The sequence below is a fragment of the Buteo buteo genome, chromosome 25 (genome assembly GCF_964188355.1).
Source record: "Buteo buteo chromosome 25, bButBut1.hap1.1, whole genome shotgun sequence".
Lineage (NCBI taxonomy): Eukaryota > Metazoa > Chordata > Aves > Accipitriformes > Accipitridae > Buteo > Buteo buteo.
This window is the reverse complement of record NC_134195.1, coordinates 19125617-19269795: the sequence shown is the minus strand read 5'-3', so window position 1 is coordinate 19269795 and position 144179 is coordinate 19125617. Positions and strand designations below refer to the sequence as shown.

At 40.1% G+C, this 144179-nt stretch overlaps 1 protein-coding gene across 1 annotated transcript; it reads right to left on the bottom strand.

The window, feature by feature from the left end:
* Positions 1-26421: 26421 nt before the first annotated feature.
* FRMPD4 (FERM and PDZ domain containing 4) lies at positions 26422-137002 on the bottom strand. The gene is given in 18 exon segments (XM_075057271.1): positions 26422-28104; positions 29326-30597; positions 30926-31987; positions 32586-32724; positions 36003-36185; positions 36780-36869; positions 39218-39344; positions 40556-40692; positions 41422-41541; positions 43614-43745; positions 46813-46920; positions 48126-48230; positions 57404-57449; positions 92792-92894; positions 95022-95182; positions 130532-130585; positions 130587-130613; positions 136950-137002. Coding segments are annotated over 18 exon segments (5256 nt in total). The 5' UTR covers positions 136988-137002; the 3' UTR covers positions 26422-26752.
* Between the last annotated feature and the right edge of the window lie 7177 nt (positions 137003-144179).

Sequence of the window (144179 nt, the reverse complement as noted above, 5' to 3'; positions counted from 1 at the left end):
TAGCAGTGACTGAAAAGGGCTATAAATGGAGAACAGGAAACCTCTCTGATGCAAGTCAGAAAGCAAAGATAAGAAATCACTGTGGCTCTACCAAGAATTTTTCAACAACGTGAGAATTAAATCATGCAAGGCACAGACATCCCTCCATAAGTATGAAGGAATCAATATAAAGGATTAACACACAGGGATAAAATCAGAAGGGTTAAGGGACATAGCAAGGGTCAAAAAAAAAAAGAAATACAAGCCCATCTGCTTACCAGGAAAGGAAAACAAGGAAAACTTTCTTGGAGTTAATTGTGATTTGACAAATTGATTTACATCTGGAAGTGCCTATACCCACTGACTCAAGCAAACAAGGGCAAAATTAGGCATTTCTGTTCAGTGTCAGGACTCTGATGGACAGTTCATTTGCAGTTGTTAGAAGGGATTGCTCTACACAGAAAGAACAGAGAAGAGAGTGGAGAGGTAGAGTAGAAAATTAAAATAGTGAAACGTAAGCATTCCTAGAAAGTAAAATGTTTTTGATACAGTCTTCCACAGTATCTTTATAGCCAAAATAGTGAGATATGTACTCTTAAGATGGATGATAAGGTGGGTGGAATATTGGCTTGCTCCAGAGGAGTCTCTCTGCTTAAGAGAGAAACCTTTTTGCCACTGTTTTACACTTCATTAGGAATCTTTTACCCATTCCCAACAGTTCCAACCACCTGTGCAGCATGGAAGGGCCTCAGTGCTGAGGACTTAGAACTGGTCCATTAATTTAGATTTTTCTAGTTATAGAATTAATGTTCTGCACATAAGTGCTTTGTCAGTGACAGGTGCTTCAGAATTATTTAAATAATGAGTGCTGCTTAACACTAAACTACAGTACCCCCAAGGCGACACTGGGGATTGGGGGAGAACTCTGCCATATTTATTTGTTACCTACATGCTTGTCCAGTGCTGAAAATCTACAGTAAGACTACAGACAAAAGGACTGATTTTCTTTTCTCTAGACCTGAGTATAATTGCTTGGGTACAACAAAATTTCACTTCCTGCCATCAGGTCTTACCCTGTTCGAAAAACTAGTTTCAATTTGTCATTCTTTGTCCTGTTTTTAATGATCAGAACAAAAATAAACTATACATGGTTTTCTTCAGTGTAAGGGGACTTTATACTTTTCAGCCCAAGTACTCTTACTGTTTGGCTTAAACATTCTTGTCAAAGGAAGAACCTAACCTCTACTTGTAATTTAGGAGAAAACATTGTATGTTATTCAATGAAGAACCCCACTGTAAGTACTATGTTGGAAATGGTCACAAGTACAACTGAGTAACAGCAGTCAGGCTTTAATTGCCTTGGGAAAATGGGGGACATTCTAACAGCCGCTCTAAGGATTTTGTATATGTCTTCATATTCCCAGTTATTCTTCACTTTCACAGCATGTGTATCTTCTCCATTTTTTATCACTTTCCTTTCACATAGTAGCCTGGTGTTCCATATTCTAATCTGGGTCTGATCACAGCTGCATGCATATTCCATTTCAGTAGCACTCTGTAAGAGAGACAGAGAAGCAAGGCAATATGCAATCTTTTTTCATTCAATAAATAAACTGCAACCTGATATAATGTTTCAGTAATATTTCCATTTTTTTCACAGTTTCAGAGCTAAATCCTTAACAGCAAGGTTGGACAAGGCTACCGTTTCCCCCTTATTTATAGTACAGAAGTTGTACATTATGGACATTATCTGTTAACTGATGTCTTAGTCCCTTTCACTTAAATATGAAGATGTTAAATTATAAAACCATATTAGCTTGGCTGCATTCAACTATGAAAATAGAAATTTGAGATCACGTAGTTTCATGGTCAAATTTTTGAGACCCATAAATATGTTGAACACCCCTTTGTAGCATCAGTAGAATAATACACAGGTATCTTGACCTGGACTTCATGATTTTCTTCTGGAGTAACTATGGAATTTCATGCAAAAGCTTATGTGGTCTAGCTAAACTCTTTAAGTCACCCCTCCCCCTAGAAAGAAAATCGAATGCAACAGTTCCACAAATGGACATGCACAGAACAATTACCTCATTAGAGGAAGTGCACTGTGTTCTCATGAGAAGGAAACGCCTGCTTTCTTTTAGCGTTTCAGACGAGGCTGGTACATGCCTTGCCTTTCCATAGGAGGAATTGGTCCCAGCTTTTTGTAGATCCTGAAGGAGGAGTGGAAGATCACTGCCACCACACAGCTTAATAAATCTGCTTGCTTTTCTTTAAGATTTTTTTTCCCTGAAAAACAGAATAATCCTTAGGGTGCTGAAGAAGAGTTGTAGCTCCAATCAATATTACTTTATTTTCCCCGGTATCCTTACAAGCAGGGGAAGGTGATGCGTCCCTTCCCTTCCTTCTCCCGCACAACCTGGTTACTCTGCCTTCAAACACCAGACCACTCAGCAAAAGAGCACTAGGCAAAAAGTCTATAGAGATGTTTCCACTTGTCCCACCTTTACAGAGATGAAGAATACAGAGGCTAGGCATGAACTGTGAGATGTGGAAGAGGACCTACCAAGAAGGGAATGCGACTTTTATTTCTATTTTTACCCTTTGCAAAAAATGATCTAGTATTATTAAAATGAACATTCATAAAGCCTTCAAAAGCCTCTGGAATACATAGGAACAAAGTGTTACTGCTTTTTGTTATTTTGCAGGCAGGCCTAAGCCCTGTACCTGGAAGTAGCCTCAGATTAAGATATAAAAATATCAATCCAATTTTATTGCTGGGAGCAGCTTAATTTAGTTTGTTGGGAACACGGAGAAGTTCTTCAGTGGTTTTGCAAAGGCAATTTCAGGCACAGTATTGTCTTACCTATTTTTTATTTTATGCAAATATTTAAATTCAATTTTTATATATATAATCATACAACAGTCAGATTAGACTGGCCCAATTACTTATCTCATTGTCATTCTGTGATGTTCTGGCGCTGTAGTTTGTGATACTGTAAAAGAAGCAGTATTTAGGATTCAGATGATAAAACGCTGGATCATCTCCAAGAGGATCCTTTCAGGCCCATTTCAAACTTACTGGCTTGTTATTCTTCAAAGGTCATTTCAGATTCAAGTAGTACTCAGTTCACATCATGTTTAACAAAAGAAGAGAAGTATTAAAGTAATTCTGTTACCCATGAAACATAGTGCAGCGACTGAGGAAGGAATGGGGAAAAAAAAAAAAGGAAAAGGGACTGTGTTAAAATACATGAAGAGAAAAAGGGAACCCAAAATGGAAAGAGAAACACTGCTGAAACCTCCATTCTTAGGTTTCAAGAAAAAAAGATTATCTCTAACTCTCAACAATGACTTGCAGACCACTTGCCTGGATCACAATAAAGCAGAAAGCCCTACATGACTGAGCCCTGAAAACTTGCCTGTATTATTTATCTTCTCCAGTCACAAAGATTCAGCAGGTCAAATGCCTGTTTCTGAGAGCCTAAAGGGATCGTTAAAAGCAAAATTAGTCAGCAAGCTTATTTATTGTAGCAAGTTAAAAATTAGCTACTTTGTGGCTCAAATTGCAAGATAAGCAGAAAAAAGACTGCAAATTTTAGCTATAACCTATGATTTTTTCTAAAGGACTCAGTAAGACACAAACACAGAATGCCTACTGCTCCTCTGCAGAACCCAGATCTCTTCTTGGAGGTAACTACATGCTGATAGAAGTCTAGCTTGATTCTCTCACAAGTTTCCACGTTTATTAATTTCTGATCCAAATTGCATTTCAGATCCAACAAATTGCAACTGAGCTCTGAGAACTAAATTAGGTTCTTTCCAGCTCTGTAATACTGCTTCTGAAGCCCCAAATTGTCTCCTGATGACCCAACCAGCTTTACGAACACTGATAAAGTCAAAGAAGAACACAAGTATTCCAGAGTGCTATTCACCTAGGGTATTTTGTCCAAGGGACATATCCTATGGGACTGGAGGGGGGGAAATTACATGCAAACAGATCACATTCATTTTGTAAATGAAGTTATTACATATGGACGGAGCTGATGTAATGTCCCATCCACTATGCTAGAGATTCCTATTCACGCATGCAGCGTATTAATAAAACTGCTGTGACAGAAGCAATGGTGGGACACGTATTGTGGTTATAGCCAAAGTGGGTTCAAAATCATCGAAAACACAAGAAACGATGAATCTGAATTTCACCTCATGATGGCTCTGACCACTGGACTACAAAATCTAAAGACAAGTCTGCTTTCTTCCCAGTCAGTGGTGCTTGGTGTTTCTAAACCCAAACACTTTTCTTAGCAGAATTATTTAGAGAATTTGACCTTTATACACAAACTGTTTTAAGATGGTGCAGACAATGAATTTACTACTTTTTACTGAGTCTTATACATACTGATGCATGCCTCTGCTTGTTTTTACTGTTAGAGCAAAGAAAGTGTGTACACTTCTTTGAATTTCAAAGTCAGAAAACAAACCTTCACACCCTCCCATCTCCATAGAGAAATGTATCTCTTCTGAGTCTTTCTACTCCTCCAAGGAAAAAGGTATGAGGGGGTGGGGGGGAGAGATGTTGTCTGTCTTGTTCTTTCTCTCTTTTGTGGTTGGGGTTTTTTGTTTTTAAATGTAATTCTGGTCATAGTTACACCAAAGGGAAAAACAAAAAGCCCCAGAATCTCAGGAGGGAGAGGATGTGTGCTTTCAAAGGTCAGAATTAAATGATTTTCACAAAACAGTATTTTTAAGAGTGACATTTTAACGGCAGAAAAATTCAGCATAATAGAACTGACACTCCTACAAGATGTAACAGTGAAGGACAGGGATTTGCTCATCAAGCTCCTTTCTTGGCCAGGTGTGGCCAAGAATTGTCTGCACTTCCCAGGCTCAGAGAGCAGTGCAGTCTCTCAGGGAATGCATGCTAAGATGGCTTTACTGTATAAATTGCTATCTGAGGTACTCTGCTGCTGTATTAAATGATCACCCACAGCTTTTATACCTGTACAGATTTTACAGTAGATCGAGAACTTTAATGAAAGAAGCATGAATCACACAAAACAATTTAAATCTAATTTCCCTCTAGGTGTTACAGGCAGTAATTCTTATTGACCATTACATTTTTTTTAATTATTAAATTAACAGAATTAATAAAGTGTTAGTCATTAATGTTTCCCCATAATTTTGCAGTGAATAACTAGCAATTCACCAACACTACAGGTGTCTGTGATTTGATCCAGTCTCACAGACTTAATGGATGTGATTAAATTATTTTATGCAGAGTAAACATTTGCAGTGTTTCTCTTCTTGCTCCTGTCCCAACCTAAGCAAATAGACTGACTGCCAGCACCAGTCTCATGCTTCTCATGTGAAACCTATTGTGAGCTTTCAAAGCCCAGGTACTGTGAGAGAGAACCTGATGTACTTCTAAGTAAATTCACAGATTAATTTGCTTAATAGTTTTGAACAATTAAGGTTATGGCCCCAGTCATTTGTCTACAAAGTATTCTGTGGGAAATTAAATGCAACTAGAAGAAAATAATTCGCCCCCTTTTCTTTCCCATTGCTTAAAATGTCTCTCCAGAATAAAGCATTTTTCCCACATCCATTTTCACTACACAAATAGTTTTTCTTTCTTGGATCTTGAAGGGAATTTTCAGGAAATAAAATGACATCATTTATATGTTGTAGTTTTGTAATAAAAGGTTGGCTTTCTAGAATGAGGAAATAATCCAGCATAAGTGAATATGTATTGGTTGCATAACTATTTATTTAGCATTGCTTTCCTTCACATGCATCTCATCTGGCATTGCCAAATCCCTGATGAGTCTTCACTTTGGATGTGCATGCACTGACTGAAAATTTCCATTAAAGGATTATTAAAAGCCTTTACCTATCAATCCTTAAAATCCTTAAATCCTTAAAAGCTTTCTAATTTGTTATGTTTAAATGAATTATTCAAAATCATACAATCAGTCAGTGGCAAAATCAGGAACGAACACCAACAATATTCGAGGGTTTGGCTTCCCATCCTAGTATCTCAGGTAACAAGCTCCTGCCATTTGCACACACTTGCTCCCTTCCCTTGTATGCCACTGCGCAGCTTTAAAATAATTAACATTTGACCCGGTTGGAGAAAGCTGGAGGGCAGATTGTGAAAGAACCTGTTTCAGGACTACCTCTAGGTTACGAGAGATGCACTTTTAGAGTTTGGTATCTGCTCAGATCCAATTTTTACCCAGAATGTCTTGAACAAATTCCATTAACTGGTTCCAAGTCAGATGGTGGTACAAGAAACACTTTCACTGTTAGAAAATATGAGCACTTTCCCAGAGTTCTCAAGCAAAAATGTTTACACTTTGTAACTTGAAATTTGTCACATAGTTATTGCCACACAATGTGCCGCAGAATAATGATTTTTTTTCTAAACCAGTTATTCAATTTAAATTTGAATTTCAAATGAGTTTATGAAAACCACATAACAGGATTCTCAGCAGCTTTTCAAACTTCAGATCTGACACAGTACATGCCTTGCTGGAGGCACGCTTAAAAGCAGATAGAGATTAAAGGTGAGGTCCTGCACTTCTGTAACCACAGCAGAGTTTCCGAAGGGCCTGGGCTCTGTGCGTTCTGCTTCTGTTGATGCTGTAAAATGGTGAGATGGCGGTAACTTGCCTGCAGCTGCAGCAGAGGGGTCAAAATTTTTCTTGTTGAGTTTTTTCCGAAGGACAGTTGTTTCTTACTCCCAGATCAGCCACCAGGAAGACCTTATGAGAGAAGAAACCCGGGGCCTGGTGCTCAGGACCCCTGTTCTAAATCTCTTGCTTCTTACAATGACTTTCTGTACACATTCTCTTATATTAGGATATGAACAAATTTGCTGAAGTAGGCCCGTCCTGCCCAATCGAGCTAGCAACCAGAGGATATGACAAGAGTAAGATCTTCCTTTTTGAAGGGTTATGTGTTTGAGGTTTGTTGTTTTGTGTTTTTTTTTTCTTGTTAATTCAGTTCCCAGTTGGTGACCTTCGGCTGTTTCGAAATACAGATGGTAGCAATAGAAACCAGGACAATTGCCTTTTCTAGCCAGGCGGTTTCAACACTTTTGTATACAGTCTCTAGACTGTTCTTCTTCAGGGTGTCCCTCAAAATCATGGATCAAGGGAGCCAATGCAAACTCTGTCATCCTCCTAATTAGGGGACATTAGGTAACTGTCTTGGTGACATTGGGGCTCCACAGTTTTCCTTGGCTACCTGGAACTTTGCAAATAGAATTTAGGGTGTTGCTCTTGACCTAGGAATGCATTTAGGGCCAGTTTTTCTGACCATCTGTGTCTCTCCTTTTGCAATACCAGTCAATATTAGCAAAGGTGTTCAGCTTCTGCATGTTAAAAAAGGACATTTTTTCTCTGACTGGAATTGAGTCTCAAATGCCATTTTTAAAATGGTTACTCCTATTATTTTGAACTTTTAGGGCACACCCTGAAGATCATGTTTCTCTGTGCTTTCATTTAAGTGGGAGTTAATGAAATTCATTGGTTGGTTGTTTTTATTCTTTCCTTGGGGCTGAGCATATACTACCACTTTTATTCTCGGTGGTTCCCAATCTTCACACCTATCAGGGAGCACAGATTGGGGCAGGCCGCTCAAAGTATAGGGCTCTGAATAGCAGCCCCCCAGGACGGAGTGGACAGAAATATTTTTCCACTGGTAGATACACCTAAAGAACCGAATTAACCAAAGCAGCAAAGCTCCTCCACCTGCAAAGTCTGGACTGAGACAAATGCCCCCCACCTAACTGAGATGATGCGGCTGAAGAGGAACGTTCAGGGAGAACAAGCGTGGTAGAGCGGGGCTCGGCGGAGGCAAACAGTTGTGTGACAAAGCTGCTGATGTTCACGCTAAATGAGGTTTGGTGAGCAAGATATTACCAAGGCTGACAGGAAATGTTTCCATGAGCACGCTGGCAGTGAGTGGAGCAGGACCATACTGGGCTGTGTCTGACAGAGACGTAACGGCTGGAAAGCCAAGAGTGGCTTTTTTTGTCACAACTTTCACTCAAAAAGACCTGTGAGGATGTGTTCAGCACAGCTAATGACAGATGCTGCTTCTGACTAAAATATTAAAGAATGGGCTGGAGAGTACTTAGTGATTTTCTACTGAAATGGGCCTTAGGAACTTAGGCCAGGGCACTTAAAAATAGGAGCTGAAATGCTACTAGAAAAATTAGAACTGAAAGAGGTGAGGCACTGAAGTCAGGGGATCACATTGAGTTCCTGAAGTCAGTAGAAGTATTCAGGGGTTGCATCTAGCTATATTTAAGTCTGCATAACCTCAGGACTTGACCTCAAATATGTAATATAAGCTGAACACTGGAAGTAACATGTGTATAACGGCCTGTAACAACACAGAAAACTTTACACGTGAATCCTGCTTCCTTGTTTTCTTTTGTTTGATGTTTAGGCTTTCTCTCCTTTTAAAGTCATCCAGTAAAATTGCTGCTGTTAAACGTAATATAAGATTTTTTCCCTGTCTTCCTAGATCTGAATACTCCAAATCCTGGGCTGCAGCCAAAAATTTCAAGATGTGCCCATTCAAATAAAGCTGGGCCATAAAGCAAAGAAATTCCTGCAAATGAGAAGCAAACCGTGATCAGTGGTAGGATTCATCTCATCAACATTTACGCATTTACAAACTAGACTTCTGTAATTGTGCTAGCTCCATTTTCAGTGGAGAAAAAACTCAGCTCTTCTTGGGCACAAAAAATCTGGCTTCTTTTAGATATCTTCAGTTAGGCTGAGAGGAATTCTGTTGCAGAATTGCCCCTTGTTTTTCTGTTGCCTATAAAGTGAAGGTGGAATGATTAGTATTTGTCTGATAAATGCCATCTTGAGTATTAATGCAAAAACATCATAGTTGGAATTCTGTCTGAAAATAAACAGATGCAACAACCAACTCTCCTTGCCTTTCACTGTGCCAAAAGATGCATCTATGAATTTAGAATGAGGCTTTTCTGGTCCAGAAGTGGCAGTAGAATAAGTAACAAAATGAATAAGCAGAGTCAGTTCATCCCACATTTTCAAAGGTAAATTCAGTGAAAATTATCTGTACCAAACTTTTGTATTTTATTGTGCGATTCAGAGGGTCATATTAAGTATTTGCTTTCCACTTCATCTCCATTTAGGCTGATACAAAACAGATGCTAAAATCTGTTTCTGAAGAGCTATGAGCTTTGAGGAAGTTCAGATCTGCCCATCACTGATAATTTGCATGCACAATATGCACAATATTATTTCTAGGATTTTCCTTAAGTGATTTCTGTGCTTTTTCCCTTGATTGTTCTAGCTCTTGGAAGAAAGATATACATGCCCCGTAATGGCCTTCTGATGTGCTTGTTTAACCTGATAAGGGCCTACTAAGATTAATTTTTCTTTAATACATTTGCTAATAAGGAGACACTAGCAATCAGAAGATAGTCCCATTAAGCATTTGATTCACACCGGATAGAGATGTAGCGTTACATTTCTCTAGCAGCATTGGTCTTGTTCAACAGATCTTAATGAAGGATTGATTTTGATGCCATCTTTAATGAATACATGAACAAAAAGATTAAGTCTTTCAGTCAAGCTTATCTGACACTCTGAAAATAATTGAAAAGCTTAAGGTGACAGACTGAGACAAGACTACTCTAATGTAACCAAGGCACTAAAAATACCAGGCTGTCAATACAGTGATCAAATATTGATTGAGTGTTTGCATAGAAGAAACAGAAATGAGTATTTGTTTCAAAATTTGTTAGGATATATTCCAGAATGATCAGGGGTTCTCCCTCACACTTTGTACATACTGAAGAGATTTCAATAAAGCCACAAAATACATCTAACAAGTGCAGATGCTGTTGCTTACGTGATAACCTCTTCAACCTGGGCCAGCATCTACTTTTCTGGGTAGCTTTAGACAATGGGGAATGAGAAAAGATGATTGAAAGTGACACCACAATTTAACTTCAAGTTTTTGAGTCTTTTAAGAACATAATCTCTATCTTCTAATCTTTTATCAACAGAGATTTTTTTTTCATAACTAAAATGAAAATAATTTTAAAACATTAATTAGTTTCTGTGTGCTTTTTGTTAAAAGCCATGTCATGATTTAAGTATCAAACCTGCAAATAGCAGAAATAAGATGTATTTGCCAGTTTGAGTGAATTTTCCTTCTATAATAAAAAGTCTTGACAAAACTAAATTTACAAATTTTTCATCTATAAATATTTCTTTGCCATGTACTGTGACTTGAAAAATTCTTTTACTGACCTGATGGGTTTTATCTTTTGAGGTCTATATTTTGAGGTCAGAGATTGATATTGCAGCAATCCATTAGGGCGAGCTGCATATAGAGAAAATAATAACAAGAGCTTAAATGGTTTCCCTTGCTGTGAACCAGGTAGGCCTAATCTAGCATGGCAGCAGTGAAACAAATATTTAAGTAAAGAATCAACTTTTCTTTTTACTTCCCATTGAAGTGTTTGTTTCCATCTCCTTCTCCCTACCTTCTTTAGTCTAATGGACCTACACAAAAACTGAGACTGCAGAATAGCACACCTTTGAAATCACAGTCTTGGAAAAACTTATTTGCAACTATATGCACACACATGCACTTTGGAAATCCACACAAATATCTATCCATTTTTACAGTAAAGAGTATAGAATATTTCAAGTTGGGTACAAGAAAATTTATTTCTTTCTATTTTTTCTATTGATCATTTTATACTTTGTATTATCTTTCATTCTTTGTTCCCATTTCCATTTCATTTCTTCTCTTCTCTCAATAAAAGTGCAGAAAAGAGAAAAATGTCTGTACTCTAACATTTGATTTCACTTTGATTGCTGCTTTCACTTCTGGAAGACTTGAAGTTGTATTAAAAATATTTCTAAACAACTGCAATGTTTCTCCTCCCCCCCCCCATTGAAATCTAAAGATAGTAGACTGACTGTAATAAGAAGCTATCTAACTTTCATATTACCTGATCTAGCAGGCAAAAAGAAAACAAATTTTTCATTTAATGCTTCGACACATGCCTTGCTTAAATGCATGACTGTAAGAGAGTTTTATTTTTCTTGCGTAGAATTGTCACACACAGTCTCTTCCCAATTCCACTTGGTCAGGTATTTAATGTGTAAGAGAACTAAAACTAAGAGTTTGGCTACGAAAATCAAATAAAAAGCTCAATATTACTGTAAATTAGCTTGATTTGTCCTGGTGAAATCAGAAACCTTTTAATGAGAAGAAAGAAAAAAAAAGTATTGCCTCTCTTCAAAGATACTTTTTTCTGAGAATCACCATTCAGCAGCCCATGCTTGCCAGTGACACTGCAGTACTACAGCAGGGATCTTGACGTTCCCGAGACCCTTCAGTCTGAACACATTGACTGTCCCTGCCTCTACCCATCCCCTAGCCTTAGTTCACACCATTTAATGAAAAAGCGGCATGAGTTTTCATGTAATTCTGGAATAAGTTCTAGTTGCTTTCTTTCCCATCCTGCTTGGAAAATGGGCTGTTCTACCTGGATGGGTCACACAGTTTAATGCTACAAGAAGTTCCAATGGCACTGAGTCCTCATCCTCAAGTCTGAACCTCTCATCCTACTTTTTGGGTTTGTCTGCTTTTCCCCACTTTTGAGCTTTGCCAATGTTTCATCTGCTTGAAAAAAAGTAATCTTTGTATTCAGTACTTCTGCTTTGCCAGACTGGCATGCTCACTGAGGCTCCTAGTCTGTGCTATTCTTAAGAATGAAAGGCGACAACAGCTTTCTTTGCTGATACGATGATAGTCGTCTTTTTCCACTTCCTCTGGGAACTCTCTCCTTCGGATTTCAGGTATCTTCTAATCTATGCCACCATTCCTTCCCTATCTCTGCTTGCTCAACTGGGCTTCAACACAGTTCAGGCAAAGTCCAATTCTTTGAGAACTGCCTAAACTCTGCACCTTTGTTTTCCTTTGAAACATTGAAATAGCCTGAAAGTTATTCATGTGTGTCTGATGGGTTTTGGTTTCTGGGTTCCATTGTTCTGTTTCTTTGCCATTTGTGAAACAGAAATATCTCCAGCTTAAAAATACTATCAATATTACTCTCATGACAACTTTCATCTATGGTTATGTGACTTTCTCATTTGACCTAGCACAGCTGTTTGGCATGCCTCTTGTTAAAGGCACGCTGAATTTAAGATAATTGCAAGACATCTGCTCTGACTTCGCACAGCTCCAGATGCCTGTCCCTTATAATAAGATCTTTTTTACAGTCTGATGAGACATTCTGGAAGTTCAGCCCAGTCTTAATTTAAGATCAGTCTTAAGGATACGAGAAAGCGCTGGGCTTTCGGGCACAACAGCAGCTCTGGGCTAAGAGCAGCAGGTTCACTCTCTCTGTGTACTGGGGTCCTGTACAGAGGCAAAGCCCTGGATCTGGGGAGGGATAACCCCAGGTGTCCGTATGGACCAGGGCTGGAAGACAGCTTTGTAGAAACAGGGTGCTGGTACACAAGTTGAACGTGAACACCATCCTGGGCTGCATTACCAAAAGTGTGGCCAGCAAGCCAAGGCAAGCGTTTTCCTCCTCCTCTGCTCAGCGCTCCTGAGACCCTTCTGGGGTGCTGTGCCCAGCTCTGAGCTCCCCAGTACAAGAAGAACACTGACACACTGGAGCGCACCCAGCAGAGAGCCACCAGGGTGGTCAGAGGGACGGCACACGTGGTGGAAGGGGAGAGGCTGAGAGAACCGGGCTGGTTCAGCCTGAAGAAAAGACAGAGGGATATGGCTGCTGTCTCCAACCCCCTCCTGGGAGGTTATGGAGACGGTGGAGCCCGACTCTTTTCAGAGGTGCACAACGATAGGAGGAGAAGCAAGAGATACAAGCTGGAACATGGGGAATTCTGAGTAGAGACAGGAAAACCTACTTCATCTTGGGGCTGTCCAACACTGAAACAGGTTGCCCAGAGAGGCTGTGAAATCTTTGTCCTCGGAGATACTAAAAAATCAGGTGGTCCCAGAGCAACTTGACCTTCCGACCTGAGCGATGGTGTGACCCTGCATCTCAGATATTGCAGCAGTATGGCCCTATGGCTTGAGCTCCTGTATTGCTCTCCTTCACGGGGTTCAGAAGACATAATACCTGTTCGTCTGCCCCATATGTATTTCGAGTGATGACCTCATGTGACTGGGAGAGAACCTCCTGTGACATCCATTGCTTTTTATGAGCATTGCTTTCAACAGGGGAATTCTGTGCCCCATTTTCACAGTAGAAAATTATATTGATTGTTAATTTTCCCTGTCTTTTCTTTCTGTTATTCTACTGCACATCTGCAGTGTTTTCAAAAGAACTTTAGAAAAGTGTAAAAATATCTTGGTCAGCTGAATTAAACAGTATTGCCCATTCAGTGATAGAGCTGTGCTGAGAAACATGGATCTCAACTGTAACTCTTCAAAACTTTTCATTAAGTGAAATTTTCACTCTTCAATTCTTTATACTAGCTGAACTTACTTCTGAGGTACTTAATATGGATTCCACAACTTTTTATAGCAGTGTTAGTTTCTTGGGGTTTTTCTCCTGTTTTGTTTGGTTTGGGTTTTTTTTAGAGAGGAAGATCAGGATAAAATTTAGGAAAAATGAGGTGTCCTTAAGGACTAGAAGTAATAGAAAAGTGGGATAAATGTGCAGTGTCAACAGATAATGGTAACAACCTTAACTGCTGGCACTAATCAATGCCAGAATGATTAGGAGCTACTGATATGCTGTTACTGAAAAATGTAAATGAGATCATATTATGCACATATGAGGCACTGTCAGTAGAGACAGATGATTATCAATGGCCTGGTTAAGTAGATTCTGAAGAATCTCCTATATCATAATGGTAAACGAGCTTGTTGAATTTAGCTACAGAAAACCAGAGGGAACCTGACTCTATGTGAAGTGGAAAGATGCTATCAGAGGTTGTTAGAGAACTGTTTAAGAGGCCCAGGTGCAACTAAGATGAGTATTATGTTAATCTGGAAATAAAAATGAAGTTTCTAGCTATGGAAGGAGTGAGGTTGCAGAACAGCTATCCAGGAGGAGCAGGAACAAAACCTGTGTGAATATTAATACAGCATGTAAAGAGTTTTGTTGGGGTTTCTTAACTTTAGAAAAGCGCTTAAAAAATAATTTAAAAAATCAGGGAAGGTCCTAAGTCAAGCACTCAAAAGTTAGGATATTTCAAAATTAAATCTGCCTGCCTCCGCAAAATGTATATTGTCCTTTCCCATATGCATGATTTCCACAGCGCTCTTGCTCAGTGCACAGGCACTAGGATGTCAGTGGTATATGGAGCAGGACATGGAGAAAGAACAGATACATGAAGAAGGTAGTTACCAGATATGTCTGTGCAGAATGGGATTCTACTCTTTTCCCTGTTAAAGAAGTTTGACATTGCTGTGTCTAGGATGGCTCACAGCATTCTCTATAGTTTTCCCCTTGAAGAACACAAGTTCAAAAAGCCTCTGTTTTTTCCTGATGTAAAACAAATCTCAGTGTCAACACTTCAGCAATTTTCACTAAGTGAAATGAGCAGATGGGGAAATCGAAATAAGCAAGTGGTGGCCATTGTTTTAAAGTAAAGGAACAATTATCCACATGCAAAGATATTGGCCTTAATAAATTAAGGATGTTGAAATAACACCTATTTTTCAATGTTTATTCCGTACAGGTTTCTTCCAAATTTGAAATGAATAATAAGGAGATTTAGGGGTTTTTGGGGGGTCTATTTTACTTTCTGATCTTCGCATAAGAACCACCGTTATGTTCTGATTGTCTGTTTGCAGGAGAGCTCATAAAACAACTTCAATTCAAATTAATTCAAATTAATTTCATTTCAGGTTTGCAGGCTCTCTCCTGGTTGCAAAGGTGTAATTCAAAAGGACACCATCACTCTCAGCTGCCAGCCAAAACTGAAGTCGTGCTAGGTCGAGAAGTGTTTGCAGGAGCAAGCCTTACAGTAACTCTTGTATCGTAACGATCTGGATGGAGCAAGATTGATGGGGTCCAGTCCTAGAAATGTTGCTACAGGTTGGGAGAATTTGATAACTTTAAAATATCTTTAACATTTCTAGATAAATTATTAATAAAGAAACAAACAAACTAATGTTTGCTCTTCAGGTTGCTCCTACAACACTTTGTGCTTTTATTCTGCAGCGCCAAAAGAAGGGACATAAGTTAATTAACAACTGTTTTACTAGACTCCCACTGACATCACTGATGATGCACATCCAAAGTAAAGATTGAATGTGTCTGGATTGCTTTTGATGTAGTTCTTTTCTGAAGTGCTGGCAGAATATTTTAAAACCATCAAAATGTACTTTGCTCTTTGTCAACAAACTCACAGCTTTTAAAAAAAGTTTAACCTTCAGGTAGATACCATAGTTGGCCATTTTGAACTGAGAAAGAGATTTAATGAAACCTGTGAATATGCAACGTGAGTAGTTTCATAGAAATTGATGTGCATCCTGAATAATAAATGTAAACAAACAGCTGTTACAATCCTATAAAATGGCCCATCTGAGATTGTGAGATTCATTTGTACAAAACCTCAGCCTTTGAATCAGAATGTAAGAACTACGCAAAGGTTTTGTGAATGTCTGCCAAATGATCAACATATGTTCTAAGAAAAAACACGGCATTTGCCTAAGAAAAGGGAAACAGTCTTTTGACTTCTCATTTAAATCTATGACATTATTCCTGAAATAATATTTCACATTCTCCATCTGTCTTTTTTCTACTCTTTATTACAGGTATTATTTACTAATACTGTCTGCAATTTACTTGATCTGGGATTTAGAAATATGAGCAAAGATGTAGTTAGGAATCCTGCCGACTCCAATTTTTGCAAAATACAATTTATGTAATTTCTATACCAATACTAATGAGGATTCAGAAAGATCTATTGTTAAACTGTGAGCAATTATGAAGTGCTGTTAACCACTCCTAATTATGTTTGGTGCTAAATAAAATATTGAGTTTTATACAGAACCTAAACACTCCTTTTCAGGCTACCAAAGCTCAGTATCTCCAGCACTTTAGGGCGGCAGCCTGTTGTACGTGTACAAGGAGCTCCGGCAGACAGTGCTGGGGCTCACTGAGAGAGACTCGGACGGCTGGTACATCCCAACTCGAATGAGCACAGGCATGATGGTGACAAAATAAAATCAACACCAAGTTGTGAAGTAGTATCTAAGTTATTCATCCATGCTGTCCTCTACTGGCTTGATTATGCTTTTCAGAGGGCTAACGGGATACCATGACATAAAAGTAGGAAGGGAAAACACTATGAAAATAATGATAGATGTCAAAAAGAGAAAAATGTAGAGAGCTTCATAGACCTTCTGAATCAATAAATTTCAATACCCTTATAATTTCCCAGCTGAGTTCTTTCATTTGCTAGCATTGAGAACATACAACTTTAAACATCTACAAGGCAAGCATGAACATCTGAGCTGGTTATCTCAGACTCCCTTAATAATTCATCAAGAGAAACGGGCATTTCCAAGATGTGAATCCACTTACCTGTTTTTGATCTCTACTTTCAAGTGAAGTGAGTAGCATCTAGTAGTGCCTACTTCTCTCCAGTTTGAAGAGACCCCAGCATGACTAGCTCACATTTGAGCATCTCTAATAGAAACATCTCCAGTTGTTAAAATGAATCCTAATTTTTCCTGTTTCACTAACCGTATTCCACTAATTATCCAGTAAAAGAAATTTTGATTCAAGAACCTTGAATGCATTTAAGCACACAATCCTCAGCCCTAGCAACTCAAAGAATACCTTTAATATTACTAGTTCTGGAACTGTTCCTTACTGTTAACTGCTAAATTGAGCTGTAGCTTCATTCTTAAGCACCTTTGGTGGAATTCATATTCTGTTCATTCTTAAATTGGCAGAAAGATCAAACAAAAGAAACCAAGTTTGGAATTACTCGGTATGAAAAATATGAAAAGTGACTGCACATATTTCTTCAGTCACATTAACTTTGGTAAAACTTTCCTATAAATTCTCACAGTATATTAAAACTTTGTAAGCAAAACATTAAGAAATGCAAGTATGAATAAGGCAAACAACTAGACAAGGAAAAGGTCTGAAAAGCTGGGATATGTTGTCTAACTGGCTAACTAACATCCTCAAACAGATGCTGGAAATAGCTGCACATCACTTGATTTGAATGGATTTCTTCTGGAGAAACAATGTGCGTCATGCATTTTAAAGCACTTTGTTGACTCAAAGATGGGAGAGAGGCATCATCAATTCGGTGATGATCAGATGTCACTAGCAAAAGTGAAGAGCAGATGACCTTGACAAATACTAATTGACATGAATTAAAATTCAAAACAGCACAGTGTGAAGACAAATGGGGAGGGATCTTCATCTCCCTATATTCATCACTGAGGCTAAGCTGGTTGTCTAGGCTGTCTATATTGTCAACAGAAAGAGAGAAAAAAACACATACAGGAGGTGATTTATCCCAGCCATCTTTGTGCTCCTGGAGATGCCTCTTCCTCTTCCCACACTGACTGTAGAGTGTTTAGGTGATTTATTCCTGATACCCAGCATCTAGACAACTAAAGTCAAACAAGATGAATTCTACCCTGGGGACAGAAAAAAGGCCCACCACAACTTAGGACTTCATCAGTTTTAATTGACTGAGGAGAAAGAACTGAGCATACCAGTAATTCACAGCACGCTTCAGGCATGAAAAGCAAATGGGATCCTGTCATGTGCCAGACAAGAAATTTTCCATAGGTAGAGAAGTAATAATACCACTATATAAAGATGGGTCAGATCTCATCTGGAATTTTATGTACAAGCATCAGTGACAGAACTGCTTAAATAAAAAACATAGTATTAGAACTAGCCTTTTATCCTAGGCTTTCGTTAGAAATTAAACCCAGGTCCCTAAACCTTACATAAGTGATGTTCTGGAACAGCCTTCTACAAAAATGGACCATCAAAACCCCAGGTGATTTTAAGATGGGTCTTGATGCTGCCCATCTGCACCGAGAAAACACAACTAGACTTGGTGAGAAGGTGGCACCTTTCAATCCAAATGTCCTGGACATAAGAGATATAAATGGTGCAAATTACTCTGCAAAGAAACAGGCTCCCAAGGTATTCATTCATGTTTAACTTGCAAAGTACAAATAAGGACATTCAGGAAGAATAATGTAATTTTAAATGAGATTCCTTTTCAACAAGCTTTGCAAAGAAAACTGCATTTTCCTGAATTTCAGAATAAGCAGGGAAGGAAAAATAAAGCTTAAAATATTAGCAAAAAAAATAAAAATCTTCAGATGTTGTTTAAATAAGTTGCCAGTGGGTAACTGTTACACAAAATTAAGTTTCTTTTAACAATTTTTACTCATAATACTACAATTGTTATAGGAGCCCTCAAACCTATACTGACTGTACCGATGTATTGTTTTACATGCAACACAAACCTTTGTGTAGAATCAGTTTTCTTTTCATCATCCAGTAGTTAATTTACTCATTTATGTGGGTCTTTTGTACAGCAAGAGAGAGAAAAAAACATTCAAAACTATTCTTTTTTTTTAAAATCAGTAAGACTGGCAGGAGAAGTTCAGTCCGGAGGAAGAATAGCAGTATTGGAAATGACTTTATAAAATGTGAAAAAGGATTTCATTTGCAATCTTACCTTCATGCCACAAGCAGAGCCGTGTGGGCTGAGCAGGCTGCCTCCACAGAGACACTTGTCCAAGGCTCCTCTCGACATTCTCCGAGTTTCGGTGGAGGTCCTTGAACCTTTCCACCAGATGCACCTTTCCCCTCCTGGAGGGCATGCTGGCAGGAATCTCCACAGAAATACCTCCAAGGCAAAGGCTGTTTTTTGTTTTTTTCCAGACACTATATTTTACCTGAAGTCCAATCAGTGCACAAATGAAGCAGCTGAAAAACATGCCCTTGTTTGTTCTGGTGGATACTTATCCTTCCTGACTCCTCAAGGAATGCACTGCTGCCTTGCTTTCGTGGTTCTTCCATATATTTAAAGATTTTCTTTTTAATATTCTGTTTCAGTGATTTAAAGAGAAGATGCTGCAGTAAACATTTTTCTTTTTAGAAGACAGGAACTACTTTTAAAAGCAAAACCCTGTGAAGCATCCTTGATGAGAAACACCCAATAGATCTGTTTTTAAGACATGATTTTCAAGTGTAAAAAAGCTACTAATGAAAGGAGGGAAGAATAAAATAGGAAATAACAAGGTCTGGTGAAAAAAAAAAGTGTAAACCAAGAAGAATTAAATTTATAAGTAAATAAATTATCTGCAACGTATGAAAGAAAACTGAAATCACAGTTATAAAAAGCCAAAATTTAGTATGATAAATAGCTAGTATCTAAGTGTCTAATCCAAGTAGTGTCCTGTGTAGGTAACTATGTTTCAGAAACATTACGTTTGTTGAAACTGGACTAAATTATAAGGTACATCTGGCTGCTTCGGGCAGTGATGGTTCAGCATTATTAAGGAGCAAGTCAGCTGTACAATTAGCTGTACTACATTTGTGCCTATAATTTATTTGCTTGTAGAACTGACCTGTAGCATGAGGCCTAAAATAAGTATTCAACAGGGGTGGAAAGCTTTCCACCGAGAAATGCTGACTTTGGACTAGAACTAAGAGAGGGAGCACAAGCAGTTTCCTGCTCTTACTGCAGAAAGCATCTGACGATAACCTGGAGGAGGTGGCATGGGTTTATGTACTACGAAAAGTTTGGCGTTGGGGCTGTTTTTTCTGAAGGTTGTCAGTTCTTTGGGCCATCCATGAAGATTCAGCAGGTATCAGAAGCTGCAGAGAGGATGACAGGATGATCAGTCTCAGCAAAACTACAGACCAGGAAATTCTTCAAGCATCCATGACCTCTGCGTTGCTGGCTCAGGGATGGACGAGATCATCAGCTGCATCTGTGGCCACTTCATGGGCAACAGAAGATTCAAAGTAAAACTGGATCCTTTGGCATCTCTTTCAGCAAAACCAGTCCTGGCCATTTGGAAAATGGGGATCCCATGAGGTAGTGCCAAGATCACGTCCTTCCATGGACACTGGAAGACTTCCTAATTTATGTTAAGGAACTCAACACTTCTACTGAAACCAAAGCCTGCAGCACTGGCTGAAGCCTTCACGTTGTCACCATTAATATCTCAATACATCACTTTCAAACCTGTCCTACATACAAACTTACAGTTTAGCACATGAAAAAGAACGCATTCAAGGATAAAGCTATTGATGACATTTACTGTCACCGCATACTGTCATTTGAAAGGCATAAGCAATATGGAGGAATCTTGCAATGCACTGCCAAAAAGGATTTAGAAAACATCTTTCCCCTCTGAAGAGCAACTTAAAAAACACTTTAAAAACCACTGTGTAATATCTCAGTGTCTCCTGTATGAAATCACGATATAAAAATGTTTTTTATATTTGTTGTTACCAGTTCTCTCCAAATTCTGTATTAGAGGCAACTATCTTCTTTCGGCCCTTTGCTTATAGCAATAAACAACAGTAATACTGTTTATTATTATAAGCTTAATTCCATCTTTGTTGATACAGACTGCTGTCCCATTATCCTTTAATGGTAATTCACAGGTAGAATAGAGAATAGAGATTGGCCTTCAAGAAAGAAACTTAACTTACCAGTAATTAGTCTTCTTTAGGATGCATGGTCTATGAATAAATCTGTTCTGAGGGTACACCTACACCTTATCACTGCAGACTGCAGAGATTTTCCTTTGCAGTAACCACAGAAGATGTATTCACACTGTTGTCCTCACCTTTGGCACAACAGCATAAAAAACATAGCATGCCATAAACCATTTTAATTCTTTCTCAGCCACAGAGACACCATCTAAAACACTGAAGGAAACCCTGTTAACAGAGCTCAGGATGTCTTCTTTTTTTCACTCTCAAATTAATATCCACGTGTTAGTTCACACTGTGTGACTTTATACATTTACCTGCCATAAATTATCTAGCTTAGGTTCTTGATGTCCCTCATGCAAACAGCACTTCTAGATTGACTCTACCAAGTGCTGTGGCAGCTCTTGAGGCAGCTCATCAGCTGTGGCACAGTGCCTGGGGAAAGAACGGTAGATATATAGCAGTTCAGTAACTCAACAGTCTCACAGAAGCTGTATACTCAGTTGGAAGTATCAATTCCTATGTTTTATAGCAAATACTGAAACACCAACCATCCATCTAGATAACCACTGGATCTGTCAAGAGATATACACAGTCTGTATGTTCTGAGAAAGTCTGGACTACAAATATAAAGGGAACTCTTTTGCTATTAAAGATACAAACTAAGGCATGTTTCTCAGAAGCATAAAGGAACGTGAAGGAAAACATAAATAAATCAAAGTGATGTTAAGACACCACCTTCAGCAAAAATGATGGCTGCCTCTTAAGAGAAGGTCTGCCTTTGAAAAATAAGGTCAAGGAAGGAACCACAGAGGTATGAATTTCTCTCATTTTTCTAACAGAGAAGACGACAAAAAAGCCACCTTTTTGGAGAAGGAGAATCCATGAGAAAGTGGAACACCAAATTCAAATTCCCATAACTCACTTGCCTGGCAGAGGGAAAGATCTCAATAATCTTAAAGTTCAAGGCTGAGATAGATGTTAAATTGACTTCAGGGAGGGTAAGGAACTTACAACAAAGGACCAGACTGCTTCAATTTGAGCAGGTAACTCGGAACAGTCTGAACTGATGGGAAGGGTAGGAAGACCAACAAACACATCAATCTAAAAGCCTAACCTAGTTAATAACACGTATTCCCTTCCATTACTTATAAGGCTGTCTCTGACAAGAGAGAAATGAGTGCTGAAAAAGAGAGCCTTGCTGTACCTGCAGCACGGAGAAAAGCATTTCAAGACCGAGATGAGCCAAACAGCCCACGTTCTGCAATAACAGGTACGGGAGTAGGAGCAGAAGTCTCTCTGAGAAAGAGAGGAGGCCTTGATATTAAAATTCTGCCCCACCACTTCAGTGGGCATCCTTCATCCTGCCTTACCTTGACTGAAACTGGGAACACAGGGCCTGGAGGATATGCTTTAACCTTTCCATCACAATAAGATAAAGGCAGGACCTCTCGATCTAAGTGACCAAGGGATTACTGCACAGACAAAGTCCCTAAATCATGCTGTTCCTTGAAGTATGAGAGTTGTGAAAAACTGACATAGCTCCAGGTAACATCTGTCAAATATAACATGCTGAGAATAAGAGAAGATGGTTGCAAGTGCAGGTACCATAAAGAGCAAACATCCCCCAAACCTGAGCAATAAGGTCCACATAAACCCAGTGCAATGGGACAACCCCTTAAAAAAAAAGAATTTAGAAGGTTTTCTTAGTGGAGCGGGAGATGTAACACATTCCTTTTTACTCTTCTTTAAATCTGCAGGCTCAGAATAAATCATTATTTTTTCAGAATGACAAAATGAACATTAAAAGGCAACTAAATGTGGCCTATTGCATAAAAACGTGTCATTAATAGCACAGTCTCTTTTCAGAATAGAAGTGCACTTCAAAATCAATACTGAAAGGTTTACATTTACTCTAGTACAACAGACTGCTAGGTTAGTTTGCCTTTTGTTTTTTCCCTTATGAAATCAGAGATTCACCCCCAGATCTTGTGAGCCTAAATTTTCTCTCCCCAGAACCCATTGCTTCAAAGTCTCCAAAGGAAGCGTTGTTATCAAGTCTCATGAATTTTCACCCATCAGCGCCTCCCAAATTCCATCAGCACTGACAGAAAATTTCAGATTTCATCTTGAAACACCTACAAGAAAATGTAATTACTATTTTATTTTATTTTATTTTTTTAATGGTGAGTGCCTCATGCTTTCTATTGCTTTGGCCAAATCTAGGTCTCAAAACACAGTAGGGCTGTTCCACAGGTAGCGCAGTGGAAGCCTGTGATCACTTTCTTTTTGTGCGGAACAGCTACTCCTGAATTTTGAGTGGCAAGTTATAAAGACTGGTTAACGTCAGTGCCACACGCTCAGCAGTAAGCTCCTTGTGACATGAACCAAGTTTTCAGTTTGTACCAGTTTAGTGCTTAGTGCGATGAGGCTCTGGCTTTTAACATCCGCTGCTACAATTCTACAGTTATATCCTATTGAGCCAAATTAATCCCTGATAAAATACTACTAACTTTAACTGGATTTCAGTGCAGTCATAGAGTCTCTCTTAGATATAAATTGTGTAAGTGACCAAGTTACTCAGGAGCCCATTTCTCAGCCTCAAATAAAGTCCTTAGGGTAAGAGGGAGTATTTCACAACTCTGGTGAGCAGTGAGGACATCATGGATCATTCTGCATCTTCCAGTGATCATGGACTGATGGAGAAGGAAAAGAAATGTAGGCGTGCAGCTTTGTTTCTTAATTGCAAAATGGCAAACTTTGCCAAATGTCATTTTAGAAAATAGTCTGAACTCAGGGACTTAAACATGAAGATGCCTGTCATTTTGTCAAGTTAAAAAAATCATTAAACATACAGTGTATATATAAAAATTTATAAAAGTATAGTATATTCCAGATGAAAGTATCTTATTTAGTATTTCTTTACTGACTTACTGCAAGAATTAGGTACATACTGATGACATTTCTTGATAAAGTTGAGACATACAATTAATGCTGGAATCTATTAGGATACCACACAGAAAGACAAGGACACCTTAACGCTTAAAGTTAACAGAAATAGGCCATAACTCAGTAGCAACTGATGCACAAGGTCATATGATTTAGAATTACTAGCTGTTATGTCTATTATCATCCAGGGATCTCCTTAGCTGGACAGAACAAGCAGAAGAAAGATGAAAATACTTACTGACAAAGGATGATCATGAGCCACCAACCTAATTAGCCTGCGAATACATGTGATTCTAGGAGACCGCAGACAAATTATTTCCAGCAGCTGTGCCACTGTACAAAGTCCTCAGAAGGCAGCATTTAAAAGCCTGCATATAATTCTGTATGGAAAGATTAGGAAAAAGACATTCACATGGTACTGGACGGGGATATCTGAAACCCTGGGGGAAAGGGAAGGTGCCTTCTGAGAGGTGACTTGGAGAGCTTGGCTAGATGATCCTGTTCACCAAAACTGAGCCAGGAACATGGTGGTAGTTTATGAAGTCACACCATCGAGTCCAGTGGAGGGTCACCATGCTGGTCAGGGGCTGGAGCACACAATATATGAAGAAAGGCTGAAGGAACTGGTTTTTTTCAGCCTGGAGGAGAGAAGGTTCAGGGGAGACTTTATTGCAGCCTACAAGCTACCTGATGGAAGGACACCAGAGAAGACAGAGCTTGACTCTTCTGAAGGGTGCACAGTGAAACAAGGAAAGGCAATGGATATTGTTGGAACATGGAAAATTCTGATTAGCCATAAAGAATTTTTACTTTTTTAACCATAAGGATTGTCCAACAGGTGCCCAGAGAGGTTGTGGGATCTCCATCCTTGGAGGGTGTCCAATACTCAACCTGAAACAGTCCTGAGCAACCTGATCTGATTAGACCTGCTTTGAGCTGGGATTGCACTAGATGAAATCCAGAGGTCCCTTACAACCCAAACCATTCTATGATTCTGTGAAAATGCATTAAAAAGAAGAGGAAAAATACCCACTACTTAAACCTAAAACATATTGCCACAAAAAAAAAGATCACAGTTAAATTTAGGGAGAAAAATTAGCAAGTTTATAATCAGAAAAGTTCTTAAACAGTAAGGACAACAAAAATCTACTTACCTGTGAAGTAAAATTAGATCAATTTATGAAATGGAGTGGAATGGAAAGTATTAGACTAGCAACCCTGAAAGTGCCACATCCCTATGATCTATGTCGAAGCTTAGTTGTGACAATCCTAAATCTATTTTTGAAACTTAGCATTTCCAAATCACTGATGACATTTTTACATAAACTCACAAAGCAGTCAAGGAATACGTACCAGTACAACAATTCAGCTTGTTTCTCCCCAGTACGAAATACTCAAAACCCACAGAAAGAATTTCACTGGTACTTGCAGCGCAAGCAGCGCGCACAGCCCCGCTCTCAGGGCTGCCGGAACGAGAGCCCTGAGCGTGAGCCCGCTTGGGACGGGCTGTGGTCACCCACAACCCGACATAATTCAGCCTCAGCCCACCTCTGAGCTGCCCTCAAGAGTGGGTCCACGTGCTAAGTGAATTGGTCTCAGATTTTTTCTCCTACGGACAACAGATTGAGCTTCTGATACTGTGTTTCTGAAGATGCTTCTCTGCAGTGGGAGGGAAAAGCACGTCTTGGTTTCATAGTGAAGTGCATCACTTTATGCAAGAAAGTATTTCCTTGGCAAAAACTTAATTTTGTTGGTTTTGGCTTTCTAGTTCGGCACAGAAAGCTTCACACGTGCTTCAACTGAACGGCTAAGTTTTCAAAACACAGCGGTTGTACTCTTTGCACGTGACATTATGAGGAACAGATGAAAATTACCTACATCAGTTTGGAGAACGGTATTCTGCGCTTTCCACAAGGGCTGCTGCTCCTTGGTGACTGAAAAGTTTAACAGATGCTCTTGTGAAAGCCTATTTGCCAGGTGACACTGAGAGGTGAAACACAAGACTACAAAACGTTCTCCAGAAAGGTTCAGATGGGAGAGATTATTCACAAATTGCCTTTGTCATCACTCAGAGAAAAACTGTCTCTAGCTGGAAATATTTCAGAGATATTTATTGTATTCTGAAAACTTCATTTTATTTCTAACTTATTTACAGTTAAACATTCAGAATCATAAAATATGAAGTATAAAATATTTAACAAAATAGATGCAGTTCATGTTGTTCAGATGCACCATAGTTATATGATGAAACAGTAAACAGCATAGGAATTTCCTGACCGTTGTCTCCCTCTCATTTACCAGGGAAAGGAGTGTGTAGCCCTGCCCTAGACCTTCTGGTCTGACCAGTATGGCATCAACCTTTCATTTCAGAGACCACAACCACCACTCTGGTTTCTGTGTCCTCAGTCTTCCACAGTTACCTTCACTATCTAAAATGCCAACACTAACATTCAATACATCAGATACCCACTGAAGTTGGTATTTTTTTTTTTTTTAAACACAGAATTTCCTAGAAAAGAAGAATCAGGTAATTCAGGCCATATGAACAAAAGAGTCATTTATTATATATATATTCTCTAGTAAGTTATAATAGTCTCTTGGATTTTAAATGTCTTTTTGCTATTTTCAATGCTTAAAAATTATAATTTTAAAACATTAAATATTGTGTTATATACATTATGATTTAATTTCTCATTTCTAAACATGGAGCATTCTCCAAGTGAAAACTTGGATGAAACAGAAAACAACTTCATTGACATAACAGGCTTTAAAAGTTCACTTCATACAACCATAAATTTGACTATATGAAAAATAGCCAAACATCAATTTGCTCCTATATGGGATTTTTTCTGTTTGTTTTTCTGGTCTTAGGGAGAGGGTTTTTTTGGCTTTTGTTTCTGTATAAACGGAAGGACAGATCTGGTCATTACTTTTGTCAGTGTTCAGTATTTTAACTGTTTTTTAATCTCATACCTATTTTATATAAAATAACAAAATATACAGAGAAAGCTGAGTTTGTTACATTAGTTCATACACATACAGTAAATAAAAGTTTTTTATGTATGGCTTTGCAAAGGTAGATTATGAAGTGACTTTTGTATTTTATTTGTTTAAAAGCATTTTAAGAGAACGTGTTAGTGTGCTTACAATAGCGGCCATGGTAGTCGAATGTCGAGCCAAGAGTTTAATGCTAGGATCACTGGAGGTCTTGCCTGACACTGCTTCTGCAGCCTTCAGAAGACAAATGTAGTTTATTACAACCTCGTCTATCTTAGCTATAATTTCCTGCTGCTGTGTTTCAGAGTTCATGACTTTAACTAAACGCATGCAGGCTTCTGTTAAACAACAGAGTACTTGAAAGCTGGAAGTCATAGCTAAAAGCATTTCCTCAGGGCTTTTATCAGCCATGGCCATTTTCCTGCAGGCACTTCCCAACTGTCTCGATTCCATAGATAACAGTTGTTTGTACTTAGAAAGTTTAAGGTCATATGTTTCTGGATGTAAATCTTCTCGCTTGCCCATACTTGCTCGGACCAGTGAGAGTAGCTCATTGGCATCCTTTTGTGCTGCAATAAATCCATCAGGCATTGCATATGTCTTCTCCTTCATCACATTTATTCGCGTGATTCGTGCATCGAAGGCCACATCGTTGAGATTCACATCAATTTGGCCACCTTGGATGTCAGCACTGCTCTTCTCATGCTTGTTGACTGCCTCGTCTTGTGGGGGCTCAGCAGCTTTCGGGGACTCCAAGACTTTCTGCTCATTTTCACTGGAAAACAACTGACCAGCTGGCTCTGCGAGCTCACACGGGATCTGCGGCTCGAAGAGATGTGAGAGCTGATGGCTGTCTCGGTCATCTTCATCATCGTTGTCATCGCTTCCTCTGCTTAGGAAACAATAGCTAAAGGGGCCGCGACACCTCCAGGCACTGGTGTCCAGCTTCCGCAAGGGCAACGTTCGACACGGCTTGGAGTCCTTCTGACTGGCGCCTGTGCCCGAACACCTCTTACCGTCCTTCCTATCAGTGCTGACGTACACACAACTCTGGGAATAACTTTTTGACAGCTTTTTGCCCAGGGGGAGTTCCACCCTCCTCTCCGATTTGGATTCGTCCCTTCGGGTGATGTCCAGGCATTTCAAGCTGGCTGCGGCTGCCTTCTTTTCAAACAGCATCTCAATGCCTGCAGATCCTCCAGTGATGCTGCTGCTGCGTCTCAGCACTTTCCTGTTGTGCGGCATCCTGAGGCTTCCTCCTATCATGTCATATGGCCGTAAACTAACTGTTGCCCCACAAGCCTGATTTACTTTGGGAATGTCACAAGAGTCTTGATTTTGACTTGGCACCTTTGATTCTGATAGCATGGATGATAGCATGATGGAGTCAGCTAGAGGCTGTCTAGGAAAAGCTGTAGGCATGCCTCCTTGTCTTCCCTTTTCAGGCTCTGTGAAAGCTACACTAGGGGTAGTAGAAGAGCAGACAGAATAATTAAGCATCACCCTGATAATATTCAGAGACTGAACTTTTAAATATCTTTAACAGTCAGGACAAATGGATTCCTGGTATTTCCCAGTGGTCTCCATTCCTCAAAATATTTCACAAAAAATTCATTGCTAGTTCCATGTGTCTTTTGTATTTCATTAAGATGACTCTTAAAATCTATCAACAAATTATAACTTATGAATAGTTATTTGTTCATTCCACTACAGCAGACTTATTTAAAAAAAAGAAGAGAAATCATCTATGAAACATCCTAAATCTCCCCCAACATATGGACTGCATGTTTTCTATTAACTAATTAGATGATTATTTTCAGATTAAGATACCTTCTTTAACTACACCTGAGAGGGTAAGGAAAGATGCATTCATGGTAATTTTGGTTTGGTTATGTGTTTTTTTTGGCAGAGAAATAACATTTCTCATTCTAGCTCCTAGTCTGTTCCACTCCTGGATTTTCATGCACTCACACACCACTGCTACATGTGGGTTGCAACCCAGGAAGAGGGAAACATTTAAAACCTAACTGAAAGAACTTCTAATTCTATCGCTGAAAAACGCTGCATTTTTTTTTATAACAGTAAGTTCATAAAATCTCTTGAAATTGGAACTTAAAAATGCAGTAATGGTTCTATATGTAAATTATTCCTCAAGGAAACACCTACTGTCAGCTGGTGAGGTAAATACATGCTTAAGAAGGTAGTGACATTTTCACATCCTTACATTTAGAGCCTTTTATTCATACTGGCATGTTTTTGACAATCTGTTAAAATAGCATTTAAGATACATAATAAATGAATCACAGGTTTTTCTCTCCTACATTAATATACCTTGTGAAGTCATCTTATAATCTAACAAGTATCCTGGAACTCAAGTGACTATGGATTTTGGAGAGGTTTCCAAAGAGCGGAAGAGAGGCCTCTCCATCAGTGTCCCCCAAAATATTTTTAACTGTAATGAGAGGTTTTTTAAAAAAATTGATCTTTGTAAGCAGCTCATAATAATATCTCAACGCATACAAGTAAAATGAATAGATACGCTGAAGGTCTAATCCCACCGCCTGCTACAGCTTGATGATGTAGTTTCAGGTAAAGATAACGCAAATGTCTCACCTAGTCCTCAACGGTAACATGTAGTTTTAAAAGCAAACATAAGAAACGCTTTATTACTGCTGTACCTGTAGTTTCTTTTATCTTGGGGATCCGATGACAACCTTCCCTCAAAGTGCCGAACAGCGGTTCAGCATTAATTGCTGAATGCACGACAGGCACCGTCATTCTGTGACACACGGCTTCAGGCTGCGGGTGCAGGTCCTTGTATGTCGTTCCATGGTTTGGAAGAATGGCAGCTCTTTCATCTGCTGGAATATAGGCGATGCCCTTCATTGACGGGTCAGAGATAATGTGCTTAACATCAGAGGTACAAAGAGGAGATTCGACGGGGGTAGCACACGTGCTACTGCCTGTGCTGCATCCTGCATCCACTGAAGAGCACTGAGAGCTTTGCAGCGAGAAATGGCCTTCGCTTTGCAGAGATGACATGCGCTTAGCCAAGTGATATTCACAAAGTCTAGCCACGCTCTGCTCAGCTTCTGGAAGCTTTGAAGGATGGTCATCTGCAGATAAATCGGTATCTTCTGCGTCGTTTAGGTCTTTGGCTGAAGACACGGGAGTCATATCTGACAGAAAGTTTTCACCTTGGCTAAGCCCTGAGGTATCATCCTGATCCACCTCAGGATCTACTTCATCCTTACAGTCAGTTTCTGTTTTACCAAGGACAGGAACTCTTGGAAAAGTCTTCCCGTTCACTGTTTCTGGGCTTGGCTTATCTGCTGCCCCATCATCGGCAGCATACCATCTTTGGCGAAAGGCAGTTCTCTCCACATTAAAAGTGCTTAGGCGTTGACTGTCTCTTGCTGAAAGAGTTCCAAATTTAGCTTTTAGATCTTCATCAGGCTCTGCTTTTTTAGTTCCCTGTTGTTTTTTCACAGTAGCATTGCCATCGGAGGGTGCTTTTACTTCGCTGTCTGTCATCTTATTTTTCCTTTTACTAGTGCAAGAATATACCAAGGATCCCATGTGCAATTTGCTAAAATAATCAGTGACAGATTTTGTTTCCATGGTCTCTGGCTCCATTTCCATGTTATCCGAATGAAGAATCTGCTTTGAAGGCACAACTTTTGACTGTAGCTCTGCAGCCTGATGACCAGCCAAAGGCTGTGAGGGCTTCATGCCTGGCCCTCCAGCCTGATTCTTAGCGATGGGAAATTCTGTCTGCTCTTCCACAAGGGGTTGGTAGCCTTCGCTTGTGGTCAAAAACATACGTGCAGTGTTTTCTGACTGTTTCTGTGCTGCGGCTAGTTCAGAGCTTTCAGTCATTTCAGAGGAATTTGTTTCATTGCCAGAATCTGAAGATGACTCAGGGCTATATGCTCGCAGGATAGCTACACCTGCAAGCCACAAAAAATAAGAGTCAATTAAATGACAGCAGCCGAAGCACCTGGATAAGTGACAAGCAAAGGGGGTGTGTTAGAGACAAAAATATGCTTTGTAAGAATACTCTGACTTTATTGCACAGTTCCCGGGACAGGTAGTTTAATAACATAACGGTAGATCCATTAAATAATATGGAATATGATGTATGCAAAATGATGGCAAAAAAAAAAAAAAGGGGGAAAACCAAAAAAAAACCAACCCTCATGAAATGGAGTATTTCCAAAGCTAAATAGATGAGATGGAATGATTTTCAATGAATAAATGTAACTATGGTGAAAGAACCTGAATTGTCATTCGTCTGCTGTTCCTCTGAAGCAGCCAAAGCTTCTAGCGCTTGAAGTGTAGAGACTACAGCATCATCTAGCCCCTTCTCACACTTCCCTTCTGTATTAGTAGGGACAGCGTCGATAAGCGACACTGGAATGTCATCATTGCCTAGGTTACTGGCTTGCTCCTTGTTGTCTCTAGGCTGCGTTGCTTGATTCTGAGAGTCTTCCTCATCTGAACTGTCCCTGAAGCCAGGTGGAGGAGCAGCAATGGCCATGTTTAAGGTATGCAATAGGAAATCATCTTCATTATCATCACCTTCCGGAGGTGGAAGTGAAGTCAGATCAATAATGTCATCACTAGAACCAGAAAGGCTGAGAAGAGCAGGCCTATTGATTTCTCCTACCATGATGTCTTCTTCACAGCTTACTTCATCTTCATCTTCGGCATCATCTGTGTTTTCTGCATAACAAATATCATGCAGCAAAGGCTCCTCTATCCCTTCTGCAGCTCCAAATATTTTACCATCATTTATAGTTGCGTAAACAGAATTTGTAGCAAACTGAATGCTTTCAGCATCTGGTGACAACTCCAGGCCTTTAATGTCATTGGCATTATTAATATAAATGGCTCTTTGTTTTTCTAGTACTTCTGGACTTTCATCCAAAAGCCTTTCATAGCCGAGAGTCTGGGGATTGATACCATCCAAGTTGTGATCTCCAAATATAAAGGAAACTTTTGCTCCCCTGGGGGAATCCTGTGCTTTCTTGCTAGATTCCAAACCTGAGAGTGACAGCAGTGAAGGCTGATTAAAATTTCTGCTTTCTTCTGCTTCAGTGGGGTCACTTGGCTTGGCCAGATGCTGATCAAATCCACCTGAATTATAAGTATTTTCTATGTACAGATGTCTGTGTTCTTTTTGACATAACAGACTTTCAGAAACATCTACAGTCTTCTGTTTTGGATCGGCAAAGGACATTTGAGTCTCCTGATCTCCTTCAGCCAGGAAAGTGGTAGTTTTTGGTATACAGTTCCACTCAGAAGCAAGGAGATTATGCTTCCCTCTATTTTCAGTTCCTATAGCATGGTGAAATAAAATCAACATTGTGAAATCAAAGAGCAAAGTCATTTAATTTTTAAACAATAGCTTGTTAATGCTGAGCAATAAACACTCTGAATAGGGCAGCTGAGCCATGAAACACTTCAGAAAAGCACTTTCAAACTCACCTCTGCTCTAAGTTAAATATCTGTTGATTTAATGACCTAAAGTTTAACTGGTACTTTTGTACTTTAGCACAAAACTAAACCCCAGCTAGGTACAAATGCTATTCCAGGAACAGTAACACAAACCCAAATCCCCAGCTGGTTTCTCCAATACCGTACGTATTCTTACAAAAGATATATGCACATAAACCAGTAACACTCATAGGGAGCATGCACCTGTTTCACTACAGTATGAAAGAAATTCATCACCTGGTTTATTTTACCATTAAGATGCTATCATAGGCTGAATATTAGAACATTATAAAGCTGAACTGATATACTGTGGTGCTAGATCTGAGCCAGCAATCAGATCTCATTTGGCATAGCCTTGTATTTTTCTGGAGGTGCACTGGCTTAAGCTGGCTTCTGCTTTATACATTGGACCATCGTTAACATACTGTGCAATGAATACCTGTTTCTCGGCTCCCTGTATTTTTCTTGTTGGCCATGTTAAATATTGAGCGCCTTGAGTCAACCAGCAGTCTATAGTATCCAGCTGTTAGGCAAGCAAGGTTCATTGCATCTGATGACTCCATCAGCAGAGTAATAGGCTAAGAAGAATACAACCAAGTCTTGGTTAAGGCTGTTCCTCATCAATCTGTTAAACTGCTGACAATACTACTACATGGAAGCAAAAGGAATCACATCACAAACACCACACTGAAAAATACACACAAGAACGTATTTTCCTTTCTACCAATATCGAACAGTATCAAACATTTAGAAGACTGGAGTTGTCCAACTGGGCATTTTAACAGCTGATTTTGCTCTCCTTGTGAATGAAGCTGACCATTTTAAGACTCTTGTTCCACCTTCTTCTTGCATAGATATATTATTCTCACCAAAGCACTGTTTACTGTTACTCTGAAACTGCCAAAAGCTAAGAACGTGGTACATTAGGCGTTGGAGTATTGCAGTAGCATGGGAATCTGCAGCTTCCTAGAAAATGAGGTGCCTGAAGCACATGTAAAGAAACAAGATACGGGAAGCAAACAGAGTCAGGGAAAGTTCAGGTTCAGAAATTACAGTAGTGAGGTTAAAGCCATCATTACACGGCAGTGACAGCAAATATTACAATGACAGCTTAAAAGATTTCGGTGTTTGTGGCCTGGCATTACTGAAAAGACAAGTGATGAAAAAATAAGCAGATAAACACAAAGAGAATGGAGAAAGATCCCCAGAAGGGAGATCAGCAAAGAAAACAAAGTCAAAGCATTTAGAAAAGAAAGTCAGACCTAACAAAAATGAGAGACCTCAGAGCTTTGAAAAACTACGGCTGCCAGGCTAGCAAGCATCAAACCCGAGACATCCACGTGAAACATACTTTAATTCCATTTTCTTTTGCAACAATATATAAATTTCTTTGCCTAAAACTTTTGTTTGTGTCTCTGTAGCTTTTAACACCAAAAGCTGCTATTCTCAAATTCATTTTAAGGTGGCTAGCCTCTACAACTCCTAGAGAGGAAATAAAAATGAAGCCCTTACCATGATACATAGATAGAAATTACACTGTAGACAACCCATCTTATCACTCACAGTTTGCAGTGACTCATAGCTATGTGGACATTTGTGACAATTTATCATAATTTTGCATGCAGAGCCCACTGTCACAAGACAGATGCAGGGACCTGCATCATTTGTTCCAGGAGCAACATTACATACAAGAAGGATGGCTCTCCAACTTACTCAACCCCTTACTAGTTAAAAGACAATTGATTCTGATGGAGGCTGTGGCCAAAATATAACTGATGATCATAGCTTACTATCAAAACCACAATAGGTCTGATCATTTTTTTAAATACCAGTGCTGCAGCATTTTAGGCCAAAATACCCCAGGTGCCCTGAATGTCACATAAACAGTTTTCAGCAACATGGAAAAATTTAAGGATTTTTTTTTCTTTAAAGTATTTTGTGCTACAGTTTGAGCTTCTATTCAGTACCTGTTTCTTTCAAAGCATTCAACTATAGCTATAAAAGTTAACTATAAATTATCAAACCTACAATGGGCTGATTAATCTCTTTTCTTTCAAGTGACTACTAAAAACTAACATTTGAAAAGCTATGTTCATCTCAAAATTTCTGCAGAGATTGGCAGAAATGGATGACCTCCACAGAAATCTCAGATTGCAGAAAACAGTGCTGTGAACTACTGTTAACCTGCTGAACAGTCCTATGACAGCTAAACTTTTGTTGCCTGCTTCTACCAAGTGATACATGTTTGAGAAGACATTAAAGAGAACCAAAAATAAAATAAAAATCCAAACTGTTTATTCATGTATTCATTAAGGATATATTGGCATATATGACATATTTTGGCATATTCAGAATCTGGATATATGAACCTGCTACCGTAGGGTAAACCAAGGGATGAAAACATCAGTTGAGAACACCTACCTGTGTGTGCCTGCATCTCCTGCACAGGACACAGTGACAACCCCTACTCGTGCCCCACAGAGAGGCAATTTTTTGTCAAATTCCATCCAGAGCCTCTCAGAGTTGCAATTTTAATGTTAGGCCAGTCTCTGTGGGTTTAAGATCGCTTGTGTCGAAATGCAAGGAGATGGGGATATATGTGGTTTGCAATAAAACAGTAACAGTATTATACTATAAACCAACATAATACCATGGTAATATGTAATACTATGGCATACAGTGCTGCATTTTACATACCAGCAGATGGGAAGGATTTAATTTCTATATTACTTTTGCCATCTGTAAGAAGGTGATAACAGCTTTCTCACAAGAGGGCTACGAGTTTAGCACAGTAATGCAGGTAAAGTAGCCTGAGATCCTCAGATTTTATCATTGCTAAGTACAGTGAAAGAGATGCTGTGTTCACCAACCTGTACATTTCTCTTAAGTTGCTGTCAAAGAGCATCTAGATTAATCTACAGCAATGTTTTTTTCATTAACTTAAATACAGGGAAACAGTTCCAGGTCAATAAACGTAAAGCATTCAAAGCAAAAGCTTAGTAAAATATTCCTTGTGTATGTTTTTGTGTATAGCTGGGTAAGCAAAAAGAACTGCTAGGCTCTACTTATTTTAACAGAACATTTAAGTTTAAAGTATAATGAGAACTCTTCCTTCAATCTCCGATTATCCTGATTAATGCTCTAGACAGTCTATGAAGCCTTTCACTTCAAACCATGCCAAGAACCAGAACAATATATATACAGAACTCCACTCATTGCCACTAGATGCCACAGACACAAAGTGTTAAGTGGGATTTGAGAGAAATTAAATGACCAGAGGTAGATGAAGAACATCTGTGAATATATTATGTAGGGCAAAGCAGTGAACCGGGATTATAAGGGCTAAGAAAAAACCTTGCCTTTTTACAGTTTATTTCATTGGTAACCGCTATGCGGTTACTTACAGTGAACTTTGCAGATAAACACTGGCTTACAGAGGACACTGGTCTGAGGCAGCTGGAGATTCTCTAATGGTAATAATATTGTCTGTTACTAGCTAGAAAGAGCTGCTAGGGGCTCAAGGAGCTTCTAGGGGCTCAAGAAGTTTCAAAAGAAAGCCAATTTCATCATCATCTCTTCTCACCATGGAAATCAAGGAAGACAACAACAAAGCAAGTTGCCTGGGGCCAGCCAAGCGAAAAATCAGAATAGAATACGCCAGTCTGGTACACTGTAGGCCCCTTAAATGCCCAAGCCATACTCTACATGCACTCTGACCAAAAAAGAGCTAAAAACGCACCCTTAGATTATTATTGGCATGAAAATATTCAAGACAGTATAGCTTGATCAAAAACTCAAATAAGACAAAAACATTATTTAAAGATGTTATATCAATATAAATCAACAACAAACTTACTTTTACATCTAAGACATGCAGCTCAACTCTAACACTGCTTTCGTCTTCTGTAAACATCTCAATCCTGTTCACGTGGCTGAAGTCTGCCAGGAGAGCCACCAGGTTTGTTTTGGTGTTTATCACATGACTGATTCCATACCGCGGCCCTACTAACAGAGTCACTTCTGAACGCTTTTCTCCCTGCTTTAGCAGAAAAAGAAAAAAAAGCAAAAGTAAAAAACATGATAGGTGCTGGATAGCGACAGAAATCACCACTGCCTTCTTTCATTTTCATGGAGCTACATTTGCCTTGACATTTCTACACTAAAGATTATTATGTTTTTCTAAGAAGGGATGATATACAAGAACATACTTGATTCATAATTAAAAACAAAAGTAAAGGAATCTGCTGCTGGATATTGACTATACTCTAGTTTTTAGATGGATAGTTGGATGGACAGACGGATGGATGGACTCTGCGTCTATTAAAAGAAAATCTTTGTCATTAAGAGTTTTCCACACTGATAATTTTAGTATTGTATAGTTAATTGGATGGCGCTATTTGCCAAGAAGGTGCTACCTATCTCCAAATCCCCAGTAAAATTCAAATTATAACAGGAATGTTATTTTCAAGATGAAAAGAAAAAAAAAAGATTTGGTACAATTAACAATGATTTTTTAAGTGTATAAATAGAACCTAAACTTCTAAAGAAAATGATATGATCCAGCTATTGCAAAAAGGCATTTGGATAAAAAAAAATCAAGAAAGGAGAGAGACTATTTCAAGAGAAGTATTACCACTAGTGTTGCCTTGAAAACACGCCCTCCATATAATCGTAGATCACTGAGGAACTTTAGATAATGCACCTTGGCTTGCAGAGCAGATAGCTGAGGAAGGAGAAACAGGGGTAAGAGGTAGTGGTAGAAATCAACATATTACCAAATTCAGAACGAAAATTTATTTGCGTAGTCTAAGGAGAATGGACTGCAATAACAGCTTTTCGGAGCCTGAAACTAAATCATTAGATGCTTGAGTTTCAAATGAGGAGAAACAGTTTCATTCTTAAAATTAAGGTCTTGTTTGTTTAGTTAAAATGCACTGAGGACTTGGGTATGGGCAGATCAGAGCACTGCAAGAACATCGTGACTGCTCCAATGAAAGGAAAATGTTAAACTACTCAGATTAAACATCTGTTCATTGAGGGATTTCAAGGCTAGACAGCAGCTTTCCATTCATAATCACCGTCAGTTCTTAAACATTTATGTACTTATACAGAGAAAGAGAACAAAGAATTTGCTTTTGTCAGCTATGTGTATTACATTTTGCTAGGTACTTGTGGCATATGGCATATTATTCCACCTCATTACTGCATTTCCTATTTTTTAAAATAAAACCCTTCCACTATATTTAGTAGGGAATAAATCTGAAAGCTAAACACAGTACATCGATACATATGACCATATCATGCAATACGTGTCATAATTTATCTTCTTTTTTCTCCTCTGAGCTTAAACTACCTACTTAAAGAGGAACAACTTGGAAATATTTTATAAGACTGAATGGAAACAAGGAACAGTTCATTTTACCCAGTCTGGACCCAAACCTTATACCCCCCCCAGCGTAAATCCTTATATCTGGACTTTTAAAAGAGAAGTTCAAACAAGCTCATCTCATTTGCTGCTCTCATTTCAGCCTCTGGATTTCTAATTCAAAATCTTATTTGATCTTGAACAGCATTTCAAGAGCCCCTACCCTAAGGTTTTTCTAGACACCAAGGAGGAAATGGATCTGAAGCAGAGCAACTAGTCGTGATGGTTTCCCCTTCCCTTCACCAGGTGTCAGTTGGTGGAGAAATACACAGGGGCTGTAAAAAAATGGGAGAATCCTGAGAATGATAGGCTTCCCTTCGTGCGGAGGGAGAGAAGACCCCAGAAAGAAATCAGTTCCTGTGTTAGTACCTACAAGTGAGACAGGAGGTGACGATGAGCTCAGGTGCTTTGTTTCTGAGACTTACCTGCCAAAAAAGCAGGTGGGCACACAACATATTTCCAAAGCTCAAATCAAAAAGAATGAAGCAAAACTAATGAATTCTGCTTGCTGCAGGAAGGGACTGTTGCAACCTCTCTTCTAACCCAGAACCGATACTGTACGCTACTTCATCACCTGCAAGGCTTGCAGCAGCAATGGCTTCCAAAATAAATCCAAATTTACACTACCAGGATAAACAATAAGCGACTGGCATTATTTGGCTTTAGCTTCAGTACAGGAGGTGGCCGTTCTTCCTGAGCATCGCAGGTCAAACACACAGAGCTGCGTTCGCAGTCATGATGTGATCGGAAGCCTCCAAGCAGGATTTCTGCTGATCACAATAAACCTTAGCTCAGGCACCAGGTGTTTGGGGGGTTTTTCCGTTCAGAAACAAAGTGTCATGAAGCAGGATTCAACTCATTTTATGTCTCAACTAGTCACTCTTAGGTTCTTTTTATAGTCCACGGAGAAAAATAGGCATTTCTAGGACACAAGTCATCTGACCTATTTTTGGTTCCTGATGTGGGATGGGATGAATCGCTCCCTAGAAGTGCCTATTTCTCTCCATTGACTACAAAGAGAGACGAGATGACTTGCACAAAGAAACCTCATTATGGTGTCTAAAACCACCCCCAGCTGTATGCATGTAATGAAGGCATTTCTCAGAGACATTGTCTTCCACATGTTTTTTCCAGCTGAAGTGAAAGCTTAGTGCTAAGAAAAGCATTTTACAACAGCAGCGAGGGTCATTTACTGTAAGGACCATCATCTATCCAGTTAGATTCAGGACACAGTGAAAAGTCTCTACCTACAGCATAGCAGAAAACAATCCTAAAAACCAGCATTTATGTCAGGCCCATAGGTTAATGTGGTTCAGATGAGAGTATCAGAGAGAGAAAAATAACTTTCCTAACAAGTCTGCCATTAATAGGAAGCACTAAATGAATTTAAAAATATGTATCTTTATCATACATGAAGTACTAATAACCAGTTTTCTGGCCTTCTCAAGATAAGAAGATAGCTTAGTTGGGGTATAATTAATTATTTTTAATTGTTCTTGGCTATGTTCTACCAAGCACCAAAAGTTACATCTCTGAAAATATAATGGCTAGGTGTTTCTCCGAAGGATTAACTTTAAATGTTTCCCATGTATGCCACCCTTTCTGTTCTTTAAAACATATTTTCCATTAAGATGCAAATGTAATACCTTTTTACCCGGAGGAACTAGGTTTTGATTTGCTTTGACAAGGTGTGAAAGTGCTTTCTTTATGTTCTTTTCTTTCATGCTTTGCAGCACAGCAGATGGAAGAAAAGTCTCTAATCCCCATTCTTTTCTGCAATAAAAGGCATATATTTAATTTCACATTCCTGTGATGATTATTTATCTAAAGACCGGTGACTATGATGCCAAGTGAATGAACACCTGAAAACAGAAGGAGAGTTGATCAAGTCCAGAGTTTTGCAATAACACATTATTTTCTATATTCAAACTACATAGTATTTATGAAAAAGATGCTTTAAAATGATATATAATCTCTCTTCTATCCCTTCCATCATGCCATTCAGAAAATAAATTTTAAATTGTTATGTTTAAAGTCTATGTTGTGTTGTTAAACACCACTTAATTACATAGGCAAGTACCACTATAGAATTAAAATTGCCGAAGATTTAACAACATAACGTCAGATTTAATTTTATTTTTTAGGCTTTTTTTAGAACATGCAAACCAGCCAGCCATTGTCTTTGTCACTTATATTTTGTGGTTCCCCCCCCCCCCTCAAAAACAACCAGTCCTCTCCTTTTACTGAATTTTCTTCTCTGCTTGAAGCACCCCTTTTGATAGAAGACTGACTTTTCACTTGTAATTATTTCTGCTGATTCATTAATAGGATACAATATAACATGATCTTCAGTTAGGTAGATAAACTCTACAAGATTTAGTGTGCAACAGTTATTATTTCCATTCTGTAAGTAAATTAAGCAACAACAACAAAAGTTTGAGGGTTTGAGTTTTGTGGGTTGGTTGTGTTTTTTTTTTTTAATCCAAGCAGCTGCACACACAGTTGCATTTTGGAAATTTTCTTTTGCTTTGTAGTTACATACATGTTGTCTAACATAAAACAGGTGCCTGCTGGGATACTTCTGTATTTAAGAAATCTTACAAATGGAATCTAAGACCCTACAGTCTTCTGAACCAAGAAATCATCTGAATCTTACTATAATAATCTCTACTAAAACCTTAGGATTCAGACCATATATAAACTTAGATCTGACCACTAAATCATTGAAAGCAAATGAGTTAATCTTATTTACATTTAGAGGCTATTTCACATGCCTAAACAGATGACAAAAAGGTCAACGGACCAAAAGCTCCATACTTACATCTCTTAACACACCTGAATCAATTTCAGTGACAAAGAATGAACCTAAAATTGGTGCATACATATAGACATATTAAAGAAACAACCTTAAAGAATCTACGAGTTACTCCTAAAAGAGAAATGTTTACTCCACTTCTAAAGAACACACTGCCTTCTCAACTTACTCTATATATTTGAGAGATATTTTCTGAGTTTGCTTGGTGGTCACAGTTGCAATATACATTTGTAATGCAGCCAACCGCAGGGCAATGTCGTATTTCAGTTCTGGTCCAAATCTTTCCTGAACCACGTCGTTACAGCTCTGCCAAAGAACCAGTAGAGGGAGCATCAAGTTAAAAAATCTTGCACTAAAAATAAATTATAGTACTTTTTTTTAATTAACATTGCATGAAGAGTAACCCTGAACTCAGAAGCAGGACCATGCTGAAGGTAAGACTGCTGCTCTCAGAGGTGTCAGATGCTCACCAGGATATGGGCACTTCTGAAGAACCCAAGTACTTCTGCCAAAGAGCAGAAGGCATGAGCATTTTGATCTAAGCTCTCTTCATCCTTCCTGGGAAGAACAGTAATCCTCTTTCACAAAGAGTGCTGGGAAGGTATCAGTGTATCTGGACTCAGGATAGCAGGATTCTATCTGGTGAGATACCCAGGAGAACCACATTGCTTGTACATCAGCTTTCTCATCCATTTTACTGGAAGTTCCTTTTCAGATATAATTTCTGTCTGATATTACAGTACCAGAAATCAGTATTAGCAATTACTTCAGCTTCACTCTTTTCTAAAGCCAAATATATTTTGGAAAGATATCAAAGCATTACTATTTGCAGAGACTTAGGAAGGAAGGGGACTTTGCAGATGATAAAGATTTGCACATTCCCCAAGTGCATTCATGGGCTTTATGCAGCAGAAATAAAAACCAGGATTTACTGCAGCCACGCTTTTCTAAGTGAAGATATAAATCTATATATACACCGAGTGCAACTATCTTTTTATTCTCCTTTACACTAACAATGGCCGTGCTTTCACTTACCTGTACATAGAGATATTCAAAAGCAACTGGATCTCTTCTCAAAAGATCAATGGGATCCTTTGGGACAAAGCTAATCCTGAAAAGACATCTCATCTTATGCGAGCTTGGCCTCTGTGTCACCTAGGACAGTGCGATAATCATATTAGAGCTTGGCAACCCTGGTCAAGCAATGCAGTCTGTAGTCTTGGGCAATGTGACCCTGCTCCAGAGACACGTGGTAGCAAGAAAAATAATTCTGTCCAAGAAAGAGCTTTGCCATGGGCTCCTTATTAAGTTCTTCACATAGGAACATCATATATATAATCTTGTGGAAAAATTTTTAGACTCATATAGGCATGACTGCCCAATACAACTCATCCTCAAAGCAACAGAGTTCACTCATTCAAAACCAGAGTGAAAGGACAGAAAAAACAGACCTTAATGAAAACCATCCAAGTGAAATACAAACCAAGTTGTGCTTCAGCAGGACCAAAATACTCATAAATGAGGAGGGCTAGAAGGTTTTGGGGGCAAGGTCACATTTTATTTCTTAGACTGACTGAGAACACAGGAAAAGCACAGCCTGGCAGCTATTATTCTCACTTTCTCTTGCTTGTTTTAATCCATTAGGCAATTTGTGAGAAATTAGGTCTGTTTCCTGGGTTGTTCTGGATTAAGAGACCTACCCCATGACTTCTGAGCAAGACAAATGTCTTCCAATACATTACAAAATGAAAAAGACCGCTTTTCATGTTGGTCAGCAAAACTTTGTTAAGCGTGTAACACCGTAATCTGGGTATATTCACGGGGGACCACTGCATAGCTAATGAATAATTGGATGAAACATTATAATGGAGCAACATTATAATGGCAAATTAAAGTATTGCTGATTTTACAGGAACTTCAAAGAAGACACCCTCAGAATTAATGTAGTTTATGTAGTTTACTTAATTAGGCTAATGCAGTTAGAGAGTTAGTGTACTTTATAATCAACATCTTTAATTGATAAAACTATACTTCTAAAAATCTCCAATGAAGCCTCTGTCTTGCCCTAACAATTTTCAAAAACTATGTTTATCTCACGTTGTCTCTGACCTCATTCCTAAGTATCTAGGCATACTCTGTATGTATAAATAAAAGCTGCAGATGGGATTTTTGAAAGCTCACTGTGTTGGTTTATTCTGATCCTTCTGATTTCAGTGAGCATTTTACCAATTACTTCAAAGACGGACAGCTAGGCCAGGAGAGTCAGTACTAAGTACTTCTGGATACTGTGCAATGACTGGGTAGCTTATACCCACAAGAAAAGAATGTTGACATGGCAAAGTCAAGTGCTTAAAGGTTAGCAAATGCTAGAAAGACTGTTAGCTGGTAAACTAAGCTCCTTCATACTATTACACAGACTCTAGTTATACGATCAAGGGAATTCTGGCATTTAAATTAAATATTTTTTCCCCATCCCATCTAAGAATCCATTTCTCTTTTTTTTTTTTTAATATCTAGGTGAAATTTAAAAAATACTAACATTCTCCTGAAACATAGAAGTATCATGTAAAATTTCAGGCTAAACAGTTTGCCAAAATGATAAGCGGCCAAAATCAGCGTCCTCTGCTGGGAACTGTGAAGCAACTTTACCTCTAGTCACCCCTCCCTGATCTAAGGAAGAAAGTCACACCAGCATTTTCGGGTCACAATTCATCATCACTAAAGTGACATAATGTTTCGCTGCGTAAATAAGCCAAACTTGGCTTCATCAGAAAGAGTATTATTCCCTGTCACCCAGATACAGATCTGCATAATCAGATAGCAACCAAAGATCAAAATAAGGTTTTTAAAGGCATTTGGGCAGACTGTGGCTCTCAGAATTGCCACCATGGATTGTCCAGCTGTTGAGAATGTTTACTAGCTGGGCCATGTACGATATGAAAGAGGCTTGATAATATTTTCTAGCTTTCAGTCTGATCTTTAATAAACTTTTAAATACTTTTTAATGGCCCAACGAAGCAATGAAATATGATGCCTATATAATAGAAAAAATAATTGTTTTCTGTGAGAACCTGATTCTTACAACCACATCTAAATACTGTTGCTATTTGATAGACTGTATCAAACTATAAATCTTGCAGTTAACTCACTTGAGTAACGAAACAGGTGGATAATTTACTGATTAACCCGTCTCATTAATATCTGTTTTCACATATCATTACACAAACCTGAGTTAGAGTCTCCTGTTCATGTAGCAAAAGGAGTTTCGTTCCAGATCCTTCAACCCTCTGCTCCAGCATCAGGGAAAAGTGTTCAATACACTTGATGGAAAGCTTTTCTTGGAGTGTTAAGATGACGTCCTAATTAACAAAGGATTCATAAAATGTGCTTAAATTCACGAAGTGCTTGGGACCCGGTTCTTCACTGCCATGCACCCTGCATGTACCCAGCACAGATTGGAAGCCCAGATGTTAAATGGGAGGACGGTTGTGTTTTGTGCCTGTTCTGCACGAGTATACAGGACATCACACACATTCACCCAGTGAAAAAATCAGCAACTTTCTGTGCAGTTTAAACATGCAAATTATACTTGTGCAGCCCTTAGATCGTCTCTCTCTGTCTCCCTGGGAAAAACCCCTCTCCATCAGCAAAGGAGAGAGTCTTGTCACTATTCTCTTCACTTACTGAAGGGCCACCGAGTAGTATAAACCAAATTTACATGTTCAACAAAAAAATTAAATGAATGGCCTTTATTTGTTCTTACGGCAAAGTTTTTTTCTTAAGTCCATGTCCTAAGTTTGAAATGCTGACAGAAAAGTCAGCAGTGATGATACCTGTGCAGAATGATAGCTCTAAATTCAGGGACCCTGTTAATTTATAGTATAAAACTCATTTAGAGACTTCTAATTAGTTTTTTTTCACATTGGATTATGTCTAAGGATAATTAATTTGAGAGCAATTGTTTCTAAAATAACAGCTAACCAAACCTCCTCACAAAACCATTCAACCAATCCCTACTTTACTTTCATATAACACTTTGTAAATATATGCAAAGTATTAGTATCATCTGGCAACGTATCTTGCTTTAGAAAATGTAGTAGGAAAAAGAAATATATAAGAACCCATCATTTAAAAATAGTTTCACATTATGTTGGTGAAAAGTTTAACACATTTCTATCCATCCAAAAGATTTTTAGATCTACATAGAGTATCCAGATGGATAGGACTTACTAAGGATATCATGGCGAATTGTAATCCAAGTGTTTTAACATAATTTAGGAAGATTAATTGATCAATTACAGTGTGTTTATGGAAAATCAACACCAAACCGGTAGAAGGATGAAAAATGTATGTAGGAGGATGGGGACAACTCTGTACAATGTAAAGAATGTAAGACAGTATTAATGGATTGCAAGTAACCACTCTAAATAATGGAAGTTAATATTATACTGTTCTGACTAATGGGGAATTTATTGCTTACACATTACATCTACTTTTATTTATACTCCTAAACTACGCTCAAAGACAAGGGGCATAGCAGTAATATGAAGAGACATAATATTAAATGTAAGTTTTTAAGAGGGGGTAATAATGGCACTGTTTTCCACTAGCTGTCTTGGACCTTTTCAAATATGATACTAAGGCACACAGGCACTGAATTATTGAACCACATTTTTTGCTAGCCTATCCACCCATCCAATAACTTTTAAGAGTCAGCAGAGGTGCTACCTCCCAGCAATAAGGAAAGCGAGGACTGCAGGTAAGGCACTGGTTGCGCCCGTGTTAAGTGGTGAGTTACTGGACTGCTAGGGGCGGAAAAAAACTGCATTTGCCTTGACTCAACTGGGGCACGTCTACTTCACCTCAGTTTAGGAAAAAAAGCAGCAATCCACACCCACCCGTCCACAATGAGGAATACACACACACATACATGCAAGAATATGTAATATATAGCTGTGCAGGCTATGGAATATATAATTGCCTGAATTAGATGCAAAGGAAATTATTCCTACAAATAGAATGACTAAGGTCAAAGCAGGCTTACAACACCAATACAGCTAGGTCGCTGAGCCCACGTGGGTATCTTTGCAAATGACTTCAGATTAGATATATGGTCCTACAGTACAGGACACACTCATGACAGAACTACTGAAAACTAATGTAATGTGATGGCCAAAGACCGGTCTTCAGAGGCAAAATATCCTGGAACAGGTTTGTTGGTTTTATGCTTATAAGAGAAAATACTGGGAAGTGGGCTTGTGGGCCTCAGAAGGGTATGGAGACCTCACTACCTACGTGAAGCATGTCTCCTATTTCTTCACCTAACCGAATTCTCGAATGGACTGAAGGAATTCAGTATCCCGTGGCTGTAGAGTGGAGCTTGTATCCCTTACCTGCACTCAACTTATGCCTAAGGTTTATATATATGAACTATAAACAGATATTGCAGCCCATTTTTAAGTGTAACTTCAGTATCTGTTTTGCCTCCAGACTGGAGTAAATTTCCTCTTGTTTACCTCAGTAAATCACTCTCCTTGCTGTTCTAACTGATTGAGCATACTGCTGAATCACAGTGAGCACAAAAGCAGCCTTTCTTCAAATATGCATAGCTTTATAATCCCTTAAAACCAGTAAAAGCTGGCAGTGCAGCCGAAAATGGCATCCCCAGCCTGCACTGATCATTCTCACCCATGCATCTCTCTTGTCTCGGTGTCCCAAGCATGCACGCTACCATCTGATGAACTAGATTTGGTAACCAATCTGTGTTAAAACTGGCTCACCCAAACAAAAATGCTTGAGAGACGAGCAGCGTGCCCAACAGCGCTAGTCGTGCTGCTCACTATGGTACTCCAAGGCACTCGCAGACCCCAATGACGCCTCTGGTTTAGGAAAATACGTGGAACAGTGTCACAGACACTCCCTAGCAGCCTCAGCTGTGTGCCAGGGCTTCACCTCTTTATTTCTGGATGTGAAATGTGTTATGGAAAGCACAGAGGGCATTACACCGAGATGAGCAATTTTTCACCAGCATTACCCTACAATATCCCATCCCAAGTTCACCGGATGACAAGCTAGATGATATTCAATTAGCAACCAACATCTTAATCTTCTTAGCTCCTGACTTTTGCTGACAAATCGTGCTAGTATTTGGCAGCATATCAAAACGATAGGACCACGCAATTTCAGTTGCGCTCCAGGCACATTAAAATGATGACTTCTACTTCTTCAGTGACAATACAACATAGTTTTATAGCAGCAGAAAAATGGACCAAAACCTCGTTATTTCTGAACCACGAGTCCAGTCCGAACTGAACACAATAGTAATTTTGTTCTTAAACCATTCCAAGTAAATTATAATTACTGAAGGTAATTAAAAAGAGTTAACTGGCATTCTTGGCATTGCATACCAAGGTATATCTAGCCTACCTTTATTGAAGTGCTGCAGTCAAAACGGAAAGATTTGGTTTGTCCATTTTCAAGATACACCTTCAGAACATTTGGCATGAAAAGAAGTGAATTGTCCTTAACTGTTTCCTGCCAAGCAAATTAGTGAATAGAATTACAACATGTAACAAGGGAAATCTAAATGTTGTTCTATGAAGAAGGACATCATTCAGATGGAAAGGTAACAACTGAAAAGGAGTGTGATGGGTCAAACTGAAAGCAGAATTAGCAATGCCCTGCAAATGTCTAGCCATGCTCATTACAGCTGCACCCTGTAAGTCTCTTTCCTGGAAAACTGTAACTGCTCAGATACATTTTATGTCTGGCTTGGGGTATTTTCTTTCCCTAAATACTATCTGACAATAAATGCTGTCTCTAAAGTTGAAACATTTTCAATAAAACAGAAAAATAGATTACTGTTTCTTTGACTATAGTGAGCTATTTAGTGTCTTCAATCTGCAAAATGGGAACTGCAAATTCATTAGTAAGAATTACAATCAAGATGTTTTACATTCTCTTTATAGCTGGATACTAAATGCTAATATCTGTTATCATTTAAAAGAAGTAACATAATATTGCTACCTAATTGAGACGATTCATAACAAGGATAGTAAAATAAACAGGAAAAAGGAAGGGAAACAAAGCTTTGTTTCGTGTGGCTTTTTGTGTGGGTTTTTTTGGTTTTTGTTTTGTTTTTTTTTTTTTTTTTTAAGCAGAAATTGCTTTTGACAAAACACGGTATCAATTTATGTTTGGAAGAGAGTTGGATAAAGACATCAGTGTGGAACGATGTTCTGGCAAATTATTAAAATGAGCCAGGAGTTCATGTTTAAGGAGGAGTTCAGTGCCTCTCAAAGGGAGGCTGACTTTGCCTTAGGGCTGGAAACAACAAGTTCAAGTAGATGAAACAAATTTTAGAGAGGTGTGTAAGGTAACGTTAATCTGTTTTCCTGACATGCTACTTCTCTTGAGCTTATGGGTTTTCCTACTACAAAATTGCTCTGAAAAAAACCCAAGCAAGCATTATCAAGACTATAAAGACAGACATATATGTGCTATCACCACAAAATGCCTTCACTAGCATTTTAATTTTATTTTAAGAAGGGACAAATTTTTCACAATATTATGGGCCCAATGGACTTCAGAAAAAGAAAACTTCAGAAACAGAAAAACCCTTCCCTTTGCAAGCCTATCACCATTGCTCCTACCATATAATTCCCTCACTTTCCAGCCTTGAGGCATACCTTTGGATGAAATGCTCAGTCCTTCCTAAGGTTAAATAGTTGAATACTCACCGACACCTGGCCATTGATAATTACTTCTTCTGAGAAGCGCACTTTGACAGGATTGGACTTCAATCTTGCCTTTTTTGCAGCACTAATAAAAGCTGATTTAGGAGACTGGAAGGAAAAATGATGACAAGATATATCACATAATTTCACATTAAAACCTATCTTTCCTTTTTCAGTTATTCCCCCTGTTTCTCACACACTGGGAACTCTATGTATACAGCAACACTTCGCATACTATTCACTGAAGAATGGAAATACAGTCAAACCATAATGCGTCCCGAGATAATATATATGCACATACATATAAGGAATCACTGATGCATACTGCACATACTGAAAGTTATCCCGCTGTCAGACTAGAGCGAGGAGAAGGGCTCTCCGTGTACGTACAAATTCCTCGTAGTGCTTCCACAATGACTCTTGTCAACCAAACTTGTTTGCATGAATGGACACGGAGCAGTGACCAACCAGTGACCCTTCCTTCAAACACTGAATGGAAAATCTTTGCATAATCTGTGATCCACTAGATACAGACATACACACAACTTTTGCCAAAAAAGTGTCTGAGCGCTCTCCAAGCACAGTGGCATCTCACTATAGTAGTCCACTTCAAAATGCAGGTTAGAACCACCAAAAGGCCAGCAGGTTTCCCCCGAACGTATCCCCTACACACACCTTGTGCAACACTTGCCTTCAATAGATCAGACACTTTGTGGGACTTCATGGATTAGAAGCCTAGAAACATTCCTAATTTTCTTCTGGGACCTGACTGACTTTTACCTATTCCATTATTCAATGGATTCGCCTGTGATCAAGTGTTCAGCCCTTGGAAAAAAAATTCTCTCTCCATTTGAGGAGTTTGACTAACAACCCATTTTTAGTAACAAATTAAATATTCACAGTCAATGGGATTTCCATTTTCAGCAGCAGAAGCAAGGTAGTTTTATACTCAGGTCCGTTACAAACACAGCACTTCTGGCATTGCCTAACTCCATAACCATGACAATGGGCAACGGAAGAAATTCTGGCTTCGGCTGAAAATCACTGGGCTCTTTCAGGCCACGTTTTGGTCCATTTGTTTCAGTAAAATGTGAATTAAGATTTTCAGAATCTTATTCTAACTCCTGAGAAGTGGTCTTACTAGCTTTGGATACTGAAAAGACTAACTCATGTTGGCTTGCCTGTGAGAAATTAGTGCAGGCGTCAGTGATGATGATCCTGGAATAATTTCCTATTACCAATGCAGCATGACAGCAGTCCTTGTAAACACAGAAGTCTTGTCACCTTCACTCAAATTTTAACTCAATTAACAGCCTGCAGGAGCGATGCAGTAGTCCAAGGCCACATGCTCTTGTTGTCTCTGATCTCTGCTGAAACTGCTTCAAAAGTTATTTTCTTGTGATGCAGAAGCCTTGTTTCTAGTAACTAGCAGGAAGAAGTCTCTAGCTCATTTCTGTATGCCACTGATTTATTATCACACTGAAAATGTGGTAACTATTATCATAGGCTCAGTATCAACCAGCGAACAAGGAATGAAAGATGCCACATTCTCCCAGGAAATATCAGAGCCATGCGATACTTTCTGGAGCACAAAATAGAACCAAGAAATAAAAATGAATGCTTCTTCACTTTTACAGTTCATTCTTTCTTACCTCTTCTCTAGCAGCTATGACCATACATCTTTTTAATCAGTAACAGTAAATGACAGAAAATTCAACCCCATGATCAAACCAAGCTCAGCTTCCAAAGCCAGTGCTGAAAAATGCAGAAGGTCCCCCGGAAGATTTGAAACAACCAATGAAAAGAAACAAAGAAAAAAAGTTAAAAAAAAAGAAAAGTTAATGTCTTAGGGCCAGGGCACCCAAAGCGCTTCTTCAGCAGGAAGGGACAACACGGTAACACTGAAGAAGCATGCTTACATGTCGTATTCTAGAGATGAATTCCTAGAAAGACACAGTATACAATAATACCATGATTAATATAATAATTCTACACATGCCTTTTCTAATTTCCCTCCTCTCCATGTAGTCCCTTTCTGCAGTGCGTAAGGGAGACAGTCTATATGGCATCCAAGTAATGGACTGCAACCTGTTGATTCCCACTGCTACGGGGCAGCACAGCTCTAGTAGCGTGCTACTGGCTCTCCCTTGCAAGGGCAAGGGGAAAAGAGTGGCTTTCACTTACTCTTCTTGCTGGAAGAGGCTTTTTACAGTTGTTTGCTCTTGTTGCAGATGAGTCACCAGTCTGGCCTCTCTTTACAGGCAGACTGCCAAATTTTCTTCCGGATTCTGGCAAGGTTATTCCCATACAGCAGATCTGGCAAACGGTTATGTGGCTCTGTTGCTCTCTACAACCTCTCTACAACCTCTCTCTTTTCCTCTCTACAACCTCAAAAGTCACTTGTGGGGGGCATAAACACTTAAATGATGTTACTGCAAAAACGCGGTAGGGGAGTCCAACACAACTGAAAGATTTGAACATATGCGAGTTCCCAAGAACCCCTCCAGGACGTGGGGTTTAACGAACGTATTGCACAGCCAGGGGAGCACACCGCAGTGGGGCTCCCCCCCTTCCCACTCCTGCTGTGGCTACGTGGTCAGCACTCCGGCCCCTTGCCAAGCACTCTGGGTGAGCCTGGAAGCAGACTGCTTTCTAAAAAGCTTCAAACTATAAACCAGGGGTGTAAGAAAAACTAGAACAGCTGTGCCAGGTATTTGGGGGAATGTTCTCTGCTGGTTAAGGGTTTGAGTAAGAGCACAGCTTTTGCATTTAATTGCACAATCTCATTGTTTCTACCTCTGCATCAACTTGGCACTTGACATTTTCCCTTTGAGAAAGGAACTGTTTCTAAAAAGTGCGGCAAACACCTAGGAAAACAGTTGGGTTTGATTGTTGAAACTTGCTTGTCTAACAAAGCATCAGCAAAATGATGTGCTGCTCTATTCTGTTTTAATGTCTTCAGGTTTGTAGGTGAAGAACGCTATCAATTAATGATACTCAGAGTGCCAGGTTCATTTGTTTCGGATACTCTGACTTTTAGCCAAATGGAAGCCATTATCCTCAGTTAACCACCTTAAGCAGGAGGTGTTTACACTAACGCAGAACATTTATCACTGCAAGTAAAGTATTTGCATTGTCACAGATAACACAGCTTAATTAGAGTGACTTTTGCAAAATGAAGGGACACATTTTAACAAGGAGTCAAAATACTTCAAAAACCCACAAACTTCATGCTGTGTGACGTAAGCACTGTTTCCTGTTAAAAGCTCAAATTTATCAGAATTCTAAATAATTTTTACTTGTTTACACAGAATTCAGTAAAAATTCAGCTTATCATTTCGACACTACCTGGAGAAACTACTAACAAGATAAATGAACCATTGCATAGAGATCTGCTTGGAGGAAATGATAGTGAAGACTGAGACCCTCCTTTGAACCCTACTTGCTAGGGACTGCAGTCAACAGGCATCCCATCAGTAGGGTCAAAACATGAGAGATTGCTATAACAAGATGAGGCTTTCTGGAAAACATGACTTTTCTCATTTTCTGGACTGTTGAAAATTAGATCTTATTTTTGTCAGCAGCATTATAACAGGTCATTCTTTGATAGATCTTAGAAACAATATCCTACATTTTGAGGGAAACTTTTTCGATGAAAATAAGAATGTCTAGTACTTTGTCTGCTTTTGCAGGTAAACTATAATTTTGGGGAGATTCCAAGGGAAATGATGTTTATTTGCTGCAAAAGCCCCTTTGAGTGCTTTTGCCGGTAGAGGTGCTACAACAACAAAACCTTTACTCATGCTCAAGAAAAAGAAGGATTTAGCATTTAGAAGAGCATAGTGTAGTACTGAGTTACCATAACGAAATGAAACAAGATAACAGTCACAAGGTAAAAAGAAAACCTACTCTCTGTGACAACGTGTCAAAATCAGACAGAAAAAATGGCCACAGATTGTATATATGCTATCAATTCTAAGCTTGTTACTTAAAATTAGTCATTAGTTTAATACAAAATATTATGTATGTTCGGAAATAAAGAAAAATTGCAAGACTGCAAAAATATGTTGACTTTTTGGTCCATCCCTAAAGGCAATTATATCAGACAAAATTTAGCAAGCAAATAAAACGTGAATAAGAGGAAGAATTAAATTTATTAAGTGGAACAGTACATAATGCCCAAAGGCAAACTAAATACTGCCATTCATAGCTGTGAGCAAGGCTGAAACAACTACACTGGCTCACAAGAGCATTGTAGAAGAGTAGGTAGGGACATGGGAGAAATAATGTGGAGAAGTTTTACCATGCAGCATTTTGTTATAACCACAGGGCACTGACAGATCATCATCAGGAGTACTTGTTAAACTCTTGGAACAAATTTAATTGCTGAAATAGCGGTCAGACTTGGGTTCTCTCTTAAAAGTTGGTGATCGATCACAGACAATTATATTTTACTATTTGCATTATTTATATTTTACTATTTTTAGGTGGTAATCACAGTCTGCTCATTAGTCCCATGCCTGTATAACATGGACCTGTAAGGTGGGGAATAGCCAAACCTTACTTTAATGCAGGCATTGAGAAAATCCAGTTCATTCCATCTGCAGTAAATGACAGCCTAGTTTACTGTGATTGTCCCAGAAACCACGAGTGAAACCTCAGGTCAGCTTCAGACTTTGTGGAACGTGCAGACATTGCAGCGCATCTCGTGACTAGACGGGCCTGAGCCATCTAGCTCTGCGTTTATTAAATGTGGAGATCCTCCATAAAATCCCCTGCACTGGCCTTTTGGGATTCTGCCTCTCCAAAGTTCAGCCCTTTACATTCATGGATTACTCCTTTACATTCGTGATTACCTCTCATACACAGGTGACTACTCTTTAATCAAGTGCAGAAAAGTATAAAAAAAGTCAGCCATGCCATACTACTTTCAACCCTACAACTGCAAGGATGAAGACCTTTGGGAATGAAAGAAACTTTCACCCCATACAAACCCAGGCTAAAATGAACAAATGAAGGACTATATGAATTGCAATGCACCTGAGATGGGAGAAAGGGCTAATGAAGAGGGAAAAAAGACCTAATGGCAACTGGCGGGTGGGAGGAGAGAACTACAAGGAGAAAATGGTGGACAGGGTGAAGGGTGGAGGGGCTCTCTTCCACTTTGCTGAAAAATTAACATGAAAGTTCACATTGAATTTCCTCACAGTCTTCGCTGCTGAAAAGATCATGTATTTCATACAACTGTACTCCAGAAAAATCCATATAGCCTAAGAGAAGGCCTCCAGGAAGGAAGGTCAGGATTTGCACCACACACAGATGGAAGAAGAAACGCTGCACAGCACAAGTCTGACATGAGAGGAGGCTCCTTTGAACAGCAAAGAGTGGTCGGACAGTGGCCATGGTCCAGCCAGCACTTCCAGGAGGCAACGCAGTGATGGCAAGTTTGTCATTAACCACACTGTGATCCTCTCCTGTGTATGATTAAAGCTATGTATTGAACTGACCATACCAAAAAGCTGATGTGGAAGTTAGGCAGTGGAAAAGGTCCTCAGGATGACCGTAAAAAATGTACACATTCAAAATAAAAAAAGCCATCATCTCTACACCAACTTCACACCTTCAAGCAGTTAAAAATCATCTTGTTCAAAAGGCTCACGTCTGACTTCCAAATGATTTCTAAAACTACACCTTGGCAGTCGTCTTCACTTTAGATTTTGAAGTCTTTGTGACAAACCTGTTTCTTTTTTATATCCTTCTTTACAACCACAAGTCTAGATATGGTAGTTGCTGCTGTTACACGACTCCAGAAAGCAAAGCAGCATGAAAAAACCTGAGAGACTCTCAATAAGATTGTTGCCACAATCATTACAATCCATAAATGTTATTTATCATAGTTTTTCTGCAAACATTGTGTCTCAGACACAACCGTGTTATAACAAGAAGCATCTCTTTCAAAACAGAAGATGTTATCCTTTTCCCCTTGCAGAACTTACGCACAGCAAAATTGCCACAGATCTCAGTTGGGCCTGGACTACATCCAAGGCACTTAAGAGATTAATCATGAAAGCAACCTATCAAATGATCTGTATACATAAAATCTGAACAAATATCAAAACAGGCAAGTTATTTGATTTGAGTAATGCTTAAAACTTAATAAGGCAACAAGCAGAATGATAGTCCATTTACAGAATAAAATGATCAGAAATGATAATCAAATGCCATACTTCCAGAAGTCAAAACTTTGAACTGCTTCAACTGCTTTAGCTGTTCAGTGACCTCCTTGTGAGCAGTGGTGATATGAACCTAGCAGAGACTTGTAGATTGATGGAAAGAAAAAGATAACCTAATGCTTTGGTTTGGTCATAATTAAAATGAAATTTTAATGAGTTTAAGCATTAAACAAAACTAAATGCACTTAAGCAAAAATGATCCGCAAAAGCTTTCAAAAAGTACTAAGTGAACTACAGAGTACTATAAATCTAGATTATGTCTACTTTCACCTGCAATCATAAAGGATGGTTACTTGAAAGCATGAAAACAAAACACACTCTAAATAGTGCAAATAAAAACAATTAAGAAACAGCACTCTTGTAATCCATCTTGGCAGATATTTTTCATGCAATGATAGAAAGAAAAAGGTTCACCATCAAGAAGAGAGATCGATGAAATGTTTGTAAAGATGTATTTCTGCCAAGAACGGGGAAGAAGTTCAGTCTTTATTTAAAAGCTCTTACTTTTCCATTGTCTGGTTTCTACTTCACCTTTCCAGTTTTATTGGCAAAATAGTAAAAGGAAAAAAGGAGGAGGCAAAATTAAAGAAAAGGGGAAAACACATGTGCATCATTATTTTTGCAGACATAAATATTATTTCCAAACCATGAGAAAAAACGTATTTGCCAGCAGACCAGCACAGGTACACAGCCGGAGTGCAGCAACACCCAGGATGGCAGAGCTGAGAGGGATGTCACCTAACAGGGTCAGGCACTACTGACAATAACACTGCGGCAATACAAAGGCCAGCATGGGCCAGATGTTCAAGGCAACTCAGGAGTCCCCAGGAGACTTCACGGCCCAGGGTTTGCAAAAACTGAGGGACCTTGCACTGCTTCAGGGCTCAAACTTGGCTGCGCACGCTGGCAGCATCTCAACTGCTCCCCATCCCTCCGCACACCTTTGTTTCCACTGCAGGAAAACTTGGGCTTGAAAGTGGTAAGGGAAGGATGCTATGAATCAACATGACCCTGGTCTGGATGGGTAGGGAGGCACAATAAGAGTGCACAAACCAGAGGAGATCTGCAGGGTGCAACTGTCCTGCAGCTCATGCTCTCCCAACTAAGCTCATGCCACTGAAGCATCCCGACTTTGGGATAAAAATGGGTCAAATAAAGCTAGCCCCAATATGCATACATCAGTTGCATCTTCTGATTGCTCTGTGGACATTCTTGGGGAGACAATCTTCATGCCTACATGAGATAAGACATCTACCAGCCCCAAAAACTGGTGTGCCTTGTCTGCTGAGGTAGAGCTGGGGGCCTCTGACAGACATGCCAGAGTGGGGCAACACAAATACGTGTATAAGATGGGCACATCAGCCCAAACGGCTGGCAGGGCGGCAAAGTGTTTCAGTGCCATTCCTAGCTCAGTGACATCTAGAGGTAGTTCAGTTATTGATTAGCTTTTGGTGCTGTGTAATGAGAGGCAGATTCTGCTTTGTCAGGCCTTGAACACAGCCTGGACCCAAAGACCTGGGAAGATACCAGGTCGTGACTTTCCTTCTTCTCCAGGTCAGAGGCTGGAGGAACACCGTACCCATGCTGCAAGGTCTCCCACTGAACATGGAGTGGACAGTTAATTCGGGTTTCAGCTTCCCTTATGTTCAGTACATATTGGCTTGCTCTCATACTAGCAGCAGAGTGGTAACAGGCCACAACACCTCACAGACACGTAGTACTACATTTTACTGTCCACTTTTAAGGACTACACATACCTGCACTAAAGTGCACGCCCTTTCTTCACCTGACATTTAAAGAAAGAATGAAGCCTGTCAACGGATGAAATAAGGCAACCTGCATAAAAAAGGCAAGTGGGTGAAGATTTCTTTTCCCCTTTTATTATATATATTCCCTGTGATCAAAACCACTGGCTGTAATCCAGCAAGCTTTAAAGGTGGTTAGGTTTCTTTATTTAGTCAGACCATGCCTGCATTTTCATCTAAGGTGGCTGATGTCAGCCAGAACCCAGCTCACCTTCCTGCCAATGGTCTTACTGCAGCGTGGTAGCCCCTGCCTGGTTTTGCTATGCAATGTGTGCTTTTTCCCCGTGATTTAGTTGCTGTGCAGACTGGCTTCTAGAAAGGGTACAGGACCAGCACAGCTACATCTAAACTAGCCAGAAAGGCTAGTGAGTAGCACGAAGCCACACGGCACTGGCCAAGCTCCATTTGCAAGATGCATATTTTGGCAGCTTCATTAGATAAACTTGTTTTCACATCTTTGTGTCAAATCCATCTCATCTCTTATTCTTGGGTGCAAAGGATGCGATTATCCCTTGTTAATCATAACTGTTGTGTATCAGGCTAGCCAACAGGGAGCTGAAGGGACCTGTTGAATCCAAAATCACCCCTAACTCATGGCTGAGGCCCCCCAGCAGCCTGCAAGGTACGCACGGCTGTGCACAGACGCATGGGAAGAGAGAGATGCTTGGCTCCTCTCCTTTCTCATGGGAGATGGGTTTGAGCTGGCAGGTCATGATCCCGCTCCCACAAACTGCTGAGCGAGGCGCAACGGCGTGTCGCATCAGCCTGCTCCCAGGTGGGCGGCAGTTTCTCCCACTCCCTTCACGCCAGCCTCGCGCCATCGCCCGTCTGCCTCTTCTCTGCCCTCGCTTCCACGTGCCCTGCACTGGCGATGCAGACAGATTCCTCCCTTGCACAAGGCACAGCTGGTTTCATACAGCAGCATAACTCTGTGGGACCGAGGCAGCACCAAGAAAAACCCAGGAGCTGCAAGAGATCAGAAACTGAAGTAGAACTCAGCATCCTGCTCTACCTATCTTTCTGGGATGAGTTTAAAGATACTGTTATTATTTAACTAGCTAATGCAGTCTTTGAGTGCAGGACGCAGTAACGCCGTCTTAAACATCACCTTTAAGAGACACAGCCCTTATCTCACTTATTTCTTTTTATTGCACAGATAAGGTAGAGACACAGACAATATAGGCAGAAAAAAAAGCTTCTATGTTGCTAGGAAACTAATTCAGAAAACACTGACGATACTTACAGGGTAAGGTTGAACAACAGTAAGGAGGATTGATTCTTTGCAGCTTCTATAAAAAGAAAAAAAAAGTAAAATCAAGTAAAGATTCATACTTTTATTCACTACAGATAACCAGCTTTTCTTTTTAATAGAGAAAACTGCAGTAATATGGCAAAATGTTTCTTACATAGCAGAGAATTACAGAGATGAATAATATGCCAAAATAACAAGTTTTTTCCAATCTAACAAATTGAATTGACTTAACTTTGCAGTTTATACTATGAAATATTTGCTTCATCAGAGACCTGCATGCTGCAATAATGATTTTTTGCAGCAAGAATAGAATAACATTTGATTAATCTTATCAGTTCAGCATCTATAGACTATGAATTTCTTTCACCTACTTTACAAATGCAGGTCACTTTTTATACTATCTAGCTCTTGTACACTTAATGCCAAATTTATCTGAAGACAGCAGTGTTTTCAAAACAAAAATGAGGACAAAATTTAGCCTGCATTTCTCCTCTAGCTCACCTTTCTAAATGGGTGGAAAAAGATTCATATTTGGTGAATACACCCCTTAGAATTTTTACATTTTTACAAGATTGCTAAAGAAACATTTTTCTTTAAAATTAAACAGCTCTTCTTTAGGATGAAAGTAGTAAATAGAAAACATATAAGCAGCTCTAAAAAAACCCAACTGATTTACAGGATAAAGAGAAGAAATTATTAGGAATCTTGATATGATCAAGTGGTCTAGACAAATGACAAATGTATATTTTGACAATTGGTGGGCAGTTGGGAGTGGTGAATAGCTGGGGAAAAGTAAGGGTAAAGTGGAAGAAGAAGGAAGAGAAGCCAATCAGAGTCAATATCTCTTATATTGCATTGTTGGTCAGATGGCTGTTGAGGGCATTATTAGCTAAGAAAAGGACAGTGGCAATTTTGTTGAGATGGAGTTGATTTTCTGTTGGTTTTACTACTTTCAAACACAATTAGTTGTTTATTTATGTGATATATTGCCTGGCTAACTGAAGTGCAAGTGATTTGGCATGCCTGACCTGTTCAGCAGAACTAACTTAAGTAAATCACACTGTATTGGTCTTATACAGTGTCACCTTATATGCATATTCATGCCACTGATACACAACTTAAGGAGCCAAAAAGCAAAGAAAATAGAGGAGAGACTAAAGGCCCAGCCAGAAAATTGGTCTGGAAAGTCAGCCTATATTTGATGAAGCCAACACATCTCTGAAGGCCAACTGGGATCGCAAATTCTACTTCCGTCAAAGCCATCAGTCATGCAAGGGGCAAGGTCTGATCAAATATCCCCTAACTAAAGAAAAATTTGTTAAGCTTCAATTTTTACTCCTCTTATTAGGTATCGATACATCATTACACTAAAAGAGTACAGGTAGACTTTTCAAAAGGAGGGATTGAAGGCTTTGGTTGCTTGTTTGTGCTTGGAACAACAGAAATAAAATTAAGTTAGAAAGTTAAAAAAATTAATGAGGAGCTACATGTGGTGAAAATTAAATATTCTGCCATAAACCTGCATAATTTTATCCCCTTTAGATATAACCACTTTAAGGAATTTCCCACAATTATTTTTCATTTCAATAAAACATGTTCCAAAGTTAAACTCCAGAAATTATTTATTCAATAATGAAACAGCCTTTACTTACAGTGTTCATATTTCTGAAAATTTACAGTTCATTTTTAAGGTCTATAAGCTACAGCTTTGGAAATCTCCAAAATTATTCTTTATTATTCTCCACTGTTATTCTTGAAGAGTTTATAGCTTATAGTTTGAAAAAAAGCAACGTCCATTCTGTTTTGCCTAACAACAGGATTACCTCTACTTTTTTTTCTATTTCACCTACCACATTTTTGGGAATCTGAAAATGCATGATAAGAAATGTAATTTATTTCAAGAATCTTACAGTCACATCTATGCTATCCACATCTACCCAATTTGTCACTGTTCTATTAATCTAGGCATACCAGTACACAGAAAAGCCCACAGTTGTGGCTATGGGATGAACTGCAGCCCTGGGATAACTACTCCATGCCCACTGACCTCTTCAATTACTTTCAACCCACTAATTCATGTTTCTCATGTAACATAAGATTACCATCACCCCTGCCTCCTGCGGTCCAGCTACCTTAGAAAGTTGCCTTTAAAAAAGAAAATCAGCTTCTCCTGAAAATGTTTTTCAGCTCTTCATTACTCTTGGATTAAACCTGTCCAGGTGCCAGTGTAGGCAAGATTCATCCTAGACTAACAAGAAGTTTTTTAAACCAAAAGGTCAACAGATTTAGTCTGGGGACAAGACTTTATTACAGGATAATCAATTGCGTTGGAAGGATGCTAGACCCTGGACCATTCATTGAACATTTGAGGCTATAATAAGGCCATTTGGAGTATCTGGACCCAAGCATATTACACATACACAAAGCAGGTGTTAAGCACTGTGTACAGTCCCCTCATCATTTCTATAAAACACACGCCACATTCAAAACACAGCACAGTTACAAGAGAAATAAATATTTAATCAGCAGCTTTTTGATCTGCAGTACTCAGTCACGACTCCACCGCTCGTTTTAAAACCTTCTCAACTCATGATGACAAAACTCCATACCACAGCACATCACTTTCTACTTCAATACTGTTAGCAAATCCTATATATCTAAATGATAACCCCTGCACGGCACTGGAGACTGTCAATCGTACCATGTATTCTATATATCACAGTAACGGAAAAACAATGGAATCACTGACTCTGTACTGCGATCTGTAAGTTTTATAGCTTAAACTTATGTGTACACACATACATCCACGTGTGACATTAGAACATATAAACAGTTTAGATTAGATTAGATTACATAAACTAGGTACATCACCACACTTAAATGTGAGCTACTTCTTTTAAACAACTTCTGAAAGATAGTGCAAAGGCTAAAACACCAGCTGCAGTCTTACTTTCCCCCTGCAATGTTTTTCCTCCTTTAAGAATGTGACTGAAGTAAAAAAAAAAAAAAGGAAAAAAAAAGAGTACGTATTGCAGATATTTTATTACCTTTCATACTCACTTAACCACAACCTAATTATTTCTCTTTTAAATCTACATACTCTTTCAGAGTCACTCCAAGACCAAACATGTGCAACTCTAAGCTTGGACAACAGCTGTGGACTTTTTGGTTGCTCTGCCATCTGACCAGCTAACACCAACACCACAATAAAATACCATGTTTCTTTTGTTTCCTGACGTTAGAATCAGATGGTGAGAACAGGGCTAAAATCTGAAAACTGCAATGGGAATTTCAGCGATTCACCTCTCTGTCCTTCCCTGCGCCCCCCGTGGTGATTATGTTTGTCGTTCTCCCTACTCCTTACAGCGACTTAGGCTGTAACAAGGAAAGAATATAGATGGTTTGAGAATCAAATTACGGCGCATTATAAAGGTTAAAGTTGTATATATATATTACCTGTACTCACTCTTAAGAACTGAGAATGCAAAATTATTGTTTATGCTAATTTCAAAACTTTTAGCAATTGTACATACTAAAGGAGTACTTGGTTTCTCTCCCAGTGAAGATGAATGAATTAGGAACTGACATATAATAAATAATATCATTTACAGGGAATGCAATTAAGAAAAATCTTTCTCTTAACCATAACTTATGTCTGTTTCACTCACACCAAACATCAAATTCTGAAACTCTTGTTTTGAAATGCTTTGTTCTCTGCTATTTCAGGATTCTTTGTTTCACTTTGGGTCTCACTATTGATGACAAAGGTCTGAGTTTCACAATTATGGAGTGTGATGCCATGATTTGCAGTATGCTTCACACTACATTTTTGAAGGAAGGAAACGGAAATCAGTGGGTTAAAACTTAACTACAAAATGTAACAGGTTACCTCAAATGCCCTATTCAAAGCTAAGGAAAGTGGAACACATCTTCAAATTCTAGCATCTAGACTACAGAAAAATCATTCAGCATTTGAATGTCTTTCATTATTATGAAGATTAAGGCAGTAATATCGAACAAAGGGTTTGCAAAGTCACTCTACTGTAGTACATTTTGAATTATTTCAAAAGGATCATTTCGATTTGAGCTGTATATACATTTTTACATAAAAACTGTTCTACGGTAGTTATCTTCACCTAGGAAAGGTCTAAATTTCACTTCTCCAAACTTTTATCGTGAGCCACAGTTCCTGGGGAAAAGAACAGTTTGCCCCAGAGATCTGCCTAGATTTATTTCCAGGGCCGGAGACACCTTCTGGAGGGACCTCAGTGGGACAGAGCAGACCCATGAGAACATCCTCCACCGTCACCATGCAGCCCCTCACAGTGTGCCTCCAGGTCCTGCAATGGTGCCGACCTGCCTGAGCGGACATGGGGAACCTTGATAAGCTAGCGGACAGACTCAGTATTCATCGACACCCATGAAACAACGCAGGGAAAGGGGGAGAGAGGCTTTAAGAGGATAATGCCTTTCCCCAAGGCTATTTTTGTCACAGGAGAAGCAGCGCTGCTGCGCAAACACTAACACACAAGCTAAAAGCCCACGCAGTCCGGCTCCTCTGCCCTGGAGAACTCCTCCAGCAAGAACCATGGTATGTGGGGCTCTGTCCCCTCCATTTCCAAAGGCAACACTGCAGCACACAAACTACAGGCAAATTTCCATCACTCAGTAGCTTCTGTAAGTTAAATTGATGTTGTTTCTTCCCCAAGTTGAGCCTGTCTTTTGCCCATGCCCGTAAGTGGGGACTGATCCCTCCCTGTCCTTGTCTCGACCCACGAGCGTTTCTTTACATTTTCTCCTCATCCCACTGGGGCTGGGGGGAAGAGCGAGCAAGCAGCTTCATGGTGTTTTGTTACCGGCTGGGCTGAAACCACGACAGCCACGCACAGCATTACATCCCCAGCTCCATCTCAGAAGACAGCTGCAGGAGTGCAGCAGGCAAGAAATGTAGCAAGAGGCTCAAGAAATAAGGCACGCTACCACAAAGGTGAGGTGTCAGGTCCCAGGCTGGGGAGGAGGGGTAACACTAAATGGTATATAGATATAAAAGATGGGACGTGAGGCCAAGGTCTTGCTTTGGGGGTGGACACATGAGGAACAACCTGAGAGATGAATAGGAGCATCAGGTTAGATGCTGTTTTTTCCGGGGATGACAGAACACAGACAATGGTGTTCGGGTCTTATTTTTGGAGATAGGGAGGGTGCGTTGGAATCCCTAGGATCGGAAAGCAGAGGGATCACACTCACGTTTGGAAAGCTGGTGGCTGCTTCTTCTACCGCTGTTGATGGTATTACCTGCCCTTGGCCTCACTGTCAAGGCAATGAAATACTCTCGGCATCCAAGCAACTTCAACTTGTGAACTCCTGAACCTTAGAGTTTAATTTGAATAGACCTGATGCTTCACAAGGTCCTTAAAATTTAAGTCTGCCATTAAATACATGAGGACTTGCAGCAGCAGAAGCAATCTGCACATGAGTCTGGGAACTTTACAGGATTCCTGTTTGAATGTCTGAGCCTTAAAAACTGTGCAAGTAATGGATGCTTGAAATGACCACTGCCACATAAAGTATAAAAGATATAAGCACAGGATTATTACTGCACTGCAGGATCAAACAGCAGCAGAAACACAGCTGAGAAAAAAGATACTCTGATTTGAACATAAATAACTTCAATAATAGCATACAGAAAATTACTGTCAAAGCAAATTATGTTTTATATAAATGTTCTTTCTTTTAAAGGTCTGCATGGTGTGAAAGTCAATCTTTAAAATTGTCACAGTCTGCAGCTGGCACTAATTGGAACCCTTGTTGGCAGTCTCCATAAGGGACCAAGAAGCGAGCGTGTCCGCAGGCTGAATTACGCTCGCTTCCTCCGATAGAAGCGGTCCCTTCAGATCAGGGCTGTGACACACTGGTGGGCTTTCATAGAGGAGATGCCACTTCAGATGCCTCTGTAGTAAAGGCTTTGAGAATAAAAAAGCCTCCCATTCTCTAATGCTGTCCATCTGTCAAGCTTTCACATGTACCAAATTCACTCTGTTTTCTCCTTTATTAGCACTGTGGCAAGGTGAGCCCTATGAAGAAGCTGTTCTTGAATTTCAGTGCTTTATGAAGACCTATATTTACCTCTAGCCAAAATAATCCTCCTCTCCACAAATACCCAAAGTTGTCCAGTTGCTTATATTCTCAGCTTTAAGGCTATAATATTTGTAATTGAGTTACCAAATTGTTAGTCAAACACTAAATACCTGTGTGTGCTGTATAAGTGTTTTGGTAAGGCTGCTTGAATATCAACAGCAGTGTTACACTGATATCTAACTGCTGAGCGATGTTACCTGCAGTCCTCTACCAGACAGTGTCTTACCAGCTCCTTCTTACGACATCAGCTTTCAATTAATTTTGGAGTGCAACTCTTAAATATGCAGAAAACTCTACATTGACGGGGCCGCCTTCCTTAGGCAACCATTTTCCTCCTTACACAGATCCATGACGGTCTCCCTCAGCCCCTGAGAGAACTTGGGGTTAAACCTCAAGACGGAGTAGAGGACGTATGAGGAGTTACTAACACTGGAGTTGTCTACTCCAACAGAACCAGTATTTGCTCATTTTGGCCAGTGTAAAAACCAAGAGCCAGATGGCATGTGTGTATATCTGATGGACCGAGACTTTCACCCAGTCCGACTGTTAGCACGCTACTGCCACACGATCACAGCATAAATTACTTCACGCTGCATGAAGATGCCATACTGCCAAGGAGAAAAATGTAACACTTACTCCCCTATTAATTAGTTGTTCAGCTGTCCTCTTCTAATTAGACTTTCTACACATTAGTTTTAAAGGATCAAAGACAGATAAAGTGGGATAATATTGGTGTCTCAGGTCACTCATCCAGGCCAACATTTCAGTGCTAGTTTTCCCATCATTAACTGCCAAAGCCTCAGAAGCTCTGAGGAAAAGTTAATTCTCAAAGTGTAATGAACAAAATGCGATATAAGCCAGCCCCAAGATGTCTGTTGATGAGACATCTTTAGGAATGGTGCTATGGAGCTACTATACAATATTATCAAAGTAAAATATTTACAGCACAGGGTGGACTCACCACGGCAGGGGCAGTTCCACTCTCCTGAAAATTTCTCTTCTTTATTTGTCAGACTATGCTGTTTCCATCAGACTACGCTGTTTCCATCAGACTGCAATGACTTTTAAAGGGCACTTCTGTGGGCATCTTGAGCAAGCCCTTCCAGACAAGGTTTCCAAGTGAGCGACGTCCAATTCTGTTTTCCCATTCCGCAGCTGCCCACGTGCAGAAGCCAGCAGGCACGCAACAGCTGCCCACTGCCCACACTACTCAGGTACGTTAAACCCATGCAATTAACTTGGGATCACTTATCTTTTGCACTAACGTACTTACTGAGGACTTCCAGCAACTTGGACTGTACGGAAACACCAAGGTTGCAGGACAAAATGCACAACGTGGTAAATTCTAACCGTTCCACAATATCCAACCCAATGCTGACATGAAAGATTAAGCTATGAAACAGCGGCATGAACCAATTCTCTGGTGCAGCCACCAGAGACCTAGCAATGATTATGAAATCTATTCCAATTACTCCATCATTTCTTAAATTCAACCTTCAAAAATGGAGCCATCATGACTTTGTTACAGTTGCATACGTGGTCAGAGCAAAATCTAATTTGAAAAATGCTAAATGTAATTACAACATCCTTCTAATTTTCTAAATTTTTGTAAATGCATCTGGATGTTCAAACTGGATTCAGAGTTCATTTAGCTGGGAGAGGGAAAGAAAAGGACTACAACACCTTGAGTGCTTTTCTGTACAAGTCCCACATGTTCCTCTACATTATCTGAATTAGATTAAGAGAGGCTTTCTTGTGCTGAATTTCCAGCAGTTGCTTAGACATCTTGATGCAGTCTCATAGCCACTTGAGTTTTTACTTCAATAGTGGAAACAGGCAAAATAATGAAGCTTAATTGACTAAGGAAATCATAAGGTAACTTTCCAAACCCTGAAAATTGGTGTTATTCCATTCACTTAGTGCAAAAGAGAGATTAACAATACAATCTAGCAATTGAAAAGGATGTTTCAGAGAGCAAATGTAACTCTAATATTCACATAACGAAGCCTTGTTGGTTTCTTTTTTTTTTCCTTTCAAAGAGACACAACGTAAATTTTCACTTAGGAAAGAAATTCCCTCTTCTAATGGTTTATTTCTAATGTCTGTTTTTGCTGACACTATGTTAGAAAGTAACAATCATCCCTTTACTTAATTTTTTTCTCTAGTCTGGCTGCAGCAGACCTCCCATGCCCGGTGGGAAGTGAAAGTTTTGATTTCATCAATGCTGGGCTACTTCTCTTCGTTTTAAGTGGCAGAGCAGCATGCTCTAGATGACGACATCTTGACAATGAGGAAAAAAGAATAAAAGAGAAATAATAATTATTTGAATAGTCACACAGTATCAGGGAAAAAAATCAGTAGCAGAAGACCAACAGCTATGGTGATGGTTTGATGATACACTAAATCAGGCTTCCAGTACCAGACTGAAAAAATCTGTGGCCATGTGCTGCACAGCTCTGGTGCAGTGTGTGAACAGTGTCTATCAATGCCAGCATGCTCAGAAACCTAAATAAAACAGATTTTATACAGGATCAAGTATTGTCTTTCCTTCAGCAAACGCCATAAAGTCAACGTGCTTCTTAGCACAGAAGTCAACAAAAACTTCATGGCACGTCTAATGGCTAATTCCACAGAAGTGTAACTCTGTGCCTAGATTAAAATTGCACTGGTGATTAACAAGCAAGGTGCAGCTCTGCTACCACAAACCGTGAAACCAAAGCTGGACCAACAAGTGACTGCTTATGGCCACAATGCCATGAAAGGATGTGGAGGGAAGCGCGTTTGCTGTGATGGTCACAGCTTCTTCTGGCAGCAGGCAAGGTGACGCTGGTGCCTTCCACAGCGAAACCCTGCCTCTAGCAGAGCTCTTCTTTGCCTAACAATGTCTTGACAAAAGTCAGGCAGTTGATGAATTAATATAATGCAAAAACTGCCTCATTAGTGCTTCTACCCTCCCAACAGTCTCCCCCTACTCTGATTTTTGTCATAGGTGGACATACTTTGGACAGAGAGTAGATTTACTGTATACGCTGGTGCAGCATTTTGCATGGTGAAGTTTGGTCAATCTGGATAGTACGGCAGTTAGTTAAGAATTCACTAAAAAGAGTAATTCAATAAAATGCATTATCTAATGCCAAACACTTTGAATAAATAATTATGGCAATGAATTAAAATAAACACCAGTATAAACTTGCTCCTTGCTGAGAAACAAGGAAATCACGTACTCTAAAAGCACATTTCAAATTGGAAATAAGGGAGTGAAATAAAAGATAGTTGAAGATGTCAGAAGCTGCAGAGGAGCGAAACCTGTATCAATAACATTGCAAAAGAGATCTATGGGAGTTACATATTAAAGAGGAGGAAAGATCACTAAAAATGAGAAAATCTTAAAGATATTTTTATTATGTGACAAATTAACCATAATCTTTTATGATCAGAGCTTCATTTTCATTTGTACTGAAGCATTAGAAATCATTACAACTGCTATTCATAATCTGTACGGCACTGGCATTTTCACTTTCAGGTTAGGGCATTGTGTATGTAGTATGAAAGGTCAGGCGTTCACATACATCCCTCATTCCTCCAGCTATTCAGTTTTTTCTTTTCCTTAATGCTTTTCAAAAAGCAGAACATCAGATAAATTTTGCTGATTAAATGTTAAATGCTTTACAAGCATCTTGTTTTAAAGAATCATCTGAGTTTTTATTAATAATGCATAACATTCATACAGAGCTATTTTGTGTCCAAAGGCCTTCACAGACATGATCTTAGCTCTAAGTAATCCAGTAAATAAAGAAATTAAGAAGAGAAAGATGCATTCAGAAATGAGATAAAGCTCTGGAATTTTGAAGAATATTGTAGTTTCAAGCACTATGTTATATACTGTTCTCAGTTCAATATTATTGGCTTTATTATTGTTCCTTAAAACCCCCACATTCATTCAAAGAGTAAATGGCATTTTTCTTTCAGAAGCGTGAACACTATTATTTTTGCTTTTAAGTCCTATCTGCTTTTTTGGAATCAGACTATCCGATCCAATGTAAGAGCATCTATACTCTTTGTTATGGAACACATTGCTATTATTACATTTTAAATAATTAAAGATCGATGGAAATAGTTTTAAGAAATAAATGTTCCAACAAAACAAGATTCATTCCATTCCTCATTAAGAAAAGTTTCGGTGGTCAGTGGCTTGAGTTTTGTGGGTATTATTATTACATCTGCAAGGTTAGACGATGGATACTGAGCTGCAGAGACTAATGCAGAATGATTTTTGCTTACTGAGTCTGGAATAGAAAATTGGTTGGTCAGATGCCAAAGACATATCCATGTGCCACTGAAGCAGTGTAAGTGATGGCAAATGTGATTTTATAATGATTTGGATGGGCAGCGAAGGAGGCTACTCTGCTTAAGCTACTATGCACGTGGCACAGTAATCCAGACAGCAGCAGTCCCGACGTGCAAACTGTTTGGTTATATTTGTGTCCCCACACATTATTTAATATATTTAAGATGCAGACTGATATGAGGAGAAATTGAGACAGAATTGTTGCCAGCCAGTTAACCACTTGCTTCTGTTAAATTGCATTAGTTATTAAAAAGTCCTGCCATGAATATATACCATATATCCAGAATGTTTAAAATTCAAAGGTTCACCTCTTTTTTTTTAAAGGATGCATTTACTTATTGTGCTAAAACCAGTAAAATATGACTTTAAAAATCTACTCTATTTAAAGTTCTGTCCAACCTTTCAAAATCATATTCTTAATTTTCATTTAATACATCTAAATATTTATGCTGGTTAACTTAATAACGTATTTCTGCTGTTATACCCGTTATTTTTTTCCCCTTTTGTATCACTAGAACTACATAATTTGTTCTACATTGTCCTTAGGACAAAGAATCACTAATACAAGCCTCACTGAAAAGTTACAAAGCAAAAGTATGCTGCACGTAAATGTGGGCCTTAAGATAAAACTTAAATTACACTTAAGCAGAATTTCTTCCTTGATAAATACAAAAATACTGCGAAATATAGGGGAGGAAGGAATGTTTGAAAAGGGGAGAAGAAAATTACCCTGCAGACACAAACCAAGCATAAAATACGAACAGTTGCATTCTTCTATCCACACAGAAAATGACGACATAATTGCAGTGCACTCGGCGGCACCAGTGTGAGCTTAGTCTAGATACAATGGGTAACAACAGCAATAAAAATATGATGCTGCTCTCTTCAAAATCAGTTACACCTCCCCGAAAATGCCCGCACTTGCAGAGCCAAGCTGGTGCTTCATTCTCCGTACCAGCCAAACTAAAGTTCACTCAGGGATAAGATTCGCACACGTGCTGCATTCAGGCCAGCCCCAGCCCACCACCTCCGCAGCAGCACCACGCTCTGCGCTGCAGCGGAAAAGAAGAAAAAAAAGTGAAAATTAGCCCGTTTTATCACTGTCCTCTCCTGCTCCTTAGAAGCTGTGGGTAACAGTCAGGACTGAAGAGAAGGACAGCAAAATGTCTCTCTGCTCTTTAGGAAGACGGTGAGGAGGAGGAGGGAAGCTGTTTGTGGAGGAGGCAAATACGTAACTCACCATATAGCTGCAGCCAGAAGGTGGTAGGAGGGAAGATGGATATTGGTATAGGGAAAAAAGAAGAAAGGAGTGGTTTCATGTGACTCGCTAAATTAATTTTATAGGTATTTTCTAAATAATTCATCTGATATACTTGTATTTTTTTCAGCTAGATTTATGTCCCCTGTGGCTTTGTTGCAAATACTTTGATAAAGAAATTAAAATTTGAATACATAAAAGAGTTTGGTTTGATTAAGAAGTAGAAAATTCTGAAGCATAGGTATGGGAGTGTTAAGTTTGAAATGTAGTCATAGGAACGTAGGAACTTTAGAAAATGTACTATGTGTAACCATAAGAATTCAAGTATTGTCTAAAATCAGTTAACCCCAGAAACTTTGACAAAGATTTGTTGATTTGTAGTGTTTTGTTTTAAGAAACTAAGGAAACCATTATGGACACCAGTTTGCTGCTTGGAAACCCCTTACCCTTCCCACCTTGACCTAATTATCGAGGATTCCAATCAGTAGAGTTAAGTGAGATTAACCAATGATTGTTTTAACATAAGAATATTATGTTAAGAACATAAGAATAAGATGGTGTGACTGAAGGACCAACTATTAGAAAGGTTAAATTTAAGGATAGACATAGTATGCATTTTTATGTAAACTAATGTAGATGATGGTGAGAATTGTACTGCGCAGAATCACCTAAGAGAGGTCAAGAAGCGAAGTGAGGAAGACTCCTGAAGACCACCAGAGACCTTCACTGCGCCTGCGTGAAGAGACATTTATATATGCTAATGATTTATCAGAAAGTTAATGATTATGTATAACATTTTCCGGAAATTTAGTGAATACGTATAACAGGTGTGTATTTAACCTGCACGGTTAGACTAGCCAGGGGCACACGATAGGTGGGGCGATCCCCAGCGCTGCAGTAAAGGAGTGCCCGCTTCTTAACTTCTCATTGCTGTTAAGGAGTTTTATTCTGGATTTTCCTAACAGCTTGACAGTGCCCCCGGCTGCAGCTCCGAACCAACCCGTCAATAACCGTCTCCGCTGGGCAGAAGCCAGCGCCGTCGCGCGTGGGCTGCGCTCGCTGTGGGCAGGTTCCTGGGATGGAGCGCAGAGATGCTCGCCTGTGAGCTGCGAATAGGTTGAGGTGAGAGACTGCAGCCGAGGGGCTCAGTCCAGCCAGCACAGCTCAACCCCCCCCGGCACCCGTCCCAACAGGACTTCAGCGGCAAGATTCACCTCGAACTGTCTGACGGCATGAGGTACCACTGCTTAAAGTACTTCTCTCGACGCTTTCTGTTATCAGAGGGACAGCTGCAAATAGATTCTCCCATCTTCAGCATGGCTACATGTGACTAGTTTGGGCTAAAGGCCCAACTTGAAACAGCTGGAGCCCATAGAGGCGGTTTTCAATCAGGTATGGGAGCAGTTTTCTTGTTCAAAAATGACCCTGGTCTGTCACACGCACAAACAGGGGCTGCACACAGGGATTTAGGCACCTCAACGCCACTACCGGGCTTTGGACACTGCAGGGTGGCTCCTGTAGTCTGAGCCAACTCATGCTGCATAAAAACGTCTCCCATATAAGCAAACAAAACAACTTCAATGAGTCTGAAAAATATGCAATATCAAGGTTTCCCTTCCACACAATAACTCCTATAAAGAACAACCTAGGGGCGTGCAGTTTTCTTCTCTTGGGTCAATGCCCCATTCTTCTTTTGAATGGCTTATACTTCTGTTTCATCGTTAGTATGCTGAGGACTTTCATTTAAAGCTAGTTGATGAAGTCGTTAGGCACCACAGATATCCCTCACTTCAGCTGCAATCATGAGATAAGCATAAAAAAAAGCTTCAAAAGTCTTATCTTCTTCATTTGTACACACTGACAATGATCTATCTGAGCAAGAATAAATTCCTTGTTCCAAGGACGCACATTAAAATTCAGTTCTCAAAGGGGACATAACAGAGGATTTAGCATGCAAAGGATACATGTTTTTTAAAGGCTATATGTCAAACTGCAAGATTAAAAATAGACTTGTCAAAATTGAGTCTGACAGAAATCACCGTAACATCTCCTATGTTCCAATGGACATAATATTCTTCATTAGGTAGTCACGTAGTAATTTTTCTGGGGAACCTGGAGACTTCTCTGGAGTCTAATTAGACTGCAAATGTGATTTTAAAAAAGCAAATTAAACCATTATTTTAAAATTACGTTTACTGCTGATGCAAAGTGCTAGATTATGAGTATTGGCTGGCAGTTTCTCAACATCTACAGGTCAGTAGTTTTTCGCATACATGTAAGCAAGGAGAACAGTTATGAGTCCATCCTCATGCATAATTTTGGCCTTTAGGTTGAATCTGTCAGCAAAAAAAGTGGATGAGAGCAAGAACAAGATCTAAACAGATAGGTTACAGAACACTGATAATGCATTTTTATCACTTACAACCCAAACTAGATACAAAACTGGCCAGGTGCATTTCACTAATTCCTCATGTCATGTATGGCAAGAGAAGAATGAAAAAAAACAATAAAAGAGTTCAAAATTATTTATCTGTGATTCTACAATAAATGATCCAACTATTAAAAGTCTTTTAAACCTTGCAGATCCTTTTTCTTTTTGTTTGTTTTCAAGATATTTTTCATTACCTAATTCTGTCCTACTCTGAGTTTTTGCATTTCAGTGATGCTAAAAGATAATCTCAGGACATGAGCTCTTAGTCTACAAAGGATCAACAGTCACAAAATTGTATAAAGAAAAGAGGCAAGGGAGAGAAGTATCCTTATAGAACCAGATTCTCAAAGCTAATCATTAAAAAGAAAAGTGGAGGAGGGAGATCTGAGAGCTTTGAGAGGATTTATTTTGTTTGCTTTCCTCCCTCTACCCTCACCCCAGCTGCAGCTTCCTGAGAAACATTCAAAGTTCATACCTTCCCTGGGGCTCTTCTGAAGACATGCTCTCCAGGGGGAAGTTCCAGGAAGGTCACCTATGAAGGGGATCTTTGCCCCTCAAAATCCAGAAGTTCAGCATTTGAACCACGTACTATTAGTATTTTTAAAGGCAATTTAGAAACACTACACTCTCCTAGTTCTTTGTTTCATCTTATGAGACCAAATATCTAACTTTTGCTTTGCTGTTCTGCATGCTGCTGTTGCCAATATCATTAACCTATTTATTCAGCCTGATGCACCTCAATGTTCTGCACGTGGTGGTGACTTTGTACTTCACTTGCAGTGCTGCTGCTTTGCCGTACGTTGGGGCAGCGTCCCCGTCTGAGCTACTGGAGATGCTTATGGATCCCTACAGCTATGACTTTAGACCTGCCACTCCTTTTATCCCAGTTCCCAAAGGGCTGGCTCTTGGGGAGGGAGATGAAAGCAGTAGCAGGCTGCCTTGGCTGCCCCATGAGCTCAAAATGAGGAACAAGGGCAGAAGGGACGGCTCTTCTCCAACCTGCAGTCTTTTCTTTTCTTCCCGTGTCCTAGGCTGGGAAATACTCCAGCTCCTTCAGAAGCCACCTACCGCCTGTCGGTCTACAAATTCCTAAGAAGTAATTTGGGAAATTATACTACTCTGGAAACATATGAGTCCTTTCCCTTTGCAAAATAAGGGTGAAATCTGCACGCAGAGTCATTCCCATGCACTGCACTGAGCCAGGTGGAAGGGAAAGAAGACAACGATAAGTCTATGGTTTCCACTTGAAGAATTCATATTATATCTATCCATTAAGGAGGCAGTTACAGTTTGCTGGAGAGAAGAGAGGAAAACAGGAACCTGTAGGTTGCTGTTGTGCTGCTTTAAAAAGAGGGAAAAAAAAAAAAAAAGACCAGGAGTTACCAAGAGTATTCAGGACTATTAGGGGATGTGTAGAAAAATGAAGGGAGGAAAAAAAATACTCATGCTTTTTCTAATTAAAAGGGTTGTAGAAATAAATCTTCCCCAGGAGAGAATATTCTGTAAACAAGTCATTGTGTGGTCTCTCTGACCTTTCTCTGAAACAACTGGAACCGGTCCTATCAGATACAAAATGCTGGAATAAATGGACTTTGGATCTGATTTGGTCTGGTAGTTCCTAAATTGTTGTATTCCCCTTTCAAGTGATTAATTTGTTTCATAAAAGCTTGTGATAATGCTCACATTCAGAGGTGACCCAGTACACACAGTAGTGACATTTTTGGATGACATTTGCTTCTCGTCAAAGTTCTTCTGAACTTCAGCAATCACCACTGAAGTATCTGTTATATGGAATGTAACTGTGAGCCCTGAATCTAATGAACTTTCTCTGCACAATATGCTTAGCTCAGGAAGGAAGATGATTTCACTGAAAACCACATTACAATATATGTTGTAAAGAAGGGTGCTATCAATTAATCACATATTTGTTTTACTAATTTAAGCTCTGTTTTAATAGGTCAGAATACGAAATAGGGAGACATTTCTCATTCAGCCTGCTTTAGGTTTCCTTCTCTAACACTGTAGTGCGGACTGGAAAATTAAACCAACTAACTTAAAGAATGTAAAAACAGAAACATGAAAAGCAATGAAACTTGATTTCAAAAACTTTCCCATTATTACTATTACTGAAGTGATGGTAGGGATGATGTACATAAAGGTACTTCTTAAAATCCATCAGGTAGATGGTTAAACTACATGTAACACTTGTGAGGAGGAGGATGAAGACAGAAGTAGCAGAGGAGATGTGGCAAAGGCAGCTCTCCTGGGCATGGTCTCCCTTTCCTCCCCCTCTAACCTCTTTTCATAGTAAAACAGCCTCAGGAAAAAGAAGATTAACTGATTTATATCAGAAACTTTATCTCAGTGCTGTCAAACTCACGCATTAAATAATGGTGTATCAAAGCCTACCATGACTTAAAAGCCACAGCGCCAGCTATGATAAACTTGTATCTTCTGTTTTTGCATTTTTGGTCTTTCGGAGCTCATGGTTTTATGCTCTTTCTGCAGTCAGCAGGACTGGGCTCCTCTACTTAAGCAAGATCGGGATTTTCACCCATTCACATGAAAGCCACGACTTGTAATAAAATTACCTAATGGTTTAATTTGGACTCATGAGAGAAATATAGGGAAAGAACTTCCAACTGCGTGCTATTGTTCAGTAAGTACATAACAAATATCCACTGTTTTTTTCTCTTGTAGCTAGAAAGCCAAGTTGAAGGCTGCTACTACAAGCTACGATAGCCCTCTACTGTGCCCCACGTGCCTCTGCACCCTGCCCCAGCGATGCTGATGTGAAATTAGTACAAACAGAGGGTGATGCAGTGAAAAAATGGTAGTAAAGCCAGTGCATAGACCATCCTACCAGTCATAAAACCTAACACACTAAAAACTCCTTCAGTGTCTCGCTCCTCTACGGTTTTGTTTTGCAATATACAGCATTATGTTAAAAATGGGTTTGGCCTACTTGAAATATCTAATTTTCACCTCGTGTTTTCTGAAGCCCTCGGTAGGCATCCAGTTTCAGAGAAGGGAGAGTGATGGGAAAGCAAAGGGAGAGAATTAGGGAGAGATGGGAAAGCGAAGGGAGAGAATTAGGGAGAGATGGGAAAGCGAAGGGAGAGAATTAGGGAGAGTGATGGGAAAGCGAAGGGAGAGAATTAGGGAGAGATGGGAAAGCGAAGGGAGAGAATTAGGGAGAGTGATGGGAAGGGGATCTGCAGTGGCTGGCATGGGTAGCCACCAGGAATGGCATGTCACAAAACCACTCCTTGAACTATCCTAGATCAAATAGGTAAATGCTTTCTTAAAGTGTGTTATTCGACCATTTGACAGCTATATCTTAAATAAACTGGCAGGCTACAAGTAGAGTCACTACAAGTAATCCATGGGGTAATCCATAAACAGACTGATCCAAATCCCCCTGAAATCCATCAAAAGATTGCCACCATCTTCAGCAGGCTTTGGATCAGACCCATTTTGCTGGAGGATGAACATTGCACTGTAGTTCCCAAGAAAACTAAGCACAGGTGGCAAAGCAACACCTTTCCTGTCGCTTTTAAAGAGATCTTTGTCAAATGTTTACCCTTAATAAAGCCTTAAAGAAGCAGGCGCTTCTTCCCAGAAAGCAAAAGATAAGTATTTCTAGAAGGAGGCAGTATGCATTTTAGCATTTATAGTTATGGACACATCATTTATAGATTCTACTTACAGAATACTAATCATGTTCAGAGCTGTCCCTGAACAGAAAATAAAACTGGCATTATTCTCTGTGCCCGCAAAAACAAATCCATCATCTATCTCGGGTAAATAAAAAAAAAATAATTTACAAAGCTGTAGAATAGCTTTATTTGCACTTGACTGCTTAATGGGCAGGAGTTTTAATAGATCTGGCACTGGCAGGATAAGGGGAAACAGTGCTATCACTGCCACTGCATCATGTTTAATAATTGTAAAATGCTGTGTTTTGTTGCTCCATTTACAATAATAACAGTATTGTTAAACAGCTATCATAACAAATGTATTTTTGACCGAAGAGCCACTGACGTTTTTCTTTATAAATTACGCTAGACATAAAAATCCATGTTTATAATGATATTACCTTCTTTGAAATAAAAAACCAGTACATTGGTGGTGCACCATGAGCTGCAACCGGTATCCTAGTGGGAAATTCGTATTATCCCGCCTCATGCATTAGATATCTAAATGAACAGCCTTGACAAGACCTTTTTTTTCCCCTCATTGTTAATGACATATATGCAAAAGCACTGTAATTATTCTAAAGCAGCAGCTGAAGGAAAAACTCTCATGGAGATACTGGTAATCTGTCATGAAGACAGTACTACGAAGACAGCAGGCAATTCAAAATCCCAATATTTTTTGTTGAGACAATTTAACTGTTCAGAAGCATCTATCAAACACTTATACAAGCACATATTGGAATATTTTTTTAAAGTTTACTGTTTACTCAATAGACTATGATTTTTGTGAAATATATGACGTGTAACATATGAATACATTTTAAAAATGTGCAGCAACGTAGCTGTTCAAAGTACCTACTGCATGCTGCTGTTTGGTAAAACGTCGTCTTTCTAATCAAGACATTAGGAGTAATTAATCTTTACTGTAAACAAACTATTGCTTGAATAAAAACTAAGTCTTAGATCAGTAAACCCTATCAGATTACAGCACTTATGCCATAATCTTCACCACAGTACAACCAAACCGAATTATTGTTTCTTCCTACTGTTTCTGACATTCAGAGCTCTAATTGCCAAAACAGAGCTTTTCCAAGCATTCAGTGCAGAAAAAAAATAAGTAGCAAAAGCTGAAGGAAACACTGTCAAATGTGTATGTTCAGCAGTGTTTATTGGAAAAGTAAGTGGTTATCATGCTGCATTTCACTTCCACTTAAAAAATGGCTCACTAGCTCCACTGAAATAATGCACAACTCAAAAAAAGGAAAAAAACCCCAAACAACCAAACAAAAAAGAACTCACGTCCTGCATAGCATTGATATCTGGTGAGGTTGCAAGGCAGAACACATCTAGCTATGGGCAAGCCTTTGAAAGATACTCTGCGTGATGGTAAGTGCAGGCAGACAGAACATGGGCATGGGTGAGAGCGAGGAAGAGACCAAGAGCAGAAAGTTACTGCTGTAAGACAAGGATACTCATTCTGCCACCTTCCAGAAAACTCACTCCTTCCCAGTAAGGGCTGATAATCCCATAGGGACTGAGGATGGCTTTTTGAGCTGCTCATAGTCAGAATTCAGCTATGAGATAGGGCAGCGTTATTACTGTTATGCATTCAAAGGTCTGAAGACCAACATACAACTTCCATCTGACTTTCTGCAAAACACAAACTCCCCTGCTAACCATAGTTGCTAGGTGTTTTGTGAAGGCCTTAACTTCTGCTTAAGCTACAGCCCATGTTTCCAAACAAATACAAGATCCTCGTTGAAAGACCTGAAACCATGGCGAATGACCACAGCTCTCTTTCTCTCACCTCTCGGTGTTACCAGCTGCAGTTTCATAGGACTGGACTGTACTTTCCTGCTAAGCTGAAGAGGTGCCTGCTATCCAAGTTCTTCCTTGGTCAGATGTCCACATTCAAATACAGTTATCTTGACCTCTCCTGCGATAACTTAACCAGGCTGAGCTTCTTATGTCTCTCATAAAAGAGACAACTTCTGGCTCATTTTTGCTGCTCTTCCCGAACTACGTCCAATTACCGGCACACTTTCAAAAACAGACAGCGCTGCAGACCTTCTATGGTTATATATAAAATTTATATTGCCTTCCTACTCCCACTTGAGATTCTTTTCATTTTTATATCCTTTTTATATTCATTTTCTAGCTACAATGTACTGCTCTGAAAGGTCAGATTCAATTAATTATTTAATGCAATGGCAAGCTGAGGCACAAAATGCTGCCTCTTAACAGCCTCTGGTAGTTTCACCCTAGGCTAAGCTTCAGTTCTCTGAGCCAAGGGGATCAAGACAGGAACGTGCATGGTAACAGCTTTATTTCACTTGCTCCAAGCAACAGGCGCATCCACCCTGTGCTTCACCTTGGCCAGGCTTCTTCTGAAGCAAAGCTTTTACTACCAGACGCCTTATTCAACATTGCTGGGAAATGGCACCTGCCTTGCAACACCAACGCATGACTTCCAAAGCTCCTTTCCCTAAATGTCTGACTTTCTGGAATTTGGCCAGCTGTTGCCACATGACAGTAGGGCTGTCAGCTAGAGATGGGAAGACCCAGCGTGAGGTTACTGCAACGCCACGCTGCAAAGACAGTTAACTACAAGACTGTAGGCACCACAGGATTTCTTTGAGGCTGCTCTACCAAATGCTCTATATCATCAACGGCTTGCAAGGAAGTCAGCCCAAAAATAGTGGACCATGAAGGACTGCCATCCCCTAGTCAAAACACACAACAGGCAGCAGGACTACCTCTGAGAGGCAGGCACCATGTATGTTAACCTCGATGCCCTATATGTAATCTTCGCCCACAATCTCCTCAATCACCTCCTCTTTCCCACCGTCAGTCTCTTCCTTGATCTTACAGTCCCATTTCCCAAAAGTCCCTTTGCACCCTGCCCATGTGGCCTCTCAGCTCAAGGGCTGGAAAGTGTGATTTTACAGGTCCTGGGCTCCACCACGCTCTTGGTTGAGGCATGTTTCTGCCTGCTCAGGAGCCGACCGCTGCTCTTTCAGTGCGCAGTGTCATGGGCTGAAGCGAGATGAGGACGAGTAAGTACATGGCCCCTGCCAGAGGGCAGACATGGTATTTGGTCCTTAGCCCCAGCAGGTGGACACCTGGGCTTCATAACCCGCCAACAGAACTTTTCTGATGATGCAGGCTCCAAAATTCTTCCCTAGTAAACTCCTGTAAGTACAAGAGTCTGCCAGACCCCAGTGGACAGCACCGTAAGGACAGAAAAAGCTGAGACGTTTTGCTTCACGATAGTGAGGGTGGCTCAGCATCCTCAGCAGTATTTTTGCTCCATCTGGAGCAATGTAAAGCACATGGAGGACAGGGAGATGATTCGAGACAGCCAGCATGGCTTCACCAAGGGCAAGTCCTGCCTGAACAACCTAGTGGCCTTCTATGATGGAGTGACTACATCAGTGGACAAGGGAAGAGATACGGATGTTGTCTGTCTGGACTTCTGTAAGGCCTTTGACATGGTACCCCACCACATCCTGCGGACTGTTCAGTGGATGAGGAATTGGTCAGACGGTCACATCCAGAGGGTAGTGGTCAAAGGCTCAACGTGCAGATGAAGACTGGTGACAAGGGGTGTCCCTCAGGGGTCCGTATTGGGACCAGTACTGTTTAATATCTTCATCACTGACACAGACAATGGGATCAAGTGCACCCTCAGCAAGTTTGCAGATGACACCAAGCTGAGTGGTGTGGTTGAAACACCTGAGGGACAGGATGTCACCCAGAGGGACCTGGACAAGCTTGAGAAGTGGGCCTATGTGAACCTCATGAGGTTCAAGAAGGCCAAGTGCAAGGTCCTGCACCCGGGTTGGGGCAACCCCCTGTATCAATACAGGCTGGGGGATGAAGGGTGTGAGAGCAGCCCTGCAGAGAAGGACTTGGGGGTACTGGTGGGTGAAAAGTTGGACTTGAGCTGGCAATGTGCGCTCACGGCCCAGAAAGCCAACTGTATCCTGGGCTGCATCACAAGAAGCGTGGCCAGGAGGTCGAGGGAGGTGACTCTGCCCCTCTGCTCTGTTCTGGTGAGACCCCACCTGCAGTTCTGCATCCAGCTCTGGGGTCCTCAGCACAGGAAAGACAGGGACCTGTTGGAGCGGGTCCAGAGGAGGGAAACAAAAATGATCAGAGGGCTGGAACACCTCTGCTATGAGGAAAGGCTGAGAGCGTTGGTATTGTTCAGCCTGGAGAAGAGAAGGCTCTGGAGAGACCTTATTGCAGCCTTTCAGTACTTAAAGGGGGCTTATAAGAAAGATGGAGACAAACTTTTTAGCAGGGCCTGTTGCGATATGACAAGGGGTAATGGTATTAAACTGAAAGAAGGTAGATTCAGACTAGATACAAGGAAGAAATTTTAGATATAAGGAAGACAGTTTTCACAATGAGGGTGGAGAAACCCTGGCCCAGGTTGCCCAGAGAGGTGGTAGATGCCCCATCCCTGGAAACATTCAGGGTCAGGTTGGACGGGGCTCTGAGCAACCTGATCGAGTTGAAGATGTCCCTGCTCATTGCAGGGGGTTGGACCAGAGGACCTTTAAAGGTCCCTTCCAACCCAAACTATTCTATGATTCCATGATTCTGTTATAAAATACTGACATGCTTCGTTTGTCAACCTGAAGTACCAGCTTTGCCTTGGATCGTGCTGACCTCCAGCTCTGCCCTCCTGAACAACTTAACGTCTCACAGGAGCTGTAGCTCTGGCTGTTGCTGCCTGACTTACAAAAGCTTCATGACACCCACAGCCTCCCCTGTGGTTGAGGCAATCCCCAAAGGGATTCAATGAACTGTATTAGGTATCTTCAGAAAAATGTATGCAGCATATATGCATATATCCATAGCTAACCTGTATAGGCTATGAACAGTAATATTCTACACCCCCCCCCCAAAACTGGTAATAGTCCTAAAATGATAAGGGTTATAAACCCCCGCCATGTTCACATCATTCTCTATTTTAACATGTATTTTCCTAGTAAAACAGAAATGAGACATGAGTTTTTAATACTGGAGAGAATCACAATGACATGTCAGAAGTGGCACTTTCTATTTATCACTTTTAGGTAGAGATATAGGAAATATTTCAAATAAATATTTTAAAATTTTCTAACACACCTCTCCTTGTAACAGATCGGCTGTACAAACTATATGTAACGTCATGATAAGGTTTTGGTTTAAATAAGCTGCAGAACCTCAGGTTCTCGTTTCTAAGTAACACACACATCCCAAATCCATGATAATAAAGCTTTATGAATCATATTCCTCTCTCCCTGCACATACATACAAACATAAGCAGATGCATACATACAAAGCAGAAGACATACTGCATGCTTGTGATATGTTATTTGTCCAATAAACAGCCCTAAGAGTTACATTAGCAAACTGTATCCTCAGTCTATGTACCTCAGAGCATAAATAATACAACCTCCTCTTTCTCCAACAAAAAAATGGTTGCAAGAGAGTGTGTTTAGTTTTCTTTCACTCCCATATGTCAATATGTGGTAAAGTTCCTTCCTTAAACCCACGGCAGTTTGTATGAATTATTAATGAACTCAACAAGCCTGCTGGACACTGTAACATGACTATAATTGGTGTAGAACACTAAGAAATTGTTTCAATACTTTTTAAGGAGAAAAAAGCGGTATCTTTACTAATGCATTTGTTCTAATATTTAATTAAAGGCTTTGAACACAAACAGAATTTCAGATAAAATGCAGGGCAAAAGAGTATTTCTGGTCACAAAAGTATAATTTCCATGTATAATTGAGCTGTAAGGAGAATGACACAAGATAAAGAATTAAAAAGAAACTGGACTGCAAACTCAATTAATGACTAGTTTTAATTTTTTGCTGTCTTCCAAAATTGAGAGTTGTTGCTATTATTCTTGATAAACTCTTAGGCAGATGATATTTTCCTTTTAAGTCTCAGGCACACTGTAATGACGCATAGAAAAGAATATTGAGCAGAAAGACAATGTATGGAACAAAGATTTCAGTGCAACGATTAAACCTCATGACTCCACAGTTTTTATGAAATACAGATGACCTCGAGGATTTGAAACTGCTATAGCAACGAATTTTGTTCTCTAGAAGAACAACTGCCTTTTTGCGTATTGCTTTCTGAGTAACAGACCTGCTGAAAAGCTGAAGTGATCATCATAAAATGGGTAAGTTCTGCGATATAAGATGACAAGACCTTTGTCTCTCCTGGAGTCTTGTTTGATTGATAAGCTGAACAAATTTGGTTTTAACTAAACCTCCAACCAAGCTGAATTACTTTATTTAACAATATAGACAGCCGACTGCAGGGATTTCCCCTTGTGCAGTAAGTAAAATACATTAAGCTTTAGTCTGCATGAAGAGGAATAAGAGCTAACAGAACAATTAACATTTCAGCACATACTATGAAAGAAATATGCCTTTGGGGTGGTGGAGGTTGACGGCAGCCTAGGTTTAGCTCTACAGTCTCTGTTTTCGTATTTACAGTCTCTATTTTGATATTTCTCACTTCCTGGTTTCTCAGAATGAGTTTCTCTTGGTTTCTGTTATGGGTTTGTGTGGTGAGGTTTTTTTGGGAGCCGGGTAGGGTCCGCAGGGCCGGCTCCTGTGAGAAGCTGCTGGAAGCTCCCCCGGCTCCAAGCCGGACCCGCCTCTGGCCCAGGCCGAGCCCCTCAGGGACAGTGGAAACACCGGTGGGAGAGCAGATTTAAGAGGGGAAACCTGCAGGGAGTGGGGGATTGGAACGGGAGAGGAACCCCTCTGTGGGTACCGAGGTCAGGGAGGAAGGCAGGAGGGGATGCCCCCGCAGCCCGCGGTGAGGCGGCAGGCTGTCCCCCCCAGCCATGGAGGGGAGCGGAGGCCCCCCAAGATGGCCGCCGCTCCGGGGAGCGGGCTGGGACTGAAGGACTGCAGCCCGCGGGAGGGACCCACACTGGAGAAGTTGGTGGAGGACTGTGTCCCGCGGGAGACACCCCACGGCGGAGCAGGACCGAGTGCGGAGTCCTCCTCCCCTGAGGAGGAAGGAGCGGCAGAGACCAGGGGTGAGGAACCGACCCCAGCCCCCATTCCCTGAGGAGGTGGGAAGGAGGGAGGGCTGGGGGGAAGGTGTTCTCAGGTTTGGGTCTACTTCTCAGTATCCTTGTTTTGATTTGATGGGTAGTCAATTAAATTGATGTTGTTTCTTCCCCAAGTTGAGCCTGTCTTTAGCCCGTGCCCATAAGTGGGGAGTGATCCCTCCCTGTCCTTGTCTCGACCCACGAGCGTTTCTTTATATCTTCTCCTCATCTCACCATGGCCAGAAGGGAGGAGTGAGCGAGCAGCTTCGTGGTGCTTTGTCACCAGCTGAGCTTAAACCACAACAGTTTCTCAGACAATGACAAAGTAAGACTAAGACCAACATCCTTTGGAAGTCACCTGCTGTGAAATACACGTGATTCATCTTTCCCCTATTACTGTTGCTACTTCCAGGAGGTCTGTGAAGACTTGGATGTTTCAAGTAAAGCAAAAAGACAGGCAGAGAATGGTATCCTTGGGATAAAAGCCTAAAAATAGCTAAAGCGGGAGCTAAAATGCTTCTCTTACACTATTTTTCATGTGTTGCTTGTAATAAACTAAAGATGATCAATTGTCATATCAGAAATCAAACCAGAAAGAGTTGAATAATAAATCCCACAGAAATCTACAGTGTTAAGCTGCCTTTTGAAGCATTCAATATTTTTTACAGGTGAATTTATTTTTATTTTCTACTAGTTTTTGTCTCAGATCCTTTGCTTAATGAGAAACTGTTTTTGTCCTCTGACCTTCTACTATGACCCAGAGTCATCCCAATCAGTGGTAATATTTAACTGAAGAATCTCACTTAGGGGACTAATGAGTCAGAATATGTAAAACCGTTCTCCTTCCCTTCTAACTAACTTTCTGATTGGGCATATCAGGTAAAGTCAGATGTAAATACTCAATCTCTTGGCAATTTTGGGAGTCTTTATTGGCTGTACTATTGCTAAATTAAAAATATGATCTAATTCTGTGTATTAAGTTTTCTAGTCCATCGAGCAACGCAGAAGTCCCTACAACATTTCTATTCCAATTACATTATACTATCAACTGCTAAGAGAGACTCTGAGTCACAAAATTATTCTTCTTGGAGGGAAGCAGGAAAGAGAAAGGACTTGCTAATGACAGTCTTAAGCCTTTTGATGTTATTTCTCAGTATTTTTTAAAAAGCTTCAAAAAAAAAAAAATTAGGCCTTGCCAACACAAAAAGAGTCATAAAAATTTAAAGTCAACTGCACTGAAAGCCAGATCCAATTTTCTTACAACACACTTAAGTCTATACATCTCTGAATCAAAAAGAAGTTTGGACTGAGAGAGTTTTATCAGACTAGTATTCAGCCAGGTACTTCTCATCTCTACTATTTTTGTGATTTTCCAGCTCCACAGACAAACTACAAGTTACTGGTTTCAAGCACTGTCTCTCCCACATGCCTTTGGCTGACTGAAAGGCAACATTGCTGTCCAAGCAGGGATATGAAATGGAAGTGTAGAGATAGCCATTGTAACTGGACCCTAATGTTACGAGGGACAGCCACCTTATGGGTGCACACAGCTTCAGGAGGGACCATTCTTCATCTTACTTTACTTAATAGATTACATGTAGTTTGGGAAGTAAATAGGATTATGATACTAAAAACTAACTCTGGGAGTCAGGAAGCCAGAAAGACACAGCATCAGCATGCCAAAGAGCCAAAGAAAGGTCTTGCCATCTTCAGGAACTCCTGAGTCAGCTTTCCATTACACAATTCATTAAAATTACACCATTCTACCATTGGCCCGCGAGCTACCAAGACTGCTCCGTGACACTTTGCTCTGAGTAGGGTTTTACACATTTCCCAGTCACTCTCCTTATCTCCTTCCCACCCCAGGGAGTGCTGCTTCCACCTTGACAGGGAAAAAAAGTGCTCCCTTAACTGCAAAGATGGGATTACACCACCACTCAACATGCCAGTTGCTCACAGTATCTAAGCAGCCCCAAGGAGAAGGGCTTAAGACCTCCATTTATCCATATTTTCCAATTACATGGTACAAGATTTTTTAAAAGCTATTCATTTTTGCTTGCCTCCCCCCTCCCCTTCTCACTGGGCTATAAAAAACCACATACATAGCTGCCACACTAACAGTTATGCTAGTTTTATCTTCTCCAATTTGACAAACAGACGAGTTTTTGTAAAATGCACAAAAACCTTCAAATACAGACACTGCCAGGAGCTTCTACAGAACTAACAGCTAAAGACTAAAGGTATTTCAGATTCATGAAACTATACAAGACATTGCAAATTGGTCACAGTCTTTTCACCCTTCTCTCTCAACAGTTTAAATTACTTTTTACATTTCCTATGAGCACTGGTGCATATAAAACTGCCAGCCCCAAAACAGCATTACTTAAAAACAGGAGATTAAAATCTTTCTGCCTTTCCTTGATACAAGGCGCCTGTAGCAGACACAACCCTCCAAGGGTCAACTTACAAAACCGTAAAAATACCGTGTTTGCCTCCCAGCTCTTTACATCACCTTTGCTGTCTTTCTATCAAAATATGGAATTTGGGTATAATTCATAGTAACTACAAGCCTTTTGCTTGATACTGTCATCTACCTTTCAGTCTTTTAAAGTATTTCTCTGTCATCCTGAAGCTATTTAGGCAGCAGATAAAAACCAGTTAATTTCTATGATCCAAATGTCCAGCACTGCCTCAGGATAAAACAGAATGCTGATGTCACCACAGTCCACGTTGTGTGTACCACAAGCCTTCACAAAGCATCACAGCCCTTCTACCACACAACTATCAGATCTTCTCCAAAATGGCTATTTTTTTCCATTACAATAGCTTCATTAGCTGACGTGTACGTGCTGAACCAGTCAGCAACCGACTGGCAGGGTGAGGGAGCTGTAAACTTCCCAGTGAGGGCAGCCACACACTTGTGGAAGGGCAGAGTTGCTCTGTGAGTTCTGTGCATGCGGTGGTGAAAGCATCTCTGTCATCTTCATACTTCACAGTCACTCCTTGCTGGCAGCCCCAGAGGCACAGCACAACCCTCTCCTGTCAGCCCATACTGCTTCTGCAAGCCCAGAATCTGTTCTGCGCAGACTAGCGCTTCCGAAGCAAGCTCCTGAAGCTGTCTCTGTCTTGTCTTCCTCTCTGTTTTCTGCTGATTAAACTGCTCCATATCACAGAGCTTGTCTTGTGTAAGTGTAGCTGTCCTGTAGGAATGTCCTCAAGGCATCCGCACAAGCTGCAGAATATTCAAGTACCAACAGCACGACGTGGAGGGCTGGCTTGCCCAACATAACCTTTTATGCTTTGGAAATGTCATCCCAAAAGAGACAGACAATGGGGCTGGGAAAGGGAAACTATGAGATTTCTGTAGTTACCTCTGTAACGCTCCCCAAACACAGGACATGAGATTTTTAGGTACCTCCTGCTACATATTCCAATAGGAAGTAATCCTTTGATGCACGGGGCTTGCAGCAACAGCGCGAAGAAGAATAAACGTCTATCGCAGAGCATACAATATAGAGGAAATCCATCACGTGGAAGGGTTAATTCATAAACTCAAAGCTGGGTGTTCATTTGTATGCCTTTACATGGAAACAATTACTTTGAAACATTCACATCAGTGCATCTGGCTTCAAAGTAAATCCTCCATGCAGACAAGCCAATGCTTTTGTTTAGTTTTATGAGAAGAGGTAAGCCTGCTTGTCAGAACAACCTGATGAGAGCGACGCTTGCTGGTTCACATCTGAAGAAGGCATTTTGTACAGTTGCTTATGTTTTGGGCACAGCTGTTCCACATCTCTGTCCATACCCTTGCATTCAGTTACCATAAAGCAACTTGTTACAGAACAGCTGACCTGAAATTCATCACTGCCTACTCCTCTTTCTAGAGGATAACAGAATAGGATGATGACACAACACTGCAACTGGATGACACATCAAGGCTTGGAATTTCAAAAAGACCCTAGCCTTGCTAGCTCCAGGGGGCATCCACCATGGTGTACATGAAAAGAAATTAAGTTCTCAGCATTCCAAACATTTGAATTATTGAGCCCAAACCTGTCTAAACCATGTCAGCCAACTTTCTGCTAAGAACAGAGCAAGGATATGAGACTGCATGCTTCCACAGATACAATGGGTTTAAAAGAGAACCATTTCCATAGTTGGTACTGATTTTAACAATAAGTAACATCTCCATACAGCTTTCAACTCAGCTTAACTCTTACAGGCCTTTGAAAAGGTGGACAAGCATTTCTGAAACCCTATTACAGATGAATAACTAAAATCTAGAGAGATCTGAATTAGCTCTCAATATATTAGCTCAAGTACCAGAAGCATCTCATCACCGCGGCAGCCAAGAAAAAAGGTAAAGTAGACAATACTAAATCTGTGCTCTCACAGCAGCTGATTTAAAGTACTTAAGTTATCTCTGTATTACGTTGCAGAAACACCTCAAAAGGTAGAAGATAAACATCTAACAACACCCCTCAAGTCAGACAGGAACTGAGTTCTCATATCCTGACTCCCAGCTCTATGCTTGGGCCAGCTGATTAGAGGTAGCTAATTATATGCCCTGGTGGAAAGCTTATCTCCATTGATATCACTTGTAAAACTCCTACAGATAATTTGGTCCAACATTTTGCCCCTCTGTTCAGCATTATGCATCTAAAAACCAAAATGCTAGCAATTCATAGACCAAGGCTGGAAACAAAATGGTATAGCCTCTGGATTTATATACCGAACTGGGAGTATAATGGAGTACCTTCAGATTAAAAGGTCTGCATGACTGGTTTTTCAGGAAAAGCAGGTTTGAAGAGTCTCGGTTGCTAAGCAGTATCACAGCTAATAGCTTAATATGCTTGATTTTTTTTCCCTGTGATGTTGATGAAGAAAGAATGTCTTTAATATTAAAGTCCACCAAAATTGCTTGATCCAATATATGAAACAGTCTAAGCCTAGAGACAGAAATTACATTTGAGAAGTGGTATCTTCAGCTGCTGTGAGAAGACGATTGATGACAGGCACTGCCACTGAGCTCCCTTTTGCACTTGCGTTTAGCTATGATGATGCAGAGAAGGCAAATTGGTCCCCTGACACACACGGGAGTCAAACGGCAGTGACAGAATCCTCATCCACTCCATGACGATGGTGAGAAGGGTCAGTATTGATTAAATTCATGTTAGCACTTAGAATGCAACACGCAGCCTGAAATCCTGTAGGGTTCCTTCTCTCCAGCCTTATGGTAATACAAAATTAAAACAGAAATTCTGTTGCAGAATTGAAAGAGTCCTCTAGATCCTCTTGATGAAAACTTGCCATGACATTAACTTGCCAAAGCAAGAGTTATTTCAGAAAGGTTTTTGAGTCATTTCTCTTAAATAGAAAATAGACCCAACAAGAAAGAAAAGCCTCTAATGAATTTCACCTTTTTCAGTTCTCGCTTTGCAATTAAAGTCTTTTAGTGGAATTCCACAGGACGTCAAATACTAATTTACTGCTGTTACAGTTTCAAGGAATGGACTAATCTAGCCTAATTTAGCAACCCAGAAGCCAGGTTTCTATTCTAAGATAGTTTTCTGTGTGTCTTCTTTAGTCAATGCATAAATAAGCTTTTTGCAACAGGGCAGTTTATTCCAAAAGAAGTATATCAGACGGATCACCCTCTTCAGGTGTCCATCTCCCCTCACAGACTGCCTGGATAACTATTTGAACTGAAGTACGAACAAAATACCAGTACCGTGCCCTACTCGGAGTTTGCTTTATGGGGTAAGCAGCACATCTGTGTGTCACTTAAAATTTCAGTAAAATATCTTGCTAAATAAAAAGACATTTTACATACGTTGGGATCCTTGTAGACTAATGCATTCCCAGTACAATCTAAGATAATCATGTCATTCATGTTACAGACGTTACCTATAAACATAGTATAAGGCAAATTATTTGTTAGATATATTTCTTTAAGTGTTTTAAAAGAAGGCTTGGTTGGTTAAACTGATTCTTAAAAAGATACAAATGTAACATTAACCAAGGATAATGAAATACATGCACCTCTGAACAACCAATTAATTGATACAGTACATTAATACACCTTTTAATACATTAGTTTTGCATTGTTGCTCACCTTCAAATATGCAAAAAATTGCTATGTTGTGCAATGACTTTAATGTTATCTCAACGTACTTATTGTTAAATATGTGTGAAAAGCTTTAAGTCAAAGAATCTGTATCAGCAGTAAAATAAAACCAAGGCAAGTAGCTCCTGCTACAATTTTGAACAGACTGGACTTCAAACACATCTTTCTTTAGTGTTCTGTTTGCTTGGTCCTTGCCTGGACTGAAACCACACATTTAGAAAATGAGGCTTGTTTCTTCCTCTTTTTCCAACTTCAATAACTTCCTGTCTTGAATGGAACACATCTAGACTGCAGCCATAAGTGACACTCATAAAGGTGACCTCTCTTTGTAAGGGAAACCATAAACATGACTTCTGGGTTTGTGCTTGAAAATAGCTCAGGAGAACATAATATGGTGCAAAAGCCATTGAACATTACCCAGAAATAATGAGTCCTTATGTATTTTGTCTGCAAACCATACTGTATTCGTATTTTTGCAACTTTGGCTTTCAAAGGACAACTTGAACACTAATTAAATGTTGCCAGTAAAGCAGAGCCAAAAGAATTAGATGGATGAGAATGACCTACGGGGATATTTATAATGAATATCCCCGATAATCTCCAGACCTGAGGCCTCCTAGGATGCAACAGTATCCCTCAATTCTTAAAAAAACAAACCAAAATCTTTCACCAGGTTCCTGCTCAGTACCCCCTGGAGTCAGCAGAGGTGGCTTTAATACAGTTTTCTACTTAAGGAAGCTTATTTTCAGTAATGAATGTTTAGAAAGCATACGCATAATTAAAACATTAAAATGCAATGAAGAGGCAATGTGAAAATTTCTGCATTATGTGCTCCCTTTATCTTCTTGCATTTTCCTGTAGTAAAACTGTTACACAAAAGGGACTTTCTTGAAAGACCAGTCTAACTATTTCTAACCCCCTACCAGTAAAAAGTATACAATGAATTTGGAGCTGATATGAAAAGGGCTGAAGAAAAACAAATGATCTGAAAAAAATTGCTCTGACTTATTTTGTGGAGAATTTACAAATAAAGCAAATTTATTGCTTAGGAATATGCTTTTTCCTAACGAAAGAAGATTTAATTGACATTTTTCAGATACCCTTCTTGGTAGGCATTCTGAATCTTTTTTTTATTTTTTGGATTTAAGATAGACCACAGCAGAATGTCTCTTTTCCATTTTCTTTTCCTTCAGTAGCGTAACTCTTTTCATAAGTAAATGTCCTGAGAGTGTTTTCCTGGAAAACAATTAAATACTGCATTACACTAAAAAGAATGTTTAACATTCAAGGTTGACTTAACATCTAACATTTGTGTATACTTTTGCTTGGAAGCTTTGAGTCTTGCTTTGAGTCTTGCTAAGCTTGTTAAAGCATGATGCTTATCTGGTTATGAAATCTGCCTTTGTTTTCTCATGCAGTTTGGGTTTCTTCTGTTTGGCATAGTATGATCTTTACGTCTGTATTTTGAAAGTAGATTAATTTTTTCCACACTCTACAATTATAAACTCAAATAATTTCTTGACTTTACAAAAAGCTTTGAGGGAAAGCTGCATAAAAATAGCCACAGAACACAAATGAATATAAAATATACCTTGCTATACCTAATCAGCAAGAGACCATGCAATCACAGAGAAAATACAGTGTTGGAGTATTGATTTTTCATTGATGTGCTGCAGTGACCGCGAGATGGTACAGTGTAAGATCCTGAGGGAAAGGAGGAAGAGGAGTCTAAGCTGAAGAGCAGCCTTCAGCTTGTCCGGGGCACTGGTGGCCAGGGTCCTGTGGGATGCAGCTCGGAAAGGCCAGAGCCCAGTCGAGCCAGGCGATCTTGCCTTTGGTCTTTAATGGCAAGGTCTGCCCCCCTGGTCCCTGAGCTTAGTGGCAGAATTTAGGGAGCAGAGGTAGACAAAGACTGAATTAGGGATTGGTTAGGCAAGAGGGACACTCACAAGTCCATGGGCCTAGAAGGGATGCATCTAAGGCTGCCGAGGGAGTTGGCTCATGTCTTGTAAAAGCAGCTCTCTATCATCTTTGAAAGGCCACTAGTTAAGAACTGAAATATCTGCCCAGTGTGGTTGTGAAATCTCCATCTTTGGAGATATTAAAAACTTGATTTGACAAGTGCTGAGCAGCCACATCTAATTTCGACACTAGCTCACTTTGAGCAACGGGTTAGACAGGATGACCTCCAGAAATCCCATCTCAATTCTATGGTTCTGTGATTATGCCCATTGCCTGACCTATGCATCTAAAACAGACTCATTGCTGCCCACAGGTACACTGCTACCAGCTGGAAAACAAGATTTCAAAATTGCTTCCACGCACATTGAAAACTGACAGTAAGTGTTTTCAAAGTTGCAGATGTATCTAACACATATGAAACCCTTCTATTATACAGAAGGGATTCATTATTTCATTGGTGTAAAGAATTGCTTCTGCTGTGGTGTAAGGACAGTACAGTGACAGTGTCTAATCATTCCAGGTGTTCCCACTGGCATGAAGAGAAAGCTCTTCATTTCAAATACTGTAATATACAACCCCAATACATTTCACTCTGAGTCTCACCAAAGAATGAGTCTCTGTCAAAATCCCAACGACAGATAGATTTTGAGAACAGAGGTAGAATTACAGTGTAAGAAAAGTGTCACCAAAAGCTTCCCCTGGAATGCAACAACACTTAATTTAAGACACTACCTATGGAGTCAACATTATTGGGAAGGGTGACATTCTCATTCAGTTTCTCATTTGAAGGCAGACAGAATCAGCCACACAATAAAGTCAGTTTGTCTCAGGCCTAATCAGTCTATTTTGCTTGTTGTTATTACTACATATTGCTGGCAGCAGAGAAATGAGATAGAGATCCTAGTTCTGATTACTTACATATCAAGGAATCAGGGAAAGAATGAAGACTGCTATATGACCAGTTTATGAAGAAACAAAGACATCAAAAATGAGTTTAAGACCCATTTGGGAGGTTTATACTGATTGTCAATACAGAGCACAGGACAGAAATTCGTTAGGAACAGGACAGTTTCTGCAATTCATGGGGTCTCTGTCACAAAAAACAAGAGTGTTGAAGTCCCCTCTTAATATGCTGTGTTTCTGTTAGTTGACTTGCAGGTTAACACTTTTTTTTTTTTTTTTTAATATGAAAATGTACTGTACTTTGTCCAAACCCACTAAACACAGATAAAGGCATCAGTGTTGCTGGCATCATTATACCATTTCCCTCTCGCCTTTGGAACGTAGCTTCACAGCTGAATCCCCAGCAAATGAGCACCCATTTGCTCAAATTGTGATCTGCAAAAGGAGTACAACTACCACGGCACCTCCTGCCCAAATTTCTGGAAGCAAATGCAACTTTTCAAAATGACATGGGTAACACCGACAACAGTGACAGCTACCAGAAGAGAGGTATCTGCACAGTTAAAACCCGAGCATCTCCTAGGAATCAACTAGACCCACCAAGTCAGAGTTTACTCCAATAAGAAGGAAAATACAAAACCAAAACTGGTGTCCAGCAACCAGGCTACTGAAATTTAAAATAATCATTTCTATGTTTAATTTTTTAATTACAGTCATTTTTATATGCAACGTGCTAATATTTCTTGTTACACAAAATGATAAGCTTAGTATATGAAGCACATCAAATTTTTTTCTACATCCTGAGCATTTGTCAGTCCTTGTCCTTTCTTTCCTTCTACATCCCATTACCAATATCGACATTTCTCCTTTCCTTCACTTTCCACAGTCACTTTTTTGTCTTGTTTTCTGCCTCCTATCTACACAGCCTTGCCCACTCTTTTCACACAAACTCATCTACCTGCAATCCACCCAAACACCCTTTGAGCTTCCCTACACATTCCCATTTACATGCACCCATCCACTCTCAAAAATCACCCTACCACATTTTCTTTCCTCTTCACATAAGACAGACCTGACTCAACTTTCTTCATGTAAAAAAAAGCAATAGAGCAACAGCGACTGGAGCTGCCTTGCTCCAGGAATTATCTTTTCAAAAACCCATACCAGAAATAAACACCAGAACACTATTCCTCTTTTGATATCCAAGTATTTTGGAGCTGTTCCAATATCTTATTATATTTTTTCAGCTACCCAGAGGACATTTAAAAGGACATTTCATTTCAATACTAAAATACTTCACCATCCTTCATTATGACTAAAGTAACATTATTTTTTCTTTTCTCAGCCATGAGAAGGCAGGACTTGCTGTATTATCAAATGACTGCACAGGTAATAAGCCACTGGGTTCATAGTTTAAGTGACAGGACATCAAGTACCTGACAAGGTCGATGACTCTCTCCCTTGGAGCAGTGCTGACTGGCTCATCATTAATCATTATGATCTGATCCCCTGGTATAAGCTTTCCTTCAGAGGGGCCGCCTGGAGACAAATGAAAAAAAAAAAACCACAGGTGAGCAGACCATTGTAAATGCACAGACACACTCTGTTGTTCACATACTATAAGTGGTTTTTTTCTTCAACTAATGGCACGTTTAACACTAATTCTGACATTGCCAGTACTTCCTCACCAGAAAAATCTTGAAAGCTAGTGGCTTAGAAGCTTCTACTGAAGTTTGTCAAGTTAAGTTCCAAACCCACATCTAGCCACTTAAAAGCAAGGGCTTGATTTTCTGGAGGGCCAAAAGGACCCATAAGACGTGGCCTAATTCACCCTTTAAGGTGTGATCAACCATACCTTACTCATCCCTGATCAATGTCTGTCTGATATTCTTGTAAGACCACCCTGAGGTTGACTCCCTTTTCCTGTAAATAAATGTTCCTGTTTAACTACTGTTGAGATCAGGATGTCTTTTTCCCCAGCGTCTACACCAGATCTCCCTTGTTGCAACACATTGTTTCCTGTCCTAGGCAAAGTAACACTGGAGAACATCTTATTCCTCTTTCCTATGAAACATCACTTACATATTTGAAAGTCATTCGGAGGTCTCTGACTTTTCTGTTCTGGGCAAAACAAAACTGTTTCCTTCAATCTGAAGCCAGTAAGTTTCTATACCTCCAGACTCTTGAATGTTTTGCTCTGGATTCCTACCACTTGGTGAACACAAGGTTTATGTACATCCAAAAGCACTGCCACTTTCAGTTAGACACAGATATTTAGCATTAGTCTGAGCAGACAATCAGACATGTACATGTCTATGTGCTTTGGATTCTGACACTGCTGAAATGCATATTGAGTTTATGCTTTATAAAATGCACATACTACTTTGCTTCTCAGCATGATTACATGCCCAGAGGAGGGTGTGACATCGCAACTGCTAGCGAAAAGATATATCCTCTCTAGTCTTCTGTCTTTAAACTCTGCAATGATGATACATAAAAAAAGCCAATAATATTACCAATATGAAGATAAAGTCTTAAAAGAAAGTGTTTCAGTATCAAAACCAATTCATTTAACAACTGAGCTGCTCCTTTCCTCTGCTTGGTTTGAAAACTTCACTTATATATCCAGAATAAATGGATACAAACCCATGTAGGAAAATGTTGTCCTGAGCTCATCTTTCCTCCTCTTCACTTGGAACAGAATATAATAAACACCTTTTCCAAACTGAGCTTTAACATAAAACTACATTAATAATGTTAACTTAGAAGAAAAGAACTGTCTGGATCTAGCTCAAATATTAGTTACACTGCTTGCTTCATCTGAAAGCAATACAAATATAATCAATGCACACACGTGGGTAAATGACATCAGAACTTCACAAAGTCGATTTTGCCTCTCCTCTGCTCTCTGCGGGGGTTCTGGAGAACATATTGAACAAGAGCAAAGTCAAATCCCTGCCCTTGGCTCCAAGGCAATTTTATGTAACAACTGAACTTTAAGCGTAGAGAGCAAGAGCCTGCTATTTGGGAGACTGATTAGTCCCAGGTCTGGTCCCCCATAAGTTAAAAATACCACAAACCTCACTAGTTTTCACTCCAAGTAAGACATTCAGGAAACTGTTTTGACCTGGCTTTTTGCCACATAGTTATACAGAAGTATCTATTAAAAAAAAACCAGCAGCAATAACATCCTCTTTTTCAGAAACAAATATATAGTTAGAACCAAGTATTAGAGTTAGAAACCTAGCTCTCCTTGGGAAGCTGATGATAAAAAGAATGAAAAATATGTAAGTTTTAATCTTGCAACTCAACATACCCCTTGAAAACACTGATTCAATGGCAATGAAGGTGACATCAAACCAATATAAACATAACAGGGAGAAGACCTTCTTTCCTTGAATGAAGTGGGTCAACTTTTTTCAGGCAAACAATAGTAATGGCTCAGAGCAAAAACCTAAAACTGGCTTTTGTTAACACATTTACATAACGTTCAAAAACGAGTGCAAGGAGGGAAACTCCTGGGTAATACAAGGCTTAAAATCCTAACTCGTATTTGTGATTACTTTGTCTGCCTGAATATTTTAACAGTACTCAAATTTGTAACCGTATTTCATCTCAGTAGATTAAGTCCAAGTTTGCTTCTGGGGTCAGGTGGGGAAAACATACCTGGTGTTACTGAGCGTACAACAACTGGCTTTTCACTACCAGCCACAAACCCAAATCCTAGCACAGGATCCCTCCTCATTTCCACTTTCCGAGGGGCTGGAGGGGTTATTTGGCAGCTCTCTATTCGAGGGTCTTCAAATGTGGCTGATTGTGTCATGTGACTGTGAAAAAAAATAAAAGATGGAAAAAGGAAAAAAATCATTAAAACATGATTTTGTGGTATCTACTTGAGCCAAGCAATTTCTGCAACGATGTGAGATGAATACCTGAAATGTTCTCACTATAGGAACTAAACCATCAACTTAATAATTTTCTATTAGATTTTCTTATACATAAAGTAATAATGCTGCTGGCAGGTCTCAAATACTAATCAATAGTATCAACCTATAAAGATGTCTCTCTTTGACAGCATACATTTAATCATACGCCATATATGAAAGAAAAATAACCCAACAATAAAGCCTTTGTCATCTGTGCTTGAATTTTTCATCCTTCATTTTTTGGAAGGGAAAAATAATGGAGTGACCTACTCATAATGTAGAACATAACAATTAAGAGTCTGCCAGCCTTTTGCAAGAAGAGAGGACACACATTTAAATCTGGTTTTCTAAAATGTTAAGCAAGTTTCCAAGCTAAGTCCTCTCAAACAGACTACCTAATGCACAGGTAACAGCTCCATATTTACTACTCAGGTAAACTCTCCAAATTCACTCCATACTGTTCCAGGAGGGAAAAAAAAAAAGATACTAAGAAAATATATTTATCAGCAATTACTAAAATACTTTACTTTCAGCAACAGTGTTATGACGAAGCTTACTTATTGTACCTAAAAGAAAAAATTCTCACGGCTGGAGAGAAAGATCTTGATTTCTCAAGCAGAAAATAAAAAGGATGAAAGGTATCCAACATCACATATCCATGAAAGGGTCATGGTTTAAAAGCATAGAGACTTCTAGATTAACATTAATAAACACTGAAATGTGACTGATGCTGTATGCAGACTGGAACGTACTTTGTGTTTCCCACCCAGTGCCCGGAGCTCCTCACTGAATGACAGCTACCAATTCCCAGAGCCAATTAGACAGACAAACAGACCACTCCAGTGTCGTACCCTTCCGAATGCCATTAACTGAACTCATGTACTTCAGGAAACCCAGTCAGCACTGCAGACAACAAGCAATACCTGGTCAGCGTAGCATGACAACAGACTACAGCTCTCAGCATCAGGTTATTGCAGTCTTGGCAGAGCTCAGATAGTATTTGTTTAAAGCTGCCCGGCCAAGAGTTAACTCTTTTTTTATCTTCAAGAGACTGTAAATCTGCAGGTGCTGAACTAACTCCAGCTCTCGGTGGATAAATGCAGCAGACAAACAGAGCCAAGTCCCAATTCCATCTGCAGGGAGGGCACAGGCTCCTGCATTGAGAAAGGTAATGGCCAGGTGCCCAACCCAAGAACGCTGCAAAGGACATCAGAGAGGCAGCTATCCCTACAGCAGTAGCTACGATCATCAGTTTGAAAGTTGGTCTACTCATAAATAATGAACAATATGAAAATCAATAACTTTCCCATATCCTTTATAATCTTACATGTATCATACTATAACATGAGAGTCAGGGGATATCCCATGCGACCAGAATTGTTGCTCTCGCCTCCTGTCGCTTTTCCAACTTCAAATACAATTCCCTGAAGAACTCCAGACAGGTGGTCCATAAGGAGAAAGGCATCAGTCAGAGATCTGTTTTCAGCATCAGTGACGTGCAAAAACTCCTCTGATCTTTCCCTAATGCATTCACCTTGGGCATGACATCCATTTCCATTCTTTCCATGGTCTGCTTCTATTACTGATACGCAGAAGAGCAGCAAAATCTCAGTCAACTCTCAGTCGGAGTTTATTCCTGTGACTGGATTTTTCTAGAGCTTTTCTTCAAAGAAACTCTCTATCCCTATCACTAGATTCAGTCTGCCTAAGAGTAACATGCTGCCTTTTTATGCATATGATCAGGGTAGCAGAAGCTACTTCCTTACAAAAATAGGAGAGAGAGAGAATGTATCTGTGCTCTCCTAGTATCTGCATAAGGTCAAGTCAGCAAAGAAAATACATTTTCTTTTACTAGGTAGAGCATCACATCTGATACTTCATTCTTCTCCTCATCCTGTTCCTCCAGTTTTTGTCAATTCATTTTAGATAATTTTCTATTATGTTTATTCAAAAGAACTATTAGAAAATCCAGAGTTTTACGCAGACTCTTCATGAAATCTCTCTTCAAGACCTCCCAGCCACCTCCTCCCCATCAACTCCTATTTATGATTTGGGCTTCTAGATATTCAAACATTTTGTCTTTCAAATGGTACGCTTTATGAGGTGTTACTGCTATTTAAAAAAATATCTGTTTCAACTTGTGAGCTTTGCTTTGGAAAAGAATATGAAACTCTGCATTTGTAACCTCTTGTAGGTGACAGGCTTACCAAACTCCCCACAAAGTTAAAATGTTCTATTTAATAATTTATTCCTAATAGCTGTTTCCACTTTTGTAATCGGAGCACTACAAGCTGACGCTTCGACCAAGAGGAAATGCCGTATTTACAAGCAACTTGAAAATACCGCTTGAGCCTTTGAGAACTACTTTCCTGCCATTGCACATCCTCTCTCTTCAAGCACTTGTGTATTCTGGTTTGAAAACTAAATCGCAAAGAAAAAAACCCCAAACAACCCCTGAAAAACCCCACCAACAGCTGCACTTCAGATAACAAATTCCAAGAGCAGACATAGATATTTGCCCAAAGGAGTAGCTCTGCTATTTATTGGATGCCTCGCTCCAGCCATTCCATCGGCTTGTACTGAGAATCTGCAGCAGCACAGCATCAGTTATTCAAAGCCTAAGCAAGAGGATCAGCGAGGAACAGTCCATCACGATTCTTAGTGGCACAGCAGGTTTTATTGATTTTTAAGGTTATCCACCTTCAAATACATCAACTAAAAAGACTCTGCATCTCACGCTTCCACAGCTTGCTGCATCAGATATCCTTGTATCATTCAGTATGTTGGAAGTGTATTTCAAGAGAGTAGCAAGATAGATGAATATGATCCCAGAAGAGATTAGATGAATACTCAAAGCTTTGTGTGATGGTACGTTGACAAACCTGCTTCCTCTTGTGGCTAGTTCATTATTCAGATGCCAGTTGTAGTACCATAGTTCAAGACTAATTTGAATTTTGCATTAATTGGAGGCATTTGATCTCCATCTCAGCTATGGAAAATATTGACTCCTGCAGAATAACTATGCTAAGAGTTCTAAGCCAGCATCTAATAAACCTGGACTCAAAACAGCCACCTTGGGAAACCTTACACAGAGCATCGCTTAAACAGTGAAACATCTTATAAGAATAACTCCAACATTACGCACTTCCCATTTGCTTCAAACACAGTTAAAGATGTGTTTAGATGGTACTGTGCCTCAATTATACCTGAAGATTTACTTCTCTGAAGGAAAAATGGAAGAAAAGGAAAAAGCCTAGGATTTTAAGTATGAACTCTTCTTTCCACATACACAAACACAAGCTGCCCTTAGATCGCCTTTTCAAAAAGAGATTCTTATTTCCTACCATTTTCAGTTCCTGAGATGAGTCTCTGCTTTACAAAAGACCACCTTTTCTGATGTACTCTTATTGTGAGCAGTGGGAGACAGCTGCCATTATTAAGGAGAGTAATTCTTCGAGAATTTCTTGAACAGAGATCTTATATAGCAGCCGATTCTGAGAGATAAACTACCAACTATGGGAAATCATAGCAGAAGCGTAATTCCAAGTACTTACTCTCAAAAGCTCTCTGTGGCGACTACTCTACTCAAAAGAGAGGGTAACAGGGGAAACGAGAGAGAATGCATCTGAGTGTGCGTGCACCGACACACAGAGCAGAATGGAGGCATTGCAGGGTGGTATAAAATTCACGTGCACACTCATCCACAAAGGGGACTACAGTGAGTGAAGGAGGAAGAAAATTAGGAAAGAAAAACACCTTTGGGAACACTGAACAGCTGCGACAGGGCAGCCAGCACCTGCAAACAAAATTCAACCGCCCAGGACATTATGGGGAGCCTAACGTAACAAGTGCATACCTGAATTCACACTCAGGGAAGTCAGAGGCATGGTTTAAGACTGGTATTTTGAATCTTCCCATCATTAGCTTCATAATGATTAACTTGCTAACGCTTTCTATGGAAACCTTCTTAGCATTTTCCTCATTCAAATTGCATGCTGAATAACCCAAGGAATATCTAAACAACAACTGTAATTGAGAGCTTGATTTAATAATGCACCTTAGTAATTAAAAGCAAAGTATCCAAGCACAATGCTTTTTCAGCCTTTCGATTTTGATGTGTCATTCCCTGACACTTAGGGATTAGTGGGCCAATTTTGAGAGGTTTGTCTATGGCAGCTGAGAAAGCCTGTCCTCAGCAGGCTGAAATTTGTTATGCAGGAGTTCGCACTTCCATGAAAAATGCTTAGGGCTCTAGCTCTTCTAAGAAACTGAAAACTACAGCATGAATCCAGCAACCCTGATTATGATAAACATTATTTTGGAAATATATAAGGCACCCAAACAACTTTAGCTCCATTCTGCAAGGACATCCAAAAAAAGAGCAGAAAAGGTGATACCTGAAGGTAAACTTAATACAGCTGCATGTCCACAAACACTAAAACATCTTAACCATAATCACATGTTTGTTGCATCATACCATGACAGTGTGGAGACAGGCTGCATTTTGGGGTTTCATTTTGTATTGCCATATTACAGCTTGTTTCAATTACTTGAAAGGTTAATACCAATTCTCAATTTTGAGGGTTTTAATCCTTAGCTTTTAAATAGTTACAATGTCTCTGCTATACAGATTGATTTAACTACAAAATAGACTCTGTTTTGACTTGAGACACAGCAGGTGTAATCCTGGTCAATGAAGGAGAAGAGTCTGTGGAAATGTCAAACCACTCATGGGCTGATGAGTGGAAGTGGGCGAGGAGGATGGAGATAAGGACTTTTTAACAAAGGTTTAATTCAGAGATAACAAAACCACTTCAATTTGTTGAGCACTGTTAAAATCCTGTCTCATTAACGCAGAGGAGGTGGAGGATCTGCTTTGTTGATTGCAGTTGTGATTTTCAAAAAGACCTATGCAAGTTAAGACACCAAACAAACCTGCATTTACAATTGTCCATCTGAATTCCTGAGACCACGAGACCCTGCCCATCGTGCCCCGAAACTACATCTTGGTTCATACTCTATTACGAGCCTCAGGTTGTGCACTCAAAATTTCCTTTGCAACTGGAAGTCATAGAAGCTAGTACAGCAACAAAAGAAAGTAGATTTGATTCTCACTCAATCACCTGTCTTCAGGAATTAGCTGTAAGTAAAATGGCTTGAGACTCAAGAGAGTATTGTGGAAACTGATAACAACATGAGGGTATTTTATAGTTTTCCCTTTGATAATCTGGAAAGTCTATCAAAACAATGATGACAGTTAAAAGGAACAGTCATAGGTGAGAACAAATACACAAACTCTCCAGAAGATGAAAAATTCACCTTCATTTATTTATCTTAACTAGTAGCGAAATATGAAAAATAATCTCCTTCCTTCCCTCCTCAAGTTCCTGGCACCTCTCAGGATACCTCAAGTTAATTTCTTTTTTCCAAGAAATCCCACATGAATTATTAAGAACTAGGACACAAGTGTCAAAATCATGCATCAGCTCTGTCTGTCTTCTACTTGGAAATGACATTTCAGAAAAAAAGGTGCTCAAATAGTTATTACATTGCTAAGTAAAATTGCTGCTCCTACAGAGAATCTGGTGGCTTGACAAACTCTTTTGCTCCATTTTGCAGCAAACCAGTTGCTCACAGCTCCAGAGTTCTTTTTAGACATATTCAACAGACAAATTTTCGGCTGTTCAAAAAGGAGTCAACTTTTAACACTTCAAGAAAATATTCCCTACATTTTCACTGTTTTCATGCAGGTGTGTATGTTGAGAATTCAATATCAATGGCACAAAATATAACTGGCAAGATTTATCAGATTTTTTTTTTTTTCCTTTCTTTCTTTCTAGGACTATTTTTCTGTCCCAGTGTCAATTCTATTTTTTTCATAAGCTTCTTCAGCAGTTAAATCCTCTAAAGTCAGGTCATTTTATAGCACCCTACAAAACGTTTGGCATATGCCATCTGGATGAACATATGGTAAAAATGTAATTAGAAAGAAAAAGGTTTGCTGGTTTCAGAAGAAGTTGGTGACAGCTTTTTGATAAAATTGGATACAGGGAAATCTGACACGTAAAAAATTTCAAAATCCATTCTTCCTCCACTGCCGGGCATGATGTGCAATCTAAAGCAAGACAAAGTGAAGCAAAATCGCAGTGAATAAAACTGACATGAATACAAATTTAGAAGGATAAAAAGATTTATGGTCAGCTTCAGGCAGGCACTGGGAGAAACACACTGAAAGTATATTTTACAATGACAATTAGCACTCTCATATTGAGAATATTAGATGTGTAATATGTGAATGCTTCTACAATCTGCATATACTGTATATGAGTGCTATATATTGGGAAGAAAACAAACTTCTATACTTGAATCCCACAAAAACATGGAAATAAGCCTCCAGCCCCAGCTGCAGACTAGCAGTTGTTTGGTTTGAGTTTTGTATATACAGATTGCCAGAGAGGTTCCCTTTTATTTTCCTTCTCTCAGGATGGCTGCAAGCATTTCTGGAGCTCTGTTCACGATGAACATTGAGTTTCCTGCCTGCTGTATTGAGATGGAGCTTTTCAGGCACCAGCTAAATAGCAGAAATTGCACAGAAACATCTTGGTGGAAATTGGCCATGGCAAAGAAAGGACCACAGAGGATGGGAAGGAAAGATATAAAGGGCCCCTGCAGAGAGGAGTTATAAATATCATAAGATGAGTTACAGAACAAAAAAAAGGACAAGTGTGTGTGTGGGGGTGTTCAACACTTGACTATGTTAGAAAAAAATCTCAACGGAAAAACTCTCCCAAAGGAAAAAAACAGGAACTCCCAGCAACACTGGCCACTTGAATGCTGGAATTGCCTCCCCTGTAAGCAAAGCATGATGCCAGCCTCTGCCTGCCTTACTGCCTGAAGTGCACAGCCCATATTGGTGCACCGACGACGAGTATGTCTAAACTGCACCCGTACATATATGGCACATAATGCACGCTGACAGCCCCCGTTTAATATGTAATTATGCTGCAACACACTGTACTGAATGGTGTTTCTGCATCCAGTATTTTTTCCTGGCAACCTTTTCCCACCAGGGTGATGCTGGCTTCAGCAGAGATGCTCCCAGTTTGGAAGCCTGTAAGTGGAAGGAGATTCAGTGGCCCACTCTGTTGGCTTGAGCAGGTTTTCATAGCCAAAGGAAGCTCACAAATTATTTGTATGTACTAGACTGTGGCTGAAGAGCCAACAGCCTCCCACAAGCAATTCCAGGGTGAGCCCGGTGCTGGGGCTCCACGGGCACAGGGAAACCTCACCGTCGGAGGGAGCAAGGCCACAGAAAAGGCTGGGACTAACATCAGCTGGTTATGCCAAACACACCACCAACGGGGTCTTGCCTTTTCCTGGAACAGAGATTTAGGACCCCACCAAGTCACCGGCATTTCTCTCCTGGAAGGAGCCTTTCAGCGCGTATGCAGCACGGGCTGGTGGTGCAGCTCCAGGAGGCGGGATGTTTGACCACCTGCCTAGCCCAGGTCCTTCAGGAAGGAAATTGTGTGAGATGTTTTTGTTAGAAATCAGAATTACTGGCTCTCCTCCAAGGCAGCAATTTTTTACACTTACTGGGGTAGGATCTGAAATACACCTTGTTTTTTTCCTCACAAAAGGCATTCTTCTTTATGTGATCTGAGCAACTCCATTTAGGATAGCGAACTACATCGAGGCCTTTAAAGATGACCTGAAACATAGCTATTCATTATCTTCCACACGTGCATCAATAAACCTTGTTGCGACTAAAGACATAGCAAGGGAAAAAAAAGATTTACTGAACTGCAAATACACAATAAATTCATTTGGGCTGAAAGTGTCCTGTAGAAAACAGAACAAACTATTCCTATTCATTCTGCTTTTGGGACTCTAACCCCATCGGCAGCGATTGGTCGGCTGCTGCCCAGCCGAGCTCTGCAGCAAACAGCACAGACCTACACTGAGGGCCGCCAGCATTTCTCTTCCAGCAGGGAAAAGGAGCTGCCATCTCCAACTCAGCTTGAAAGATTTGTCCAACTGAAACCTTAAAAAAAGAAAGGGGGAGGAGAAACACCATGGAAATAGCTTTTAAGGTGCTGATTAGATTAGGAAAGCTCCTGACTAAAAATAAAAATCTGGTCTGGTGCAACGCTGGAGGCTTGCTCCGACATGCACGTATCACTCTCTGTAAAGGCCAAGTGTGGGTACCCCGATAACACGGTAAGATGACAGAATCCAGATGTAATGCGCCCATTGTAACCCCTGGTACAGCTGGGCTTGGCATGACCAAACAGCTGAAGTAGCAAAGCCCCTGCTTCAGCATCTCTGTACCTGCCTAACTCCTGGGAACTCGGTACAGTTATGAGCATATGGCGATAAGCACTTACAACAGAAGTAAAATCCATTTGTTTCTCCTTTGAACTTAATCTTCCTCATTTCTTCAGCAACCAAATGGATGAGCAGGTGACAGAAAGGGCTCTGAATTATCTACTCATTTCCTTCCTTTTCACAGTTTACACTGGAGGGTTCCTGAACCAAAGCCAGCCCTTCCAGCAGTGCCACTTCAACCCAGCGTTTCATCTACTGCCTCCTCAGCGAAACGCAGCCGTTCTCAGGTGGAAACCAAACATCAGGTGGAAGCAGCTATCAGGTGAAAGAAGCAACATACAGCTTAGCAGATACAAAGCAGGTACTCAACACTGCAGCTGCTTGGTTTATCCACAATCACGTATTTAAAGGTTCAGGGATATAAACTACTATATCATTCTGGTACCGTTCTCTGCACTCGGAAGCAGGTTGGAGCGTTGACTTCAGCAAAGGGCAACAAGGCAACCCAGTCAGAAATGTGAGTTTCACTGAGTTCAAGGCCACACGGAGAAGCAATCTGTACATCAGTATGATAAGCTGTCTCTAGTTTCCCATGCCAGGCAAGAATTCTCTTCCCTGGAGACTCAAGCTCAGGGAAGCTTAGAGAGTTGCTGTGCTTTTATAAAGAAGTCCAACTTCTGCACTGAGGCAACGAGCACAAGAAAAAGCTTTTCATTCTCCGGCTACCAGACAGAAGCAAGCTTATGTAAAGTGAAAGGGATCTACAAGCAACCAAGGTGTATAGAATGAACTTAAAAGATTTTCATAATAATTCATAAAAGTCCCAAAATCAAGCCGTCACATTCTGTAACTAAGTCTTCACAGTCAGTCTTCAAAGCAAATCTTCTAATTCGTTAACAACTCCGGAGAAGGCCTCCAGGACAGAGAGGAAAAAGAGAAACCATCTCTTTCTCTCCCCTTTCTTTTAACAACATACAAATAGAGAGGATTACTCTTCTTGACTGCTGATTTGGGAGTGTGCCATTACGACTCCTCAGCAAATGCAAAACGAGAAAGAGAACTTAATTGAAATAATCTAGAATGACAGATTGCGCTGATGGGAGGTGAGGCTGCCAGATAGAGCTGTCATGCGAAAATTAAACTTGGGATATAGAAAAGAGAAAAATCAGGTGTGTTTGATCTTTTTTTTTTCCCTGATAGATTATTCGCTATACTTCAGCACAACATGGCTGAATGATTTTTCTGGGCCTACTTTTTCATTTCAAAGGAAGTTGCTAACCTTTCTAAGCAACAGCACTTCTAGTAACCACAGGGTATTTTATATACCTTAAAAATAGGGGTGCTGCTGATCATATTTCAGCTTCATTATATCCAAGAAGCTTTTGCTAAAGCCTGTGGTAATTTCTATTTACCTATATATGAAAAAAAATGCCCAACTACTAATCCATTATGTTTGACGGTATCTATATAAATATTATTAAAGATGGTATGCATGATAATGATGTACGAGAAACATTACCTTCTTGCATTCCTAACTGGCAGCAAGTTTCCTCAAAGGGTAAAGGAGTTAAAAGGCAATATTCGACATTTTGAAACAGACCCCTTGGGGTCAAACTGGGTTGACAGCTGCTCTAGGGAAGCCTATTGAGATAGAAACCCCCTACTTGCAGGTAAAGAAAAAGGTCAAACACAAGTGTCATTTACAATAACCTTGGGAAAAAATAAAAAAATAAAAAGGAAATGATAATGGAAGTTGCAGCCAGGCTGATCAGCACATCAAATCTCCCTGTTCATCTCAAGAAGTCCCAATTCACTGGAAAAAGATAGTGGAAGCTCTTAATAAGGCAGGCAGACTGAATGTGCCAGAACTGGAGTTTAGACACTGTGGAATGAAGCTCATGGGTTTTAGTGAAACACTCTGATTTCAAAGGGTAAGCAAGTGAAAGAAAATGCTATGTTAAGGACTCAAAAAGGAGCAGGGTGTATACCCAGGTGAAGCTGGGATGCTTTGTCCCAGACAGTGGCTGAGTCAGTACAACAAAGTAACAAACACTGATCACAAAATCCTACATGCAAAACACAGGAATTTATTGAGCCAGTTAATAACCAGCCAACGTCTAACCCAACTTTAGTGATACTACCAATATACCAAACATATATGAGATTGTTGATAAATCTTAATATAAATATTTATTATGTAATCTGCCAACATAGCCAAACTTTTGTTCACTTTAGCAGTTTCTAACAGGAATCATAATTTTAGGTGAAGTACCTGTGAAGTTTAAGACACTGGGATTTTGCTCTTTTCCAACAGAGAAAAACAGATCCTTACCACTTCTGAAATAAAATGAGAAACAAATAGGCACAGTGAGCTGTGTAACTCTGTCTACACAGCGACAGTCACAGACCAGTGTCTCATCAGCAGAGCGAAATGATAAAACCAGAGAAGAAAGGTATTTGGAGACATTTTCTCTTTTAATACTGCATGTTGCTCTTCTACTATTCTTCACCTATCACAAATATTTTTTTAAGACAAATTTACCATTTTGAGAAAAATGTAACAAATGACTGAATTAAGGAATGAAATTTCTTCTGCAATTTACATGGCACATATTGCTTCATGATTTTCTCTTTTTCTTATTGTAAATAATTCAGAGTAGAGCTTTACAAGGCTTCTAAATAGGCATTTAATTTTGATGAGGCAGAAATATGAAGATTTTAATACCGCATTTTTGCATTTTAAGAAGAGCACATAAAACTCAAGTTTAATTATAATCACATTATAATTGGCACAATCTTATGAAAAATGCAGTCTTTATACATGTAATAAACTCTTAGCAAAGAATGTGAGACAGTTAAGTGGCATAAATATGCTTAAGGTCAGAGCTTTCTAAAAATTAATTCTACTGATAGATGATTAAGTTCCACAAGCTTCACCTTTGAACTCCAACCACTGTCTTTGAGACATTTATAAAAATAATGTGTAATTCTGCAAGGTCTTGAGAACTCACTTTTCCCTTTAATCTCCACTGAGGGCACCAAAAAAGAGAGAGTTATTGTCACAGTCAGCCCCGTCAGATCTGACAGGAGCATCCATACAGAGCGCAACCGCCGCCAGCATTACTGACACCGGCAACAGCTCCAACGGTCTAGAAGAGCCGCCCCTCCCGTGTATCAGGGAGAATTTATTGTTAACTTCTATACTTATCATCACCTTCCATCAGACTTACAGTTTTCAGTTAATTCCAAACTATGACAATACTCACTTCGGAGTTCAGACCAATTCTACAGATGGTTTGCTTTTTGGTTAAGCCACAAACATATCACTTTCTTCTGAAATCTAAAAGCTGATAAACTCTGCAAAGCCCAATCTAACGAAAAACATAATTAAAGGCCTTCAAAGTTTCAGCATTGAAAACCTACAAGAAGTATTTTAGAATATTGATTTTTTTTTTTTTTTGATTAAAAACAACACTGGTACATTTTTAACATTAAATACAGTGCTGAAACAAAGACTTCAGAGACTCACACTTTCAGACAACCAAGTACAATTAAAACAAAATCTTGGTCACTGATACTACTCATCTTTTCAGCCTACTGTAATACTTTATACGAACTGTAATCTCTCTTTCTGTACCTAAACTGGTCAGATTCACAGAACAGGCCAAATATGCAGAAAATAAGCCCTAATGTTCTGAAATATGTTCATTTCTTACTTATCTTCTTAAGCTTAAGAACAAGGATGGATTTGAGCCATCGGCAGCGAATGTGAGTTGGTTTAGCTTGTAAGTGTTGGTCACCTTCAGGCCCAGGCTGCTCTGGGGTTCAGGGTTAAAAGGACGGAGTGCTATTCAGTACCCATACTGTATTCAGCAAAGCTTTTTTTTTTTTTTTTTTTTTTTTAAAGAAAACCCCACAAAACCAAAAGAGAACAGAAAATAAGAGTGCTGAACTACACACTTGTTTAAACATCATTTGTGACATGATCTGACTACATAGCAGTAGCTAAATTTAGGCCAATACTATCTCGCCATTAAGCTGCAGTCTCTACCATCAGGCTAAATCAATTTTGTAGGAAATGTTCCAGTGAAGAAGTCCACAATTTACTATGTCTCAATTAAGCAGGGTATTCTATAATAATGTTTTATAGTTAGATCACACTTCCTGGCCCAAAGCACTTTAATTTTCGCATAACATCACTGAACCATAGCGGCCTTTAAAACATAGGGCAGAATTTAAACTGCATAGCATAGCACATGAAAAAAAAAAGAGGGAAACCTCTGCACAATTATATCAGTTAAACCCTCGACTCTTTACAAAATATATCGTGGCCTCATTTTAGTGTCCCCACAAAGCATACTGACCTTTGGTTTTAAATGTCTGCTATAGAAGTAAATGTAAAGAGCATTTCCACCAAGGAACGAAAAGCTGAGCCAAACCTGCTGACTTAGGTCTGAGCCTGCTGCTCCAGGGGAACCAGAAGCCTGTATTTTCATTTACATGGCATACAAACTGATGTCCGAGCAGCCTAACACGCTGTTTAAATCAGGCTCTGCCAGAATGGCAGCTCTAAGCCTGCAGTCTCTGACGGACCCTTGCATCGAAGCAGCGGTATGACCGGCAGCTCCAGGACAAGGCTGACTCCAGCCCAGAAGGACGTCTCCTATTTTCAGAGCTCAGCCACCAGCCTGATTTTGTAAAGCCTTCACATCACCCCACGCCCTTAACGGTGGGGACGTGTGCGGGCTCACTGAGCCTCTTGCCCCCCGGCTCCCCCATCTCCCCAGCAGCACCCGCTGGCCAAGCCCTTCCCACCAAACCGCACCGACTTCACCGTGGTCATCGCCTCCGTCAGCTTTGGTACGTTAAACACCACAAACTCGGCAACGTACGCGTACACAGGCATATAACGTCTTTGCATACGTCTGCAGAAATTACGCACTTCTTGGTCATGTCACAGCCTACAGCGTGACAGTAGGAAACCACTTTCTGGGCATTTAGTAGACCAACTTTTAACAGAATAAGAGGTCAGCATGTGTAGGAAGCACATATTCCTCAAAAGAAAAACAATCCTTCGCACCTTTAGCTACTCAACCAACCTTTATATTTTCAGATCACATAAAGTCTAGTCTATAAATGGAACCAATTTTCATCATTTAATCAGATAGCGTTTTTATTTTAAAAAATATGCAAATCAAATTGTTATTATTCCAGAAATTAAGAACTCAGAAAGATTAATTACAGAAGTTTTACTCAGTTCTGACAAGCAGTTCAACTTCAAAAACTACATAATTCACATTTGGGGGCAGGAAAGAAAACATCTAGCTCATCTGGAAATAAAATTACTCTCTAAGTTGTGTTTTGAAACAGGAGTCATACATTCTCACAACTGGTTTAAAACAACTGGAACTAAAAAAGGCAAAGCTCACTACTATTTTCTAAAATTAATTAAAACATCTGGCAAGAGAAAACAAGTCTTCTCCAGTGATGGATAAGTATCCTACTCGCTGTTCTATCAAAATGTCCATAAACATAAGGAACTGATTTTGGAAAAGTTTTAATGTTTTCAATCAGATTCATATCCTTGTAGAACATAGTTCACAATTTATTCTCTGGTGTGGAAAAAATAAGATCCACTAAAGCACCAGCAATTCAGGGGACATTATGTCTGACCATTACAGTTTTGCTATAGGTGAAATAGCAGTAAAAAACCCAACAATCTGAATTTTAGAAGAAGTCTCATTTAAGCTTCTGTACCAACATTCTGTAGAGTTACGTAGGTTATTCTATTGCCAGTTGTAGGAAGTGTATTTCTACTTTCTGATTTTGGCCTCCTCCAAATACATAAAGCATTAAAAAAACAAAACACAAACAAAAAAAACCCACCAGAAAAAACTGCAACTGCAGAAAAAATAGAAACTGTCCTGCAAAAAATCTTTCTGTTACAATTCCTCAATGAAATTTCTCCTGTTCTCTTAAGAGAGAATGATAAGAAAAAGAAACCACTTTTTAAATAAACTGTAAGTTTTTCTCTTTAAAATATAGGTAGATGCCTGGTAAAAATGCAGAGTACCCAGGTGTGAAAGAAGAATCCCATCCTCAGAAGAAGTTGATACACTAGCACCGTGTTGGGAAACAAACAAACCAACCCACCACCAAAACCAAGCGCCAAGCAAACCACAGGCCATATATACAATCTTTGAAGAGTGATGGGAGAGGAAAATACACCAAGGAACATGAGCACACCAAGTCCAGGGTGACTTTTTCCACAGTCAAAGCATGCAACAGAAGGAGGAATGGGAAGAATAGGAGAGCTGGCAGAGATGAAATCAGAGAAGCCACTCATCAGCAAACCCCTCAATTCCTTTTAATTGTGTATAGCATGGGAAAAGTGTTGCTACTGTCAAGAGGAAATTCACAGTCAAACTTCTGGACTACTGGGAATACTCCATGTTATACCTGTGACATTACAGACTCTAAGTGCAGGAAAACATACAAGGAAAACTTTCTAGAAACTTCCATAACTTCCATAACCTCCTTCCAGCCTCCTCCCAGAGACTGACAAAAACCCAACTTGTTCTTCTACCAGGATGCTTTCTTACAGCTTAGTGCAAACATCAATCAACATTTAATTCCTTTCCGAGTTCACTGGCAGCTTGACTTAGAGTAACACCTGAGTGAAACTGAGCCCAGGCAAGACAAAAGCGCTGTTTGTGGGAAGCAGAAAAACATCGGGAGGTCTTGGCAACTGTTATTATCTCACCATCCATCAAATGCTGCTGCCCTCAGTGTGCTCAATCAACCTGCATTCCCTGTACTTCTGGTCGCACTGAAAGGATGTTTCCCACTAAAACATAGGTGAGGCACTGTAAACTCACTGGAAAGAGACCAAAATAACTTCTAACTTTAAAGGGTACTAATTAGTCCAGCACACACAAGCCCAGGTACAGCCACTGTGTACAGATCCCAGCGTACACCCACTGGCATCCTCTTTTCTCACAGTTACAATGGCTACACTGCTTGGGAAATCTTCTACTGTAGAGCCTAGATCCTTGGAGGAAAAGCCGTCACTAATCCAACCCTAAAGCTGCGTACGTATTGCCAGATGAAATAAAACATGAGCGCGAACTGAATGCTTCCTGCGAGAACAAAACTTGTCTCTTCCTGTTAGATCTCCTCGTAGCTGCAACTAAGGGCAATCGGAAGGTTGGGTTTTCATCCCCTTTTTGCGTAGCTCTTGTAAAATTGAGGCTGCAATGCAGATTCCATATTGAACAGCTGGGCATAAGCCTGCATTTTATGTGTTGTTAGGGTCAAATCACTCCCTTAGACTGAAACAATGTGGCACAATCCGGCTGGGAAAATCTGCACATCCAAATCCTCTGCTGGTGCTTGCCTTCCTTTGCCTTTGCATGTGTTTTCCCTTCTGGATCTGCAGGCAAGACTACATTTCCAGTGTAATCCTTAGGAGTCATTTAAATCAGTCATGCTGGAAGTATTTAATTTGCTTTCTAAATCATGATTCAGATTCTCTTTTACTGAAATCTGCGGGGGGGGTGGTGAAGAGAAAGAAGGAAGTTTGGAACAATTAATCCCTTCTACCAGTGGAAGGCTGCTACAATGGTTTGATCAGGCTCTTGGAGTTACAGAATATGGAACGTTTGGGATTCAGAGCAGACAACTCTCTGCAGCAAAATTAGCTATTCATCTCCATTCTTCTGTATATAAATGAGCAAACAAGTTACAGCCAAAGTGTCTGCCTGCATGGTCTGCTTAGTAATTCTGAATGCAGGACTATCCAGTGCACAGACACCCGGAATTAATGTTGAAAATACCCTGGCAGTCAGTTATTACTACTGATAAATATTAAATTGGATGACAGACTGTACAATAAAAACTGTGAAACTAAAGAAATAAAATGGCTGGGTTTTGAGCCAGAAAAACATGCTCTTTAAAAGATAAAACCAGAATTCTTCAAAAGGTATGGATATGGGAGTAGCTAATGATTGATCAGAAAAAACTTCAAAGCAGATGAGTCTACAAAGCAAGGAGATCCATCATATAAATCTGAATTCATTAATGAAGCTTATCTTGTATAATTATTGTATCATATGGATGATGCTGGTGGCTTGAGCACAAAGCAACACGGGCAGTATTTACTAAATATGGTAAAGTGCTGCCCTCCCTTCAATATAACTCTGCATTAAAAAGTCATATTCGGGTTTTTTGCATACTAATAGTCTTGTGTAAGTACACTGTGCTTGGATCAGAAAGCAACAAGATCTGATGCAGTACTTTGTCCTTCCTACTTTTGGAGCAGACCCTGAAAGCTCAACTTCAATGTAAGTAAGCGCTAAGCATTGCAGTACACGTTTCTGTGCCAAAAAAAGTGAAATCATGGACAAATAACCTGATCTCAGGAAAGAAAATGACCTCCATCCCAAATTATTTACAGCCTTAGAAGAATATAGAGAAGACTTATTTCATGGTATCTACAAAGGCCATAAACAGCAAATGAAGATCCAACACGCTGCTCTCATTGTCACCTGCTTCATACAAACTTCTGCATTTCTCAATTACACCACAATCAGACAGACCGTATTGCAGTGGTCCTGCAGGAGGGAATGAACTCATGCTGATGAGTTCAGAGCACCATGCCAGTCATCCAGGAGATGACGAGGTAGACAGCTCCCCTGAGGGCTGCCTGCATCAGTCTGAAGGCCGAGGTACAGCACGCATCGCATGTAGGGTCAAGTTTGAACCCACGGTACATGGTGTCCTCCAAGCCTGAGCAGTAAGTCTGCTACGGCAGGTATTTGACGTCCTTGGCTCCAGCAGCAAGCTCTTGGAGTCTTTTCAAATTAGGGCTGAGATCTTTCTGACTGGGAACTAGGTCCTCAAGTCGTGGGGAAGCACACCCACTGAGGAGAAGCCACAAGACAAGCAGCTTCTGACTCACCTGTGTCGTCTTCTCGTGGAAACCTCCAAAATGATTTTTGTGTCTATCTGAATATAGTCCAGCAAAACAAGTTCCTAGTCTAGCAAGCTCCAGGAGCAAAGCTCAGCTGCATCAGTGCCAACCCCAGAAGCACACTCCCCAGCGTCTGCCTGTCCCCTGAGCAAGTACGTAGGAAACCAGACCCAAAGTCCAACAGCGATTGCCCAATACGCTTCTGGGGAGTGCTCAGATCCTTACAAACCAACCTCTTTACAGCTGCTCTATAAAGAATGACGTTGCCTGTAACAAATTCATCACCCTCTAACCAAGCTGCAGGTACACTGGAAGGCATGCTGCTTCACAGCACGGCTGTATTGTACCTATTTATTTAGGCAGGAACGGTATCTTTTGTAAGGATGGCAGTAAATGAAAAAAGATAAGCTTATAGGCACAAAAAAATCCTTTGAGTGCCACTTTGCCTAGTAACAAGTTATTAGAGCAGTTTATGTAGCTGGAAAAACAGGCAAGCTTTTAACCAGAAGATCTTGTTGCCCAAAAGCATGTTTTTGTTTTTGTTTTGGTTTTTTTCCAAACTACCTCTGTCATCCCAGTAAAAGATACTATCTCTGTTAACAAGCACTGCCTCACTTCTATTTCTAGATGCATCACAGAAAAACACTACCAGCACAAATTTAGTCACTGTTTCTCAGGGAGGGCTTTTCTGACTCATTGTTTTTTAAAGTACTGGATACTGGATAATATACTGGATACAGGCTTATCCTGCCTTATCTTCGATCAGATTAAATTCTGCCATAAATATCAGAAGGTATCAGCTGGAAAGTATTGCTTGGCTGCTCTGTTCAGTCAGTCAGCTACAGATCATGATAAATCATCTATGGAAAGTAGATGAAGCCTTCTATACACCCCTCTGAAGCTTCTGGATGGATGAAGTTTCTACACCTCTTAGCTCTGCAACATGTGGCGCTACAGGTGATTTGCTAACTTTCACATATCAAAAGTGTAAAATGCCACAACCTTGCTCACAACAATCAAAAGCAGACAGCCCTATTTTGGATCTCTTCTTGAATACAACTGATAGGTAACAAGAAGGCATTTTCTGCTTCAATGACAAAGGTTAACTTCCATGGAAAAGTCCTGCTGATTTGCTCGTGTTTATCCGAAGTATGGTATAACTAACTAATCATGAGAAATGACACATGCCTGCATACGTTAAAGGAATTTCTAAGGTCTTCTAAGCAACTTTAAAGGAATAATTCATTATAACAATAAGGTGCCAAGCAAGATACAGCGGCACATAAATCAAGCTTGAGAACAAACCCATTCACTGTCTCTCTCTGCCATTCAGATGATAAATCGCTCCTTTAAGTATACTTGCCCCTGTCAGCACTGTTGCTCTTACCCACCAAAGCTTGCCATTGACAGGCATTGCCTTTGCAGATGGCCACAGTGGCTGTGGGCTGCCATGCAATTTTTAACCAATGCAAAGCCTCAAGCAGCTAGGTAATAACATTACACATCCTACATCTTGTAAGATTCAATAACAACGTAGCGCACCTTTTCAAGTTTACACAGCATGTGTTTAAAGTATCCTTTATTGAGCCTTGAAAGGAAATAATTTCTTTAACATGGGTTCTCTAGGAAACAGAAACTCTCCTTTGGCAAAAAATAACTTCAGCCAGCTGGATTATCGACAAAAATGGATATTCGTATATAGTGAAAACTAAAAATGGAGTTTTGCTAAGATAGAAGCGTTCTCTAAGTACTTCCTCATTTTTCATTCCTCAGGTATTTCTCACTGGTAATCGGTCTTGCTCTGGAAATGGACTAAAGGACTCCCAGTATCACCCACCTCTCTGTTGTGTATTTCCAAATAATATGCAAGCGCTACTGGCCTGAGAACATTTCTGTCACTATAGCAATACTAATAAATTAATTATGCCAGAGGCTGTTCCCTGGCACTGAGAGCAAGTGGCACAGAACAGCCTGTGCCAACATCATTACTGCACAGTAGTTCACACTGTAGTTACTCTCTTAACCTCCACAACAAAAGGTACCACATCCAAAAAGCCTTGGGGGGAGAGACCACAGCCCACGCAAAATCCCAACCGATGGCCAGGATTCATCTGGGAAGCGTTAAGTGGCACATGCACGAGCACGCTGAGGACCATTCTAGTAATTCAGCTGTATGGCCCCGTCAAGTTCTCGTCCCTGGAAACATCAGGTGGTACTGCTTAATTTACAGGGGCTTCCGAGTCAATGGTGTCTAAAACAACGGGCTCTTGTTGAGAAAGTGCTAATTAATTGATAGCAGCAAATTTATCCTGAGCCCATCTCTGCATAGTCAGACAGTGTCTCTATTCCTCCTGGTTCACCTCTCCCTGCTTCCAGCTCCTGCAGACTTCCTTTTGATGTCTGAATTTAGTCAGGAGCTCCTTGTTCACCTCCACACAAGCTGACTCCTTGTTGGGATGGAGCAAATTAGAGCTTAGAGAAGGTGATCCTTGAAGATCAACCTTGGACTGCTCTTCTCTCCAGCGCCATGGGATACCAGTGATTCTTCCAAGCAGACCCCCGAACAGGCCAAAGCCTGCCTTCCTGAAGTCTAAGGCTGTGATCCTGTTTCTTGCCTGGCTCCTTCCTCTCAGGCTCCTTGAACTCTGCCGTATCATGGTTACTGCAGCCAAGGCTCCTCCCGACCTTCACATCCCCAGCTGGCCTGCCTTTGTTCGTAGGTATGACATCCCGCGAAGCATCTCCTCCCGTCGGCTCCTCGATCACCTGCGCCACAAAACCGCCGCTTCGTGTTGCACACCAGCAGGTATCAGGGTGGTTCACGTCCCCCATGAGGACCAGTGCGTGTGAACGCGACGCTACTTCCAGTTGTCCGAAGGTCTCATCTACTCCTCATCAGGTGGCCTATAGTACACTCGCTACAGCATCACCCATGTTGGTTTACCTGCCAGTCCTGACCTACAAGCTCCGAGCTGGCTCCCCTCGCCATCCCCACAGCAGAGCTCCTTGCTTCCCAGCTGCCGTTTCACATAAAGGGCAACTCTCCTTCCTTGCCTCCCCAGCCTGTCCTTCCCAAAGAGCCTGTATCCTCCCATTGCAGCACTCCAGCTGTGTGAGCTATCCCAACGCATCTCCATGACCCCGATGAGGTTATAGCCCTGCACGCAGATACACACACGCGTTCCCCCAGTTTGTTTCCCCAGCTGTGGGAATTAGTGCGGGGGCATTTCAAAGGCACCCAAGCATGCTCTTTCCCCAGAAAGGGCATGAGAATTTTCCACGTAAGGGCTGTCCTGCAGGCACTTTCTTTTTTACATGCCCATGTGCCTCAGGTGATGCTACTTCAGCATTGTGTCGCTGATTGCCGTGGCCCTTCTGTTCCCATCACCCCCGGCCCTTGGCACGCCTGCCACGTCCACCATTTCGACTGTTGAGGACTCTCCCCCATCACTTCTATCTACAAATGCAAAGCACTATAGTATCTAGTAACATTTTCACCTCTAACCTGAGATCTGCATTTTTAAAACAGCTTGCGTTACTCCATATATGCCAAATAACACAGCCCAAAGTACTTTTATAAAATAAACAGAACTGAATGGAACAAACTACATAATACAGTTTAAACACAAGGCAGTGTATGAGCAAAGTGCTACTGCTCGTTATAGGCCAACTAAGGATTTGTAGTAAGTTAGTTTTATAGTTAACGACCTCAAAAAAAGGCCATGTTTTTTGTAGGTATACATATGTATGTATACTTACATAAATCAGATATGGGATATATGACTTCATTTCCCAAACACTATATCCCCTAAGAAAAGACATGATGCTGGCAACAAAAAGTAACGATGTGTGTTAGCCATTAGCTATATACTTGGGCCCAGAATAAGAAAAAATAGTAACTATTATTACTATTCTTCATGTTTACCTTGATTAAGATATGCTTGACCGCAAGTCAAGATTTTTCAGATGTCTAGCGATGAGCGCTTCTTTTCTTGGGATAGACAATAAACACTTCACGCTCTCACAAGCTCTGAATCGCCCTCTTTGAAGCTTTATAGCACACATGCAAAATTAGTGGTTACTTTAAAAAAAACTTATTGAATGGGAAAAATGAAGAAATAATAAAGCGTTTGGGGTAAAAAAAGACTTATACAATGTTAATTTTGAAAAAATGTTTGGGGGGTATATGTGGAATAAATCACTGAATTATAAGCAATTTTGCATGAGAATTTAAACCCAACATCTTTTAATTCAACTCAGTAGAAGATTTATTAAAATAAATGGTCTGTTGCAAGGTAGTTATTTTTATAACTTTGTTTTAATCATTTCAGACTCCTCTCTTGCCTTCAGTCTGAAAGGTGGCATTTTGTTCCACTTCACTGAATGGAAAAATAATTATTTGATCTCCAAAAAGAGCTTTCAAAGAAGTATGTTGAAGACCAAGTGCCTATTCTGTAGCAAAGAAGGTTCCTTCAGAGGTCAGAACAGATCTTACTGCATTTTCACATTCACTACATGTGCACAACACTGATTTTTCTTGATTTATCAGTATCCGCCTCCTAACATTCCCCATGGGAGAGTACAAAAGAGAGGACAACTGAGATGCAATCCCTCAGTTCCCCCACAAAACCAAAGTCCTGGAAAGCAATGAGCCAGTCCCGCTTTAACTGCTGTGGGGTTTGGTACAGATTTTGATCTTGCTAAACTGTTGTCCTGGGGATCGCCAGGAGAGGAGCTAAAAACTCAAGATTACCAGAGGAGAAAAGTATCTGGGACTCAGACTGGACTTACTCCTGCCCAGGAGAAGCAGTGTCAAGGACTGGAAAAAAACAGCTTTTTCCTGAGCTTCCCAGGGTCTGGGCACCAAGCAAGCTGCCATGGTACTGGAGGAAGACCGTTACCTTAGTGTAAGGCTGCGTTGTAAAGTCCATTGGTTAAGTCTCAGGAAAACATCACCCACCGGCAAGCTGAAGCAAGGCCAAATGACTCATCTGACAAGTGTCATACTCGGTCCCACCTCTGCTTCAGTGAGCATTTCATTCACGTTTATGCAACATGAAGCTGTACTGTCAGGACCAGGAATGCCAAGTGCTGGGTGATCTTGCACAGGGAGCAGGAACGATGGCCCTACCTCACCAGGTAGAGGACAAAACTGGCCAACAGGAAGGCGTGAATCACTTTGAAAAGCAAATGCAGTTTCCTGTCTTCAGGCAGTTTTGTGAATTTAGCTCTGAATAGGCTATTTTGTGTAGAAGAAAGTGAATTTTGGAGTACTTTTTGTTCCAGTCAGGGAACAACCAGAAAGAGAAGAAACAGTAACACACATTATATTTTATTTGATTCAAAATAGCAACCAAGCTGAAAATACAATTATTCACAGAATATAGCTGTAAGTTCTCATAGAGCCTGTTAACTGTAACAAAATATATAAGACTCTCCCATGCAGAAAAGACTACTACATCCCTAGAGAGTATTTCCATCAGAAGCTAGGTCAGGCTAAAAATTTGAGTCCATCATTAAGGACAACTATCTATAAAAGTGAATACTTGAATACTGAGCTGTGAGAAGCCTGAAACGTATACGCTTTTCAACGAGTGCACTTGGGTGCCGTGGAAAGCCTGGCTGCTGCATTGCAGAGCACAGCGCAGGTCTGATCTGCCCAGCTTCACATCAGCCTAAACTTGGTGCTGCCATGGCAAGATCTGTACTGGTACCCGAGCCAGCTCATTTAAGGGTGACTGGGATACGCTGCCCACAGGATTCACAGCAACTATTGCTGTGACTGCAGTGCAGGATGATCCCTAGGTTTTGACTAGGTCTTTTTTCTTCCCGAGTCACAACTGAGACCCCAATCCAGCAAAATGACCCCATAACACACTTAGCTAAGGGAAGTGCATCAAGGTCCCCATAATGAACTCAGCAGGCCTAATTAAGCAAAGTAGGTGCTCAATTATTCACAGTTTTGGTTCTACTATGGGGCTGACAGGACATCCATTCACATCCACAAACATTTAAGTGTGGTTGATTGCAGAATGAAGCCAGAAAGGCTACAGGCAGCCAGCTTACCATTCACAGAATCCCCAAACACACTTGGACTATTATCTCTGATTAGAAACTAAAAACTACAATGCCTCTGCGATAGCTATGGACAAACATCACAATATTGAACACTCTCCTATACTTACTCAAACTAGGGAAGGATATTTTCAAGCTCAAGTCCCTGACAAAACAATGAAAGCATAGAGAGGAAAAGACGGGGAAAAAAAAAAAAATCAACTGTTATTCTATGTCTAGGAGTCATGAAACACTGCAATAGCACAACTCATGGGAGAGGCAGTAAAATATAACAAGTGCTTTTGTGTCATCTCTGTTGCTGTAAATCAGTGGGTCTCTGCTGACATTAATGAAGTTAAGCTGACTTATGGCAGAGAATCTGGCTCTTTATTTGTTATAATGACGACTGATGTCTGAATTCAACAACAGATTTTATGCAATTATAATTAAAGGTCTATAAGAACATACAACGCAAACGTTGTCTGTGCAGGAGAGCTGTATTGTTGTATTCATCTTGTGGCCTCATATTGCCAGTGGCACTGGTATACATAATTAAAATATTAATAACACCTCTGTGAAAGGTAGCAACGCAGCATGAAATGAATACTTTAGAACTAACTACTAGCAGTCAAGTTTCAGGACAACTAAATGATATCATTTTATAAGACAAATTTTGATTCAATTATCAAGAATTGCAATATTTAACTCATCTTATGTCAATCCTGAACTCTCATAATGTTTTAATAATGTAGACTATATATCTGCTTATAACACATGGCTATGTGTTTTGGGAATTTGACAAGGTAAAATACTAACATTCATGTTGCAGACCTAATGCTCCTATCCATTTGACAGGCATAAACACAGAGAATTTATAAGCAAAGAATTTATAATAAAACCAGACAGCATCCAGACCTACATTAAGGAAAGAAATTCTGCAGAACTGTAGCAAGGATTATTATAGGTCATAACTGGATCACGAGTCAATGCCACTGTGTTACAAAGAAATTACAGATGGCATTTGTTACTTCCTCCATGCTCCATCTTTCCACATCCCAACTCCTTGTCAGATCAATTCTTCTCCACCTAACCTTCCTCCTCTCCTGTTTCCTAATGACTGTCTTGTACACGGGTAATCCAAGCATTGCCACTCACAGTAGTTCCTCCTCAAATTGTATTGTCCCTACTCTTCCCTAGCTTCCTCGTCAGCTCTCCATTCTGATTCCTTAGCAGTCATTATTGGCATACTTCTTTGTAGCCATGCAATTTTTGGACACACTGCATGGATGCTTTTTTGGAGATTTCAGTTTCCGCATTCTACTCAGCGCGGCAATTTCTAAAATTTTCAAAAGGCTCTTAACATGGGGGAACTTCACAGCAACATCAGAAATGACATCCCTGGCTGAAAGGTGATGTGCAGGTCACTGTTCAAACACCTGTCTCAAAGACTAGGAACCAAGCTTTGTAATGATCTTTGGAAAAACAACTTCTGTTTTTCCAGGAAAGGGATGATGTTCCTCAAAATACCGATTAGGTGTCAGAAAAGCAAGTGGAACAAAAAAATTCAGCCCAGTCAAAGAAGGCATGGTAAAGTTACAGATAACTAAAAAGGGTGTGTAGATGAGGCGTATTCAGCAGCCCTTGTAGAGGGAACAAGACCAAGCAGAGGCTGGTACTTTCATTTCAGTGTTTCTGAGATTTTGCAACATGCATAGAGCAGTGTATCTTTTTAAAAAATCTACATTATCTGGCTTATACAGCAACCCTCATTTGCTGGAGAGAAAGCACATATAAATAAAAATATTACAGTTCCTGAAGTACTGTTGGAAAGGATTCAAATACAATAGTGATAATGCAAAATTAGAACCCAAACACCACTGAAAAAAGGAGACCAAAGCTTTCCTTCTAACTTATGGCATACTGTGCCACCTTTTTTTCCCCCCCAGAATTTAACGGTTATGGGCAGAATTTGGAATTGACACCTCTTTGGCCTATAGAGTAACTTCTATTTTCATAATGGATCATTTTTATTTTCTTTTTTTAATGAGAAGAGAGATTGAGGTTCAGCTAATTGACCACGAAAAACTACTGGGCACGTCAAGAGAAACAGCTGGCTGCAACACACAGCAGTGAGAAGTGCCGAAAGTTACAGCGAGCACCGCAGGGGCTGGCTGGGTTTCCTGGGCAGGTGAGGGGGACCCAACTGAAAGACGACCGCGTCAGAGGGGAGCCGGACTTGGAAGGCCAAGAACGCCGAGGGGACTGTATTGGTCTTACTCTGCAAGGCTGACGGTATCTAGGTGATGGTGTCACAAACACCAAATTTGGGGACAGATGTCATGGAAGTGGAACCAATGAGGGAAAGTAATGAGGGGTGCGTTGTTTCATCGGGAAGAAACAAGGGTGGAGAAAAGGATGGATGAAGGTAGATGGGGAAGAAAAAAATGTTTGTCCAGCCAGGCCCTTCACCTGATCACCAGCCTGTCCTATCTTCTGATTAAACTCTAATCCTAATTATTTTCTGTGCGAGCACGCTCCCACACCATGCATAAGAGCGTGTGTGTGAGAGAGACAGACAGAGATGAGCAACCTTCGCTTCAGACCAGGCAGCAGGTAGGACAGGAGGTCTGCAACTCAGCTGCCAGAAAGACCAGGGACCAAGAGTCTGCTACAGGGGAGACCACTGGTCTGGATCAGCTACTGGAAAGACCCACTTGTGCCCACACATGGGGCGTGTTCATGTGCCTGTGTGATCTGACAGCAAGCTTCAAGCCGGATTTGCTGACGCATAGGAACGGGATGTGGCCATTTGTACCCTTCATGTTTATGCGAGTGCTGTTTATGACAACGTGGTGCCCGTGAAGGTGCTGGTTGCCTGTATGCGCGACTCTGGTGGTTGGCTGTGTCTGTACCGAGCGTGTGTGCGTGCACACGGGGCTGGCACGCTCAGTCTCACCGTGGGCTGGACCTGGGGACAGGGAACTGCAGCAGCCTGGTGCTATCAGACCGGGTGGGAGGAATCCCCTTTGGTCTAGAGGGCCACCGGCTTGTCCTCTCTTAAAGCATCTTCTACGTTTGACTAGCATTATTTCAGTTGTGCTACTTTAATTGAAACAGTAACATATAAAATATACGTGATAAGAATGAAAAATCTGAGAACTCATAAAGAGCATTAGTATTCTACAAATTAGGAGAAGGATGGAAAGAAGACATTGGCCCAGTTAGAAAAGAGGTCTGGTGCAGCATGTAAAATATACACCAGAACATGCTGACCCTATGTAACCTGTTGCCTTGCTCCAATAACCTCACTTGTTTGATACTACTTTATATCTATACTTCCTCGAAATGTGCTCTAAGTGCAGCTCTTCTTCGGGTACTTGTGGTAGGTACTGTAGGGCCTGCGCTGCAACATCCCAAGTTGTTGATGGGCCTCTTCAAGGAAACCGTTGTCTGTAACTGCCAACAAAAGTACGCTATTGATATTTAACACTGAAAATAAAAGTCAGTCTTTAAAACAAACAAACAAATCCACCAAAACCCAAACCCAACAACCTGTGTGAAGGTAACTTGCAGCGTTAGATGAAAGAAGAACTTTATTATTACACAAGATGCCTGAACTAGAGGCTTTGGCAACGTGTGCCATGTACATGCCAAATGAATTCAAATTGTTGGTTTTTGACTCTCTGTAGAGCTGTCAAACTAGCACATTCCCAAAGCACTACCATTTATATTACTGGCAGTAAAAGCCTACTCACTCAAAAATGTCACAGCCCTCACATCATTTAATGTATTTACCATAGTTATGCAGAAGTTCACACAAGCAACTGGATTCCCTAAATGGCACTTCAAAAAAAATTGTATCAGATATTACCAATTACTTTTTTTATAATGGTGGGCAGAAGAGGACAGCCAACATATCCTGATGAAATTAGTAACTCATCCCGGTTATTATCAGGCAACAGTATAAAACTCAAAACTGCCAGCAAGAAATACTCCTGATTTGTTTAATTTGTCCTTATATTTGCAGCCCATTTCCATGTTTTTCACTTTAAGATTGATGGTAACATCCACTTTCCAGAAAAAGAAAAACATTTTCTTGACACTATGTATAAACACTTACGGAAAAATATTTCCTCTTCTATCTTTCAATTGAAGTATTTTTTAAAATAGAGTTATAATTCATCATTCTGTGACAGCATTTAGAAAAGAGCATTTATACAGTTATCTAAAAGCCTGGTCAAATCATATCATCTCCCTGAATACCATCCCATTTAAGTACTTTTATTACCCATATGCTTACTAAAAACACTGATCTTTATTCCACTTTTTATGTGGTAATCTAAATTGCCTTGAGTAATCTGCCTAACAGAGATAATTAAATGTGTTTCATTAATATCTGCAAAAGGTTCCAAGGGCATACAGTGGATTAAAGTCTGGTTTGCAAACGTGTTGCTCAAATTTCATCATCTACATGCCACAGAAACAAGTGAAGCGCCACTTGACTCACAGGAAAAGAGGAATAGAAGGGGATCTGGTTTGCCATCATCTCCGATCCCTTGTAGTTTTACACTGTATCATATAAACGGTGTGATATAGCCTCCTTTAAATATTTACCAGTGATCAGCATAAACCCATTTGGGATTATTCAACCCAGTGCTATGACTGAAAGCTTGGGAATGAACTCCATTGCTCTAATGTTTAAGGGTCTTCTCCCTTGCAATCTAAATGTATAGTCCCTTTAGTTCTTTGCCACAGATCATTTTTTGTTTTAAACATTTTGCATTTCTTCCTGGTGTTTATTCCCTCTTGATCTTAGTTTTGCCGTATTAGACAAATCTATGTCTTCTAGTCTCTCTTCACATAATGATTTTTCCTCCCCTCCCCTAATCATCCTAACAGCATTTTCTACATTTGTTACAGTTTGAATCCCCCCTCTCAAACATGTCTAAGCACAATTAATAATACTTCCCCATCTCCGCAATGGCATTTGCCATTGACATACCCAAATGACAACACCTGGATGTCTCTCAGCAATTCAGCTAATAAATCAAGATTCCTCTCCTCAGTCATTTTGAACACATACTTCTAGATCATTGGGAAAATTTTGCTAATAATCCTCAGTGGTGTCTTTGAATTTTGCTGTGTTCTTGTATGTTCTCTACACAGAATCCCCCCATTTCTCCTCTGCTTATCCTTTATATGGATAAAGAGCCACCTGCAAGGTGTTTTAACATTTTCTTTTAAGAAGCAACTCTTACTGAATTTGTGCATATCTCATTTCCGTCCTCTATTTTCTGCTTTGCAAGAAGCTTTCTGTGTTGGTTCCTTGCACATTTGTTGCTTTTTTGCAATGTCTTTACTGATGTGGTTATTCAGCTAATTATGCCTCTCTTCCTGCAGTTTTCAGGTGCATGCATATCACTCTAAGATTTGAGACTTTATAAACTAGACTATAAACCCAGATGATTAAAAATGTCTTCTTTAAAAACATAACACAGTTTTAAAAATTCTTTTCTTATTATCAGCAAGAATCGTTGTACAAATGGAGGAGATACGTATATGTGTGTGTATATAAATATATACGTGTGTGTGTGCGTGTCTGTCATACTCACACACAACTCTATGCCATCATGCTGTATCTTGAAACAGGTACTTTCAATAAGGAATGAAACACTCCTGGTTTTCTCTGCCTCTCTCTCCTCTCCCTCTGAGTTTTTTCCCTGAGAATCCCCCTTAGTCTCGTATACATCCACATTTACCTCTCCAGTAAAAACAATGATTTTTTTTTTTTTTAATTGACAGTGGTAGCCTGTCTATAATGCAGCCATTAGACCACCTGTACCTGCTGTCTTGCACAGATATACTAAAGTAATTTTAAAGTAGCAAAGTCAGATGCCAGTAGCAGCTTAGCTGTTGCAGCAGAGAGATCAGCCTGAGTCGTAAAACCTGCTTGAGAAGCCAAATAAATTTTGAGATAGTCCATGCTGAGCTTTATGATAGCCTGAGAATGGCAGGCAGTCCAAGTAACTTAAAAGCTCAGTAGGGAATGCCTGTACTACTCTGGGTGGTTAGTGCAAACATATGTTAGGTTTCTCTTCCACGTAGCAGAAGCATTTGTGCTGTATTCTGTGTAAAACTAGCCAAAGACTCTACAGAAAATCACTTTTCTATCATTAATATTTACATGAAAACATCATTTGACTTTCAAATATGGCACAACACTTAGCCTGACAACATGTGGATTGCTTAGCTTTTTAATTTGCCACTGAATGGTAGTTAATGAAAAAAATTTGTATGGAATTCTTAAGTTTTGACACAGACTGGGGAGGAAAGGGTAGCAGTAAATCCCTCCTTGAAAAATTCACTTAACTTACCGTACTTCAGAATTGCAATCAAAAAATGAGAATAAATTCAACACCCTTCTAGCACCAGCTAATTAAAATATAACCACCAAGCACATGAGGATCCCAAATTTATGTGGCAGACTGTGCGTGCTCCCGTAGCATAAAAACAAAGAAACAACAAAAAAACCAACCACCAAACTCATGATTTTTTTGAACAAACTTGTCTGGAGGCTCAGCCGGTCAATTCTTTTAATTTGAGCACAAAATCAAGTAACAGTAAGCTAAGCGCAAGCTGGCTTACCAGGTCCTGAGCAGGCGGGGTCCTGTCATCCCTTCTCTCTAGGATGCCAGTTGACTCCAAGTAGAGCTTGCCAAAGAAGCAGCTTATGGAAAAGGAACAAGCCAACCCAACCAAGCTTCCCGCTCCGAGCAGCTCTACGGAAAAGCCTTGTCTTGTCGCTCTTCCTAACGGGACCCAGGCTTTCGGCACAGGGCTCAATTGCCTATGCAAGTCACAGAGGCAAGGCTGAAAAAGCAGCTGTGCAGCTATTACACGTTATGTTCAGGTGATAGGGTTCCTCCTTCAGGAACTGTATTCCTGAAGGCTCACACCACGAAAGCAGCTGGTCCTATGATCCGCCCATTACCTTGTGCTTGCTTTAATTAATTCTAGTTGGGAAACTAACAGGACTGTTTTTTAAATGGAGTTTGAGGATACAGATGTTTGGATTCCTGTGACCGGGCATCATTCAATGCCTTTTGGAAACTTCTGGCTTGTCATGGTGTGACACTCTGGGGAACCTTTTCAAAAGCTTGCCGCAATCGTGGCCCATGTCTGAAGGCATGGAAACCTCCATTTTTATATCCATATGTTTTAACTAAAAAGATTCCCAACCGGAAAGCTGCGACTTGTCAGCGCGCAACACCGATGTTGAGCTAATCCTTTTATGGTTTCCTTTTCAAAGGTAGACCATTAGCTCATCGTTCTCTAGTACTCTGTTAAAATGGTGGAACTGCGTTTTAATGGGATGCTGGCAACAGGAATCATGCAACAAAATCCCTAAATGTCATTACTATGAGCTGCCAGAATCAGCCCCTTGTGGCCCCAAACAAAATGTCTTTTATCAGTATGGCTTTTTGCCAAGTCTCTGCTGTCCAGCTCAAGGCACTAACTGGATTAAACAAAAACAATAAAAACAGCAGCAAAAAGAAAACGCTGCACAAAAGGGATTATAAGCAGGAAGAGAAACATAAAGTACCTCTTTAGACTCCAGGTAAAACTCTGTTGTTCCCACCTGATCAAGCCCAGGGATGGCAATATCTAGCACAGCACTCCTAAGAAACTGTCTCCCGTATCTCATAAGCCGTTTCTTAAGAAACTTCTCCTGTATATCCCTGACTTTCTGATTTTACCGTACATTTCATCAATATTTCACTACTACTTCCTTCTACATTTGCTGGATGCTTATGCCAGGAGCTAACTTTAACAGGGCTTCTGCATTTTTGTATGACGAAAGAGTGCCACCATAAACAGATACTCTCTACACTCATTCCCACAAAATGTGCTCAGTATTCATCTCTTCCTTTAGGAACTCACCAGATGCAATGATTTTTTGATATAACTGCAGGATTTATCATGAATCTTTAACAAAGGCTTTTCATTCCAAGATGCGAAAAAACAAATTGCATCTCAACACGCAAGGACAGGCATTTTAACGTAAAGCCAACAAAACTGGATGTCAGACAACTAGTAAAATTGAAGCAATGTCTTTTCATAATAGCAGAGCTAAAAAAACTGTTTACACACAGAGACCTAAGCTTATGCTTGAAATGAATAGGGAACCAAAGACGTCAGAGACTGTATAGACTCCCATAATCAAAACCAGACGTCAAAACACACTCTGACAGGTTTGGCAAGTTGTGATTCTCGCAGAAAAGGTACAGTTGTGGGCCCATCTACCACCAGGTCTCTCAAAACATTTTCCAAGCAGCTGATCTGCTCTGCAAGGGTGGAAAGCCCAACCTAGACAACAAATGAGAACAGCACGATCCCAAGACCAACCACAGACCAGTAAGGACTGGTGGGAAGCACACAACTTGATCGCAGCATCTTGTGAGTTCAAAATAGTGACCAAATGTTCGGAAAGCAGAGGCACTACAGAGCCTATATCTGCATAATACAGGATGAAGAGCTGCAGATCGTTTGCACACTGAAGGCAGCTCAGTTCCACTTCTCATGGGTTGACAGAAAAGTGGGACAGAAGACATCCTCATAAATCTGATCTCATGGGAAAATTGGCACAGCCCAAAACTATCAGCAGGCACTTCTTGGACAGAAGAGCCCATGACTGTAACATCCCTCGATCACACTGAAGACTTGCCGATAAACCAAAGGTAGGGATTAAGGTTCTCAGTTTAGACCAGGTATTTCAGCTTTATGCAGCAGTAAGAGACCATACCACTGTGATCAGAATAGCTCTCCTATAATCAAATCAAAAGCCAATCTGAGAAAAGAAAAAGAAACCAACACTAAACCATACTACTAAAAGCTGAAAACTCAACACCCCGGGAGATTTGCATCTCCAGTATTTTTTATAAATCCACATGAAAAAGGTAGGAACAGAGCCAGAGACAAGCAGAAATATGTTAGGATTGATTAAAGCATCATCCTATGTCTTCATTGAGTATCAGTGTGTCTATCTGCACTATAACTTTATATTTATATTACACATTAGAAATGTTACTTTATATCAGAGCTGCAAATAACCATCTTTCGTAAGTGAACCTAAGTTCACTTAAAAATTAAAAGCAAAATGGCGTTATTATTCTGTTCAATTTCTTAAACTATGGCAAAGTTTTTCCATGCTATTTGTATCCTACATAATATGCCTCTCCAGGTTTTAATTATGAAACGCTAAATAAATCCCATGAGCAAATGCTTATTCGTATCTGTCTGCTGAGTTCCTATTTGTAATTCCAGCTAATTACTTCCCCTGTCAGGAAAATATTCTCTGAAGTCCCAAGACACCACACAAGTACCTCAATCTCTTTCATTTTACATCTCCCAGTGTTCAATACAGAAAATGTAAATTCATTTGGCTACTGCTCGAAGAGTAAGAAACTTGAAATAATCTCTGCACTGTCAGCAGGTCTTTACCTTGTGTGCTTAATCCCTGTTACCATGGTGATATTTAATTGCACAGACACCCAGTTTGATTGGTTTATTTTAAATGGAAGTTTTTCTGTGGAACGGCACAGGATCCTAGCGAACACTAGATAAATGGCTTTCAAAATATTGCAGTGAGTCATATTGTTGTCAGTGACTAGATTAATTTGAGTTCTGTTAAGCTATTTCTTTACCTTAATCTTACACATATATGACAACATACATAATATGAAGATTTTTACCATTAGATTGGGAGCTGAGCATTTGGAGTATAATTAAGCAGTATTTTATTGTAAGAAGGGCAATTAAAACCTAAATGAGAATTAAAATTCAGTAAGCTTTTGTTGGTAGTATCATTTTGTCTTTCTAAAACAAATTACCTTGCTGTTCTACAATCACAATCCAGATAAGAACCTTTTACAGTAGGCTTCTACTTGATTTTCTTTACAGAAAACTGTAAATATATTAATATGACAGAAATGAAGCCAAAAGTATAAATACAGTTTCTTTGCTGGCTTTTATATACCTCGGCATGCAGTGCCTTAGTATATGAATGACTGCTGGAAAGGCATCGTCAATATGGTATTTCCTGGCACAGCATAACATATTAGAAAACTTGTTTTAAATTCTGTACATACACCATGATGAACTGGTGTTCTTCATCTGTGCTATTTAAACAGCAGCAATATACTGCGATAATACTCACTCCTTTTTTCTGCTCTATAACCTGGCTTTAGCGCATTTTTGTCTTAATGCCGCAACTGAAGGCCTGGGGGAAATTTCACCTAGCCTTTGCTGTGAAAGGTCCCAGTTCCATCACCGAGCATCAGAAAGCTTTACCTAATTTATTTTTTTCAAGCTTGTGGCCACTAAGGCCCCAAGGTACAGCCTGCAGGATCATTCTACCTTTCTGGTGTTTCAGGGACTGCTTTACCCTCTTTCTTTTTAAAGGCTATCAACTAGCCTGGTTCTATTTCATATGCAGAACTTCTGTGTTTGCACCATTGGGGATACCAGCACGTGACCCGAGATAAGACTTACAGCTTCTTAGGAACCACCACCGCTCTCCCAACCACCTGCATGGCTTTGCAGAACCAGACCTTGAAGCTTTGAATCTCGATTCTGTAGGGACCGCACTCTGTTTTACAAGAGAGATGTTTGAAAAAGCAGACTCCGACTGGGGCTATCATTCTCACGCAAACTTTTCACAAGAATTAATTTGTTTTACGCTCCCAGGAAGGGTACCTTTCTCACCTCCATATATTGTGACCTTGGGTTAACATACCTTGATTATTTTTTTTTTTCTATACAGGTTCTGCTCCAGAAGTTTTATTCTACTTCCTAATCCACCTTCAAACTCACAAGAATAACAGTTTTCAGGATGCAATACTTCTCTGAATTTCAAGGTGTCCCCATCCAGTTTGTGTTTGGAGAAAACACTAGAGACTAAATCAGAAACACAGATCAGAAATCTGTGCTGTTACAGAGGCCTGAAGTACGCGATTCCCTGTACTCCACTTAGGTACATTACATTGAAGCAACCCCAGGCTAACGACTGAGCAAAAGCTTCTTCTCTTCTGAGTAGTCCCACCTACATTCATAGCTTCTTGTGTAACTCCCCTCACCTTTCCAGTGTGAGGAATCCTCTTGGTTCAGCAAGTGATGGTTGCCCGTGTGTGCAGAGAGGACTTGGAAAGGGCAACCCAGCAAGTAGGGAAGGAGCCACGCTGCTGGGGCTCGCTCCCGAATTACTGCACGGCAACTGGCTTAGGTACAGCTGCCTTACAATGCAATGAACTCTCCATTTTTCCATGCTCTAGTTAAGATAAAATAACCCCACAAACCAGCATCTCCTTGCTATTATTCCCTCCATTATAACAATGATTTATCCCAGTCGATATTAACATCATTTTGTCTGTCGTATTTATGCCTGCCGTATTTATGGCTAGAGCAACAGTTCTCTGTGAAGAAAGGATGATTGTTAAAACATCCTCTCTCTTCAGGAGGTTGAGCTCATTTCACAATACTTTCTTTTTCACCATATGCCCGAGTTGTCTCTAGGCAGACCACTGACACAAACAGGTTGCTATATAATTTTCCTCCTTCTCCTTTCTAATTATTCAGGTTTGCTTTAAAAAGTCATTTGTGTTTGTGTGTCCCTGCTGCTGCTTGTCTCTTCTAGCCCCACTCCCCCTTCCACCATACGATCCTGTCCTTGAGCAGGTCAAACCCTTAGCAACAGAAAGCAAATTTGTGTGCAGTCTGAAAGGAGCATAGCAGAACTCTTCCTCTAATAGCACACTATTCATATCAAAAGTCCATATTAGTGACAAGGGAATTAAAAAAAAAAAGAGAGAGAGAGAGAGAAAAATCAAGAATTGCCATACCAATCAGACCTGTTGTCCGCCTGGTCCAGTATCCTTTCTCTGACAGCACTCAGTACCTGCTTCAGAGGAAGGTGCAAGAAATCTTGTAATTATAGAATAACCTGATTAATACAGGAAGTTTCGTCCTAGCCCTTGGCAGTCAGCAGCTGAGTCACCCGCTTGTCTGAAACATATGATTTTATATCTGCTCTAATTTTTTTTTTTTTTAATCCTATGTCATTTAGTAGTGGAAGTCTCGTTACAAATGTATATTGCAAATGTACATTTGAATCCTATGAAGCATTTTAGGCTTTACTGTAACCTGTAGCTGAGAGTTATATTTGCTAATTATATAGGTTGTACTATTTTTATCACCGTTAAACTGCCTGCCATTCAATCTCATTGGATGTCCCTTTTAGGGACGTGGGAATAACTGGGCCAGAGAGCGTGATTCCACTGCCTGCTCCCTCGGCTCCTCACCTGGGAGCGGAGATACCCAAAGCGGCACACCGCAGTCAGCCTTTGGCTTGAGGCATTATCCTGGCACACAGAGAGCCTCCATTCACCTCCCTCATCTGAATCGGAAAGAGAAGGAAATGAATCTTCTTTTCGACAGCCTGCGTAAGTGCAAGTGCTCTCATACCAGCTGAGGGAGGACAGAGCAGCAGCAGCGATGTTGCTCCTGTTTTGGCGAATGCCACGTAAATCCTTCAGTGAACCTAGTCAACATTGTTTCTGTACTTAGAGATGAAGGAGTGTAATGCATTCAGTAAAGTGCTGTATAACACCATACCTACAGGGCAGAAGGTGGCTCCTGTGGCTTTAAACTTTCATTATGGCCTTAGGTACTAAGGTAGTCATAGGTACAAATAACAGCAGCCTTTTCAAAACCCAGGAAGATGAACAATACTGCAACAACAATCAAGGCTTTCACTATATTTTATATCTTTTGATTGTTTTCAGAACCTTCTGACAGAGTAAACCCCAGAGAAATATTCTGAGAATGGACTAAACCACCAACAGGCATGTACAACCTGCAGAACGTATGGACAAGAAGGTTTGGGGTAGGGCTAGACACATCAAATAAAATAAATAAATAAATAAAAAGTCTGATCCTCTTCCGTGCTTATTTATTTTGGAGTAAACTGATTAGCAGGCTGTGAGCCTCAGTTTTGCATCTGGCATAAATTAGTGGCCCTTAATAAGCAGGATGCTTGATTGATATGCCATTAATATCATCAACGATTGTGTTCTGTCATTCCACACAGCTGGCCAGCTATGAGAACTGGGTGTACAAGGAGGACCACGCAGACCAGACAGGATGCAGGCACCACGCACAGAGGCTCTCCACCTTTTAGAAACATCAATGAGCTTCCTCTTCTAAGCAGAGCAAGCGCTGCAAGAGTAAGTTGAAGACTACTAAAGAAAATTTAGATAAGTATTTAAGTATAGGAGGATAACACGGCTTTGCTGTGTTGTAAAGAAATATTGTGCTTTGAGAATTTAGGTTGTTGTGAGCTGCACTAGCTACCAAAGAACACAAACACGTTACCTCTGTTTTAAGCATGAGGCAAAAGTTGGCATTCAAGAATTTCATATTTTGGGAATAGCATAGTTACTAAGACAAGCAAGGACAACCAAAACATAATGATTTCACAAGCCAAAAATCATGGAGCTGATATTACATGCAGGATAACATACCTCAGAGGATAAAAGAATTCAGTTTGCCAGACACACCTGGAAGAAGTCTGGAAGAACTTAGTGTTACTAAATACAAAAGCACCAGTGAAAAACAACAGCAGGCGCTCAAGATATCAAAATATGTTGTGGCACGTTCAACTGGCATAGCAACCATGTCATACTAACACAACAGAATTCGGAAAGACTTCTGACAAGTAGGTCTCTCCCAGCTCTGCTGTGTGCTCTGGGGACTGACCTGTGGTTTCAAGCCAAGCAGTAATGCTGCAGGCTTTGATCTCTGGGTGTGCTGCCTTTTATTTCACGCCTGGGGTCCCAGCTGTTTGCTCAGTTTATTCCAGACTGGAGCACAGAAGCAAGCTAATATGCATGAAGTACAGATGGTCAGGGTCCTTGGAGTAAAATAGGGAGCAAATCAAACTGGTAATGCAGACAGACCTTGTCATCCTCTCTGAGGCAATGACAAGAGTTAAAGTAAACATGATCAATAGCATCTCTTGCAAATAAGGATATGGCAACATGGTGACCTAACAGACACCTCTAAAAATTTATTTTAAGAGTGTAATAACTAACTATACCTTAGTGGGACCACTGTGCTTTGAGTCCACATAGGAAGGGCTACGCTTCCTTTCAGTTAATTCCATTTCAGACTCTAGTCTTTATTTGAATGATAGCAGCCAGATCCACAAAAATACCAAAGTACCTTAGGAATTAAATAGGAATAGGAATCAGAAGGGTGTGACTTTCCACGGCAGCAAATGTTACTTCAACTTGCATGTTAGACTGCAGCTGTAGGGCAGCTTAAGCCAATGCAAGTCGGTTGCAACCTTGTTCCCACACGAGACGGGTATTTCAGTGTGTCAGTAAAGCTGCTCATTGCCTGGCATTAGCCATGCTCCAAGCAGGAGGCTGGACCAGCTGACCTTCAGAGGTTTCTTCCATCCTAAACTATTCTGTAACTTTGTGGGACCATGTGGAACACTGGCTTAGGGAGCTAAACTGACATAAAATTCATAGCTTTCTCTGTAGGATTCATTTTTTATTAGCTTTTGCCAGTTTATTTCCCTCTATCAACTCCCCTTCAGGTCTGACAAGCAGCAAGACTGACACAAAGGAAAGGGCAAAAATGTACAGGTCTGAAAATCAGTAAGATCACAGCGGTGGCGACTTAGGCAAGCTGAAATTGCCATGAGGCTAAACCCTCTGTGGACAAAATCAGCCCCAAACTTCCTGCTTTGCATGCTATCTCCCTGAAACCCTATATTCACACCAAATACATTTTCAGTAAGATACATGTTTGTATTCAAACTAGTGTTACAGAAATGTCTCATAATCATATACTACACAGCGTATAGAATAAATGCAAAGAAAATAGGCCTTTAAAATGGTTAGATATACACTGCAAACTATTTCATGTTAAAGGTCCATCTTAATACAGCTTGTGCAGTACAGAAACACACTGGAAGAATACTAGATGATTGTCATCCTCCCATACTGAAATGTATTACTTATCTCATAAGGCTATTTCAAGTAAAAGTGGCAAGTTAAAAGGGAACGGGTGAAGTTCTGAAACTTTAATTTACCATGGCCTAAACTTAAGAAAAAGTGTTTTAGAGGTTGGCAAAATGACCCCAGTTGTGCCATCTGTACAGAAGAGATAATGAATTGATAGCAACATCTCAAAATATTTTGATAAAAGGCTCTGCACACACTCTTACAAAAGTGCTGCCTGGCAATGGGAGCTGTCGTTGATTAGCTCAGGCCATGGGGGCTTTCAGAAATTTGAAAGAAATTACATTTGCTTCAGCAGAAAGAATAAACTTCTCTTCCCATTCACGCCTTAAAGCATTTGCACCAACACTATATAATTACTTTTCATTTTACCAAAAGATTCTCCTGGATTCTCTGTTCCTCCCACAATTTCAAAATTACAATATGTCTGCTTACAGTTGAATGGATATGTACATATGGCATGAAGTAAATTAACTAAAAAGCAGTTAATGTTGCTATGAATTATGTTATTTGCTTGTACAGAACTCATGCACACGTTTCATTGTGATAATACCTGGTTTATACATCTTTAATCAAAACCAAGCGAAGGATTTGAATTGCTTTTTCTCCTTCAGTGTGATGCAATTTGTTAATCTGTATGGCTATAAAAAGCCTTGGAGACAATATGAGATGCTATCTTGCTGATCTCTCTCCTGCCTTTATTGACATAACTGTCAACCATCATCTCACTATTTCATTCCTAAAATCCAGGGGTGAAAAATGAAGGAAAGAAAATTAAATTCAGTTTTCATTTATGTGGTTTCATGTAGTATTTGCAAAAGCAGTCATTTTGAAAGCCGGAGAGGGCTCCTCCTTGGCCAAATAACAGGCACTGTAAGGACAGGTACCACATACCTCGACAGAGGAATCGCTGGCCAAGTCACTAGGTATATTCAGCCTTTGGTCATTCTTCTAAAATGAAGATATATGTCACGTAACTACCCAGTCACATCATAGTAGCTACCTGGGCTGATGTTCACTAGTAACGGTGGATAGCTGGTGATTTGGTACAGCAGTACGTGGTTCCAAATGGGCTCCTGATTTCATTCCGTTTCTGAAGGTACTGGCTTTTAATGCATCCCAGGGGACTGTCATTTCACGTAAGATGCATCATTACTCCAGAGACATGGCTAGTGCATGTGTTACAGCCAATGCTCTTCCTTTAAAACATCTGATACAAGAATATGTACTATAACTCACGCAACGCATACATACGAGGCATTGTTCAACTTGCACCTAAGACTGCTCTCATATATTGGTGGGTAAGAAAGCCTGGCACAAAATATCAAAGGCTTCTGCAGATCAGCTTCCTCAGAGGTCTCATTCTCTACACCCCTTAAAGCAGCCTATTTTTTTCTCACATGCAGAGAAAAATGGAAGAAAGACCAGGGACCGAAAGAGAATGGAGAGCAAGCACCTTATAAGAGCATGGAAAAAACCCCAACCACCACAACAAAACAACAACAACAAGCCTAACATTACTTAAGACATAATTTGGCACTGCCTCTTATGGATTTTTGTTCCTAGATGCAGTTTTCTGCATTTGAGAGAGGGATATGGCACTTTAAGGTACTAAAAGGCAATCCAAAAAATAAACAAAATAATCATTAGCTGCCGAGAATTAGAAAACATTCCCAAATTGCAAAATTAATGAATACTAATGCACTGCATTTTGTAAACCACAGCTGTTTATAGCTGCATAACAAGTGCAGCATCCCATTATGTGACCAGTGAGAAAAGAGAAGGAATCAAATATGGTGCCTGTCTTCAGAAGCAGGATATTAATTTTTCAAATTAATCTCAGTCACACAGAGGAGAAAACACCAACAGTCTGCAGAAAAAATGGACACCCAAGGTGTGCAGGTCCCTTCACTAACTAGAGTAACAGAAGAAGCAGAGTCATATCTGCACAGTACTTTGGAGGCTCACCTGTACTTCTTGACAAGCCTAATTAGTTCAGGCAGAAAACCTATGCTAATATAGTTATATCGTGCCTGGCATTCAGCTTCACATTGTCCAGTGCTGCACCCGGTGTCTTACAGACATGCAAAGCATGACAAATACTTGTTCAAGGAAGAAAACGACATTTCAAAGTCAGCTTTTGAGCCCTCATTAACCCAGACAACTTGCTCCAATTTGGGCAGGTCTGAAATTGCTCTAAATCTTGAAAGCCTGCAGGACACCACGCTGCTACAAATCTTGCTTTGGCTCCAAAAGCAAACGCCTCCTAGGAAGCCAAGGCACGCACCCTGGGCAAAGGAGGGAGGAAGAGAAAGCAGAGCTCTTATGCTGTACAATTCTATTTTTGCAGATGAAGGATCTTGAGTGAATTAAGGGCTTTTAATGGTCAATTTAAAATACGTCTGACCCTTCTACTCTGTGTTGAAGGAAAGAATTGTAATTCTCATCCAGAACTTTTTTAAGCACCTATGAGTTCCTAAAGATAAACATAAAAATGAAATAACAATTAAAAAAAGCAACCCTTCACATGAGCAGAATCAAAATGCTAGCCTTAAAAATGGGATGTAAGCTAAAGCAATTAATGCTGCAAAATCAGGCAACAGTTCTGCTAACTCACCATCACCCATTTTTAGTGAAGAACTTCCAAAGCCACATAAGAGTACATTTGCTAAAACAGCAAACCGTATTTTATCCAAGCCACTTCAGTGATTTTAAAGAATAATTATGCACAGTTTTCACTGGGAAAAGCCAATTGTGTTTACGATCACATCATCCACATTGACATTTATTTTGCAAACCTTTGAATTCAGAGCTAAAGGACTATGGGCAATCTAAGAATTAGATTATTTACTATACAGGATCAAAATATACACTTTCTCATTACCAGTATAATGAATATATTAAACAAACAGCTCACATGGCAGAGATGGAGGAGAATTATTAGTCTCAGTCAGAACTGACCTTTTGCCTCATTCTTTAAACATGGCATTTTTATTTTTTTGTTAATGACATTTGCTGTAATTCCTTGACGAATTACAGGTCCTTATATTATCAGCATTTTCTTGGGTCAATGAAATAACCAAGTACCAAAACAAGGCGCAGTAAAGTACAGTCAGAACTATTTCTGTGCAACAAATCAAAACAGTGTAGGGCTGAAACAGGAATTAGGATTCCAAGGAGATAGTCAAGAGCAGGGCTGCAGACTGCACAGCTGACACTGCCCACTTACTTGATGAAGTAGTCTCTTCCATCTCTGTTTGCCGTCATCTCCCATCCATAAGGTGTCCCCTGGTTCAAGCTCCAGGTCCCTGAAGGGTGAGGCCAGCCTGAAGACTTGTTCCTGTGGCTGCAATTTTGGGAGGGATGGGGGGGGGGGGGGGGGGGGGGGGGAAGAGAGGGGAAAAAAAAAAAAAAGTTATTTGTCCGTTGTATTTATTCTTCCAATTTACTTATTTCACATCACTCACTCGGCATCCAAATACTTTCACAGCTGTGAAATATACAGCCAAAACCCAGGCAAGGGAAAACAGGTTAGCAGGTCTACTTATGTTTGTAATATTCTCCCAGTCAGTGGAAAGACACACTGTCATTTCTAACCGTCTTTGAGTTCAAGCCTTTGGCCGGTGTATCTGTCATACCCCATCAGTCTCACATCCACAATACTCATTTTCAACCGTTTTTAATACAAGGGACGGGGAGCATTTTCATTCCTCGCCATCCCCTGTTCAAATGCCAGCTCTCAGTACAGCCTTAGCAAAAAAATCCAACAAACCAAACCAACCCCAACACACCACACGGCTGCAGATCACACGCGTGGTGCACTACCTGGCACGAGAAGGAACATCAACACCCATACTCGCCGCTAGCAAACCATTTTTTGTTTCATGCATTGGAATGAAGGAAGGCTGTAAGACTTCTGCGTATGGATGCTAAATTGATTCAATATGCAGATGTTGTTGCACGTGATTGCTGTCCATTAAGATCTTCCTCCAAATAACTTCTAAAAAGCTGCAGTATCTCCGAGCACACACAGTTCCTACCACTGCTCGAGCACTCTCTGCTGGTATTCCCACTGCTGAGCAAGGGCCAAGTCATGCCAGCTTAAATAAAGGAGTAACTTACACTGCTCTCCTAACTAAGGGAGATACAGCAGCACTCCCAAGCAACAGTATTTCCCCACTAGATCGGAAACATTTTGTGAGGTGCCATCTACTGACTCAATATACAAAAAAGAGACAGCTAGCAAGAATCCCCCATAGTTTCCCACAGGAACCCCCAACTTTCACACTGATGTTTTACCCCTCACTGGCAAGAATTAAGCTAGATGTTACCACACATTCCCACTTTCTGCTGTGGGACTTAGAGGTACAGAAGGCCACAAGTAGGTCTTTGAGCAAAATTAATCAAGTCATTAATATCTGTGTACAATCTGAATAAAAGGAAGAGCAGGAAAAGGAGGCAGGGCAACCAAAGATGCTAAGGACTGGCTGAGAGCACATCACAGACAGGCAAAGATGAATCCACACGCACTGAATACACTCTGAAATTTAGACAGGCAAACCAAAACCACACAGAATACGAGCAAGTTTTGAATTAGTTGCCTTCTCTCTCTCTGCCTTTTCTCAACCCATCCAACATATTACAGCTCAGTTTTACTTGCTAGATTTAAGTTCAAATGATAGCAAGGAACTTACTATCTCTTGCCTTAGAGACGTAAGAACTTATTTCCTTTAGAGAAACAGAGCACAAAGTAACCTGATGAACACTCTTCTGAAGGAACAGAATTGGTCTCCATGGACAACTCAACAATTCATTGCAAATTGCTAAACTCAACAAAGTTGTACATAGTTAATCTTTCCCAAAGGGGGAATGCATCATTAAAAGCAAACTAGCTGCTTCCCCCTCCCCCTTTATTTCAAGGATTAATCACTACTGAGAAAAGACATGGTGCTTCAAAATATAATTTACAAGTAAAGCATTACAATGGAGTGCTAGATACCATCTGATTTACCTATTACATTAAGTTCTCTATCTTCAAGGAGTAGAAAAACATTTCTGTTAGCATATTCAAACATGGGCATTTGCCATAAGACACGGCTTAAGTCTAATATTTGAACATGCTAGAAATCTTAATAAAATTAGTTACTCATGGCTAACGAAACACATAAATGTCAGATATGCTACACTACCACAGATAAATGCAACTAACTCATTCCTCATCAAAGGAATGAATTAAAAAACAGGCATCTGAGGAAAGAAAACAAATACTTTCAACACTCTCTCACGCAGTTTCATGTGAAGTTGAGCTTAAGCATTCTTGTTTCTCCATATGCTTGACAGAGGGAGAAAGGCTGGTCCCTTCTTCTACATGGGAACCATCCTACAATCTAAGAATGACAGCTTAACTACATCTGTAGACTTCAAATTACACTTTAGAGTATTTGGGATCCTAAACACTGCAGTTAACCAAATAAAGTAGAAAGTAACCTATTTTATCTGGACTATAAAGGGATACCTGTGCATTGAACAACTTTTCACTTTAAATGTGTTTTACAACCTCTGTGCTATAGTTTCTCCATCTGTAAAATGGGCACAGTAACATTTAAATTCCCACGTAAAGCACATCAAACTTCTATTATCAGATAATTTATAGGAGCGCAGGGCAGCGATGATGATCAATACTACTCCTCTTTGCATTCAGACTAAGGGCTCGTCTTTGTACGCATTATAACATTAGTGGATTTTAAGGTAAATATAATTCCCCTGAAAGCTCTCATTAAGCCCTTAAAAACATTAATGGTGTCAGAACCTTTCATATATGATGGGTAATAACTGTCCTACTTAACTAGAGATATGTCTGTATCTGATCTAGTCCTCCAGACTTTCTTATAATCAGTGGGAGAGAAATTAGCACTTGAGACACAGTATACACCTACATTAGATGTGTGCAACTTCAATGAGATGGCTCCACGGGAAAAAAATAAAAACAGAATGTTTCCTATAGTCATTGTACAATTCAGTAATAACCACTCATGTCGTAACAACAAAACAAGGTTTTTACATTCAACGGTGATCAGCACTGGTGATTCCCAGCTGCCTGTACAGTCTGAAAAAATGAGCGAATGAACTGCATTATTTCTTTTTGTGCACCGCCATCCACTTGTTGAATATTATTCTGCTTGTCTGCAAGGATTCTGTTCAATTGCCACTACAAAGGGCAAAAGATGGCAAAGATGAGATAAATGCCAGAAGGAACATCAAAGGCTCCAGAGGAAACCATAAGCAGGTCAGGCCTTTCACCTGGGGGAAGCACAAAGGCATCTTGGCAGGCTTTAAGTCAAGAGGATGCCTCGGTGGCGAGGAATATCATCACCCAGTCCAAATCCTACCTCCCTGCGCGTGATCTCGGATAAATCCCTCAGCTCGCTGATCACCATTTGCCATTTCCTTCCCTCACAGGCAAAGGAGGAGGAGCATACCAAGACTGCCTAGGTTTCTGGAAGACTTGCACGCTTCCAAAGACCAGAGAGAGAAAGAAAACACGCCTTCTACCTCAGCAAGTCCACCTGCAGAGGAAGCACTGGCACCGCTATAACTCACTGCTTGCCATCCATCACCACCCCTTGCTTGCTGACGGCAATCGGACCTGCTGCTGGAGCGCCGGCTGCAGCACGGCTCTTAGGTGGCAAACTTCATCATGAGAGCTTAGGCCAGCATCATGCCGGCACGTCTAAAAACAAGGCAGCGTTAGCTACAACATCCCATCAACCTGCTTGTGACGTTCTTGCTGCCTCAGTATAAAACCCGACCCCTCTGAAATGCGTCACGTTGAACAGTCGGTTCATTAGATGCTTCACGTTGAACAATCAGTTCACTAGATCACCAACGCGGCGTATAAGGAGCCACCATGCCCTATGGAGGGACCTTCTGACTGAGAACGCAATAGCTGCGCCACAGTGAACATCCTCAGGTCAGACGTTTTTCTGTCCCATGCTTGAGGCATGACTGAAACATGAGTTCATACGTAAAGTCTCCGGTACTGTATCAGCAGTAAGCCACTTCCATGATATCCAGAACATACTCAGCATAAACCACGGTACAAACAAGAAGTGAAAGTCTGTAATAGTATCCACCTCTTTTTTCAAAGATCAAAACTAAAACAGTTTGAATTTTTAAAGCATACTATTAGAGCCTGATGTCCAGACCAGTTTAATGTTAATGCTGAAAGGAGAAAGCAACACCATTAATTTTTTAAGACATTGAAAAATCGAACATTTAAATTTTCTGGAAAATTCAATTAAAAAAAAAAAAAGCATCTACAGAGTCAGACAATAAGCATGTAAATATTGCCCTAAACTTTTTTTTTTTTTAACCAGCAACTGGAGATTCCTCTCAATAGGTCTTTGTTACAGAAATCTTGACAGACTTTTTAATTCTACCAATAGCCCAAGCCTGTAGATTTTGTTATAAGCGTAGTGCTTCCCTGAACTGGTGGAAATGAAGCTCTCAGGCTGTAATTTTAAGACAGCATTAACTGGCACTGAGACAAAAGCAGCATTCCTGTCCTCCCGGCAACAGACAGTCCTACATCACATCACAGTTGCTCTTGAGTCAGTGGAAGTAAACTGGTTCACCTTAAAACTAGCGGCTATTTTTTCCATTCAGATTCATCTCTGCCTACTCCATGGCCTCACAGATGGCCACATGGCAGTAAAAATGAAGGGCAGGACAAAAACTGCCCGCTTCAGATAGTCCTCAGGCAAAGACAAGACAGAAAGCACTCGACTAAAATGGAATGCCCCAACTGTATTTAGCATATTTAATGTCTACTGGGGCATAATACTCTGCATACAGGTTTAGCGTGCCTACCCACCCCAAAGATGGACATCATGTTTACGCTTACCCTTTTCCATGGACAAGGGACACCAAAATCCTTGTTACCTTAGGAATGATGTTGGACACACAGTTGGGAGGTCTGCCATATTACTGGGGTAGTTTTTACTCCCTTGCTGAAGAATGCCAGCTTGCACTCTGCTGACAGATTGAACACAGCAATAAAAATTAGTAGCAACCTTGAAACTCTCCACTGCTCTTTTTTGGGGGAATAATTTGAAGAAGGCAGAAACCCGGTTAGTGTTGGTCATAGTGACCTTCATTCCTGCTCCCTGCAATCCTTTACTGGGCGAGGAGAGGACGCATTTTTTTAATTTGTTTGGCTTTTGGTAGCTCTCTCATTCCATGATTATCACTTTCCCTGATTGACACTGGCATGATAAAGGTGTCCATCTGTATTCTCATGGCTGTCTGCCACTTCCTGTTTGATGCTCTCTCACTTTTGCAGTGGTGAACAATTTCTCCTTTTTTACCTTCTCCATGCCACTTACAATTCAGTAGAGCTCTAACATACCCCACCACCAACCTCAACAGTCTCCACCGCAGGCTCAGGAGTCCTGACCTATAAAGCTGTTCCTTGTACAAAGGTTTTCACAGGCTTGATCACTGTCATCGCCCTTCTCTGAAATCCTTCCAGTTCTGTGCCTCTGTTGAGACAGGAGTTTGGGCTTGCACTCAGGTTACAGCTTATACTGATGGGCTGCCTCTTTGGTAAAAATCCAGAAGCAGGTATCTCAAGATGTAGTTGAAGACCATCTCTGACATCTAGGGTCTTAGTGAAGAGCTAGAGATTCTATTCTAAAGTAGACATCTGAATTTGCCAGTTTTCTACCTGTGTTGACTAGCTCTCCACTAAGTGTGATTTGGAGCTTTGACATCTGGGTGTAGAGACCAAAATTTGAATTTCAAGCATATGAATCTGGAGATGAATTCTACATCACCCTCTGAAGAACCCTTTGCAACAAATAGTGAGCCCTTTTCTTTAAACTGCTGTATAACGTAATAAAATGGGCAATTTTTATCATCTTATTATTTATTTCCCATTCTATAACCCCTTCCAAAACACCTAAGAGCACCAAACCTAGTGCAAACACCTTCCAAGCTCCTGGTACCATTAGTTTTAAGTGAGAAACTTACATTTATCCACTACATTTATCAAATGAGCTCTTTTAATATCAAAAGCTTTAGAATTTTGGGGTAGATACTATCTGTCAATTTGTTACCATTTGTTTCACTGATCTGATCTCTAAGATCACTTACTAACTTTTCAAGCTGAGGTATATCTTCCAAAAAGTCCCCAGTAAAGAAGCTCCCCTTGGTAAGCCCCCTCCAACACATGGCTGCAAAAAATACTTATCTTTCTTTATCCTCTGGGTTTATTTTTTCCAAGTGTTGCTTTTACTTAATGAGTATCTGTTAGTTCACAGACTCTAGCAAAAGCTGAAGTTATCCACAGTTTCTGATAGAAATCTTCATAATTGTGTGAAATCTCTGTATGTGGAGCCATATATAATCCCCCTAAATATAAATAATTTGAAATATTAATATTCTATGCATGTTTCCTCTTTAGTTATTAGTAAAATTTTAAGCATCCGCCTTGGATTTCCTCTGCTGGATTAAAATAGTAGGATTATATTCTAATCTTTTAAAGCAATCCCTTGAACAACACAGCTGTAAATGCAGTGGATGAGTAAAGTTACAGAACTTGGACTATGAAGAGTCACAGTATAATGCTGTGTTTACCACTTGGCTATTTAATGTTTTGGCATCATCTTGTTTAACATCTTGATTATTGTGATGGTACTTCCTTATTTACAGCACTTCTTTATTCCTGAAAACACGATCTACAGGGGGGTTGGTGACTCAAGGCTGACCATCTAACACAAGTAACTCAGCATTGCTAGTGGACTAATAGTGTTGATACGCTGGCTTCCTTTATGTTACCATACTGAGAAAAACTTCTGAGTTTTGAGTCCTGGTGTGTACCCTGACTTCATTTTAACTCTCTACTGGTATAAAAGCCAGTTCTCTGCCTCCCAGGTGCCAATACAGAAGTCAGTCCCTCTCCAAGCCATCATAAAACGAAGACATCCTGAACAAAAGCCGCGTTACACTCCCAAAAGTTGACTGCGAAGGGAGCAGGGCCCCACAGCCCCCCCCCCCCGGGAGGTAAGTTTAGCCACAACAAACCCTAGGAGGTACCGAGAGGAACATCAGAGGCACAACATTTTGTATTATTAGTTTTTAGAAGTAAGAACACCACAGCAAAACTATCTGCAGGGCACGTCTATCTAGGAGCGAGAGACATGCCTGTGACACAAGTGGAGTTCACTAATGGTCTCTCTATGAGATTTAATCTTCTACTGCCTAAGGAACAGAAACCTGCTTTCTCAATCCAGTTCTCACCCACTCCTGTCCCAGAAGACTACTGCACTAAGCTTACCTCCATTCTACCATTTTCACTTGAAAAAATGATAAAATGAAAGTTTTAAAGACTTTGTTGCTGTACTATCAAGATCAATCATCATACCCTGCTACTGAAACTCTCCTGAGGGGCACTGTACAA